This window comes from Rhinoderma darwinii, unplaced genomic scaffold, assembly GCF_050947455.1.
Source record: "Rhinoderma darwinii isolate aRhiDar2 unplaced genomic scaffold, aRhiDar2.hap1 Scaffold_440, whole genome shotgun sequence".
Taxonomy (NCBI): domain Eukaryota; kingdom Metazoa; phylum Chordata; class Amphibia; order Anura; family Rhinodermatidae; genus Rhinoderma; species Rhinoderma darwinii.
This window is the reverse complement of record NW_027463871.1, coordinates 68,000-212,178: the sequence shown is the minus strand read 5'-3', so window position 1 is coordinate 212,178 and position 144,179 is coordinate 68,000. Positions and strand designations below refer to the sequence as shown.

Here is a 144,179-nt window from a genome sequence, read left to right as displayed (position 1 = left end):
ATACAGGTACTAGCTACACCCCATCATCACCACCTAATCATCATCTACTCTAACACTATATATACAGGTACTAGCTACACCTCATCATCATCATCACCTAATCATCATCTACTCTAACACTATATATACAGTACTAGCTACACCTCATCATCACCTAATCACCATCTACTCTAACACTATATATACAGGTACTAGCTACACCTCATCATCATCATCACCTAATCACCATCTACTCTAACACTATATATACAGGTACTAGCTACACCTCATCATCATCATCACCTAATCACCATCTACTCTAACACTATAGATACAGGTACTAGCTACACCTCATCATCATCTAATCATCATCTACTCTAACACTATATATACAGGTACTAGCTACACCCCATCATCACCTAATCACCATCTACTCTAACACTATATATACAGGTACTAGCTACACCTCATCATCACCTAATCATCATCTACTCTAACACTATATATACAGGTACTAGCTACACCTCATCATCACCACCTAATCACCATCTACTCTAACACTATATATACAGGTACTAGCTACACCTCATCATCATCTAATCACCATCTACTCTAACACTATATATACAGGTACTAGCTACACCTCATCATCATCACCTAATCATCATCTACTCTAACACTATATATACAGGTACTAGCTACACCTCATCATCACCTAATCATCATCTACTCTAACACTATATATACAGGTACTAGCTACACCTCATCATCACCTAATCACCATCTACTCTAACACTATATATACAGGTACTAGCTACACCTCATCATCACCTAATCATCATCTACTCTAACACTATATATACAGGTACTAGCTACACCTCATCATCACCACCTAATCACCATCTACTCTAACACTATATATACAGGTACTAGCTACACCTCATCATCACCTAATCACCATCTACTCTAACACTATATATACAGGTACTAGCTACACCTCATCATCACCACCTAATCACCATCTACTCTAACACTATATATACAGGTACTAGCTACACCTCATCATCACCTAATCATCATCTACTCTAACACTATATATACAGGTACTAGCTACACCCCATCATCATCACCTAATCATCATCTACTCTAACACTATATATACAGGTACTAGCTACACCTCATCATCATCACCTAATCACCATCTACTCTAACACTATATATACAGGTACTAGCTACACCTCATCATCATCACCTAATCATCATCTACTCTAACACTATATATACAGGTACTAGCTACACCTCATCATCATCACCTAATCATCATCTACTCTAACACTATATATACAGGTACTAGCTACACCTCATCATCATCACCTAATCACCATCTACTCTAACACTATATATACAGGTACTAGCTACACCTCATCATCACCTAATCACCATCTACTCTAACACTATATATACAGGTACTAGCTACACCCCATCATCATCACCTAATCATCATCTACTCTAACACTATATATACAGGTACTAGCTACACCTCATCATCATCACCTAATCACCATCTACTCTAACACTATATATACAGGTACTAGCTACACCTCATCATCACCTAATCACCATCTACTCTAACACTATATATACAGGTACTAGCTACACCTCATCATCACCTAATCACCATCTACTCTAACACTATATATACAGGTACTAGCTACACCCCATCATCACCTAATCATCATCTACTCTAACACTATATATACAGGTACTAGCTACACCTCATCATCACCACCTAATCACCATCTACTCTAACACTATATATACAGGTACTAGCTACACCTCATCATCATCACCTAATCATCATCTACTCTAACACTATATATACAGGTACTAGCTACACCTCATCACCACCTAATCACCATCTACTCTAACACTATATATACAGGTACTAGCTACACCCCATCATCACCTAATCACCATCTACTCTAACACTATATATACAGGTACTAGCTACACCTCATCATCACCTAATCACCATCTACTCTAACACTATATATACAGGTACTAGCTACACCTCATCATCATCACCTAATCATCATCTACTCTAACACTATATATACAGGTACTAGCTACACCTCATCATCATCACCTAATCACCATCTACTCTAACACTATATATACAGGTACTAGCTACACCTCATCATCACCTAGTCACCATCTACTCTAACACTATATATACAGGTACTAGCTACACCCCATCATCATCACCTAATCATCATCTACTCTAACACTATATATACAGGTACTAGCTACACCTCATCATCACCACCTAATCACCATCTACTCTAACACTATATATACAGGTACTAGCTACACCTCATCATCATCACCTAATCATCATCTACTCTAACACTATATATACAGGTACTAGCTACACCTCATCATCACCACCTAATCACCATCTACTCTAACACTATATATACAGGTACTAGCTACACCCCATCATCATCACCTAATCATCATCTACTCTAACACTATATATACAGGTACTAGCTACACCCCATCATCACCTAATCACCATCTACTCTAACACTATATATACAGGTACTAGCTACACCCCATCATCACCTAATCACCATCTACTCTAACACTATATATACAGGTACTAGCTACACCCCATCATCATCACCTAATCACCATCTACTCTAACACTATATATACAGGTACTAGCTACACCTCATCATCACCTAATCATCATCTACTCTAACACTATATATACAGGTACTAGCTACACCTCATCACCACCTAATCATCATCTACTCTAACACTATATATACAGGTACTAGCTACACCCCATCATCACCTAATCACCATCTACTCTAACACTATATATACAGGTACTAGCTACACCTCATCATCACCACCTAATCACCATCTACTCTAACACTATATATACAGGTACTAGCTACACCTCATCATCATCACCTAATCACCATCTACTCTAACACTATATATACAGGTACTAGCTACACCTCATCATCACCACCTAATCACCATCTACTCTAACACTATATATACAGGTACTAGCTACACCTCATCATCACCACCTAATCATCATCTACTCTAACACTATATATACAGGTACTAGCTACACCTCATCATCACCACCTAATCACCATCTACTCTAACACTATATATACAGGTACTAGCTACACCTCATCATCATCACCTAATCATCATCTACTCTAACACTATATATACAGGTACTAGCTACACCTCATCATCACCACCTAATCATCATCTACTCTAACACTATATATACAGGTACTAGCTACACCTCATCATCATCACCTAATCATCATCTACTCTAACACTATATATACAGGTACTAGCTACACCTCATCATCACCTAATCATCATCTACTCTAACACTATATATACAGGTACTAGCTACACCCCATCATCACCTAATCATCATCTACTCTAACACTATATATACAGGTACTAGCTACACCCCATCATCATCACCTAATCATCATCTACTCTAACACTATATATACAGGTACTAGCTACACCCCATCATCACCTAATCACCATCTACTCTATATATACAGGTACTAGCTACACCTCATCATCATCACCTAATCACCATCTACTCTAACACTATATATACAGGTACTAGCTACACCCCATCATCACCTAATCACCATCTACTCTAACACTATATATACAGGTACTAGCTACACCTCATCATCACCTAATCACCATCTACTCTAACACTATATATACAGGTACTAGCTACACCTCATCATCATCACCTAATCACCATCTACTCTAACACTATATATACAGGTACTAGCTACACCTCATCATCACCTAATCACCATCTACTCTAACACTATATATACAGGTACTAGCTACACCTCATCATCACCACCTAATCACCATCTACTCTAACACTATATATACAGGTACTAGCTACACCTCATCATCATCACCTAATCATCATCTACTCTAACACTATATATACAGGTACTAGCTACACCCCATCATCATCACCTAATCACCATCTACTCTAACACTATATATACAGGTACTAGCTACACCCCATCATCATCACCTAATCATCATCTACTCTAACACTATATATACAGGTACTAGCTACACCCCATCATCACCTAATCACCATCTACTCTAACACTATATATACAGGTACTAGCTACACCCCATCATCACCTAATCACCATCTACTCTAACACTATATATACAGGTACTAGCTACACCCCATCATCATCACCTAATCACCATCTACTCTAACACTATATATACAGGTACTAGCTACACCTCATCATCACCTAATCATCATCTACTCTAACACTATATATACAGGTACTAGCTACACCTCATCACCACCTAATCATCATCTACTCTAACACTATATATACAGGTACTAGCTACACCCCATCATCACCTAATCATCATCTACTCTAACACTATATATACAGGTACTAGCTACACCTCATCATCATCACCTAATCACCATCTACTCTAACACTATATATACAGGTACTAGCTACACCCCATCATCACCTAATCACCATCTACTCTAACACTATATATACAGGTACTAGCTACACCTCATCATCACCTAATCATCATCTACTCTAACACTATATATACAGGTACTAGCTACACCTCATCACTATATATATATACAGGTATTATCTGCACTGACATAAGATGAATCTTCCGGGATTGTTTTGGTGAAACGTCTTATTTTCCGGTGTGATTTATGGTTTTCGGGGGTTTTTATGATATTCTGGGGTCTCTACGCGGCAGGTCTCACGTCTCTTTAGGGCTCAGGATTAGGTTGGTCTCTTATTGCTCGTCCTCTCTCTCTTCACCTCGGGACAGTCTCATCTGGTTTAAGCTTTTAAGCTGAATCTTATCTTTCTTATCTTTCCTGGAAATTGGAGCTTAGACAACAAGGGAGAGAGAAACAGTTACCAGGAGACGCAGCGAAGCCAAACAATGAGAAACGAGAGCCCCAGAGCCTTAGATACACGACATGCAGCCTGTATCTAATCCCAGCTCAGGGGCTGCTCTGTGGGGACATTATCTACAGCAACATGGCGGACAGGATAGTGAATGACACCCTCAGGAGGCCACTTTATAAGAATAATCTCCAGGGGGAGACACGGAGGAGACGGCGCGCTGCTGCGGTGACCGTCCACGTGCCACGGGCTGTAATGGCATATAATGTCGTGGCCACACTCAGTTCAAGTGGTAGAAAATCACATTCTGCGGCAGCGAGTAGACCGAGCATTGCACCCTGGCAATCAGATGATCACCACAAATCCACCCCGTCCATTATCAGCTGCTGCTGGATCGTGCCAGGATAATTGAAGGCATTGTTATGTGGGCACTATGGCTGGCACTATTAATGATCACACTGACTAGCAGTATTAATGGGGGCACACCCTGAGTAATAATAATGGGGCACACCCTGAGTGGTAATAATGGGGGCACGTCCTGAGTGGTAATAATGGGGGCACGTCCTGAGTGGTAATAATGGGGGCACACCCTGAGTAATAACAATGGGGACACCCACAGAATGGTAATAATGGGGGCACACCCTGAGTAGTAATAAGGCAGAAGGTTAGATTGAAGCATGTGTCGGCGTGTGGGACCACCGCGGGATGTAGAAAGTGACAGCGGGGCTGTGGGATACACAGGTTAAAGGGGTTTTCCCATCAGAGACATTTATGACATATCCACAGGATATCCCACCTCTGGGACCCGCACCTTTCTCTAGAACGGGCCCCTAAACCCCGTTCTCCCTCTTTGTGCTGATTTCCGACCATGAAGGTGAAAACAGCCGAGTGCCCGCTGAGCTGCGCTCTTTCCGTAAACCCCATAGAACTGAATGGTTGTTCCAGAAACAGCGCAGCTCGCGTGCTCCGTGCCTCCATAACCGCTATTCACTACTATGGGAGTTACGGAAACAGCGCAGCTCGGCGGCCACTCGGCTGTTTTCATAACTGCCGACCATAAAGTCAGGAAGTGGCCGGGAGTCAGTGATGGCAGACGAAGCTGGAACGGGTTTAGGGGGCCGGGTTCTAGAGATAGGTGCCGGTCCCAGAGGTGGGACCCCCATCTATCTGACATTTAGGAGATATCCTGTGGAATTGTCATAAATGTCCCTCGTGGGAAAACCCCTTTAACGCTCGAACAGCGTCCCCGGCGTCATAGCAACCCGAACCGAACACAAACTACGGAAGCCGATGAGGGACATCCGCAGGGTGGACAAACACCACCTCACAGGGGACATAGTGTAAGTGTGGAGCTTAAATCATGAACTAAAACAATTATTTAGGAGGCTAAATTGGTTGTTGATGGCATGAAGCAGATTGTATAACAAGCAAAGAACCAAATAGTGAGAAAACCATTGGCCTAAGATCTGGGAGTATAAAATCAGACAAAATAAGACAAAAGGGTCAAAAAAACAATAATATAATAGTCACATTTGTATGAGAATCATCTAAAAGACATTCGTTTAGTATAAAATAGTTATAATAATCGGGAGATATAAAGAATAAGAGAAATAAATAACATCAAATAGATGAATCAGAAGATGTTTCCGTGATGTCGCCGCGCTCCTTTATAAATAATTCTCGCGCTGCCTAAGACGGGGAATCTATTGGCAGTGCCTGGAGGGATTTGTTCTATCGGCGAGCCGGTCATATTGTCAAATTTACATTCATGTTTTTGTGAAGAATGGCGCGATGCGCTATGTAAGGAAACCATCATTGCCATTGGACCGGTGCCTGTGAATCCGGCAATGCCGTGGTCGAGGTTCTACCAATACTGGAGGTTACAGGGACCGTCAACAGGTCGGTCACATTATCGCTCCCACAGTTTAAAAAAGTTTTGATGTTAAAGGATTCTGAAGTGACTACGGAAGTTTAGGATTTCATTCTGTGGGAAATATTCAAACACCGGCATCTGGAGTGACCACAACGAAAAGAGGGAACATCCCAGGGCAACTGGGTTTTTGGTCACATCATTTACTTGGAGCGAGGATACCCCCCAAGGTTTGGGATCTTATTGGGTAAAATATCTTTCAGACAAATAGAAGTTACAAGTTACTCCCAATGTTGAAGGTGGTAATAAAGTTATATTTTGTATTATCAGTGTCCGTTTTTCTAGCAACTGGTAATAAGCAATGGTCCTGGGTCACACTGGCTGCTTTACGTGCGCCCCTCCTATCAAACTAGTTGGAAAATTATTTTTTTTGAATCGTTTTTTTAGGATGTCACATTCAGAGTGAAATTGTTTAGGATTAGAACAATTCTTTCTAATTCTTCTAAATTGGCCAAAAGGTTTGTTTCTAAGCCAGGGAGGAAACTTAGCACTATTGAAATCTGGAGAACTATTCACGTCTACTGTTTTGAAGTGTGTATTGGTGACCGGATTTCCATCGGTATCTTTGCTGAGTAAAAAATCTAAAAAAATCAATCGAAATGTCCAAAACGTTGTGTGTAAAACATGACCCAATATCGTTGCGGTTTCAAAATTCCATGTAATGAAGGGCCTTGGAGGCGTCCCCCGTCCAGATAAAAAAATAAATCATCTATGTATCGTCAACCAAATAAGATATTGTCTTTAACAAGGTGGCTGCTATAAATGTCAAAATCTTCTAAAGCCCCCATATAGAAGTTGGCATATGAGGGAGCGAAGCGGGACCCCATGGCACAGCCCCTGATATACTTGTAAAAATTTTTGTCAAAAGTAAAGACATTGTGTTGGAAAATAAACTTAATGCAATTAGTTAACAAGCATGCGTGGGCGCCAGGTATATTTCAATCGGAACGTAAATAAAGTTCAATGGTCTCTATACCTTTGTCATGAGGGATATTGGTGAGAGCAGACGCAGCCGCTGTTTAAAAAACTGAGGGATGACGGATTATATGCAGAATTAAAGGTGCGGAGATCTCTAATCAGCTGCGCTGAGTCCTTCAGAGAGGACGGTAATTTGAGAACAGAGGGTTGGAGGTGTAAATCTACAAAAGGGGAAAAATTTCTGTACCTGCAGTAATGGGGCGTCCGGGAGGTAAGATGTGTGATTTGTGTATTTTGGGGAGATGATACATGAAGGGCACTGTGGGGAACGGGACAGGCAAGAAGTTCATTTGTTTTTTGGTGATTAAACCATCACTGGAAGCCAAATCAATGAAAGATTTATATTCTATGATGTACGAGGATGGGGGTTGCATTTGAGCTTTCCATAGACGGAGGTGTCCGCTAATAACCTGATCGCTTCATTAATGGAATCGGACCGATCTTGTAGAACAATTCCACCCCCTTTATCTGCGGGCCGGATCACAAGGGATACATCGTTCTTGAGGGATTTAATTGCTCTCCTTTCAGAGTTAGTAAAATTGTCATTGATGATATGGGAAATCTCCAAGGAGTTGAAATAGTTTCCTACTAATGATGAGAAAGTATCCAGAGCCGACCCACGATGCTGAGCGGGGTCAAAATTAGATTTAGGACGGACATCCACCATAATTGGAGTGGGATGAGTCCCTGTGGTATCTGGAGTGGATGGAGGAGGTGGGAGTGATAGCCACGTGGCGTAGGAGCGCGAGCTTCCTAATGAATCGGTGAAGATCCATAAAGAGATGAAAGCCCCCGGGAGGCTGCGGGGCAGAACGAAAGTCCTTGGGATAATAGATTCATTTTGTTTTGATTGAGTTGAAAGCTTGATAAATGAAACATTTGTATTTGTATTGTGTGTATTTCTTTGCTCGTACTATTGGATCTCTTCTTTCTATTCTTGCCTCCTCTACAACCTCTAAATCTGCTTCTAATTTTCTTTTGGTTGAGAATCTCTGGACTGTAGGAAAGAAATTGGTGCTGATTTGAGATTTTGGGCTCATGAGTAGGGGTAGTAAGAGGTCTCTGGTTTGAGATACAGGAGTGATCGGGGGCATCGTGAATTGAGAGGGGGGTCCTAAAAAAGAAACGGCAGAGAAGGTGTTGTCTGTCGGGAGAAGTAAACCAGAGTGAGATTGGGGACTAGTGACTGCTCGACATCTATGTTGGATTGTGTCCTCTCATGAATGGAGCTGTAGGAGAGAAAGAAGAGAGCACGGCGCCATATAGTGCAAAATAAATGCTGGTAACAGATAGGCCTATACGAAGGCAGCGAAGGCAAAGGCTCACCTTGTAAGTTTGTGCTATAAACAGGCACAATACTGGGAAAGAGTAGTAAACAGCAGCAGCCAAGTCCAATCCGGGGAACCGTGAAGGTGACCGCAGTAATGAGAACAATTCAAATGAACTAAAAACAATGCACATTTTGATGTGTGAGACGACCTAAGCAGAGGCGCTGCTGTTAGTGAAGATGATGATGATGACAAGTGGTAGGCAAATAAATAACTCGTTTTAATAGAGATAAGCAGGCAACGCGTTTCAACGTCTTCATCAGGCCAATAGCAGTAAGACACAATAACACCTCTATTTATAGAGGCAAAAACATCCAAACACAGAAAAAAGGGCGCAAAAACCGTGAGGTCAAAGCTCAGCCATGACGTCACAGTGACACGTGGAATTACAAGTAGGAAAACGGCAATGCAATAAAACATACAGCAAGGGTTAATACAATTATAACTCTAAGTACCATTATTATTATCCCCCTAGCTGTATCTATTTGTTCTGATTGAGCAGGTCCCTTATTGATGTCCTCTGTTCTTGCACTCCTCGACGTCTATGTAAATCGCCGGCTTCTTTTGTCCTACCGCGGCCCCCGTCATTTATTCACTGCTCTCCCGATCCAGGATTAGGCATCTCTTATCTGTTTTTTCTGGCTTTCTGTCTGACATTATTGCTAATACAATTCTCTGTTTCTCTTAGAGAGATAGGTGATCGCAGAGCAAACACCGACACAGGAGATCGTTACTCAGCGCAGTCACAACTCTGTAAAACTTCAAGGACGAGGGTCGCGGAAAAAAATTTTTTTATATCAATTTGCTTTTAGTGTTTTATTAAAAAATAATTATTTGTGTGTTTGTGTTTTACTTTTTTTTATTTTTACACTTTTTCTTCCCTATGGGGGCTGCCATTTTTAACGACACATACAGACATGGAATACGGCACATACAGCCCCATAGTGAATGCGAACAGGGCCCGTTCCATTCACTATGCTGCACGCCGTCTGTGTAGGAACGGCGCATGCGCCGCATCCACACAGTCCAAATTGAAGGTCTTCGGCCAAGCGACGTCCGGCGCCATTTTCCTGTGGACCGGAAGTCGTGGCCGGACAGTAAGATTACTACTTCCGGTCGCGGCTTCCGGACTTGTGCACATGGAGCAGCGGCAGCAGACGGAGCGGACGGGCCGGAGGGAGCGGCGGCGGCAGGAGCAGGTAAGAGATTTCTATGTATGTTCGTGTTTGTGTGTGTTTACTACTGTATGTAAACCTACTACACTGTGTGTTAGCTAAAAAAATAGCGACACACAGTGTAGGAGGTTACACCGTTCAATCCCCTCGTTTCTCCCGGCACTAGCCAGGATAAAGGAGGGGGGGATGCTGAGAGCTCACTAGAGCGAGGGATTTTTTTCCAATTTTGCAGCATAAAGCAATGTGGTTGCTTTACCACATGCAATGCTGCAATTTTGGGAATTGCTCCATCTAGTGACCAGCGCTGGGAAATATTATAAATTAGAATCTAATTTATAATATTTCCTGACTCGTGAAAAAAAATAAAAAAATTAGAACAATGTTTAATCACCTATACACTAACTGTTTAACTAAAAAAAAAACAACATTTTTTGCTAACAACACATTCCCTTTAATTGTTCTCTCATGAATGGAGACCTGGAGTAGAGAAGAGGAGATCTGGTGGGATTTAATCATCGCTATGGAGCCGTTGAAAAGAGGTGATGATGGGGAACAGGAGGGAGGGGAACCGGTTTGGAGGTTTAGACATTTGAGATGGGCGTAGAGTTCGGATGATTTAAATGCATCAGCGGGAATTAAGCCTAGGGGGTTGTAGTTATGTGTGGATGGTTTATTATCCAGGGAATAGGTTACTTGGTTGTATTTATCCTGCTCTCAGAGTCAGTGATGGAAAGTTTGCGCTTGTGCAGATTAGTGGACACTGTGCTTCTCCTAATGTGGTTCTCAATCACACGTCATTCATTGTTAGATTATTTATAACCTTCCGCGACATCTTCATCAGACAAACATCTCCATTTTTATACAGGTCCTTTTCAATTAATTAGAATATCATCAAAATTTTTATTTATTTAGGGAATTCAGCTCATAAAGTGTCCCATATTCTATAGGTTCATCACACACAGAGGGATCTCATATATTCTATAGGTTCATCACACACAGAGGGATCTCATATATTCTATAGATTCATCACACACAGAGGGATCTAATATATTCTATAGATTCATCACACACAGAGGGATCTCATATATTCTATAGATTCATCACACACAGAGGGATCTCATATATTCTATAGATTCATCACACACAGAGGGATCTCATATATTCTATAGATTCATTACACACAGAGGGATCTCATATATTCTATAGGTTCATCACACACAGAGGGATCTCATATATTCTATAGGTTCATCACACACAGTGATCTCATATATTCTATAGATTCATCACACACAGAGGGATCTCATATATTCTATAGATTCATTACACACAGAGGGATCTCATATATTATATAGGTTCATCGCACACAGAGGGATCTCATATATTCTATAGGTTCATCACACAGAGGGATCTCATATATTCTATAGGTTCATCACACACAGGGATCTCATATATTCTATAGGTTCATCAGACACAGAGGGATCTCATATATTCTATAGATTCATCACACACAGAGGGATCTCATATATTCTATAGATTCATTACACACAGAGGGATCTCATATATTCTATAGATTCATCACACACAGAGGGATCTCATATATTCTATAGGTTCATCCGACACAGAGGGATCTCATATATTCTATAGATTCATCACACACAGAGGGTTCTCATATATTCTATAGATTCATCACACACAGAGGGATCTCATATATTCTATAGATTCATTACACACAGGGATCTCATATATTCTATAGGTTCATCACACACAGAGGGATCTCATATATTCTATAGATTCATCACACACAGAGGGATCTCATATATTCTATAGATTCATCACACACAGAGGGATCTCATATATTCTATAGATTCATCACACACAGAGGGTTCTCATATATTCTATAGATTCATCACACACAGAGGGATCTCGTATATTCTATAGGTTCATCACACAGAGGGATCTCACATATTCTATAGATTCATTACACACAGGGATCTCATATATTCTATAGGTTCATCACACACACAGAGGGATCTCATATATTCTATAGAATCATTACACACAGAGGGATCTCATATATTCTATAGATTCATCACACACATAGGGATCTCATATATTCTATAGATTCACTACACACAGAGGGATCTCAGATATTCTATAGATTCATCAGACACAGAGGGATCTCATATATTCTATAGGTTCATCAGACACAGAGGGATCTCATATATTCTATAGATTCATTACACACAGGGATCTCATATATTCTATAGGTTCATCACACACAGAGGGATCTCATATATTCTATAGATTCATCACACACAGGGGGATCTCATATATTCTATAGATTCATCACACACAGAGGGATCTCATATATTCTATAGATTCATCACACACAGAGGGTTCTCATATATTCTATAGATTCATCACACACAGAGGGATCTCGTATATTCTATAGGTTCATCACACAGAGGGATCTCACATATTCTATAGATTCATTACACACAGGGATCTCATATATTCTATAGGTTCATCACACACACAGAGGGATCTCATATATTCTATAGATTCATCACACACAGAGGGATCTCATATATTCTATAGATTCATCACACACAGAGGGATCTCATATATTCTATAGATTCACTACACACAGAGGGATCTCAGATATTCTATAGATTCATCAGACACAGAGGGATCTCATATATTCTATAGGTTCATCAGACACAGAGGGATCTCATATATTCTATAGATTCATTACACACAGGGATCTCATATATTCTATAGGTTCATCACACACACACAGAGGGATCTCATATATTCTATAGATTCATTACACACAGAGGGATCTCATATATTCTATAGATTCATCACACAGAGGGATCTCATATATTCTATAGATTCATCACACACAGAGGGATCTCATATATTCTATAGATTCATCACACACAGAGGGATCTCATATATTCTATAGATTCATCACACACAGGGATCTCATATATTCTATAGATTCATCACACACAGAGGGATCTCATATATTCTATACATTCATCACACACAGAGGGATCTCATATATTCTATAGATTCATCACACACAGAGGGATCTCGTATATTCTATAGGTTCATCACACACCGAGGGTTCTCGTATATTCTATAGATTCACTACACACAGAGGGATCTCATATATTCTATAGGTTCATCACACACAGAGGGATCTCGTATATTCTATAGATTCATCACACACCGAGGGATCTCGTATATTCTATAGGTTCATCACACACAGAGGGATCTCGTATATTCTATAGGTTCATCACACACAGAGGGATCTCGTATATTCTATAATTCACTACACACAGAGGGATCTCATAAATTCTAGAGGTTCATCACACACAGAGGGATCTCATATATTCTATAGGTTCATCACACACAGAGGGATCTGATATATTCTATAGATTCATCACACACAGGGATCTCGTATATTCTATAGATTCATCACACACAGAGGAATCTAATATATTCTATAGGTTCATCAAACACAGAGGGATCTCATATATTCTATAGATTCATTACACAGAGGGATCTCGTATATTCTATAGGTTCATCACACACAGAGGGATCTCGTATATTCTATAGGTTCATCACACACAGAGGGATCTCGTATATTCTATAGGTTCATCACACACAGAGGGATCTCATATATTCTATAGATTCATTACACAGAGGGATCTCATATATTCTATAGATTTATCACACACAGAGGGATCTCGTATATTCTATAGATTCACTACACACAGACGGATCTCATATATTCTATAAGTTCATCACACACACTGAGGGATCTCGTATATTCTATAAATTCATCAGACACAGAGGGATCTCGTATATTCTATAGGTTCATCACACACAGAGGGATCTCATATATTCTATAGGTTCATCACACAGAGGGATCTGATATATTCTATAGATTCATCACACACAGGGATCTCATATATTCTATAGATTCATTACACACCGAGGGATCTCATATATTCTATAGATTCATCACACACAGAGGGATCTCATATATTCTATAGATTCATCACACACAGAGGGATCTCATATATTCTATAGATTCATCACACACAGGGATCTCGTATATTCTATAGATTCATCACACACAGAGGGATCTCATATATTCTATAGATTCATCACACACAGGGATCTCGTATATTCTATAGGTTCATCCGACACAGAGGGATCTCATATATTCTATAGATTTATCACACACACACAGAGGGATCTCATATATTCTATAGGTTCATCACACACAGAGGGATCTCATATATTCTATAGATTCATCACACACACAGAGGGATCTCATATATTCTATAGATTCATCACACACAGAGGGATCTCCTATATTCTATAGATTCATCACACACAGAGGGATCTCACATATTCTATAGATTCATCACACACAGAGGGATCTCATATATTCTATAGATTCACTACACACATCCTCTGTGTGTAATGAATCTATAGAATATATGAGATCCCTGTGTGTGATGAATCTATAGAATATATGAGATCCCTGTGTGATGAATCTATAGAATATACGAGATCCCTCTGTGTGTGATGAATCTATAGAATATACGAGATCCCTCTGTGTGATGAATCTATAGAATATACGAGATCCCTGTGTGTAATGAATCTATAGAATATATGAGATCCCTCTGTGTGTAGTGAATCTATAGAATATATAAGATCCCTCTGTGTGTGATGAATCTATAGAATATATGAGATCCCTCTGTGTGTGTGTGATGAATCTATAGAATATACGAGATCCCTGTGTGTGTGATGAATCTATAGAATATACGAGATCCCTGTGTGTGATGAATCTATAGAATATACGAGATCCCTCTGTGTGTGATGAATCTATAGAATATACGAGATCCCTCTGTGTGATGAATCTATAGAATATACGAGATCCCTCTGTGTGTGATGAATCTATAGAATATATGAGATCCCTCTGTGTGTAATGAATCTATAGAATATATGAGATCCCTCTGTGTGTAATGAATCTATAGAATATGAGATCCCTCTGTGTGTAATGAATCTATAGAATATATGAGATCCCTCTGTGTGTGATGAACCTATAGAATATATGAGATCCCTCTGTGTGTGATGAATCTATAGAATATGAGATCCCTCTGTATGTAATGAATCTATAGAATATATGAGATCCCTCTGTGTGAAATGAATCTATAGAATATATGAGATCCCTGTGTGTAATGAATCTATAGAATATATGAGATCCCTGTGTGTAATGAATCTATAGAATATATGAGATCCCTCTGTGTGTGATGAACCTATAGAATATATGAGATCCCTCTGTGTGATGAATCTATAGAATATGAGATCCCTCTGTGTGTAATGAATCTATAGAATATATGAGATCCCTCTGTGTGTAATGAATCTATAGAATATATGAGATCCCTGTGTGTAATGAATCTATAGAATATATGAGATCCCTGTGTGTAATGAATCTATAGAATATATGAGATCCCTCTGTGTGTGATGAATCTATAGAATATGAGATCCCTCTGTGTGTGATGAATCTATAGAATATATGAGATCCCTCTGTGTGTGATGAATCTACAGAATATACGAGATCCCTCTGTGTGTGATGAATCTATAGAATATACGAGATCCCTGTGTGTGATGAATCTATAGAATATACGAGATCCCTGTGTGTGATGAATATATAGAATATATGAGATCCCTCTGTGTGTGATGAATCTATAGAATATACGAGATCCCTCTGTGTGTGATGAATCTATAGGATATATGAGATCCCTCTGTGTAATGAATCTATAGAATATATGAGATCCCTGTGTGTGATGAATCTATAGAATATATGAGATCCCTCTGTGTGTGATGAATCTATAGAATATACGAGATCCCTGTGTGTAATGAATCTATAGAATATATGAGATCCCTCTGTGTGTAGTGAATCTATAGAATATATAAGATCCCTCTGTGTGTGATGAATCTATAGAATATATGAGATCCCTCTGTGTGTGTGATGAATCTATAGAATATACCAGATCCCTCTGTGTGTGTGATGAATCTATAGAATATACGAGATCCCTGTGTGTGATGAATCTATAGAATATACGAGATCCCTCTGTGTGTGATGAATCTATAGAATATACGAGATCCCTGTGTGATGAATCTATAGAATATACGAGATCCCTCTGTGTGTGATTAATCTATAGAATATACGAGATCCCTCTGTGTGTGATGAATCTATAGAATATATGAGATCCCTCTGTGTGTAATGAATCTATAGAATATATGAGATCCCTGTGTGTAATGAATCTATAGAATATATGAGATCCCTGTGTGTAATGAATCTATAGAATATATGAGATCCCTGTGTGTAATGAATCTATAGAATATATGAGATCCCTCTGTGTGTGATGAATCTATAGAATATGTGAGATCCCTGTGTGTAATGAATCTATAGAATATATGAGATCCCTGTGTGTAATGAATCTATAGAATATATGAGATCCCTGTGTGTAATGAATCTATAGAATATATGAGATCCCTCTGTGTGTGATGAATCTATAGAATATGTGAGATCCCTGTGTGTAATGAATCTATAGAATATATGAGATCCCTCTGTGTGTGATGAATCTATAGAATATACGAGATCCCTGTGTGTGATGAATCTATAGAATATACGAGATCCCTGTGTGTGATGAATCTATAGAATATGAGATCCCTCTGTGTGTGATGAATCTATAGAATATACGAGATCCCTCTGTGTGTGATGAATCTATAGAATATACGAGATCCCTCTGTGTGTGATGAATCTATAGAATATACGAGATCCCTCTGTGTGTGATGAATCTACAGAATATACGAGATCCCTCTGTTTGTGATGAATCTATAGAATATACGAGATCCCTGTGTGATGAATCTATAGAATATACGAGATCCCTGTGTGATGAATATATAGAATATACGAGATCCCTGTGTGTGATGAATCTATAGAATATACGAGATCCCTGTGTAATGAATCTATAGACTATATGAGATCCCTCTGTGTGTGATGAATCTATAGAATATACGAGATCCCTCTGTGTGTGATGAATCTATAGAATATATGAGATCCCTCTGTGTAATGAATCTATAGAATATACGAGATCCCTGTGTGTAATGAATCTATAGAATATACGAGATCCCTGTGTGTAATGAATCTATAGAATATACGAGATCCCTCTGTGTGTGATGAATCTATAGAATATATGAGATCCCTCTGTGTGTGATGAATCTATAGAATATATGAGATCCCTCTGTGTGTGATGAATCTATAGAATATATGAGATCCCTGTGTGTAGTGAATCTATAGAATATATGAGATCCCTCTGTGTGTGATGAATCTATAGAATATATGAGATCCCTCTGTTTGTGATGAATCTATAGAATATACGAGATCCCTCTGTGTGTGATGAATCTATAGAATATATGAGATCCTTCTGTGTGATGAATCTATATAATATATGAGATCCCTGTGTGTGATGAATCTATAGAATATATGAGATCCCTGTGTGTGATGAATCTATAGAATATATGAGATCCCTCTGTGTGATGAATCTATAGAATATATGAGATCCCTCTGTGTGTGATGAATCTATAGAATATATGAGATCCCTCTGTGTGTGATGAATCTATAGAATATACGAGATCCGTGTGTGATGAATCTATAGAATATACGAGATCCCTGTGTGTGATGAATCTATAGAATATATACGAGATCCCTCTGTGTGTGATGAATCTATAGAATATATGAGATCCCTCTGTGTGTGATGAATCTATAGAATATGAGATACCTCTGTGTGTGATGAATCTATAGAATATATGAGATCCCTCTGTGTGTGATGAATCTATAGAATATATGAGATCCCTGTGTGTAGTGAATCTATAGAATATATGAGATCCCTCTGTGTGTGATGAATCTATAGAATATACGAGATCCCTCTGTGTGTGATGAATCTATAGAATATACGAGATCCCTGTGTGTGATGAATCTATAGAATATATGAGATCCCTCTGCGTGTGATGAATCTATATAATATACCAGATCCCTCTGCGTGTGGTGAATCTATAGAATATACGAGATCCCTGTGTGTGATGAATGTATAGAATATATGAGATCCCTCTGTGTGATGAATCTATATAATATACGAGATCCCTCTGCGTGTGGTGAATCTATAGAATATATGAGATCCCTCTGTGTGTGATGAATCTATATAATATACGAGATCCCTGTGTGTGATGAATCTATAGAATATATGAGATCCCTCTGTGTGTGATGAATCTATAGAATATATGAGATCCCTCTGTGTGTGATGAATCTATAGAATATATGAGATCCCTGTGTGTGATGAATCTATAGAATATACGAGATCCCTGTGTGATGAATCTATAGAATATGTGAGATCCCTCTGTGTGTGATGAATCTATAGAATATATGAGATCCCTGTGTGTGATGAATCTATAGAATATATGAGATCCCTCTGTGTGTGATGAATCTATAGAATATATGAGATCCCTCTGTGTGTGATGAATCTATAGAATATACGAGATCCCTCTGTGTGTGATGAATCTATAGAATATACGCGATCCCTCTGTGTGTGATGAATCTATAGAATATATGAGATCCCTGTGTGTGATGAACCTATAGAATATATGAGATCCCTGTGTGTGATGAATCTATAGAATATGAGATCCCTCTGTGTGTGATGAATCTATAGAATATACGAGATCCCTCTGTGTGTGATGAATCTATAGAATATATGAGATCCCTCTGTGTGATGAACCTATAGAATATATGAGATCCCTCTGTGTGTGATGAATCTATAGAATATATGAGATCCCTCTGTGTGTGATGAATCTATAGAATATATGAGATCCCTCTGTGTGTGATGAATCTATAGAATATATGAGATCCCTGTGTGTGATGAATCTATAGAATATATGAGATCCCTCTGCGTGTGATGAATCTATAGAATATATGAGATCCCTCTGTGTGATGAATCTATAGAATATATGAGATCCTTCTGTGTGTGATGAGTCTATAGATTATATGAGATCCCTCTGTGTGTGATGAATCTATAGAATATATGAGATCCCTGTGTGTAATGAATCTATAGAATATATGAGATCCCTCTGTGTGTGATGAATCTATAGAATATATGAGATCCCTGTGTGTGATGAATCTATAGAATATATGAGATCCCTCTGTGTGTGATGAATCTATAGAATATATGAGATCCCTCTGTGTGATGAACCTATAGAATATATGAGATCCCTCTGTGTGTGATGAATCTATAGAATATATGAGATCCCTCTGTGTGTGATGAATCTATAGAATATATGAGATCCCTCTGTGTGTGATGAATCTATAGAATATATGAGATCCCTGTGTGTGATGAATCTATAGAATATATGAGATCCCTCTGCGTGTGATGAATCTATAGAATATATGAGATCCCTCTGTGTGATGAATCTATAGAATATATGAGATCCCTCTGTGTGTGATGAGTCTATAGATTATATGAGATCCCTCTGTGTGTGATGAATCTATAGAATATATGAGATCCCTGTGTGTAATGAATCTATAGAATATATGAGATCCCTCTGTGTGTGATGAATCTATAGAATATATGAGATCCCTGTGTGTGATGAATCTATAGAATATATGAGATCCCTCTGTGTGTGATGAATCTATAGAATATATGAGATCTCTCTGTGTGTGATGAACCTATAGAATATATGAGATCCCTCTGTGTGTGATGAATCTATAGAATATGAGGTACTTTATGAATTGAATTACTCAAATAAATTAACTTTTTGATGATCTTCTAATTCACTGAGAAGGACCTGTATATGCGGACATAGATTTTGTGCAAGATTGCATCATTTTAAATATATATTAATAAACTTTTGATAATTAAAATGCGACTTTATTGAGCCGAGTGCCTTTTTTACCAGGTTTTGTTTTTTCTTTTCCTTACATTTCCATGTCTGGTTGGCACCGTATATATATAATTACATATACTGAGCTCTTTAGTCCAGAGATCCTTGTTCTGTTTGTTTATATGCTGACATAGTATCTGCCATTACAACCTCTTGGGGCCGGGCTTTCCATAGCTTGACCACTTGAACTGTAAAGAATCCTTTCCTATATTCATGTCTGAAATGTCTTTCCTGCGCACACAGTGGGTGTCCCCTGGTCCTTTGTAGATTCCTTGGAGAACAGATCATGTGCTGGTTCTCTGTATTGACCTCACATGTAATTACATGATAAGATCTCCTCTAGGACGTCTTTCTCCAGGCTGAACAGGTAAGTACATACTCCATGATGCGGCTGCCGTTCTGTATGACACTGATCTCTTGGGCGGATTGCCAGCTTCTATTTCGAGCCCGGAGTCCTCCCATTGTCCTAACGCTTGTTCTCGGCTCCTTGTGCTGATTCTCAGCTTCTCTCCTCAGATTTCCGTCAGGTTTATAATGTGTAATCAGCCGACTGTGTATAAATCAAGAGTCAGGTCCGGGACCACCAGTGACGTCCAGGGTCTGATGGCGATGCTCTCACACTTACACTATATGGACAAAGTATGTGGCCCCCGATCATCACCCCTATATGAGCTTGTTGGACCTTCCAGAATCATGGGCGGAGTATCGGGAGGTTTGTGGGGATTCTAGTCCATTCCGGAGGTCAACCCAGATGTTGGGGAGAATGTCTGGTAACAATCAGCGTTCAAATTCGCCCCAAAGTAGTTGTACTGGGTTGAGGTCTGGGCTCTGAGCAGCCCCTCGAGTTCTTCCACCCCAAACGTTTCACCCCGTCTTTATGGATCTCACTGTGTGTACTGGGGTGCAGTCATCCTGGAACAGGAAAGAGACGAACCCCCCAAATTGTTCCCACAAAGTCTGAAGCAACAATTGTGTAAACCGTCTTTGTACGCGCCATTAAAGGGGTTTTCTCATCAGGGACATTTATGACATATCCACAGGATCTGTCAGATAGATGCGGGTCCCACCTCTGGGACCTCACCGATCTCTAGTACAGCGCCCTGTTGTGGCTGAAGCGTGTGATTTCCGACCATGAATTACGGAATCAACGTTGCTTGCATTCTACGCGGTTTCCGTAACTGCCATTCGCTACCATGGGAGTTACGGAAATAGCGTAGCTCAGCGAGCAATGCGGATTCCATGATTCATGGTCGGAAAGCAAACGCCTCAGCCACAACAGAGCGGTAGGACGGGGATTAGAGGGCGCCGTACTAGAGATCGGTGAGGTCCCAGATAATAATAACACTTACAGGTGACCGGGGCAGATCTAGCAGATAATAACACATACAGGTGACCGGGGTAGATCTACAGATAATAATAACAGCACTTACAGGTGACCGGGACAGATCTAGCAGATAGTAACACTTACAGGTGACCGGGGCAGATCTAGCAGATAATAATAACACTTACAGGTGACCGGGGCAGATCTAGCAGATAATAATAACACTTACAGGTGACCGGGGCAGATCTAGCAGATAATAATAACACTTACAGGTGACCGGGGCAGATCTAGCAGATAATAATAACACATATAGGTGACCGGGGTAGATCTACAGATAATAATAACAGCACTTACAGGTGACCGGGACAGATCTAGCAGATAGTAACACTTACAAGTGACCGGGGCAGATCTAGCAGATAATAACACTTACAGGTGAGCGGGACAGATCTAGCAGATAATAACGCTTATGACACGCCTGTGGTGTATGTGGACCCACTAGGACGCTCCTTCTTAGCGGAGTAGCAGCTGGCCAAACCACAGTCAATAACCAATAACAGTCTCTGGGGTAAGAGTACCTGGGAAGACGGTCAGATACTCGGAGTAGCCGGCACGCGGTGTAGTAGACACTTGGCACAGATGATGCTTGGCGCGACAGAGGACGCTGGACGACTCCAATACTAGCTCACAGCTCAGGAATAAATAGTTACTGGATATAGTAGGCAGGATACGGGAACACCAGGAGCAGGATACATCTAAGGGACCACTTGCTTGGACTAACATGGGAATACAACAACAATGCACAGACCAGGAGTACCTGATACTGCAGAGCAGTACGGCCGCATGTGCTGGAGTCTCCGGGGAAGGAGACCGGCAGGAAGTCAGAGGTCTGCGGTCTCAGGGAGGTGAGAAGGCGACAATCTGCGGCCATTACAGTACCACCCCCTTACGCCCCCTCTTCTTGAGTCCGGCGTGTGAGAGGTATTCTTTAATGAGGGTAGGAGCATTAAGATTCTCTTCTGGCTTCCAAGACCTCTCCTCAGGACCAAACGGATTTAGTCCACTAGATAGGTCTTTCCTCCTACCCACTTGTAGTCCAGGATTTCCTTCAACTCGAAGATGTCAGAAGAGCCGCTGGGAGCAACTGCAGAACTAGGAGATTTACTGTAGCGGTTCAGGACCGCAGGCTTTAGGAGGGACACATGGATCGAGTTGGGGATTTTGAGAGTAGGAGGAATCCAAAGCTTATAGGACACTGGATTTATGTTGTAACATCTCGAAGGGGACGAGTAACCTGGGAGCGAATTTGTGGGAAGGCATCTTCAGACTAATGCTCTTTGAAGAGAGCCAGACCTGGACTCCAGAGAGAAACTGAGGAGGAACCCTTCTCTTCTTATCGGCATATGCTTTCATGCGATCCACTGCCCGAAGAACCGCAGACTTGGTCTGCTGCCAGATGTGAAGAAAAGTCCCGAATGAAGAACTGGCTGCAGGTGCTTGAGACATAGTTTGCACAGGAAGAGGAACTCGTGGGTGCTGACTGTATGCAAAACACAACAGGAGGAAGCCGGAGACTCACTTGTATGGTTATTGTAGGAGAATTCCGCCCCGGGCTGAAGCTGCACCCAATTGTCAAGTTGGACAGAGACATAATGACAGAGATAATTCTCAAGTATTTGGTTGATCCTTTCCACTTGACCGTTAGACTTTGGGTGACAGAAGAGGAGTCCAGCTTTACATCTAAAACATTACACAGGCTCTCCAGAATTGGACGTGAACTGTACACCCCGGTCAGGAACAATATGAAGAGGTAGTCCATGTTACATAGGTTGAAAAAAAAAAATAAGACACCGGCCCATCAAGTTCAACCTCTCTCAATAAATTACCCGTCATTCATCGCTTGATTATAACCCTCAATGCCATTCGTAAATAGACATCTCGCCTTTTTTAAATGCTGACATTGTATCTGCCGTCACTACCTCTTCAGGCTGACATTGTATCTGCCGTCACTACCTCTTCAGTCTGACATTGTATCTGCCGTCACTACCTCTTCAGGCTGACATTGTATCTGCCGTCACTACCTCTTCAGGCTGACATTGTATCTGCCGTCACTGCCTCTTCAGGCGGACATTGTATCTGCCGTCACTACCTCTTCAGGCGGACATTGTATCTGCCGTCACTACCTCTTCAGGCTGACATTGTATCTGCCGTCACTACCTCTTCAGGCTGACATTGTATCTGCCGTCACTACCTCTTCAGGCTGACATTGTATCTGCCGTCACTACCTCTTCAGGCGGACATTGTATCTGCCGTCACTACCTCTTCAGGCTGACATTGTATCTGCCGTCACTGCCTCTTCAGGCGGACATTGTATCTGCCGTCACTACCTCTTCAGGCGGACATTGTATCTGCCGTCACTACCTCTTCAGGCTGACATTGTATCTGCCGTCACTACCTCTTCAGGCTGACATTGTATCTGCCGTCACTACCTCTTCAGGCGGACATTGTATCTGCCGTCACTACCTCTTCAGGCTGACATTGTATCTGCCGTCACTACCTCTTCAGGCTGACATTGTATCTGCCGTCACTGCCTCTTCAGGCGGACATTGTATCTGCCGTCACTACCTCTTCAGGCTGACATTGTATCTGCCGTCACTACCTCTTCAGGCTGACATTGTATCTGCCGTCACTACCTCTTCAGGCTGACATTGTATCTGCCGTCACTAGCTCTTCAGGCTGACATTGTATCTGCCGTCACTGCCTCTTCAGGCGGACATTGTATCTGCCGTCACTACCTCTTCAGGCTGACATTGTATCTGCCGTCACTACCTCTTCAGGCTGACATTGTATCTGCCGTCACTACCTCTTCAGGTACGGCTTTCCATACTTTGACTGCTCTGCCTGACACGTCTTTCTTCCACACACAATGAATGTCCCCTGGTCCTTTGTAGAGTCCTTGGAAGGAACAGATCGTGTGCTGGTTCTCTGTATTGACCCCACATAGATTTATACATGTTAATGAGATCACCTCTAAGACGTCTTTTTTCCATGATGAACAAGCCCAATTTCTCTCGCCTTTCATTGTAAGCGACACCTCTCATCCCATTTAATAATCTAGTTGCCGCCTATGAACCCTCTCCAATTCTCTTATGTCCTTTTTACATTGTGGAGCCAAAACAATTCCATATTTTATATGTGGCCTTACAAGGGATTTATAGGGGGGGGGGGGTGATATTACATTTGAATCCCAGGTTTTTAATCTCTTTTTATACACCCTGAAATCCTATTTGCTTTTGCAGCTGCTGCCTGACATTGAGTGCTTAGCTTATTTGATACCAGAATCCCCAGGTCCTTCTCTTGTTTCATTATCCCAGTTTTATTCTATTTAATGTACATGAATTATTGCTATTATTGCGTGCGAAGTTCATCACTTTACATTTATCAACATGTTTTTGCCCGGCTGCAGCTTATCTCGGTCTTTCTGTAATATTTTAAAGTCAAGCTGAGTTTGAAGTATCCTACAAAGTTTTGTATCATCTGCAAAAACGGACATCGTGCGATCAATCCCATCCACAAGGTCATTAATAAAGAGATAAAAAAAGATTTGGGCCTAACCCCGATCCTTGTGGTCCATGTAGTGGAAAGATGTGTTGGATGAACCGATCTGCCAGACGAGGAGCTGAGGCCCGTTAAAGGAATAAAATGTGCCATTATGGGGAAATTATCCACTGCCCCCCAGATCATAGCACATCCAGCAGAAGGGGGAAGGTCCGTGATAACGGCAGCGGATGGAGCAGCCCAGCAGGTTTATAATGAGGGGACTTGTTTAAGGCACAATTAGCACAGGAGGAAACAGAAGTCTAAGGGTATGTGCACACACACTAATTACGTCCGTAATTGACGGACGTATTTCGGCCGCAAGTCCCGGACCGAACTCAGTGCAGGGAGCCGGGCTCCTAGCATCATAGTTATGTACGATGCTAGGAGTCCCTGCCTCTCTGCAGGACAACTGTCCCGTACTGTAATCATGTTTTCAGTACGGGACAGTAGTTCCACGGAGAGGCAGGGACTCCTAGCGTCGTACATAAGTATGATGCTAGGAGCCCGGCTCCCTGCACTGTGTTCGGTCCGGGACTTGCGGCCGAAATACGTCCGTCAATTACGGACGTAATTAGTGTGTGTGCACATACCCTAAGACATCCCCAGGTATCGAGAGCCACCGATAATGAAGAACAGTAAAGTCCCGAGTCTTGCGGACACCTGAATGCCCGGCCAGTTTGGAATTATGCCAGGGGCAATGTCCTTGATCTGCAGAGGATTTACGGCACTAATCCTAGAAGGATCATTAGTGTGTTGAGGTTTTTCTTCTGAGTCGTCCGTTTCAAATGATCGAGACAGGGCATCGGCCTTAACGTTTTTGTTCACAGGGCGGAAACGAAGAAGAAAACTAAATCTGGCGAAGAACAGCGACCATCTATCTTGACGAGGGTTTAGTCGCTGTGCAGACTGCAGACATGTAAGAATTTTTGTGGTCGGTGTAGATGATAATGGGGTGAGCAGAGCCCTCAAGCAGGGGTCTCCACTCTTCCAAGGCCAACTTTACAGCGAGCAATTCTTGATCCCCCTTGGAGTAGTTGTGCTCAGCAGGAGAAAAGAGTTTGGAGAAGAATCCGCAAGATACTGCCTTACCCTTAGAATTTTTTTGGAACAGAAGTGCTTCAGCACCAATGGAAGAGGCATCAACCTCCAAGAAGAACTGCTGAGTAACCTCAGGATGACGGAGAACAGAGGCAGACGTGAAGGAGCTCCTGAGGTTGGAGAATGCGGACTCGGGTGTCCAGTCCTTCGTGTTCACTCCCTTTCTGGAGAGTGAAGATGGGAGCAGTGAGGGACAAGAAATTTGTGATGAACGGACGATGGAAATTAGCGAATCCAAGAAATCTTTGTATAGCTCGGAGACCCCGAGGATGTGGCCACTCCAAGACGGCCTTCACCTTTTCCGGGTTCATTTGTAGACCACGATCGGAGACAATATAGCCCAGGAAGGAAAGGTCTTCTTTTCAAGCACGCACTGCTGCAGTTTAGTGTAGAATTTACTCCCCCTCAGCTACGCCAATACACGCATCCGATGCGTCGTCAAATCGGGTGAGTAGATCAAGAGGTCATTCAGATACACCACCACACAGACATACAGAAGATCGCGGAAGACGTCGTTCATGAACCCCTGGAACACCGCTGGAGCGTTACACAGTCCAAAGGGCATAACAAGATACTCGTAGTCACCGTCCCGGGTCTTCAATGTGGTTTTCCATTCATCACCCTCGCGTATACGAATCAAGTTATAGGCCCTGGGCAGATCCACCTTAGCTCCACGAATCCGGTCAAAGAGCTCAGAGATAAGCGGCAAGGGGTACTTATTTTTACAGTGACTTGGATCAATCCACGGTAATCAATACACGGTCGGAGTGACCCATCCTTTTTCTCCACGATGTAGCATCTAGCTCTGGCTGGTGAAGTAGACTTCCTGATGAACCCCCTCACCAGGTTCTCCTTGACATACTGCGACATGGCCTGGGTTTCAGTCAAGGAAAGCGGGTAGACCCGTCCACGAGGGAGTGAGGCTTCAGGAAGAAACTTTATGGGACAGTCTAAGGGACGATGAGGGGGAAGGACCTCGGCCTCCTTCTTACTGAAGACATCAGTGTAGCTGGCATATAGTGGGGGTAATCCAGAGAGTGACTGAGGCAGTGGAGAAAAACGGGACGAACCTGAGGCAGGCAGCGGTGCAGACATCGGGCCCAATCAAGGACTGGAGCATGTTGGCGAAGCCATGGCAATCCCAGTAGGATGAGGTTGATCGCTTTGGACAAGACATAGAAAGAAATCATCTCTGAATGAAGGACTCCTATCTGTAGCCTCAGTGGTTTGGCGATAGACAGGGTCAGGCAGAGGTTGTCCATCTATAGACTGCCAGAGATTTCTCTAGAGGAACTGTGGTCAAATGGAGATGATCAACTAAGTCCTGCTAGATAAAATTTGCGGCCGCTCCGGAATCCAAGTAATCAGGCACACAGCGCGATCCTTCACTGGTGACAATTGACACGGGAATAGACAGTTTGGGGAGAGAATTTAGCTGTAGAAGGAAATTCACCTAGGATTGTCTCTCCAATCAAACCTAGGTGCTGGAGTTTCCCGGCTTTTGACATACGAAATGTCCACACCCTCAGTAGATGATCATCGAATTGACTGCCGGTAGGAGCGGATCCTGGCGTGCCCGGAGGTAACGCATGTCCTCTTGCATCACCGTCTTAGGTTGACCAGTGGGATCCATGGCTTGAGTGTTGTCATGCCGGTGAGGTCTGTGGATCCACTAGGCCGCTCCACCATAGCGGAGTAGCAGCTGGTCATTATCGGTCTCTGGGGTAAGAGTACCTGGGAAGATGATCAGGAAGATACTCGGAGTAGCAGGCACGCGGTGTAGCAGAAACTTTGTGCAGAGGACACTGGATGTGGCAGACGACATTAGACGACTCCAACACTATCTTACAGCTCAGGAATGAACACCGGCAGAAGTATACGGGAACACTGGGAGCAGGATACAACTAAGGGACCATTTGCTTAGACTAACATGGGAATACAACGCTCAAGCAGGAGAGAAAGGGCAGAGCCCTTTTTATAGTCCAGGATGATCTGGGTATTGGTTAGGAAACTATTTTACAGGTAGGTGCACAAACCCTAGCGTTCACTGCAGAGCAGTACGGCCGTGTGTGCTGGCGTCTCTGGGGAGGTCAGAGGTCGGGGCCGCAGGAAAGTGAGGGAAGGTGGCGGTCTGCGACAGTTACAACTTATAGGTGACCGGAGCAGATAACACTTACAGGGGCAGATCTAGCAGATAATAATAACACTTACAGGAGACCGGGGCAGATCTAGCAGATAATAATAACACAGGTGACCGGGGCAGATCTAGTAGATAATAATAACACTTACAGGGCCAGATCTAGTAGAGCAGAAATATCACTGACTTGTGGTATAGGTGTTCTCCTATGACAGCGCCACGTATAAAGCCACGGAGCTCTTCAGTACCCTCCATACTACTAGTAATGTCTCTCTGTGGAGATGACATGGCTGGGTGATGGATTTTATTTTGGGAGTGATACATTATGTGAGATAGGGAAGTTAGATTGTGAGCTCCTATGGATAGGGATGCAGAATATGGCTCTGCTCTTTAAACAGGAAATTAATTGGAATTTTCCTCTGACCAAATAAAATGCAGGGGGTATAAAGAGCGGCCTGCAGAGCAGAAATCATTGCCCCGCAACCCTCATCCCCATGTTATGTGAACCTGATCTGTCTGCTTGTATCTGGTGACCAGTCTTGTAGTTACCACCGGGGTGACCGGAGCGGATTCTCACTGCGCCTCTAGTCACCCGTGTAGGCGAGTCCTGGGGTTCACCATGAGGCTGCGCTGTGATCAGGAGTTCTGGTGATGGAAGGTCAGAGACAAGCGACAGATGTTTTATAGAATTTATTGCAGTGTCAGCATCTTCTAACACAATCTGAGAACAAACTTCTCTACATCAGGGGTGAGGACCAGACTGTCCTGTCAGCAGAAGATTTCAGGGGCTTAAGTACTCTGTGCAGCTGTGCAAATTGGAGTGCAAATCCTAGTGCAGAGAGATTGTATAGTAACATGCTGTCCAGCTCTATTGTAAATGGCAAGACCATTACTAGCCGGAGAACTGGTCCTCAGATGTGGTGAAAGCAGGTGCTAAAGTGATACTCCGCAGGGGTGGGGCACCCAGGAAGGGAAAGATGCTAGGGGGCGGGGCTGAAGACGAGACTGCTGGTAAGAGCTAGAGGTTCTGGGCTCCAGGTATCGGGTGGGTCACATGACCGTCCACTGTAACACTGTGCAATCCTTGCCACCCACGGAGATCAGAGCACTGTCATTGTGCAAAAAGCTGACGCGGGTCACGTGACTGCTGTGACCGCTGTATTTATAACTGGGGGCCTGAAAAGAGTCAGAGATAGAGATTAGTGAGCAGCGAACTCAGATGACCCCCATCATTCCTAACAACAAGTCATCCTACGTGGATAAATCCTGGAAAAAAGCAAAGCGCTACATAGAACAGCCTGTCCGATCAAGAGGTGGCAGATAACAGCGAGTAATAACGGATGTGCTCAGCTGGTGGAGTGGCGCTTCTTGCACTGGATTAGAGCATGTGGTTTTTAACTCTGGTGCAGCGGTCTCCCTCACATTGCGGGAAATGTCTATAGCAATGGCGTATAGGATGAAGAACATGGCGCTCTGTGCGGCCCCGCCCGGGGCGGGATAAATAATAGTGAAGAGAAGATCTCATTGGCTCTCACAAAGTAACAGCACCGCGTCATCAGACGACGAGGTCACGTAACCGCTCAAATACAAGTCGGGCGCATTGTGGGCGGAGTTACGTGGTCATAGGCTGCGGGGGCCGATCAATAAAATTATTCTATAATAGAAAGTAATAAATCCCTCAGAACAACGACAATCGGATAATATGGAAAGGTTTCCGCTTTTAGATCGCGTTCCGGATTCATCTCCGGTGTCCGGATCTCGTAGACCGAGCGGCCGTTACACGAATAAAAGTCACACTGCAATATCCTACTAAACAGCCGACAGAGCGCGGGGTAAGAGTGACCCGTGTAAAGGAAACCCGGAGATCGCCCTGATCGGGAGCGTTGACCGGTCCGCAGCCACTCCGTCATTTCTATGTGAGGGAACGTCAGTTATAAGTATGACGGATTTATTACGGCAGATATTCTATTATAGAAGAATTATATTGAACTGTCCCGACACCCTATGACCACGTAACTCCGCCCACAACACGCCCGACTTTTGACAATTGTTTTGGTATAAATTTGTATCGGAGCTGTGACGTCGTTGTCGGATGACGGGCGCGGTGACCTTGTGAACTCTTCTCTTTTCTGTTATTTATCCACTCCCGGAGCGCGGCCTCACAGAGCGCCGTGTTCTTCATCCTATAACTGAGTATTATCTGATGTTCTAGAAGGGTCTCCAAGTATCAGGCCGGAGACTGCAGGACGAGATGGGGCAATAACCAAAACCGTGCGGGACGAGGGCGCGCAGGTGGCGGGACGAGGGCGCGCAGGTGGCGGGACGAGGGCGCGCAGGTGGCGGGACGAGGGCGCGCAGGTGGCGGGACGAGGGCGCGCACGTGGCGGGACGAGGCCGCGCACGTGGCGGGACGAGGCCGCGCAGGTGGCGGGACGAGGCCGCGCAGGTGGCGGGACGAGGCCGCGCAGGTGGCGGGACGAGGCCGCGCAGGTGGCGGGACGAGGTCGTGCAGGTGGCGGGATGACGTCTTCTCATTGGGAACAGTTAGAGGATAACGATATAAGGCGGGGGGGGGGGGGTTGGGCGCTGCAGCCGGAGGCCCAATGAATAATTTGTACCAGGGCCCCCTACAATGTGCCACGTATAGCGCTCGGCCCCCCCACTACACGTCACTTCTCTTACCCGCGGCACCACACAGGGATAATTGTACAGACGAACTCCTCCAAAATCATCCCCAGTGGCCAACAGTTTCCTGTCATGAGACTTCGTCACGGCGTTAATGTCCGTCCCGTCCGCTCCGTCCGGCCAAATCCCTGCAAGATACAAAGAGAGAGAAAAGTAAGGACCCCCCAACACAGACTCATCATCTACACACTGCACGCTCTGCGACCAGATGTGAGCAACGCTCTGCGACATGGGGGAAGATGTGAGCAACGCTCTGCGACATGGGGAAGATGTGAGCAACGCTCTGCAGCGGGAGGAAAGACCGGAGGAAACGTTCTGCAGCGGGAGGAAAGACCGGAGGAGGAAACGCTCTGCAGCGGGAGGAGAGATGTGAGGAACGCTCTGCAGCGGGAGGAGAGATGTGAGGAACGCTCTGCAGCGGGAGGAGAGATGTGAGGAACGCTCTGCAGCGGGAGGAGAGATGTGAGGAACGCTCTGCAGCGGGAGGAGAGATGTGAGGAACGCTCTGCAGCGGGAGGAGAGATGTGAGGAACGCTCTGCAGCGGGAGGAGAGATGTGAGGAACGCTCTGCAGCGGGAGGAGAGATGTGAGGAACGCTCTGCAGCGGGAGGAGAGATGTGAGGAACGCTCTGCAGCGGGAGGAGAGATGTGAGGAACGCTCTGCAGCGGGAGGAGAGATGTGAGGAACGCTCTGCAGCGGGAGGAGAGATGTGAGGAACGCTTTGCAGCGGGAGGAGAGATGTGAGGAACGCTCTGCGGCGGGATGTAAGACATGAGTTTGTGTTTTCGCTCTAGGTGCAGTCAGTGGATCCAGGTTTTGAGCCGGTCCCTGACGTTTTATTCCGCAGTAATCGGGATCAGTCCTCGGGGTTTGTCCCTTTTTTCTGATGCTTCTTCAGTGATTTGGTTTTCTGCGATTTTGCTCCATTTCTTGGGAAAACATTAGCAGAGTTACAATATGATGAGAACGTGTGTGATGCGACCGTCTCCCGGTGTATGACATCACAGTGTGACGACAGTTATATGACAGGAGAGCGCTGCCCCTGCGGTCCTTCCTCTGACCACTAGTGGGCGACCTCTGCAGCACCATTCTATTAGGAGGAGTATTTTGGCTTTCATTTATAATGGTCGGACCTGACGAGAGGCTGTGGAGTGACAGGAGATCAGCGGCAGCGCGGTGACAGGAGATCAGCGGCAGCCCGGTGACAGGAGATCAGCGGCAGCCCGGTGACAGGAGATCAGCGGCAGCCCGGTGACAGGAGATCAGCGGCAGCGCGGTGACAGGAGATCAGCGGCAGCCCGGTGACAGGAGATCAGCGGCAGCCCGGTGACAGGAGATCAGCGGCAGCCCGGTGACAGGAGATCAGCGGACGTCCGGTCACTCACCCAACACATGGAAGCTCAGGGTGCACCACGAATTCTCCCACTCCACATTGCGCACACTTTCTGCGCTGACAATCTGCTTCCCGGACTCCGGATCCCCTGGGTGGAGAGAGAAGTCATTACATCATCTACAACCACGCGAGACTCCGCCCACAATTCTCCTGACCAATCACCTGACTCACAAGATGACAACCAATAATAAGAATTGTGTGATCTCTATGGTGGAGCCGCTGCGCGTGCGGATCATAGACTCGGAGACCCCCCACCTGTGCCGAGACCCCACTGCACAAGAGGACAATCACTTTACTCACAATAGAGGGTCTCGTAGTCGCCGCTGTTGGTCATGAAGCTGGAAGAATCGGACGCCCAGTCCAGGTGTGTGATGTAGCTGGAGTGACCCTGCCGTGAGGAGGAACAGATGAGGATTAAGACTCCAGACAGACGTCAAGTGCCGGCAGCGCAGCCCACGAGGTCAACGCGGATGATAGAACGGCGCAAAGTTACACGGTCCAGTCCCACCGACCCGCGGCGGAGCCTTCAAGGACACGCAGCGAACACTCACCGAACACTTCCCCACCCGCCGGTACTCGCGCCCCTCCTCAGCCACTTCGTACAGGTAGATAAAGTTGTCATGTGACCCAACCGCCAAATACCGGCCATCTGCGGAGAAAGAAGAGGGTGAAATACAGGAATAGTCCGAAACGTGGAGGGGGCCAGACCCCGGAGGAGACCCTCACCAGGACTGTAGCTGATGCAACTGATCTGCTCCCCCGCATCTGAAAAGGTCGTCACTATAACATGTGACCGAGAATCCAAGACCAGGAACCTGCGAGGAAGAGGAGACGTCACTGAGCGGAGAACCGAGGACGAGAGCCCCCCGACACGAGAGGACGAGAGCCCCCCCACATGAGAGAGGACGAGAGCCCCCCCACATGAGAGAGGACGAGAGCCCCCCCACATGAGAGAGGACGAGAGCCCCCCGACACGAGAGGACGAGAGCCCCCCGACACGAGAGGACGAGAGCCCCCCGACACGAGAGGACGAGAGCCCCCCGACACGAGAGGACGAGAGCCCCCCGACACGAGAGGACGAGAGCCCCCCGACACGAGAGAGGACGAGAGCCCCCCTACGAGAGAGGATGAGAGCCCCCCTACGAGAGAGGATGAGAGCCCCCCTACGAGAGAGGACGAGAGCCCCCCCGACACGAGAGCCCCCCGACACGAGAGGAAGAGAGCCCCCCGACACGAGCCCCCCGACACGAGAGGACGAGAGCCCCCCGACACGAGAGGACGAGAGCCCCCCGACACGAGAGGACGAGAGCCCCCCGACACGAGGACGAGAGCCCCCGACACGAGGACGAGAGCCCCCGACACGAGGACGAGAGCCCCCGACACGAGAGCCCCCCGACACGAGAGCCCCCCGACACGAGAGGACGAGAGCCCCCCGACACGAGAGGACGAGAGCCCCCCAACACGAGAGGACGAGAGCCCTCCAACACGAGAGGACGAGAGCCCCCCAACACGAGGACGAGAGCCCCCCAACACAAGGACGAGAGCCCCCAACACAAGGACGAGAGCCCCCCAACATGAGAGAGGTCGAGAGCCCCCCAACATGAGAGAGGACGAGAGCCCCCCAACATGAGAGAGGACGAGAGCCCCCCACTACGAGAGGACGAGCGCCCCCCAACATAAGGAGACAGAGGAAGGGAGGGGAGGAGAGGAGGGTCACTTGTACGCAGTGGGCAGGACTGGGGGTGACGTAGGGTCTCTGCGCCCGGTCACTCACCTCCCCGAGTCACTCACCTCCCCGTCACTCACCTCCCCGTCACTCACCTCCCCGTCACTCACCTCCCCGTCACTCACCTCCCCGTCACTCACCTCCCCGTCACTCACCTCCCCGTCACTCACCTCCCCGTCACTCACCTCCCCGTCACTCACCTCCCTGTCGTGGTTCCCACGGCGACAACATTCCCAGATGGATGAAATCCGGCAACTCGAGCAGCGTCCTGAGGAGACATCAACCCGGGAGATCATCTATATACAGAGTATATACCGCACCCCGCCCGTATAGCAGAGCCCACTGAGCTGCACAGTATACATAGTATCTATACAGAGTATATACCACACCCCGCCCGTATAGCAGAGCCCACTGAGCTGCACAGTATACATAGTATCTATACAGAGTATATACCACACCCCGCCCGTATAGCAGAGCCCACTGAGCTGCACAGTATACATATTATCTATACAGAGTATATACCGCACCCCGCCCGTATAGTAGAGCCCACTGAGAAGCACAGTATACATATTATCTATACAGAGTATATACCGCACCCCGCCCGTATAGCAGAGCCCACTGAGCTGCACAGTATACATAATATCTATACAGAGTATATACCGCACCCCGCCCGTATAGCAGACCCCACTGAGCTGCACAGTATACATCATATCTATACAGAGTATATACTGCACCCCGCCCGTATAGTAGAGCCCACTGAGCTGCACAGTATACATAATATCTATAGAGTATATACCGCACCCCGCCCGTATAGCAGAGCCCACTGAGCTGCACAGTATACATAGTATCTATACAGAGTATATACCGCACCCCGCCCGTATAGCAGAGGCCACTGAGCTGCACAGTATACATAGTATATACCACACCCCACCCGTAGAGCAGAGCCCACTGAGCTGCACAGTATACATAGTATCTATACAGAGTATATACCGCACCCCGCCCGTATAGCAGAGCCCACTGAGCTGCACAGTATACATAGTATCTATACAGAGTATATACCGCACCCCGCCCGTATAGCAGAGCCCACTGAGCTGCACAGTATACATAGTATCTATACAGAGTATATACCGCACCCCGCCCGTATAGCAGAGCCCACTGAGCTGCACAGTATACATAGTATATACCACACCCCACCCGTAGAGCAGAGCCCACTGAGCTGCACAGATCTTACAGTAGAGGTTCCATAGTGTGACTGCTAAGAGTCACACTATGGAACCTCTACTGCAAGAGCGGTCACACTATGGAACCTCTACTGTAAGAGCAGTCACACTATGGAACCTCTACTGTAAGAGCAGTCACACTATGGACCCTCTACTGTAAGAGCAGTCACACTATGGAGCCTCTACTGTAAGAGCAGTCACACTACGGAACCTCTACTGCAAGAGCGGTCACACTATGGAACCTCTACTGTAAGAGCAGTCACACTATGGAGCCTCTACTGCAAGAGCGGTCACACTATGGAACCTCTACTGTAAGATCAGTCACACTATGGAGCCTCTACTGCAAGAGCGGTCACACTATGGAACCTCTACTGTAAGAGCAGTCACACTATGGAACCTCTACTGCAAGAGCGGTCACACTATGGAACCTCTACTGTAAGAGCAGTCACACTATGGAGCCTCTACTGTAAGAGCAGTCACACTACGGAACCTCTACTGTAAGAGCAGTCACACTATGGAACCTCTACTGTAAGAGCAGTCACACTATGGAGCCTCTACTGTAAGATCAGTCACACTATGGAACCTCTACTGTAAGAGCAGTCACACTATGGAACCTCTACTGTAAGAGCAGTCACACTATGGAGCCTCTACTGTAAGATCAGTCACACTATGGAACCTCTACTGTAAGAACAGTCACACTATGGAACCTCTACTGTAAGAGCAGTCACACTATGGAGCCTCTACTGTAAGAGCAGTCACACTATGGAACCTCTACTGTAAGAGCGGTCACACTATGGAGCCTCTACTGTAAGAGCAGTCACACTATGGAGCCTCTACTGTAAGAGCAGTCACACTATGGAACCTCTACTGTAAGAGCAGTCACACTATGGAACCTCTACTGTAAGAGCGGTCACACTATGGAGCCTCTACTGTAAGAGCGGTCACACTATGGAACCTCTACTGTAAGAGCGGTCACACTATGGAACCTCTACTGTAAGAGCGGTCACACTATGGAACCTCTACTGTAAGAGCAGTCACACTATGGACCCTCTACTGTAAGAGCAGTCACACTATGGAGCCTCTACTGTAAGAGCAGTCACACTATGGAGCCTCTACTGTAAGAGCAGTCACACTATGGACCCTCTACTGTAAGAGCAGTCACACTATGGAACCTCTACTGTAAGATCAGTCACACTATGGAACCTCTACTGTAAGAGCAGTCACACTATGGACCCTCTACTGTAAGAGCAGTCACACTATGGAACCTCTACTGTAAGAGCAGTCTTACTATGGCACCTCTACTGTAAGAGCAGTCACACTATGGAACCTCTACTGTAAGAGCGGTCACACTACGGAGCCTCTACTGTAAGAGCGGTCACACTACGGAACCTCTACTGTAAGAGCAGTCACACTACGAAACCTCTACTGTAAGAGCAGTCACACTATGGAACCCTCTACTGTAAGAGCAGTCACACTATGGAACCTCTACTGTAAGAGCAGTCACACTATGGAGCCTCTACTGTAAGAGCAGTCACACTATGGAACCTCTACTGTAAGAGCAGTCACACTATGGAACCTCTACTGTAAGAGCGGTCACACTATGGAGCCTCTACTGTAAGAGCAGTCACACTATGGCGCCTCTACTGTAAGAGCAGTCACACTATGGAGCCTCTACTGTAAGAGCAGTCACACTATGGAACCTCTACTGTAAGAGCAGTCACACTATGGAACCTCTACTGTAAGAGCAGTCACACTATGGAACCTCTACTGTAAGAGCAGTCACACTATGGAACCTTTACTGTAAGATCAGTCACACTATGGAGCCTCTACTGTAAGAGCAGTCACACTATGGAGCCTCTACTGTAAGATCAGTCACACTATGGAACCTCTACTGTAAGATCAGTCACACTATGGAACCTCTACTGTAAGAACAGTCACACTATGGAGCCTCTACTGTAAGAACAGTCACACTATGGAGCCTCTACTGTAAGATCAGTCACACTATGGACCCTCTACTGTAAGATCAGTCACACTATGGAACCTCTACTGTAAGAGCAGTCACACCATGGAACCTCTACTGTAAGAGCAGTCACACTATGGAACCTCTACTGTAAGAGCGGTCACACTATGGAGCCTCTACTGTAAGAGCGGTCACACTATGGAGCCTCTACTGTAAGATCGGTCACACTATGGACCCTCTACTGTAAGAGCGGTCACACTATGGAGCCTCTACTGTAAGAGCGGTCACACTATGGAGCCTCTACTGTAAGATCAGTCACACTATGGACCCTCTACTGTAAGATCAGTCACACTATGGAACCTCTACTGTAAGAGCAGTCACACCATGGAACCTCTACTGTAAGAGCAGTCACACTATGGAACCTCTACTGTAAGAGCGGTCACACTATGGAACCTCTACTGTAAGAGCAGTCACACTATGGACCCTCTACTGTAAGATCAGTCACACTATGGAACCTCTACTGTAAGAGCAGTCACACCATGGAACCTCTACTGTAAGAGCAGTCACACTATGGAACCTCTACTGTAAGAGCGGTCACACTATGGAGCCTCTACTGTAAGAGCGGTCACACTATGGAGCCTCTACTGTAAGAGCAGTCACACTATGGAACCTCTACTGTAAGATCAGTCACACTATGGAGCCTCTACTGTAAGATCAGTCACACTATGGAACCTCTACTGTAAGAACAGTCACACTATGGAACCTCTACTGTAAGAGCAGTCACACTATGGAGCCTCTACTGTAAGAGCAGTCACACTATGGAACCTCTACTGTAAGAGCAGTCACACTATGGAGCTCCTACTGTAAGAGCAGTCACACTATGGAACCTCTACTGTAAGAGCGGTCACACTATGGAGCCTCTACTGTAAGATCGGTCACACTATGGAATCTCTACTGTAAGATCAGTCACACTATGGAACCTCTACTGTAAGAGCAGTCACACTATGGAACCTCTACTGTAAGAGCAGTCACACTATGGAGCTCCTACTGTAAGATCAGTCACACTATGGAGCCTCTACTGTAAGATCAGTCACACTATGGAACCTCTACTGTAAGATCAGTCACACTATGGAACCTCTACTGTAAGAGCAGTCACACTATGGAACCTCTACTGTAAGAGCAGTCACACTATGGAACCTCTAAGGTAAGAGCAGTCACACTATGGAGCCTCTACTGTAAGAGCAGTCACACTATGGAACCTCTACTGTAAGATCAGTCACACTATGGAGCCTCTACTGTAAGAGCAGTCACACTATGGAACCTCTACTGTAAGAGCGGTCACACTATGGAGCCTCTACTGTAAGAGCAGTCACACTATGGCGCCTCTACTGTAAGAGCAGTCACACTATGGAGCCTCTACTGTAAGAGCAGTCACACTATGGAACCTCTACTGTAAGAGCAGTCACACTATGGAACCTCTACTGTAAGAGCAGTCACACTATGGAACCTCTACTGTAAGATCAGTCACACTATGGAACCTCTACTGTAAGAGCAGTCACACCATGGAACCTCTACTGGTAAGAGCAGTCACACTATGGAGCCTCTACTGTAAGAGCAGTCACACTATGGAGCCTCTACTGTAAGAGCAGTCACACTATGGAGCCTCTACTGTAAGAGCAGTCACACTATGGAACCTCTACTGTAAGATCAGTCACACTATGGAGCCTCTACTGTAAGATCAGTCACACTATGGAACCTCTACTGTAAGAACAGTCACACTATGGAACCTCTACTGTAAGAGCAGTCACACTATGGAGCCTCTACTGTAAGAGCAGTCACACTATGGAACCTCTACTGTAAGAGCAGTCACACTATGGAGCTCCTACTGTAAGAGCAGTCACACTATGGAGCTCCTACTGTAAGAGCAGTCACACTAGGGAACCTCTACTGTAAGATCAGTCACACTATGGAGCCTCTACTGTAGGATCAGTCACACTATGGACCCTCTACTGTAAGAGCGGTCACACTATGGAACCTCTACTGTAAGAGCAGTCACACTATGGAACCTCTACTGTAAGAGCAGTCACACTATGGAACCTCTACTGTAAGATCAGTCACACTATGGAGCCTCTACTGTAAGAGCAGTCACACTATGGAGCCTCTACTGTAAGAGCAGTCACACTATGGAGCTCCTACTGTAAGAGCAGTCACACTATGGAACCTCTACTGTAAGAGCAGTCACACTATGGAGCCTCTACTGTAAGAGCAGTCACACTATGGAGCCTCTACTGTAAGATCAGTCACACTAGGGAACCTCTACTGTAAGATCAGTCACACTATGGAACCTCTACTGTAAGAGCAGTCACACTATGGAACCTCTACTGTAAGATCAGTCACACTATGGAACCTCTACTGTAAGATCAGTCACACTATGGACCTCTACTGTAAGAATTTGAAGTCTGGAAGGAATTTTATCCTAAAGATGAAGAAACTTTTGTCTGATGAGAGTTTTGCTTCCTCTGAACTAGATGCATTATGTATTTTTTCCATCTATGTTAGTTTTCTAGGAGTCACGTTATATATTGGGCAGCAGTCTGTATGTGATTACCAGGTCTGCGTCTATTACATCATAGCCCCCTCCTCGTTTAAACACATAATTGTAGTCCTCCCCCGGTAATGACTGTGGAGAGGTCAGATCTCCTATAAGAGCCCGGCGTCCTGTGATATAGACGGCCACATACAGCAACTAATGGCCGAGTCCTGCAGGGACCGATGACGTCCCATATACAGGAGTGATCAGTCATTACTCCACAGATTCACGGTTTACTCCTCCACATCGCACATTTCACTGTATAAATCCCCATAGAACGTTCATCCAGTAAGAAAACACAGGACTTACAGGTATGCGGAGACATTGGGGGCCCCACAAGACCCTGTTATACAGATGATGCTGGAGATGACTTGGAGCAGGTCCCTCCCCCACACGTGGTATATTATATATCATACAATAATGGGACATATCAGCGGCAGCTCATCACCCCCTCCGCTCTCACCTCCAGGGTGGTGGTCCACACAGGCTCGTGGTCTTTGCTGTTCCAGAGATGAACCAGTTTGTCATGGCCACAGGTCAGAAACTGATCAAGAGATGGGTGAGAGCAGAGACCCCACAGTTCATCTGTGTGACCCTAAATCAAGACAAATAAAGATACAGGTGCATTGTTATGTGTGACGTCCAGATATTACACGAGGGGCCCTGAACAGACCGGAGAGAAGTGGACGCATCCCCAACCCATAACCCTCCGGCGGCCCCGTGATCCGTATATAGAGTTTATCTGAATCCCTGTGCACGGCCGGGTGACGGAGAGAAGATCTGCCTCATCCGTGTCATCTCACCGAGTCATTACCTGTATTAGGCAGCGGAGTCCGCTCTCCAGGCTGCCGCTCATCACACAGTTCTTTGTGGTGCCCACATACAGCACGTCCCCTCCTCGCCCCTCAGCAATAGTTCTCACCGGGCCGTAACATTCCGGAATCTACAAAGTAAAGTATAAATGACATGAAGCTTCATCTCACAGGAATCTTCTTCCTTCATCCCGTCCCTGTCCCTTCTTACCCGGGTCTCTCGCACTTTCTTATAGTCCCGGTCCCACAGTATGATTCTTCCGTCCTTGCCTCCTCCAGATAATAACGTCCCGTCTCTACAGACACACAAAGCGAAGACTCCACCATCGTGAGCGGCGCAGACCGCCTGGGAGATCCGGTGACTGCCTGAAAGAGACGCACGGGACGTTCCCGGAATCAGGACCTTACTGTGCGGTCTTCAGAGGAACGTTCCCGGAATCAGGACCTTACTGTGAGGTCTTCAGAGGAACGTTCCCGGAATCAGGACCTTACTGTGAGGTCTTCAGAGGAACGTTCCAGGAATCAGGACCTTACTGTGAGGTCTTCAGAGGAACGTTCCCGGAATCAGGACCTTACTGTGAGGTCTTCAGAGGAACGTTCCAGGAATCAGGACCTTACTGTGAGGTCTTCAGAGGAACGTTCCAGGAATCAGGACCTTACTGTGAGGTCTTCAGAGGAACGTTCCAGGAATCAGGACCTTACTGTGAGGTCTTCAGAGGAACGTTCCCGGAATCAGGACCTTACTGTGAGGTCTTCAGAGGAACATTCCCGGAATCAGGACCTTACTGTGAGGTCTTCAGAGGAACGTTCCAGGAATCAGGACCTTACTGTGAGGTCTTCAGAGGAACGTTCCAGGAATCAGGACCTTACTGTGAGGTCTTCAGAGGGACGTTCCAGGACTCTTCTTACCTTTGCCCCAGATGTACAAATTGCCGTTAGAATCTCCCGTGACCACATCTCCATTCTCAGCAAAGGCCACACAAAGGACAAATCGCGGCTTCTCGTGTTTCTGTGGAGGAGAGAAATGACCCGACAAGTTCATTGCTGAGATCTCATGTTCCATTTATTTGCCGGATTGCAGCATCTTCCATAATTGCTGCTCCAGTCCAGACACACGGAGGAGAAGAACATACATCTCTTTATACAATCTGGAGGACCAGTCCTAATAGCCGGGGTGATCCAATGGCCACATGGTTTTCTAGTATTATCAGAATATAATATATCAGCAGAATCTAAACTGATCATTAAACCCCCATCAATCAGTCCACTCGTGTTTCCACAGATCACTGCATCCCGGACGAGCCCCCACTTTTTTTAGCTTCTTTTTGGTCCCGGAGTCTGTGTTGAATTCTGTATAATGAGGTCGTCCTTTCTTCCTTCCCTGTGACATCTTACCTCAAATACTCCCTGCCTCTTGCTTAAAGTGCCTGTCGCACCTGCGGCCCCTCCAGCAGGGGCCCCTTCAAGGCTCCAGTAATACAGCTGTGACTTTCCACAGGTTATGATCAGGTTGGGTTCTGTTGGATGAAAGATGGTGGCGAGCACAGGCTCTGTAGAACACTGGGGGACAGACGAACGGTCTCCGTTAACTCTTTACTACATGTTTGCCATATACTGTACAACAATGGAAAGACATGTCATACCTTGACTTCTGTCACCTTCACCTCACGCTGCCACTGCCACACTGACACGACATGGTCCCCAGATTCATCACATGCGCACAGATGACTCCCGCCGTCCTGCGAAGCATAAGAGGGGCGCAGGGGTCACGTTGCGTCTGCCGCAGGCGTCACACCATGCAAGAGGCCACAACATTACTCACGGTTTTGGAGAAACTTAGACAGGTGACCGCTCTGTCAAAATGTCCCACTCCAATGACATGGAGAGTGCACAGGCTGACGGAGTGCCAGATCCGGACATGGGGGGGCAGAGCCTGGGGGCAGGAGCACATTGATGTTATATGTGGGCAGATTAGAAGACAGGACTGGTGTAGATGTGAGGGGCTATCATACAGAATATAGTCCATACTCCGCTCACTCCTACAGATGTCAAGGACTAACGCTCAGCACAAATCATCCCGCACTCACCTTCCCGTCCTGCGAGTTCCCCGCCACTTGACCGCTGGCGATTGTTACGGAGTCGGGATGGACAGCAAGACTGGAAGATGAAGAGCAATCATAATGGGGAAATCCAGCGGACAGTAGAAAGGGGGAACAGTCACCCCACATTTCAGCTGATATCATCCATAAACCGACCTTTTGATGTCATCAGTGTGACCCCGGTAGTGTCTCTGTGTGCCGGCTGCCGGGTCGTACAGGACACAGACAGCTGCGCTAAAGTACAACAACTCTCCGGATGGGAGGATGTAGAGGTTGCTGCGACAATCCCGACCTCTGTAGCCATATCTGTACATCCCTGACATCAAGGACTATGACGTGACACAAGAGAGTCATTTATGGTTAAAGGTAAACTAGAGTCTGCGTTACTTAAAGGGAACCCGTCACGCTGAAATACAGTCTAATGTGCGGGCAGGAGGAGGAGCGCAGCAGATCAATAGATTTATTTATTTGGGAAAAGATTCAGTATAACTTGCTTACATTTAAACCTCTGCTTAGTCTGGGCTTAGGAGTCCAGTGGGCGGTCCTACTCAGTGATTGACAGCTATCTGTATTCACACTCCTACGAGGAAGGTTGTATTTGTCGATCTGCTGCGCTCTCCGCACATTAGACTATTTCAGCGTGACGGGTTCCCTTTAACCCCCCAGATGATGCTCCGTGACTGTAATTTCTTAGGAATCTGGAAAAATTAGTCACCAGCGAGCAGTGCATTGTGGGAGCTCTGAAGACCGTCACATGTCAGAGCTCAGCTGTGAGGTCACATAACGCAGCGGAAAATTAGTGCAAGGACAGGAAAGCCAAGATTTACAAAGTCACTGAAGTGAAATAATCAGAAGATGGAGCGAGGTGGGTAATAATCTATGACTGGAGCCTCGAGCTGACCGCACGTGATTGACGACACTCTGTACAGCGCTGCGGAATATGTTGGCGATATATAAGCAACGGAAATCAATAAACTTTGTCTTAGAAACAACTTGGAAAAGGGTTGGAGTAGAACCCCTCACCCCGCGATACCCACACCCTCAGAGCTCCGCCACCTGTGAGTAATAGGCAGAAGACGTGTCTAATGATCAGATCATCCGCGTGAGGTCTTCACCCACCAGACCCCATTAGGCACCGCGCTCAGGAGTCGGGGTTATAGGGTTTCATGTGACCTGGTTGGCTGGGGTGGATCACATGAACATACAGACTGCCCCGCCATATCCATGCTAGAGAATGACTGACGGGGGCGACTGGTCGGAAATGACACCTCAGGATACACCCATTCCAGCTGCAGCTCCCGCGGGGGAAGTTCTCCTTTTGCTTCTAGACTGTAAGAGGCGACCAGCGAGTCCGGAACATAGAGGGGAACAGAGCGGCCCCGCAGATAGAGCTTCACGACCCCCTCCTCTGTAAGGGGGAGAAACATTTCACAAAATGACACTCGACTTAAGGAACCAGATGCTCAGGAGACACCAATACAAATCACAAGACTGGAAATAACAACATGACGGGTGTGAATGATGGTGACGAGAGGCTGCGCATGAGTGACGGGTGTGAATGATGGTGACGAGAGGCTGTGTATGAGTGACGGGTGTGAATGATGGTGACGAGGGGCTGTGTATGAGTGACGGGTGTGAATGATGGTGACGAGGGGCTGTGTATGAGTGACGGGTGTGAATGATGGTGACGAGGGGCTGTGTATGAGTGACGGGTGTGAATGGTGGTGACGAGGGGCTGCGTATGAGTGACGGGTGTGAATGATGGTGACGAGGGGCTGTGTATGAGTGACGGGTGTGAATGATGGTGACGAGAGGCTGTGTATGAGTGACGGGTGTGAATGATGGCGACGAGAGGCTGTGTATGAGTGACGGGTGTGAATGATGGTGACGAGGGGCTGTGTATGAGTGACGGGTGTGAATGATGGTGACGAGGGGCTGTGTATGAGTGAAGGGTGTGAATGATGGTGACGAGGGGCTGTGTATGAGTGACGGGTGTGAATGATGGTGACGAGAGGCTGTGTATGAGTGACGGGTGTGAATGATGGTGACGAGAGGCTGTGTATGAGTGACGGGTGTGAATGATGGTGACGAGAGGCTGTGTATGAGTGACGGGTGTGAATGATGGTGACGAGAGGCTGTGTATGAGTGACGGGTGTGAATGATGGTGACGAGAGGCTGTGTATGAGTGACGGGTGTGAATGATGGCGACGAGAGGCTGTGTATGAGTGACGGGTGTGAATGGTGGTGACGAGGGGCTGCGTATGAGTGACGGGTGTGAATGGTGGTGACGAGGGGCTGCGTATGAGTGACGGGTGTGAATGATGGTGACGAGGGGCTGTGTATGAGTGACGGGTGTGAATGATGGTGACGAGAGGCTGTGTATGAGTGACGGGTGTGAATGATGGTGACGAGGGGCTGTGTATGAGTGACGGGTGTGAATGATGGTGACGAGAGGCTGTGTATGAGTGACGGGTGTGAATGATGGTGACGAGAGGCTGTGTATGAGTGACGGGTGTGAATGATGGTGACGAGAGGCTGTGTATGAGTGACGGGTGTGAATGATGGTGACGAGAGGCTGTGTATGAGTGACGGGTGTGAATGATGGTGACGAGGGGCTGCGTATGAGTGACGGGTGTGAATGGTGGTGACGAGGGGCTGCGTATGAGTGACGGGTGTGAATGATGGTGACGAGGGGCTGTGTATGAGTGACGGGTGTGAATGATGGTGACGAGAGGCTGTGTATGAGTGACGGGTGTGAATGATGGAGACGAGGGGCTGTGTATGAGTGAAGGGTGTGAATGATGGTGACGAGAGGCTGTGTATGAGTGACGGGTGTGAATGATGGTGACGAGAGGCTGTGTATGAGTGACAGGTGTGAATGATGGTGACGAGGGGCTGTGTATGAGTGACAGGTGTGAATGATGGTGACGAGGGGCTGTGTATGAGTGACGGGTGTGAATGATGGTGACGAGGGGCTGTGTATGAGTGACGGGTGTGAATGTTGGTGACGAGAGGCTGTGTATGAGTGACGGGTGTGAATGATGGTGACGAGGGGCTGTGTATGAGTGACGGGTGTGAATGATGGTGACGAGAGGCTGTGTATGAGTGACGGGTGTGAATGATGGTGACGAGAGGCTGTGTATGAGTGACGGGTGTGAATGATGGTGACGAGGGGCTGTGTATGAGTGACGGGTGTGAATGTTGGTGACATGGACCGCTGTCCTAGGAGAGGCTCGGTGGGCTCATCATGTTTACGGCCGGGTTTCTTGTAGCTGCTCTGCTGACATTTTTAGTGAAACAAACACCTTGTGAGCGATTACAATGGGGGTCCGGCTGCTGGGGGGCTACGGGAACTCGTGGCTGCTCTTTAATCCTATTCTAGGTTGACTGTCTCCAGTAAGGTCCACACCTTTCATCATTTCCCAGCAGACACTGCGGCTGGCCGGAGGCAATCTCTAACATTCGTGTATGGGGTCTCCGCTACCTGTGGGATTGTGGAGTTGGGGTCACTGACCGGGGGGCACAATTATGGAGGAAGTTACTAACAGATCTGAGCCCGCCGGTGGGTCACTAGCCGCCCCTGAGGACTGGTCATGGGGAGAGGTGGTCAGACGCTATATCTGACTTTACTATGGGATGAACGTGGTGGGGTCAGTTTTGTTGATGTGGGGGATGACAATGTGGGCTGTAATGGAAGTGAGAGTTCAGCTGTGAGGTCATCAGTAAAAAAAGAACCAAGTTTATGAATCAAACCCCTCCCCAGGAAGGAAACACAAATCTATCAAACCAGCAAAGACGGTTCTGACATCACAATCAGTCAATCGAGGCGACAATCTGTTTAACCAGACATGAAACTACAGCCGAGGACGAGCAGAACCGCCGGAGGGCAGAACTGCCGGAGGGCAGAACCGCCGGAGGGCAGAACCGCCGGAGGACAGAACCGCCAGAGGACAGAACCGCCAGAGGACAGAACCGCCAGAGGACAGAACCGCCAGAGGACAGAACCGCCAGAGGACAGAACCGCCGGAGGGCAGAACCGCCGGAGGGCAGAACCGCCGGAGGGCAGAACCGCCGGAGGGCAGAACCGCCGGAGGGCAGAACCGCCGGAGGGCAGAACCGCCGGAGGGCAGAACCGCCGGAGGGCAGAACCGCCGGAGGGCAGAACCGCCGGAGGACAGAACCGCCAGAGGGCAGAACCGCCGGAGGGCAGCACCGAAGTGAAAATTCAGAACCTTCCTGCAGGTCCATTCAGACATTGCACCAAATAAAACGCACCGAGTCAGGGTAGGATCCCTTGCGGATTTTGGATGTGGTTTTACAGCTCCATCGTTTCTGTGTGTCAGGACGTCCGGCAGAGGAGACGCATTCACAACTTGCAGCGCACGTGATCTGTAAATATCTCAGCTGCAATTTGCACTTTTTCGGGTTTGAGATCACGCACCGACGTCGCAGTTTTATTGCGGTTTTCTCCGGTTTTGGTTTGGCTTTGAACCGAATCACATTGAAAAGTGTGAACACGTCCTTCTTATATCAATGAGGCCTGATGTGTGGCGGGGGTATCACACTGCACTGCATCCATAGACCTGAGCCCACGTAATAACAAGCCACAATGTGACCCGAGCCCACGTAATAACAAGCCACAGTGTGACCCGAGCCCACGTAATAACAAGCCACAGGGTGACCCGAGCCCACGTAATAAGCCACAGGGTGACCCGAGCCCACGTAATAACAAGCCACAGTGTGACCCGAGCCCACGTAATAACAAGCCACAATGTGACCCGAGCCCACGTAATAACAAGCCACAATGTGACCCGAGCCCACGTAATAACAAGCCACAATGTGACCCGAGCCCACGTAATAACAAGCCACAGGGTGACCCGAGCCCACGTAATAACAAGCCACAGTGTGACCCGAACCCACGTAATAACAAGCCACAGTGTGACCCGAACCCACGTAATAACAAGCCACAGTGTGACCCGAGCCCACGTAATAACAAGCCACAGGGTGACCCGAGCCCACGTAATAACAAGCCACAGGGTGACCCGAGCCCACGTAATAACAAGCCACAGGGTGACCCGAGCCCACGTAATAACAAGCCACAGGGTGACCCGAGCCCACGTAATAACAAGCCACAGTGTGACCCGAGCCCACGTAATAACAAGCCACAATGTGACCCGAGCCCACGTAATAACAAGCCACAATGTGACCCGAGCCCACGTAATAACAAGCCACAGGGTGACCCGAGCCCACGTAATAACAAGCCACAGGGTGACCCGAGCCCACGTAATAACAAGCCACAGGGTGACCCGAGCCCACGTAATAACAAGCCACAGGGTGACCCGAACCCACGTAATAACAAGCCACAGTGTGACCCGAGCCCACGTAATAACAAGCCACAGTGTGACCCGAGCCCACGTAATAACAAGCCACAGTGTGACCCGAGCCCACGTAATAACAAGCCACAGTGTGACCCGAGCCCACGTAATAACAAGCCACAGTGTGACCCGAGCCCACGTAATAACAAGCCACAGGGTGACCCGAGCCCACGTAATAACAAGCCACAGGGTGACCCGAGCCCACGTAATAACAAGTCACAGGGTGACCCGAGCCCACGTAATAACAAGCCACAGGGTGACCCGAGCCCACGTAATAACAAGCCACAGGGTGACCCGAGCCCACGTAATAACAAGCCACAGGGTGACCCGAGCCCACGTAATAACAAGCCACAGGGTGACCCGAGCCCACGTAATAACAAGCCACAGTGTGACCCGAGCCCACGTAATAACAAGCCACAGTGTGACCCGAGCCCACGTAATAAGCCACAGTGTGACCCGAGCCCACGTAATAACAAGCCACAGTGTGACCCGAGCCCACGTAATAACAAGCCACAGTGTGACCCGAGCCCACGTAATAACAAGTCACAATGTGACCCGAGCCCACGTAATAAGCCAGTGTGACCCGAGCCCATGTAATAAGCCACAATGTGACCCGAGCCCACGTAATAAGCCACAATGTGACCCGAGCCCACGTAATAACAAGCCACAGGGTGACCCGACCCCACGTAATAAGCCACAGGGTGACCCGAGCCCACGTAATAACAAGCCACAGGGTGACCCGACGTAATAACAAGCCACAGGGTGACCCGAGCCCACGTAATAACAAGCCACAGGGTGACCCGAGCCCACGTAATAACAAGCCACAGGGTGACCCGAGCCCACGTAATAACAAGCCACAGTGTGACCCGAGCCCATGTAATAACAAGCCACAGTGTGACCCGAGCCCACGTAACAAGCCACAATGTGACCCGAGCCCACGTAACAACAAGCCACAATGTGACCCGAGCCCACGTAATAACAAGCCACAGTGTGACCCGAGCCCACGTAATAACAAGCCACAGGGTGACCCGACCCCACGTAATAAGCCACAGGGTGACCCGACCCCACGTAATAAGCCACAGGGTGACCCGAGCCCACGTAATAACAAGCCACAATGTGACCCGAACCCATGTAACAACAAGCCACAATGTGACATGAGCCCACGTAACGACAAGCCACAATGTGACCCGAGCCCATGTAATAAGCCACAGTGTGACCCGAGCCCACGTAATAACAAGCCACAGTGTGACCCGAGCCCACGTAACAACAAGCCACAGTGTGACCCGAGCCCACGTAATAACAAGCCACAATGTGACCCGAGCCCACGTAATAAAAAGCCACAGTGTGACCCGAGCCCACGTAATAACAAGCCACAGTGTGACCCGAGCCCACGTAATAACAAGCCACAGTGTGACCCGAGCCCACGTAATAACAAGTCACAATGTGACCCGAGCCCACGTAATAACAAGCCAGTGTGACCCGAGCTCACGTAATAACAAGCCACAATGTGACCCGAGCCCACGTAATAAGCCACAATGTGACCCGAGCCCACGTAATAACAAGCCACAGGGTGACCCGACCCCACGTAATAACAAGCCACAGGGTGACCCGAGCCCACGTAATAACAAGCCACAGGGTGACCCGAGCCCACGTAATAACAAGCCACAGGGTGACCCGACCCCACGTAATAACAAGCCACAGGGTGACCCGAGCCCACGTAATAACAAGCCACAGGGTGACCCGAGCCCACGTAATAACAAGCCACAGTGTGACCCGAGCCCATGTAATAACAAGCCAGTGTGACCCGAGCCCATGTAACAACAAGCCACAATGTGACCCGAGCCCATGTAACAACAAGCCACAATGTGACCCGAGCCCACGTAATAACAAGCCACAATGTGACCCGAGCCCACGTAATAACAAGCCACAGGGTGACCCGAGCCCACGTAATAAGCCACAGGGTGACCCGACCCCACGTAATAACAAGCCACAGGGTGACCCGACCCCACGTAATAACAAGCCACAGGGTGACCCGAGCCCACGTAATAACAAGCCACAGGGTGACCCGACCCCACGTAATAACAAGCCACAGTGTGACCCGAGCCCACGTAATAACAAGCCACAGTGTGACCCGAGCCCATGTAATAACAAGCCACAGTGTGACCCGAGCCCACGTAATAACAAGCCACAGGGTGACCCGAGCCCACGTAATAACAAGCCACAGGGTGACCCGAGCCCACGTAATAACAAGTCACAGGGTGACCCGAGCCCACGTAATAACAAGCCACAGGGTGACCCGAGCCCACGTAATAACAAGCCACAGGGTGACCCGAGCCCACGTAATAACAAGCCACAGGGTGACCCGAGCCCACGTAATAACAAGCCACAGGGTGACCCGAGCCCACGTAATAACAAGCCACAGTGTGACCCGAGCCCACGTAATAACAAGCCACAGTGTGACCCGAGCCCACGTAATAAGCCAGTGTGACCCGAGCCCACGTAATAACAAGCCACAGTGTGACCCGAGCCCACGTAATAACAAGCCACAGTGTGACCCGAGCCCACGTAATAACAAGTCACAATGTGACCCGAGCCCACGTAATAAGCCAGTGTGACCCGAGCCCATGTAATAAGCCACAATGTGACCCGAGCCCACGTAATAAGCCACAATGTGACCCGAGCCCACGTAATAACAAGCCACAGGGTGACCCGACCCCACGTAATAAGCCACAGGGTGACCCGAGCCCACGTAATAACAAGCCACAGGGTGACCCGACGTAATAACAAGCCACAGGGTGACCCGAGCCCACGTAATAACAAGCCACAGGGTGACCCGAGCCCACGTAATAACAAGCCACAGGGTGACCCGAGCCCACGTAATAACAAGCCACAGTGTGACCCGAGCCCATGTAATAACAAGCCACAGTGTGACCCGAGCCCACGTAACAAGCCACAATGTGACCCGAGCCCACGTAACAACAAGCCACAATGTGACCCGAGCCCACGTAATAACAAGCCACAGTGTGACCCGAGCCCACGTAATAACAAGCCACAGGGTGACCCGACCCCACGTAATAAGCCACAGGGTGACCCGACCCCACGTAATAAGCCACAGGGTGACCCGAGCCCACGTAATAACAAGCCACAATGTGACCCGAACCCATGTAACAACAAGCCACAATGTGACATGAGCCCACGTAACGACAAGCCACAATGTGACCCGAGCCCATGTAATAAGCCACAGTGTGACCCGAGCCCACGTAATAACAAGCCACAGTGTGACCCGAGCCCACGTAACAACAAGCCACAGTGTGACCCGAGCCCACGTAATAACAAGCCACAATGTGACCCGAGCCCACGTAATAAAAAGCCACAGTGTGACCCGAGCCCACGTAATAACAAGCCACAGTGTGACCCGAGCCCACGTAATAACAAGCCACAGTGTGACCCGAGCCCACGTAATAACAAGTCACAATGTGACCCGAGCCCACGTAATAACAAGCCAGTGTGACCCGAGCTCACGTAATAACAAGCCACAATGTGACCCGAGCCCACGTAATAAGCCACAATGTGACCCGAGCCCACGTAATAACAAGCCACAGGGTGACCCGACCCCACGTAATAACAAGCCACAGGGTGACCCGAGCCCACGTAATAACAAGCCACAGGGTGACCCGAGCCCACGTAATAACAAGCCACAGGGTGACCCGACCCCACGTAATAACAAGCCACAGGGTGACCCGAGCCCACGTAATAACAAGCCACAGGGTGACCCGAGCCCACGTAATAACAAGCCACAGTGTGACCCGAGCCCATGTAATAACAAGCCAGTGTGACCCGAGCCCATGTAACAACAAGCCACAATGTGACCCGAGCCCATGTAACAACAAGCCACAATGTGACCCGAGCCCACGTAATAACAAGCCACAATGTGACCCGAGCCCACGTAATAACAAGCCACAGGGTGACCCGAGCCCACGTAATAAGCCACAGGGTGACCCGACCCCACGTAATAACAAGCCACAGGGTGACCCGACCCCACGTAATAACAAGCCACAGGGTGACCCGAGCCCACGTAATAACAAGCCACAGGGTGACCCGACCCCACGTAATAACAAGCCACAGGGTGACCCGAGCCCACGTAATAACAAGCCACAGGGTGACCCGAGCCCATGTAATAACAAGCCACAGTGTGACCCGAGCCCATGTAATAACAAGCCACAGTGTGACCCGAGCCCATGTAATAACAAGCCACAGTGTGACCCGAGCCCATGTAATAACAAGCAACAATGTGACCCGAGCCCATGTAACAACAAGCCACAATGTGACCCGAGCCCACGTAATAACAAGCCACAATGTGACCCGAGCCCACGTAATAACAAGCCACAGGGTGACCCGAGCCCACGTAATAACAGGCCACAGTGTGACCCGAGCCCACGTAATAACAAGCCACAATGTGACCCGAACCCACGTAATAACAAGCCAGTGTGACCCGAAACCATGTAATAACAAACCACAGTGTGACCCGAACCCATGTAATAACAAGCCACAGTGTGACCCGAGCCCACGTAATAACAAGCCACAGGGTGACCCAAGCCCACGTAATAACAAGCCACAGGGTGACCCGAGCCCACGTAATAACAAGCCACAGTGTGACCCGATCCCATGTAATAACAAGCCACAATGTGACCCGAGCCCATGTAACAACAAGCCACAATGTGACCCGAGCCCACGTAACGACAAGCCACAATGTGACCCGAGCCCATGTAATAAGCCACAGTGTGACCCGAGCCCACGTAAAAACAAGCCAGTGTGACCCGAGCCCACGTAATAACAAGCCACAATGTGACCCGAGCCCACGTAACGACAAGCCACAATGTGACCCGAGCCCACGTAACGACAAGCCACAATGTGAACCGAGCCCATGTAATAAGCCACAGTGTGACCCGAGCCCACGTAAAAACAAGCCACAGTGTGACCCGAGCCCACGTAATAACAAGCCACAATGTGACCCGAGCCCACGTAACAACAAGCCACAGTGTGACCCGAGCCCACGTAACAACAAGCCAGTGTGACCCGAGCCCACGTAACAAGCCACAGTGTGACCCGAGCCCACGTAATAACAAGCCACAATGTGACCCGAGCCCACGTAATAACAAGCCACAGGGTGACCCGAGCCCACGTAATAACAAGCCACAATGTGACCCGAGCCCACGTAATAACAAGCCACAGTGTGACCCGAGCCCACGTAATAACAAGCCACAGGGTGAACCGAGCCCACGTAATAACAAGTCACAATGTGACCCGAGCCCACGTAATAACAAGCCACAGTGTGACCCGAGCCCACGTAATAACAAGCCACAGGGTGAACCGAGCCCACGTAATAACAAGCCACAGGGTGAACCGAGCCCACGTAATAACAAGTCACAATGTGACCCGAGCCCACGTAATAACAAGTCACAATGTGACCCGAGCCCACGTAATAACAAGCCAGTGTGACCCGAGCCCACGTAATAACAAGCCACAATGTGACCCGAGCCCACGTAATAACAAGCCACAGGGTGACCCGAGCCCACGTAATAACAAACCACAGGGTGACCCGACCCCACGTAATAACAAGCCACAGGGTGACACGAGCCCACGTAATAACAAGCCACAGGGTGACCCGAGCCCACGTAATAACAAGCCACAGTGTGACCCGAGCCCATGTAATAACAAGCCACAGTGTGACCCGAGCCCACGTAACAACAAGCCACAGTGTGACCCGAGCCCACGTAATAACAAGCCATAGTGTGACCCGAGCCCACGTAATAACAAGCCACAGTGTGACCCGAGCCCACGTAATAACAAGCCACAGTGTGACCCGAGCCCACGTAATAACAAGCCAGTGTGACCCGAGCCCATGTAATAACAAGCCACAGTGTGACCCGAGCCCACGTAATAACAAGCCACAATGTGACCCGAGCCCACGTAATAACAAGCCACAGGGTGACCCGAGCCCACGTAATAACAAGCCACAATGTGACCCGAGCCCACGTAATAACAAGCCACAGGGTGACCCGAGCCCACGTAATAACAAGCCAGTGTGACCCGAGCCCACGTAATAACAAGCCACAGGGTGACCCGAGCCCACGTAATAACAAGCCACAGTGTAATGTATATATAAACATGTTATTTTTGTGCATACACATATAGTGAGTGCATGTATACATATTTATGTGAGTGTGTGTGTATATATTGGTGTATAGATTGTATATATTTGTGTATGTATACATTGTGTGTATATATTGCGTATAGATTGTATATATTGTGTATAGATTGTGTATAGATTGTGTATAGATTGTGTATAGATTGTGTATAGATTGTATATAGTGTGTATATATTGTGTATAGATTGTATATAGATTGTATAGATTGTGTATAGATTGTGTATAGATTGTGTATATTGTGTATAGATTGTGTATAGATTGTGTATAGATTGTGTATAGATTGTGTATAGATTGTGTATATATTGTGTATAGATTGTATATATTGTGTATATTGTGTATAGATTGTATATAGTGTATATAGATTGTATATAGATTGTGTATAGATTGTGTATAGATTGTATATAGTGTGTATATAGTGTGTATATAGTGTGTATAGATTGTGTATATTGTGTTTAGATTGTATATATTGTGTATAGATTGTGTATAGATTGTATATATTGTGTATAGATTGTGTTTAGATTGTATATATTGTGTATAGATTGTGTATAGATTGTATATATTGTGTATAGATTGTGCATAGATTGTATAGATTGTGTATAGATTGTATAGATTGTGTATAGATTGTATATATTGTGTATAGATTGTATATATTGTGTATAGATTGTATATATTGTGTATAGATTGTATATATTGTGTATAGATTGTATATATTGTGTATAGATTGTATATATTGTGTTTAGATTGTATATATTGTGTTTAGATTGTATAGATTGTGTATATATTGTGTATAGATTGTATATATTGTGTATAGATTGTATATAGATTGTGTATAGATTGTATATATTGTGTTTAGATTGTATATATTGTGTATAGATTGTATATATTGTGTATATATTGTATAGATTGTGTATAGATTGTATATATTGTGTATAGATTGTGTATAGAGTGTATATATTGTGTATAGATTGTATATATTGTGTATAGATTGTATATATTGTGTATAGATTGTGTATAGTGTATAGAGTGTATAGATTGTGTATATATTGTGTATAGATTGTATATATTGTGTATAGAGTGTATATATTGTGTATATATTGTGTATAGATTGTATATATTGTGTATAGATTGTATATATTGTGTATAGATTGTATATAGTGTATATATTGTGTATAGATTGTATATATTGTGTATAGATTGTATATATTGTGTAGATTGTGTATATTGTGTATAGATTGTATATATTGTGTATATTGTGTAGATTGTGTATATTGTGTATAGATTGTATATATTGTGTATAGATTGTGTATAGATTGTATATATTGTGTAGATTGTGTATTGATTGTGTATAGATTGTATATATTGTGTATAGATTGTATATATTGTGTATAGATTGTATATATTGTGTATAGATTGTATATATTGTGTATAGATTGTATATATTGTGTATAGATTGTATATAGTGTGTGTATAGATTGTGTATAGATTGTATATAGTGTGTATAGATTGTGTATATTGTGTTTAGATTGTATATATTGTGTATAGATTGTGTATAGATTGTATATATTGTGTTTAGATTGTATATATTGTGTATAGATTGTGTATAGATTGTATATATTGTGTATAGATTGTATATATTGTGTATAGATTGTATATATTGTGTATAGATTGTGCATAGATTGTGTATAGATTGTATATATTGTGTATAGATTGTATATATTGTGTATAGATTGTATATATTGTGTATAGATTGTGTATAGATTGTATATATTGTGTATAGATTGTATATATTGTGTATAGAGTGTATAGATTGTGTATAGAGTGTATAGATTATGTATAGATTGTATATAGTGTATAGATTATGTATAGATTGTATATAGATTGTATATATTGTGTATAGAGTGTGTATAGAGTGTATATATTGTGTATAGATTGTGTATAGATTGTGTATATTGTGTATAGAGTGTATAGATTGTATATATTGTGTATAGAGTGTATAGATTGTGTATAGTTTGTATATATTGTGTATAGATTGTATATATTGTGTATAGATTGTATATATTGTGTATATATTGTGTATAGATTGTGTATAGATTGTGTATATTGTGTATAGAGTGTATAGATTGTATATATTGTGTATAGAGTGTATAGATTGTGTATAGTTTGTATATATTGTGTATAGATTGTATATATTGTGTATAGATTGTATATATTGTGTATATATTGTGTATAGAGTGTATATATTGTGTATATATTGTGTATAGATTGTATATATTGTGTATATTGTGCATAGATTGTATATATTGTGTATATATTGTGTATAGATTGTATATATTGTGTATAGATTGTATATATTGTGTATAGATTGTATATATTGTGTATAGATTGTATATATTGTGTATATATTGTGTATAGATTGTGTATAGATTGTGTATATTGTGTATAGAGTGTATAGATTGTATATATTGTGTATAGAGTGTATAGATTGTGTATAGTTTGTATATATTGTGTATAGATTGTATATATTGTGTATAGATTGTATATATTGTGTATATATTGTGTATAGAGTGTATATATTGTGTATATATTGTGTATAGATTGTATATATTGTGTATAGATTGTATATATTGTGTATAGATTGTATATATTGTGTATATATTGTGTATAGATTGTGTATAGATTGTGTATAGATTGTGTATAGATTGTGTATAGAGTGTATATAATCACGTCTGCAGCCGCTGTCCCCGCCATTATCCCCCCTGTACCGCAGTGACCCGGGGTGACTCCTCCGCCGCCCGCCGCGCCCGGTCAGGCTCCCGCTTGGAGAGAATTCTCGGCTCATGTCCGGACCAGGCTGTGATCACCGGCCGGAGCTGCCATTCACCTGAGGTAAATACTAACAACACAGACCGTGTCGCTGCAGGCGAGGACCGCACCAGACACACGCAGCAGAGACGCACAGAGACGCACGCCACTCACCCGGGTAGAACACCACTTGTTTGCTTTTGCTGTGGAGACAGGAGATAAGACGGTATTATAATATGACGGTATAATAAGCGCCCCCCTCCTCTCCCGGCAGCCGGGGACACGCGCGGTACCTGGACGTCTTCTTCATGGCGCCTCCGTCACCACTGAGGGAAACTTCCGTGTGTACAGGGATTACACCCACCTCAGGCTGCGGACACACCCGGCCGTGGGGGAGGGAGTACGAGGCCCGCGCCTCCTCCATCCAAACACCCCGCAGGCTGAATCCCCCGGACTCCTGCACTCGGGATCCTGTATGTTCTGGGGTCTCCGGGGGTCCTTGTGTGACCGAAGTCACTCAGCGCAGCCCCTGTAACATGGCGGCTCCCCGTGCAGGGGCAGATCTACAGCAAAGAGCACGGAGTGTGTGCGGGGCGCGGGGACCCCAGGACACCACCACTCTCATCATATTGTATTCACACCACCACTACTCTCATCATATTATAGTCACATCACCACTACTCTCATCATATTGTATTCACACCACCACTACTCTCATCATATTGTATTCACACCACCACTACTCTCATCATATTGTAGTCACACCACCACTACTCTCATCATATTGTAGTCACACCACCACTACTCTCATCATATTGTAGTCACACCACCACTACTCTCATCATATTGTAGTCACACCACCACTGTCATCATATTGTAGTCACACCACCACTACTCTCATCATATTGTAGTCACACCACCACTACTCTCATCATATTATAGTCACATCACCACTACTGTCATCATATTGTAGTCACACCACCACTACTCTCATCATATTGTAGTCACACCACCACTACTCTCATCATATTGTAGTCACACCACCACTACTGTCATCATATTGTAGTCACACCACCACTGTCATCATATTGTAGTCACATCACCACTACTCTCATCATATTATAGTCACATCACCACTACTGTCATCATATTGTATTCACACCACCACTACTCTCATCATATTATAGTCACATCACCACTACTGTCATCATATTGTAGTCACACCACCACTACTCTCATCATATTGTAGACACACCACCACTACTCTCATCATATTGTAGTCACACCACCACTACTCTCATCATATTGTAGTCACACCACCACTACTGTCATCATATTGTAGTCACACCACCACTACTCTCATCATATTGTAGTCACACCACTACTACTCTCATCATATTGTAGTCACACCACCACTGTCATCATATTGTAGTCACATCACCACTACTCTCATCATATTGTTGTCACACCACCACTACTCTCATCATATTGTAGTCACATCACCACTACTCTCATCATATTATAGTCACATCACCACTACTCTCATCATATTGTAGTCACACCACCACCACTGTCATCATATTGTAGTCACACCACCACTACTCTCATCATATTGTAGTCACATCACCACTACTGTCATCATATTGTAGTCACACCACTACTACTCTCATCATATTGTAGTCACACCACCACTACTGTCATCATATTGTAGTCACACCACCACTACTCTCATCATATTGTAGTCACACCACCACTACTGTCATCATATTGTAGTCACACCACCACTACTCTCATCATATTGTAGTCACACCACCACTACTGTCATCATATTGTAGTCACACCACTACTACTGTCATCATATTGTAGTCACACCACTACTACTGTCATCATATTGTAGTCACACCACCACTACTGTCATCATATTGTAGTCACACCACCACTACTCTCATCATATTGTAGTCACACCACCACTACTCTCATCATATTGTAGTCACACCACTACTGTCATCATATTGTAGTCACACCACCACTACTCTCATCATATTGTAGTCACACCACCACTACTCTCATCATATTGTAGTCACACCACCACTACTCTCATCATATTGTAGTCACACCACCACTACTCTCATCATATTGTAGTCACACCACCACTACTGTCATCATATTGTAGTCACACCACCACTACTCTCATCATATTGTAGTCACACCACCACTACTGTCATCATATTGTAGTCACACCACCACTACTGTCATCATATTGTAGTCACACCACCACTACTCTCATCATATTGTAGTCACACCACCACTACTCTCATCATATTGTAGTCACACCACCACTACTCTCATCATATTGTAGTCACACCACCACTACTGTCATCATATTGTAGACACACCACCACTACTCTCATCATATTGTAGTCACATCACCACTACTCTCATCATATTGTAGTCACATCACCACTACTCTCATCATATTGTAGTCACATCACCACTACTCTCATCATATTGTAGTCACACCACCACTACTCTCATCATATTGTAGTCACACCACCACTACTCTCATCATATTGTAGTCACACCACCACTACTGTCATCATATTGTAGTCACACCACCACTACTGTCATCATATTGTAGTCACACCACTACTACTGTCATCATATTGTAGTCACACCACCACTACTGTCATCATATTGTAGTCACACCACCACTACTGTCATCATATTGTAGTCACACCACCACTACTCTCATCATATTGTAGACACACCACCACTACTCTCATCATATTGTAGTCACACCACCACTACTCTCATCATATTGTAGACACACCACCACTACTCTCATCATATTGTAGTCACACCACCACTACTGTCATCATATTGTAGTCACACCACCACTACTATCATCATATTGTAGTCACACCACCACTACTGTCATCATATTGTAGACACACCACCACTACTGTCATCATATTGTAGTCACACCACCACTACTGTCATCATATTGTAGACACACCACCACTACTCTCATCATATTGTAGTCACACCACCACTACTGTCATCATATTGTAGTCACACCACCACTACTGTCATCATATTGTAGTCACACCACCACTACTGTCATCATATTGTAGTCACACCACCACTACTCTCATCATATTGTAGTCACACCACCACTACTCTCATCATATTGTAGTCACACCACCACTACTGTCATCATATTGTAGTCACACCACCACTACTCTCATCATATTGTAGTCACATCACCACTACTGTCATCATATTGTAGTCACACCACCACTACTCTCATCATATTGTAGTCACACCACCACTACTCTCATCATATTGTAGTCACACCACTACTACTGTCATCATATTGTAGCCACACCACCACTACTGTCATCATATTGTAGTCACACCACCACTACTCTCATCATATTGTAGTCACACCACCACTACTGTCATCATATTGTAGTCACATCACCACTACTCTCATCATATTGTAGTCACACCACCACTACTCTCATCATATTGTAGTCACACCACCACTACTGTCATCATATTGTAGTCACACCACCACTACTCTCATCATATTGTAGTCACACCACTACTACTGTCATCATATTGTAGCCACACCACCACTACTGTCATCATATTGTAGTCACACCACCACTACTGTCATCATATTGTAGTCACACCACCACTACTCTCATCATATTGTAGTCACACCACCACTACTGTCATCATATTGTAGTCACACCACCACTACTCACATCATATTGTAGTCACACCACCACTACTGTCATCATATTGTAGTCACACCACCACTACTCTCATCATATTGTAGTCACACCACCACTACTGTCATCATATTGTAGTCACATCACCACTACTCTCATCATATTGTAGTCACACCACCACTACTCTCATCATATTGTAGTCACACCACCACTACTGTCATCATATTGTAGTCACACCACCACTACTCTCATCATATTGTAGTCACATCACCACTACTGTCATCATATTGTAGTCACACCACTACTACTGTCATCATATTGTAGCCACACCACCACTACTGTCATCATATTGTAGTCACACCACCACTACTCTCATCATATTGTAGTCACACCACCACTACTGTCATCATATTGTAGTCACATCACCACTACTCTCATCATATTGTAGTCACACCACCACTACTCTCATCATATTGTAGTCACACCACCACTACTATCATCATATTGTAGTCACACCACCCCTACTGTCATCATATTGTAGTCACACCACCACCACTGTCATCATATTGTAGTCACACCACCACTACTCTCATCATATTGTAGTCACACCACCACCACTGTCATCATATTGTAGTCACACCACCACCACTGTCATCATATTGTAGTCACACCACCACTACTCTCATCATATTGTAGTCACACCACCACTACTATCATCATATTGTAGTCACACCACCACTACTCTCATCATATTGTAGTCACACCACCACTACTGTCATCATATTGTAGTCACACCACCACTACTGTCATCATATTGTAGTCACACCACCACTACTCTCATCATATTGTAGTCACACCACCACCACTGTCATCATATTGTAGTCACACCACCACTACTGTCATCATATTGTAGTCACACCACCACTACTGTCATCATATTGTAGTCACACCACCACTACTCTCATCATATTGTAGTCACACCACCACTACTCTCATCATATTGTAGTCACACCACCACCACCACTGTCATCATATTGTAGACACACCACCACTACTGTCATCATATTGTAGTCACCCCACCACTACTGTCATCATATTGTAGTCACATCACCACTACTGTCATCATATTGTAGTCACACCACCACTACTCTCATCATATTGTAGTCACACCACCACTACTCTCATCATATTGTAGTCACACCACCACTACTCTCATCATATTGTAGTCACACCACCACTACTGTCATCATATTGTAGTCACACCACCACTACTCACATCATATTGTAGTCACACCACCACTACTGTCATCATATTGTAGTCACACCACCACTACTCTCATCATATTGTAGTCACACCACTACTACTGTCATCATATTGTAGTCACACCACCACTACTGTCATCATATTGTAGTCACACCACCCCTACTGTCATCATATTGTAGTCACACCACTACTACTGTCATCATATTGTAGTCACACCACCACTACTCTCATCATATTGTAGTCACACCACCACTACTGTCATCATATTGTAGTCACACCACTACTGTCATCATATTGTAGTCACACCACCACCACTGTCATCATATTGTAGTCACATCACCACTACTGTCATCATATTGTAGTCACACCACCACTACTCTCATCATATTGTAGTCACACCACCACTACTGTCATCATATTGTAGTCACACCACCACCACTGTCATCATATTGTAGTCACACCACCACTACTATCATCATATTGTAGTCACACCACCACTACTATCATCATATTGTAGTCACACCACCACTACTCTCATCATATTGTAGTCACACCACCACTACTGTCATCATATTGTAGTCACACCACCACCACTGTCATCATATTGTAGACACACCACCACTACTCTCATCATATTGTAGTCACACCACCACTACTCTCATCATATTGTAGTCACACCACCACTACTGTCATCATATTGTAGTCACACCACCACCACTGTCATCATATTGTAGTCACACCACCACTACTCTCATCATATTGTAGTCACACCACCACTGTCATCATATTGTAGTCACACCACCACTACTCTCATCATATTGTAGTCACACCACCACTACTCTCATCATATTGTAGTCACACCACCACTACTATCATCATATTGTAGCCACACCACCACTACAGTCATCATATTGTAGTCACACCACCACTACAGTCATGATATTGTAGTCACACCACCACTACTCTCATCATATTGTAGTCACACCACCACTACAGTCATCATATTGTAGTCACACCACCACTACGGCTAACATGGCGGCTCCCCGTGCAGGGGCAGATCTACAGCAAAGAGCACGGAGTGTGTGCGGGGCGCGGAGACCCCAGGACACCACTACTCTCATCATATTGTAGTCACATCACCACTACTCTCATCATATTGTAGTCACACCACTACTGTCATCATATTGTAGTCACACCACCACTACTCTCATCATATTGTAGTCACACCACCACTACTCTCATCATATTGTAGACACACCACCACCACTCTCATCATATTGTAGTCACACCACCACTACTCTCATCATATTGTAGTCACACCACCACTGCTGTGATCATATTGTAGTCACACCACCACTACAGTCATCATATTGTAGTCACACCACCACTACTCTCATCATATTGTAGTCACATCACCACTACTGTCATCATATTGTAGTCACACCACCACTACTCTCATCATATTGTAGTCACACCACCACTACTGTCATCATATTGTAGTCACACCACCACTACTATCATCATATTGTAGACACACCACCACTACTCTCATCATATTGTAGCCACACCACCACTACTCTCATCATATTGTAGCCACACCACCACTACTCTCATCATATTGTAGACACACCACCACTACTCTCATCATATTGTAGCCACACCACCACTACTCTCATCATATTGTAGTCACATCACTACTACTCTCATCATATTGTAGTCACACCACCACTACTCTCATCATATTGTAGTCACACCACCACTACTGTCATCATATTGTAGTCACACCACCACTACTCTCATCATATTGTAGTCACACCACCACTACAGTCATCATATTGTAGTCACACCACCACTACTCTCATCATATTGTAGTCACACCACTACTACTGTCATCATATTGTATTCACACCACCACTACTGTCATCATATTGTAGTCACACCACCACTACTGTCATCATATTGTAGTCACACCACCACTACTGTCATATTGTAGTCACAGCACCACTACTCTCATCATATTGTAGTCACACCACCACTACTGTCATCATATTGTAGTCACACCACCACTACTCTCATCATATTGTAGTCACACCACCACTACTCTCATCATATTGTAGTCACACCACTACAGTCATCATATTGTAGCCACACCACTACTACTCTCATCATATTGTAGTCACACCACCACTGTCATCATATTGTAGTCACACCACCACTACTCTCATCATATTGTAGTCACACCACCACTGTCATCATATTGTAGTCACACCACCACTACTCTCATCATATTGTAGTCACACCACCACTGTCATCATATTGTAGTCACACCACCACTACTCTCATCATATTGTAGTCACACCACCACTACTCTCATCATATTGTAGTCACACCACCACTACTATCATCATATTGTAGCCACACCACCACTACAGTCATCATATTGTAGTCACACCACCACTACAGTCATGATATTGTAGTCACACCACCACTACTCTCATCATATTGTAGTCACACCACCACTACAGTCATCATATTGTAGTCACACCACCACTACGGCTAACATGGCGGCTCCCCGTGCAGGGGCAGATCTACAGCAAAGAGCACGGAGTGTGTGCGGGGCGCGGAGACCCCAGGACACCACTACTCTCATCATATTGTAGTCACATCACCACTACTCTCATCATATTGTAGTCACACCACTACTGTCATCATATTGTAGTCACACCACCACTACTCTCATCATATTGTAGTCACACCACCACTACTCTCATCATATTGTAGACACACCACCACCACTCTCATCATATTGTAGTCACACCACCACTACTCTCATCATATTGTAGTCACACCACCACTGCTGTGATCATATTGTAGTCACACCACCACTACAGTCATCATATTGTAGTCACACCACCACTACTCTCATCATATTGTAGTCACATCACCACTACTGTCATCATATTGTAGTCACACCACCACTACTCTCATCATATTGTAGTCACACCACCACTACTGTCATCATATTGTAGTCACACCACCACTACTATCATCATATTGTAGACACACCACCACTACTCTCATCATATTGTAGCCACACCACCACTACTCTCATCATATTGTAGCCACACCACCACTACTCTCATCATATTGTAGACACACCACCACTACTCTCATCATATTGTAGCCACACCACCACTACTCTCATCATATTGTAGTCACATCACTACTACTCTCATCATATTGTAGTCACACCACCACTACTCTCATCATATTGTAGTCACACCACCACTACTGTCATCATATTGTAGTCACACCACCACTACTCTCATCATATTGTAGTCACACCACCACTACAGTCATCATATTGTAGTCACACCACCACTACTCTCATCATATTGTAGTCACACCACTACTACTGTCATCATATTGTATTCACACCACCACTACTGTCATCATATTGTAGTCACACCACCACTACTGTCATCATATTGTAGTCACACCACCACTACTGTCATATTGTAGTCACAGCACCACTACTCTCATCATATTGTAGTCACACCACCACTACTGTCATCATATTGTAGTCACACCACCACTACTCTCATCATATTGTAGTCACACCACCACTACTCTCATCATATTGTAGTCACACCACTACAGTCATCATATTGTAGCCACACCACTACTACTCTCATCATATTGTAGTCACACCACCACTGTCATCATATTGTAGTCACACCACCACTACTGTCATCATATTGTAGCCACACCACCACTACTGTCATCATATTGTAGTCACACCACCACTACTGTCATCATATTGTAGTCACACCACCACTACTGTCATATTGTAGTCACACCACCACTACTGTCATCATATTGTAGCCACATCACCCCTACTGTCATCATATTGTAGTCACACCACCACTACTCTCATCATATTGTAGTCACACCACCACTACTCTCATCATATTGTAGTCACACCACCACTACTCTCATCATATTGTAGTCACACCACCACTACTGTCATCATATTGTAGTCACACCATCACTACTGTCATCATATTGTATTCACACCACCACTACTGTCATCATATTGTAGTCACACCACCACTACTCTCATCATATTGTAGTCACACCACCACTACTCTCATCATATTGTAGTCACACCACCACTACTGTCATCATATTGTATTCACACCACCACTACTGTCATCATATTGTAGTCACACCACCACTACTGTCATCATATTGTAGTCACACCACCACTACTATCATCATATTGTAGTCACATCACCACTACTGTCATCATATTGTAGTCACACCACCCCTACTGTCATCATATTGTAGTCACACCACCACTACTGTCATCATATTGTAGTCACACCACTACTACTGTCATCATATTGTAGTCACATCACCACTACTCTCATCATATTGTAGTCACATAACCACTACTGTCATCATATTGTAGTCACACCACTACTGTCATCATATTGTATTCACACCACCACTACTCTCATCATATTGTAGTCACATAACCACTACTGTCATCATATTGTAGTCACACCACTACTGTCATCATATTGTATTCACACCACCACTACTCTCATCATATTGTAGTCACACCACCACTACTGTCATCATATTGTAGTCACACCACCACTACTGTCATCATATTGTAGTCACACCACTACTACTGTCATCATATTGTAGTCACACCACTACTACAGTCATCATATTGTAGTCACCCCACCACTACTCTCATCATATTGTAGTCACACCACCACTACTCTCATCATATTGTAGTCACATCACCACTACTCTCATCATATTGTAGTCACACCACCACTACTCTCATCATATTGTAGTCACACCACTACAGTCATCATATTGTAGCCACACCACTACTACTCTCATCATATTGTAGTCACACCACCACTACTGTCATCATAGAACTTACAAGTGAACATTTTCAGTAGATGCAGAGTCAGTAGTGAACAGTGAAGTGTGGTGTGTAGATAAGGTGGGGGAGGGCGGTGTACACAGATGTGGTGCAGAGCTGTATACACAGGAGGCTGGAGCTGTGTACACAATAAGATTCAGAATATCCGGTCAGTAAATACGGTGAGTGTTTCCTAATTTTACAGATGAGAACAGCAGAGCTGACAATGTAACGCAACATAATCTGCAGGGGATAACACTCCGCCTCATAATATCCCCAACAAAGATATGAACCTTAAATGTTAGTTCCTCTAACGTCTCACTATTAGAAAGAAGAGCGTTAGTGTAACCAAGTTATGAAGGTTTCGCAGATACAAGTTCTGACACAACAATTTCATTGTCGGATTTATCACATATTTCAGGCACGGCCTGGCGTTTTCTGCACCTCGTTGGCGGATACGCAAAATGTTCACTTGTAAGATCTATGATCACAGCAGTGGTGGTGTGACTACAATATGATGAGAGTAGTGGTGGTGTGACTACAATATGATGAGAGTAGTGGTGGTGTGTCTACAATATGATGACAGTAGTGGTGGTGTGACTACAATATGATGAGAGTAGTGGTGATGTGACTACAATATGATGAGAGTAGTGGTGGTGTGTCTACAATATGATGACAGTAGTGGTGGTGTGACTACAATATGATGACAGTAGTGGTGGTGTGTCTACAATATGATGAGAGTAGTGGTGGTGTGACTACAATATGATGACAGTAGTAGTGGTGTGACTACAATATGATGAGAGTAGTGGTGGTGTGACTACAATATGATGACAGTAGTAGTGGTGTGACTACAATATGATGACAGTAGTGATGGTGTGACTACAATATGATCACAGCAGTGGTGGTGTGACTACAATATGATGAGAGTAGTGGTGGTGTGACTATAATATGATGACAGTAGTGGTGGTGTGACTACAATATGATGAGAGTAGTGGTGGTGTGACTACAATATGATGAGAGTAGTGGTGGTGTGACTACAATATGATGAGAGTAGTGGTGATGTGACTACAATATGATGACAGTGGTGGTGTGACTACAATATGATGACAGTAGTGATGGTGTGACTACAATATGATGACAGTAGTGGTGGTGTGGCTACAATATGATGACAGTAGTAGTGGTGTGACTACAATATGATGACAGTAGTGATGGTGTGACTACAATATGATGATAGTAGTGGTGGTGTGACTACAATATGATGACAGTAGTGGTGGTGTGACTACAATATGATGACAGCAGTGGTGGTGTGACTACAATATGATGACAGTAGTGGTGGTGTGACTACAATATGATGAGAGTAGTGGTGGTGTGACTACAATATGATGACAGTAGTGGTGGTGTGACTACAATATGATGAGAGTAGTGGTGGTGTGACTACAATATGATGAGAGTAGTGGTGGTGTGACTACAATATGATGAGAGTAGTGGTGGTGTGACTACAATATGATGAGAGTAGTGGTGGTGTGACTACAATATGATCACAGCAGTGGTGGTGTGACTACAATATGATGACAGTAGTGGTGGGGTGACTACAATATGATGACAGTAGTGGTGGTGTGGCTACAATATGATGACAGTAGTGGTGGGGTGACTACAATATGATGACAGTAGTGGTGGTGTGGCTACAATATGATGACAGTAGTGGTGGTGTGGCTACAATATGATGACAGTAGTGGTGGTGTGGCTACAATATGATGACAGTAGTGGTGTGACTACAATATGATGACAGTAGTAGTGGTGTGGCTACAATATGATGACAGTAGTGGTGGTGTGACTACAATATGATGACAGTAGTGGTAGTGTGACTACAATATGATGACAGTAGTGGTGATGTGACTACAATATGATGACAGTAGTGGTGGTGTGACTACAATATGATGACAGTAGTAGTGGTGTGACTACAATATGATGACAGTAGTAGTGGTGTGACTACAATATGATGACAGTAGTGGTGGTGTGACTACAATATGATGACAGTAGTAGTGGTGTGACTACAATATGATGAGCGTAGTAGTGGTGTGTCTACAATATGATGATAGTAGTGGTGGTGTGACTACAATATGATGACAGTAGTGGTGGTGTGACTACAATATGATGAGAGTAGTGGTGAGACTACAATATGATGAGAGTAGTGGTGGTGTGACTACAACATGATGAGAGTAGTGATGGTGTGACTACAATATGATGAGAGTAGTGGTGGTGTGACTACAATATGATGACAGTGGTGGTGGTGTGACAACAATATGATGACAGTGGTGGTGGTGTGACTACAATATGATGACAGTAGTGGTGGTGTGACTACAATATGATGACGGTGGTGGTGTGACTACAATATGATGACAGTAGTGGTGGTGTGACTACAATATGATGACAGTGGTGGTGGTGTGACTACAATATGATGACAGTAGTGGTGGTGTGACTACAATATGATGACAGTGGTGGTGGTGTGACTACAATATGATGAGAGTAGTGGTGGTGTGACTACAATATGATGAGAGTAGTAGTGGTGTGACTACAATATGATGATAGTAGTGGTGATGTGACTACAATATGATGACAGTGGTGGTGTGACTACAATATGATGATAGTAGTGGTGGTGTGACTACAATATGATGACAGTAGTGGTGGTGTGACTACAATATGATGACAGTAGTGGTGGGGTGACTACAATATGATGACAGTAGTGGTGGGGTGACTACAATATGATGACAGTAGTGGTGTGACTACAATATGATGACAGTAGTGGTGGTGTGGCTACAATATGATGACAGTAGTGGTGTGACTACAATATGATGACAGTAGTGGTGGTGTGACTACAATATGATGACCGTAGTGGTGGTGTGACTACAATATGATGACAGTAGTGGTGGGGTGACTACAATATGATGACAGTAGTGGTGGGGTGACTACAATATGATGACAGTAGTGGTGTGACTACAATATGATGACAGTAGTGGTGGTGTGGCTACAATATGATGACAGTAGTGGTGTGACTACAATATGATGACAGTAGTGGTGGTGTGACTACAATATGATGACCGTAGTGGTGGTGTGACTACAATATGATGACAGTAGTGGTGGTGTGGCTACAATATGATAACAGTAGTGGTGGTGTGACTACAATATGATGAGAGTAGTGGTGCTGTGACTACAATATGATGAGAGTAGTGGTGGTGTGTCTACAATATGATGAGAGTAGTGGTGGTGTGTCTACAATATGATGAGAGTAGTGGTGGTGTGTCTACAATATGATGAGAGTAGTGGTGGTGTGACTACAATATGATGAGAGTAGTGGTGGTGTGACTACAATATGATGACAGTAGTGGTGGTGTGTCTACAATATGATGAGAGTAGTCGTGGTGTGTCTACAATATGATGAGAGTAGTGGTGGTGTGTCTACAATATGATGACAGTAGTGGTGGTGTGTCTACAATATGATGAGAGTAGTGGTGGTGTGACTACAATATGATGAGAGTAGTGGTGGTGTGACTACAATATGATGACAGTGGTGGTGGTGTGACAACAATATGATGACAGTAGTGGTGGTGTGACTACAATATGATGACGGTGGTGGTGTGACTACAATATGATGACAGTAGTGGTGGTGTGACTACAATATGATGACAGTGGTGGTGGTGTGACTACAATATGATGACAGTGGTGGTGGTGTGACTACAATATGATGACAGTAGTGGTGGTGTGACTACAATATGATGACAGTGGTGGTGGTGTGACTACAATATGATGAGAGTAGTGGTGGTGTGACTACAATATGATGAGAGTAGTAGTGGTGTGACTACAATATGATGATAGTAGTGGTGGTGTGACTACAATATGATGACAGTAGTGGTGGTGTGACTACAATATGATGACAGTAGTGGTGGTGTGACTACAATATGATGACAGTAGTGGTGGTGTGACTACAATATGATGACAGTAGTGGTGGGGTGACTACAATATGATGACAGTAGTGGTGGGGTGACTACAATATGATGACAGTAGTGGTGGTGTGGCTACAATATGATGACAGTAGTGGTGTGACTACAATATGATGACAGTAGTAGTGGTGTGACTACAATATGATGACAGTAGTAGTGGTGTGACTACAATATGATGACAGTAGTGGTGGTGTGACTACAATATGATGTGAGTAGTGGTGGTGTGACTACAATATGATGAGAGTAGTGGTGGTGTGACTACAATATGATGAGAGTAGTGGTGGTGTGACTACAATATGATGAGAGTAGTGGTGGTGTGACTACAATATGATGAGAGTAGTGGTGGTGTGACTACAATATGATGAGAGTAGTGGTGGTGTGACTACAATATGATGAGAGTAGTGGTGGTGTGGCTACAATATGATGACAGTAGTGGTGGTGTGACTACAATATGATGACAGTAGTGGTGGTGTGACTACAATATGATGAGAGTAGTGGTGGTGTGTCTACAATATGATGAGAGTAGTGGTGGTGTGTCTACAATATGATGAGAGTAGTGGTGGTGTGTCTACAATATGATGAGAGTAGTGGTGGTGTGACTACAATATGATGACAGTAGTGGTGGTGTGTCTACAATATGATGAGAGTAGTGGTGGTGTGACTACAATATGATGAGAGTAGTGGTGGTGTGACTACAATATGATGACAGTGGTGGTGGTGTGACAACAATATGATGACAGTGGTGGTGGTGTGACTACAATATGATGAGAGTAGTGGTGGTGTGTCTACAATATGATGACGGTGGTGGTGTGACTACAATATGATGACAGTAGTGGTGGTGTGTCTACAATATGATGAGAGTAGTGGTGTGACTACAATATGATGAGAGTAGTGGTGGTGTGACTACAATATGATGACAGTAGTGGTGGTGTGTCTACAATATGATGAGAGTAGTGGTGTGACTACAATATGGTGACGGTGCAGCATCACTGTAATGGTTGATAATTAAATGCAGCCCTGTGTGATTACCTCATACAGTTGTATTGAATGTAAGTGCAGGGACATCTGACAGACGCATACATGTGGTGGTGGCGCCCGCAGGTCACATGTCAGTAAATAGCTGTCAGCTCCGCCCTTTAGTGATGTATAGAGTATTAGTGGAGGCCCTGGCGCACTCACCCATCTCTCCTCCCTCCGGTGGACACCAGTGCCCCCCTACGGGCATCTGACATATCCCTTTTCATAAATGAGAGACGTTCCGGGGACATGGAGCGCCGTACACTGTGGAAGAAACACAAGACCATTAACATCAACGACGTCACAAAACGCAATAAAATAACCAAAATCTCTAACTTAGAATGAGAGGAAACAGACGGAAGTGGCCGCACTGGGTTATTGCAGTAAAGTGGACATGGTATTCAATGTATGTGGCACATTACCAATATAGACATTTCAGAAAAAGTGACAAATTCTCAATGTTCTGTGTCCCTTCTACAGGTGTCCCCACACGAGCCAAAAAGGGACAGCAATGTGTCACTGCACGGGTTTATTTAAATTTTTGTCACACTGCCTGAGGTGCCAAACCTTGCCCCCATCGTGTCATACAGTGCCCAGATACTGTCATACACTGCCCTCATAGTGTCATACACTGCCCTCATAGTGTCATGTACTGCCCTCATAGTGTCATACACTGCCCTCATAGTGTCATACAGTGCCCACATAGTGTCATACAGTGCCCACATAGTGTCATACACTGCCCACATAGTGTCATACAGTGCCCTCATAGTGTCATACAGTGCCCACATAGTGTCATACACAGCCCACATAGTGTCATACAGTGCCCAGATAGTGTCATACAGTGCCCTCATAGTGTCATACAGTGCCCTCATAGTGTCATACAGTGCCCACATAGTGTCATACACAGCCCACATAGTGTCATACACTGCCCACATAGTGTCATACACTGCCCACATAGTGTCATACACAGCCCACATAGTGTCATACACAGCCCACATAGTGTCATACAGTGCCCACATAGTGTCATACAGTGCCCAGATAGTGTCATACACTGCCCTCATAGTGTCATACACTGCCCTCATAGTGTCATACAGTGCCCACATAGTGTCATACACTGCCCTCATAGTGTCATACAGTGCCCACATAGTGTCATACAGTGCCCACATAGTGTCATACAGTGCCCAGATAGTGTCATACAGTGCCCACATAGTGTCATACACTGCCCTCATAGTGTCATACAGTGCCCACATAGTGTCATACACAGCCCACATAGTGTCATACAGTGCCCACATAGTGTCATACAGTGCCCACATAGTGTCATACACTGCCCTCATAGTGTCATACACTGCCCTCATAGTGTCATACGGTGCCCACATAGTGTCATACACAGCCCACATAGTGCCCAGATAGTGTCATACGGTGCCCTCATAGTGTCTTACAGTGCCCACATAGTGTCATACACAGCCCACATAGTGCCCACATAGTGTCATACAGTGCCCACATAGTGTCATACACAGCCCACATAGTGTCATACAGTGCCCACATAGTGTCATACAGTGCCCACATAGTGTCATACACTGCCCTCATAGTGTCTTACAGTGCCCACATAGTGTCATACACAGCCCACATAGTGCCCACATAGTGTCATACAGTGCCCACATAGTGTCATACACAGCCCACATAGTGTCATACAGTGCCCACATAGTGTCATACAGTGCCCACATAGTGTCATACACAGCCCACATAGTGTCATAAAGTGCCCACATAGTGTCATACAGTGCCCACATAGTGTCATACAGTGCCCACATAGTGTCATACACAGCCCACATAGTGTCATACAGTGCCCACATAGTGTCATACAGTGCCCACATAGTGCCCAGATATTGTCATACGGTGCCCACATAGTGTCATACACTGCCCTCATAGTGTCTTACAGTGCCCACATAGTGTCATACACAGCCCACATAGTGCCCACATAGTGTCATACAGTGCCCACATAGTGTCATACACAGCCCACATAGTGTCATACAGTGCCCACATAGTGTCATACAGTGCCCACATAGTGTCATACACAGCCCACATAGTGTCATACACAACCCACATAGTGTCATACAGTGCCCACATAGTGTCATACAGTGCCCACATAGTGTCATACAGTGCCCACATAGTGTCATACAGTGCCCACATAGTGTCATACAGTGCCCACATAGTGTCATACAGTGCCCACATAGTGCCCTGATAGTGTCATACAGTGCCCCCATAGTGCCCAGATAGTGTCATGCGGTGCCCCCATAGTGTCATGCGGTGCCCCCATAGTGTCATGCGGTGCCCCCATAGTGTCATACGGTGCCCACATAGTGTCACACAGTGCCCTTATAGTGTCACACAGTGCCCATATAGTGCCCACATAGTGTGATACAGTGCCCTCATAGTGTGATACAGTGCCCAGATAGTCCTACAGTGCCCTCATAGTGTAATACAGTTCCCACATAGTGTCATACAGTTCCCACATAGTGTCATACAGTTCCCACATAGTGTCATACAGTGCCCACATAGTGTCATACAGTGCCCACATAGTATCATACAGTGCCCACATAGTGTCATACAGTGCCCTCAATGTGTCATACAGTGCCCTCAATGTGTCATACAGTGCCCTCATAGTGTCATAAAGTGCCCATGTAGTCATATACAGTGCCCGGATAGTATCACACAGTGCCCACATAGTGTCACACAGTGCCCACATATTGTCATACAGTGCCCATATATTGTCATTCAGTGCCCCCATAGTGTCATTCAGTGCCCCCATAGAGTCATTCAGTGCCCACATAGTCATACACTGCCCACAAAGTCATACACTGCCCACATAGTCATACACTGCCCACATAGTCATACACTGCCCACATAGTCATACACTGCCCACATAGTCATACACTGCCCACATAGTGTCATATACTGCTCACATAGTGTCATACACTGCCCACATAGTCATGCAGTGCCCACATAGTGTCATACAGTGCCCACATGGTGTCATACACTGCCCACATAGTGTCATACACTGCCCACATAGTGTCATACACAGCCCACATAGTGTCATACAGTGCCCAGATAGTGTCATACAGTGCCCACATAGTGTCATACAGTGCCCTCGTAGTGTCATACAGTGCCCACATAGTGTCATACACAGCCCACATAGTGTCATACAGTGCCCAGATAGTGTCATACACTGCCCACATAGTGTCATACACAGCACACATAGTGTCATACAGTGCCCAGATAGTGTCATACAGTGCCCACATGGTGTCATACACAGCCCACATAGTGTCATACAGTGCCCACATAGTGTCATACAGTGCCCAGATAGTGTCATACACTGCCCTCATAGTGTCATACACTGCCCTCATAGTGTCATACACTGCCCTCATAGTGTCATACAGTGCCCACATAGTGTCATACAGTGCCCACATAGTGTCATACAGTGCCCACATAGTGTCATACAGTGCCCACATAGTGTCATACAGTGCCCACATAGTGTCATACAGTGCCCACATAGTGTCATACAGTGCCCACAGTGTCATACACAGCCCACATAGTGTCATACACTGCCCTCATAGTGTCATACAGTGCCCACATAGTGTCATACACAGCCCACATAGTGCCCACAGTGTCATACAGTGCCCACATAGTGTCATACACAGCCCACATAGTGTCATACAGTGCCCAGATAGTGTCATACAGTGCCCACATAGTGTCATACAGTGCCCTCATAGTGTCATACAGTGCCCACATAGTGTCATACAGTGCCCACATAGTGTCATACACAGCCCACATAGTGTCATACAGTGCCCAGATAGTGTCATACAGTGCCCTCATAGTGTCATACAGTGCCCACATAGTGTCATACACTGCCCTCATAGTGTCATACACTGCCCTCATAGTGTCATACACTGCCCACATAGTGTCATACACAGCCCACATAGTGTCATACAGTGCCCACATAGTGTCATACAGTGCCCACATAGTGTCATACAGTGCCCACATAGTGTCATACAGTGCCCAGATAGTGTCATACAGTGCCCAGATAGTGTCATACAGTGCCCACATAGTGTCATACACTGCCCTCATAGTGTCATACAGTGCCCACATAGTGTCATACAGTGCCCACATAGTGTCATACAGTGCCCACATAGTGTCATACAGTGCCCAGATAGTGTCATACAGTGCCCACATAGTGTCATACACTGCCCTCATAGTGTCATACAGTGCCCACATAGTGTCATACACAGCCCTCATAGTGTCTTACAGTGCCCACATAGTGTCATACACAGCCCACATAGTGCCCACATAGTGTCATACAGTGCCCACATAGTGTCATACACAGCCCACATAGTGTCATACAGTGCCCACATAGTGTCATACAGTGCCCACATAGTGTCATACAGTGCCCACATAGTGTCATACACAGCCCACATAGTGTCATACAGTGCCCACATAGTGTCATACAGTGCCCACATAGTGTCATACAGTGCCCACATAGTGTCATACAGTGCCCACATAGTGTCATACACAGCCCACATAGTGTCATACAGTGCCCACATAGTGCCCTGATAGTGTCATACAGTGCCCCCATAGTGCCCAGATAGTGTCATGCAGTGCCCCCATAGTGTCATGCGGTGCCCCCATAGTGTCATGCGGTGCCCCCATAGTGTCATACGGTGCCCACATAGTGTCACACAGTGCCCTTATAGTGTCACACAGTGCCCATATAGTGCCCACATAGTGTGATACAGTGCCCTCATAGTGTGATACAGTGCCCAGATAGTCCTACAGTGCCCTCATAGTGTAATACAGTTCCCACATAGTGTCATACAGTTCCCACATAGTGTCATACAGTTCCCACATAGTGTCATACAGTGCCCACATAGTGTCATACAGTGCCCACATAGTATCATACAATGCCCACATAGTGTCATACAGTGCCCACATAGTGTCATACAGTGCCCTCAATGTGTCATACAGTGCCCTCATAGTGTCATAAAGTGCCCATGTAGTCATATACAGTGCCCGGATAGTATCACACAGTGCCCACATAGTGTCACACAGTGCCCACATATTGTCATACAGTGCCCATATATTGTCATACAGTGCCCCCATAGTGTCATTCAGTGCCCCCATAGTGTCATTCAGTGCCCCCATAGAGTCATTCAGTGCCCACATAGTCATACACTGCCCACAAAGTCATACACTGCCCACATAGTCATACACTGCCCACATAGTCATACACTGCCCACATAGTCATACACTGCCCACATAGTCATACACTGCCCACATAGTGTCATATACTGCTCACATAGTGTCATACACTGCCCACATAGTCATGCAGTGCCCACATAGTGTCATACAGTGCCCACATGGTGTCATACACTGCCCACATAGTGTCATACACAGCCCACATAGTGTCATACAGTGCCCAGATAGTGTCATACAGTGCCCACATAGTGTCATACAGTGCCCTCGTAGTGTCATACAGTGCCCACATAGTGTCATACAGTGCCCACATAGTGTCATACACAGCCCACATAGTGTCATACAGTGCCCAGATAGTGTCATACACTGCCCACATAGTGTCATACACAGCCCACATAGTGTCATACAGTGCCCAGATAGTGTCATACAGTGCCCACATGGTGTCATACACAGCCCACATAGTGTCATACAGTGCCCACATAGTGTCATACAGTGCCCAGATAGTGTCATACACTGCCCTCATAGTGTCATACACTGCCCTCATAGTGTCATACACTGCCCACATAGTGTCATACACTGCCCTCATAGTGTCATACAGTGCCCACATAGTGTCATACAGTGCCCACATAGTGTCATACAGTGCCCACATAGTGTCATACAGTGCCCACAGTGTCATACACAGCCCACATAGTGTCATACAGTGCCCAGATAGTGTCATACAGTGCCCACATAGTGTCATACACTGCCCTCATAGTGTCATACAGTGCCCACATAGTGTCATACACAGCCCACATAGTGCCCACATAGTGTCATACACAGCCCACATAGTGTCATACAGTGCCCAGATAGTGTCATACAGTGCCCACATAGTGTCATACAGTGCCCTCATAGTGTCATACAGTGCCCACATAGTGTCATACAGTGCCCACATAGTGTCATACACAGCCCACATAGTGTCATACACAGCCCACATAGTGTCATACAGTGCCCACATAGTGTCATACAGTGCCCTCATAGTGTCATACAGTGCCCACATAGTGTCATACACTGCCCTCATAGTGTCATACACTGCCCTCATAGTGTCATACACTGCCCTCATAGTGTCATACACTGCCCTCATAGTGTCATACACTGCCCACATAGTGTCATACACAGCCCACATAGTGTCATACAGTGCCCACATAGTGTCATACAGTGCCCACATAGTGTCATACAGTGCCCAGATAGTGTCATACAGTGCCCACATAGTGTCATACAGTGCCCACATAGTGTCATACACTGCCCTCATAGTGTCATACACTGCCCTCATAGTGTCATACAGTGCCCACATAGTGTCATACAGTGCCCACATAGTGTCATACAGTGCCCACATAGTGTCATACAGTGCCCACATAGTGTCATACAGTGCCCACATAGTGTCATACAGTGCCCTCATAGTGTCATACAGTGCCCACATAGTGTCATACACAGCCCTCATAGTGTCTTACAGTGCCCACATAGTGTCATACACAGCCCACATAGTGCCCACATAGTGTCATACAGTGCCCACATAGTGTCATACACAGCCCACATAGTGTCATACAGTGCCCACATAGTGTCATACAGTGCCCACATAGTGTCATACACAGCCCACATAGTGTCATACACAGCCCACATAGTGTCATACAGTGCCCACATAGTGTCATACAGTGCCCACATAGTGTCATACAGTGCCCACATAGTGTCATACACAGCCCACATAGTGTCATACAGTGCCCACATAGTGTCATACAGTGCCCACATAGTGCCCTGATAGTGTCATACAGTGCCCCCATAGTGCCCAGATAGTGTCATGCAGTGCCCCCATAGTGTCATGCGGTGCCCCCATAGTGTCATGCGGTGCCCCCATAGTGTCATACGGTGCCCACATAGTGTCACACAGTGCCCTTATAGTGTCACACAGTGCCCATATAGTGCCCACATAGTGTGATACAGTGCCCTCATAGTGTGATACAGTGCCCAGATAGTCCTACAGTGCCCTCATAGTGTAATACAGTTCCCACATAGTGTCATACAGTTCCCACATAGTGTCATACAGTTCCCACATAGTGTCATACAGTGCCCACATAGTGTCATACAGTGCCCACATAGTATCATACAATGCCCACATAGTGTCATACAGTGCCCACATAGTGTCATACAGTGCCCTCAATGTGTCATACAGTGCCCTCATAGTGTCATAAAGTGCCCATGTAGTCATATACAGTGCCCGGATAGTATCACACAGTGCCCACATAGTGTCACACAGTGCCCACATATTGTCATACAGTGCCCATATATTGTCATACAGTGCCCCCATAGTGTCATTCAGTGCCCCCATAGTGTCATTCAGTGCCCCCATAGAGTCATTCAGTGCCCACATAGTCATACACTGCCCACAAAGTCATACACTGCCCACATAGTCATACACTGCCCACATAGTCATACACTGCCCACATAGTCATACACTGCCCACATAGTGTCATATACTGCTCACATAGTGTCATACACTGCCCACATAGTCATGCAGTGCCCACATAGTGTCATACAGTGCCCACATGGTGTCATACACTGCCCACATAGTGTCATACACTGCCCACATAGTGTCATACACTGCCCACATAGTGTCATACACAGCCCACATAGTGTCATACAGTGCCCAGATAGTGTCATACAGTGCCCACATAGTGTCATACAGTGCCCTCGTAGTGTCATACAGTGCCCACATAGTGTCATACAGTGCCCACATAGTGTCATACACAGCCCACATAGTGTCATACAGTGCCCAGATAGTGTCATACACTGCCCACATAGTGTCATACACAGCCCACATAGTGTCATACAGTGCCCACATGGTGTCATACACAGCCCACATAGTGTCATACAGTGCCCACATAGTGTCATACACTGCCCTCATAGTGTCATACACTGCCCTCATAGTGTCATACACTGCCCTCATAGTGTCATACACTGCCCACATAGTGTCATACACTGCCCTCATAGTGTCATACAGTGCCCACATAGTGTCATACAGTGCCCACAGTGTCATACACAGCCCACATAGTGTCATACAGTGCCCACATAGTGTCATACAGTGCCCACATAGTGTCATACACTGCCCTCATAGTGTCATACAGTGCCCACATAGTGTCATACACAGCCCACATAGTGCCCACATAGTGTCATACAGTGCCCACATAGTGTCATACACAGCCCAGATAGTGTCATACAGTGCCCAGATAGTGTCATACAGTGCCCACATAGTGTCATACAGTGCCCTCATAGTGTCATACAGTGCCCACATAGTGTCATACAGTGCCCACATAGTGTCATACACAGCCCACATAGTGTCATACAGTGCCCAGATAGTGTCATACAGTGCCCACATAGTGTCATACAGTGCCCTCATAGTGTCATACAGTGCCCACATAGTGTCATACACAGCCCACATAGTGTCATACACAGCCCTCATAGTGTCATACACTGCCCTCATAGTGTCATACACTGCCCACATAGTGTCATACACAGCCCACATAGTGTCATACAGTGCCCACATAGTGTCATACAGTGCCCACATAGTGTCATACAGTGCCCACATAGTGTCATACAGTGCCCACATAGTGTCATACAGTGCCCACATAGTGTCATACACTGCCCTCATAGTGTCATACAGTGCCCACATAGTGTCATACACAGCCCACATAGTGTCATACAGTGCCCACATAGTGTCATACAGTGCCCACATAGTGTCATACAGTGCCCACATAGTGTCATACAGTGCCCTCATAGTGTCATACACTGCCCTCATAGTGTCATACGGTGCCCACATAGTGTCATACACAGCCCACATAGTGCCCAGATAGTGTCATACGGTGCCCACATAGTGTCATACACTGCCCTCATAGTGTCTTACAGTGCCCACATAGTGTCATACACAGCCCACATAGTGCCCACATAGTGTCATACAGTGCCCACATAGTGTCATACAGTGCCCACATAGTGTCATACACAGCCCACATAGTGTCATACAGTGCCCACATAGTGTCATACAGTGCCCACATAGTGTCATACACAGCCCACATAGTGCCCAGATAGTGTCATACGGTGCCCACATAGTGTCATACACTGCCCTCATAGTGTCTTACAGTGCCCACATAGTGTCATACAGTGCCCACATAGTGTCATACAGTGCCCACATAGTGTCATACAGTGCCCACATAGTGTCATACAGTGCCCACATAGTGTCATACAGTGCCCACATAGTGTCATACACAGCCCACATAGTGTCATACACAGCCCACATAGTGTCATACAGTGCCCACATAGTGTCATACAGTGCCCACATAGTGTCATACAGTGCCCACATAGTGTCATACACAGCCCACATAGTGTCATACAGTGCCCACATAGTGTCATACAGTGCCCACATAGTGCCCTGATAGTGTCATACAGTGCCCCCATAGTGCCCAGATAGTGTCATGCAGTGCCCCCATAGTGTCATGCAGTGCCCCCACAGTGTCATGCGGTGCCCCCATAGTGTCATACGGTGCCCCCATGGTGTCATACGGTGCCCACATAGTGTCACACAGTGCCCTTATAGTGTCACACAGTGCCCATATAGTGCCCACATAGTGTGATACAGTGCCCTCATAGTGTGATACAGTGCCCAGATAGTCCTACAGTGCCCTCATAGTGTAATACAGTTCCCACATAGTGTCATACAGTTCCCACATAGTGTCATACAGTTCCCACATAGTGTCATACAGTTCCCACATAGTGTCATACAGTGCCCACATAGTGTCATACAGTGCCCACATAGTGTCATACACTGCCCTCATAGTGTCATACAGTGCCCACATAGTGTCATACACAGCCCACATAGTGTCATACAGTGCCCACATAGTGTCATACAGTGCCCTCATAGTGTCATACACTGCCCTCATAGTGTCATACGGTGCCCACATAGTGTCATACACAGCCCACATAGTGCCCAGATAGTGTCATACGGTGCCCACATAGTGTCATACACTGCCCTCATAGTGTCTTACAGTGCCCACATAGTGTCATACACAGCCCACATAGTGCCCACATAGTGTCATACAGTGCCCACATAGTGTCATACAGTGCCCACATAGTGTCATACACAGCCCACATAGTGTCATACACAGCCCACATAGTGTCATACAGTGCCCACATAGTGTCATACAGTGCCCACATAGTGCCCAGATATTGTCATACGGTGCCCACATAGTGTCATACACTGCCCTCATAGTGTCTTACAGTGCCCACATAGTGTCATACACAGCCCACATAGTGCCCACATAGTGTCATACAGTGCCCACATAGTGTCATACACAGCCCACATAGTGTCATACAGTGCCCACATAGTGTCATACAGTGCCCACATAGTGTCATACACAGCCCACATAGTGTCATACACAACCCACATAGTGTCATACAGTGCCCACATAGTGTCATACAGTGCCCACATAGTGTCATACACAGCCCACATAGTGTCATACAGTGCCCACATAGTGTCATACAGTGCCCACATAGTGCCCTGATAGTGTCATACAGTGCCCCCATAGTGCCCAGATAGTGTCATGCAGTGCCCCCATAGTGTCATGCAGTGCCCCCATAGTGTCATGCGGTGCCCCCATAGTGTCATACGGTGCCCCCATAGTGTCATACGGTGCCCCCATAGTGTCACACAGTGCCCTTATAGTGTCACACAGTGCCCATATAGTGCCCACATAGTGTGATACAGTGCCCTCATAGTGTGATACAGTGCCCAGATAGTCCTACAGTGCCCTCATAGTGTAATACAGTTCCCACATAGTGTCATACAGTTCCCACATAGTGTCATACAGTTCCGACATAGTGTCATACAGTGCCCACATAGTGTCATACAGTGCCCACATAGTATCATACAATGCCCACATAGTGTCATACAGTGCCCACATAGTGTCATACAGTGCCCTCAATGTGTCATACAGTGCCCTCATAGTGTCATAAAGTGCCCATGTAGTCATATACAGGTCCCGGATAGTATCACACAGTGCCCACATAGTGTCACACAGTGCCCACATATTGTCATACAGTGCCCATATATTGTCATACAGTGCCCCCATAGAGTCATTCAGTGCCCCCATAGAGTCATTCAGTGCCCACATAGAGTCATACACTGCCCACAAAGTCATACACTGCCCACATAGTCATACACTGCCCACATAGTGTCATATACTGCTCACATAGTGTCATACACTGCCCACATAGTCATGCAGTGCCCACATAGTGTCATACAGTGCCCACATGGTGTCATACACTGCCCACATAGTGTCATACACTGCCCACATAGTGTCATACAGTGCCCAGATAGTGTCATACAGTGCCCAGATAGTGTCATACACTGCCCTCATAGTGTCATACACTGCCCACATAGTGTCATACACTGCCCTCATAGTGTCATACAGTGCCCACATAGTGTCATACAGTGCCCACATAGTGTCATACAGTGCCCACATAGTGTCATACAGTGCCCACATAGTGTCATACAGTGCCCACAGTGTCATACACAGCCCACATAGTGTCATACAGTGCCCACATAGTGTCATACACTGCCCTCATAGTGTCATACAGTGCCCACATAGTGTCATACACAGCCCACATAGTGCCCACATAGTGTCATACAGTGCCCACATAGTGTCATACACAGCCCACATAGTGTCATACAGTGCCCAGATAGTGTCATACAGTGCCCACATAGTGTCATACAGTGCCCTCATAGTGTCATACAGTGCCCACATAGTGTCATACAGTGCCCACATAGTGTCATACACAGCCCACATAGTGTCATACAGTGCCCAGATAGTGTCATACAGTGCCCACATAGTGTCATACAGTGCCCTCATAGTGTCATACAGTGCCCACATAGTGTCATACACAGCCCACATAGTGTCATACACTGCCCTCATAGTGTCATACACTGCCCTCATAGTGTCATACACTGCCCACATAGTGTCATACAGTGCCCACATAGTGTCATACAGTGCCCACATAGTGTCATACAGTGCCCAGATAGTGTCATACAGTGCCCACATAGTGTCATACACTGCCCTCATAGTGTCATACAGTGCCCACATAGTGTCATACAGTGCCCACATAGTGTCATACAGTGCCCACATAGTGTCATACAGTGCCCAGATAGTGTCATACAGTGCCCACATAGTGTCATACAGTGCCCTCATAGTGTCATACAGTGCCCACATAGTGTCATACACAGCCCACATAGTGCCCACATAGTGTCATACAGTGCCCACATAGTGTCATACACAGCCCACATAGTGTCATACAGTGCCCACATAGTGTCATACAGTGCCCACATAGTGTCATACACAGCCCACATAGTGTCATACACTGCCCACATAGTGTCATACAGTGCCCACATAGTGTCATACAGTGCCCACATAGTGTCATACACAGCCCACATAGTGTCATACAGTGCCCACATAGTGTCATACAGTGCCCACATAGTGCCCTGATAGTGTCATACAGTGCCCCCATAGTGCCCAGATAGTGTCATGCAGTGCCCCCATAGTGTCATGCGGTGCCCCCATAGTGTCATGCGGTGCCCCCATAGTGTCAAACGGTGCCCACATAGTGTCACACAGTGCCCTTATAGTGTCACACAGTGCCCATATAGTGCCCACATAGTGTGATACAGTGCCCTCATAGTGTGATACAGTGCCCAGATAGTCCTACAGTGCCCTCATAGTGTAATACAGTTCCCACATAGTGTCATACAGTTCCCACATAGTGTCATACAGTTCCCACATAGTGTCATACAGTGCCCACATAGTGTCATACAGTGCCCACATAGTATCATACAATGCCCACATAGTGTCATACAGTGCCCACATAGTGTCATACAGTGCCCTCAATGTGTCATACAGTGCCCTCATAGTGTCATAAAGTGCCCATGTAGTCATATACAGTGCCCGGATAGTATCACACAGTGCCCACATAGTGTCACACAGTGCCCACATATTGTCACACAGTGCCCATATATTGTCATACAGTGCCCCCATAGTGTCATTCAGTGCCCCCATAGTGTCATTCAGTGCCCCCATAGAGTCATTCAGTGCCCACATAGTCATACACTGCCCACAAAGTCATACACTGCCCACATAGTCATACACTGCCCACATAGTCATACACTGCCCACATAGTCATACACTGCCCACATAGTGTCATATACTGCTCACATAGTGTCATACACTGCCCACATAGTCATGCAGTGCCCACATAGTGTCATACAGTGCCCACATGGTGTCATACACTGCCCACATAGTGTCATACACTGCCCACATAGTGTCATACACTGCCCACATAGTGTCATACACAGCCCACATAGTGTCATACAGTGCCCAGATAGTGTCATACAGTGCCCACATAGTGTCATACAGTGCCCTCGTAGTGTCATACAGTGCCCACGTAGTGTCATACAGTGCCCACATAGTGTCATACACAGCCCACATAGTGTCATACAGTGCCCAGATAGTGTCATACACTGCCCACATAGTGTCATACACAGCCCACATAGTGTCATACAGTGCCCAGATAGTGTCATACAGTGCCCACATGGTGTCATACACAGCCCACATAGTGTCATACAGTGCCCACATAGTGTCATACAGTGCCCAGATAGTGTCATACACTGCCCTCATAGTGTCATACACTGCCCTCATAGTGTCATACACTGCCCACATAGTGTCATACACTGCCCTCATAGTGTCATACAGTGCCCACATAGTGTCATACAGTGCCCACATAGTGTCATACAGTGCCCACAGTGTCATACACAGCCCACATAGTGTCATACAGTGCCCAGATAGTGTCATACAGTGCCCACATAGTGTCATACACTGCCCTCATAGTGTCATACAGTGCCCACATAGTGTCATACACAGCCCACATAGTGCCCACATAGTGTCATACAGTGCCCACATAGTGTCATACACAGCCCACATAGTGTCATACAGTGCCCAGATAGTGTCATACAGTGCCCACATAGTGTCATACAGTGCCCTCATAGTGTCATACAGTGCCCACATAGTGTCATACAGTGCCCACATAGTGTCATACACAGCCCACATAGTGTCATACAGTGCCCAGATAGTGTCATACAGTGCCCACATAGTGTCATACAGTGCCCTCATAGTGTCATACAGTGCCCACATAGTGTCATACACAGCCCACATAGTGTCATACACTGCCCTCAGTGTCATACACTGCCCTCATAGTGTCATACACTGCCCACATAGTGTCATACACAGCCCACATAGTGTCATACAGTGCCCACATAGTGTCATACAGTGCCCACATAGTGTCATACAGTGCCCACATAGTGTCATACAGTGCCCAGATAGTGTCATACAGTGCCCACATAGTGTCATACACTGCCCTCATAGTGTCATACAGTGCCCACATAGTGTCATACAGTGCCCACATAGTGTCATACAGTGCCCAGATAGTGTCATACACTGCCCTCATAGTGTCATACAGTGCCCACATAGTGTCATACAGTGCCCACATAGTGTCATACAGTGCCCACATAGTGTCATACAGTGCCCTCATAGTGTCATACACTGCCCTCATAGTGTCATACGGTGCCCACATAGTGTCATACACAGCCCACATAGTGCCCAGATAGTGTCATACGGTGCCCACATAGTGTCATACACTGCCCTCATAGTGTCTTACAGTGCCCACATAGTGTCATACACAGCCCACATAGTGCCCACATAGTGTCATACAGTGCCCACATAGTGTCATACACAGCCCACATAGTGTCATACACAGCCCACATAGTGTCATACAGTGCCCACATAGTGTCATACAGTGCCCACATAGTGTCATACACAGCCCACATAGTGCCCAGATAGTGTCATACGGTGCCCACATAGTGTCATACACTGCCCTCATAGTGTCTTACAGTGCCCACATAGTGTCATACACAGCCCACATAGTGCCCACATAGTGTCATACAGTGCCCACATAGTGTCATACACAGCCCACATAGTGTCATACAGTGCCCACATAGTGTCATACAGTGCCCACATAGTGTCATACACAGCCCACATAGTGTCATACACAACCCACATAGTGTCATACAGTGCCCACATAGTGTCATACAGTGCCCACATAGTGTCATACAGTGCCCACATAGTGTCATACACAGCCCACATAGTGTCATACAGTGCCCACATAGTGTCATACAGTGCCCACATAGTGCCCTGATAGTGTCATACAGTGCCCCCATAGTGCCCAGATAGTGTCATGCAGTGCCCCCATAGTGTCATGCAGTGCCCCCATAGTGTCATGCGGTGCCCCCATAGTGTCATACGGTGCCCCCATAGTGTCATACGGTGCCCACATAGTGTCACACAGTGCCCATATAGTGCCCACATAGTGTGATACAGTGCCCTCATAGTGTGATACAGTGCCCAGATAGTCCTACAGTGCCCTCATAGTGTAATACAGTTCCCACATAGTGTCATACAGTTCCCACATAGTGTCATACAGTTCCCACATAGTGTCATACAGTGCCCACATAGTGTCATACAGTTCCCACATAGTGTCATACAGTGCCCACATAGTGTCATACAGTGCCCACATAGTGTCATACAGTTCCCACATAGTGTCATACAGTTCCCACATAGTGTCATACAGTTCCCACATAGTGTCATACAGTTCCCACATAGTGTCATACAGTGCCCACATAGTGTCATACACTGCCCTCATAGTGTCATACAGTGCCCACATAGTGTCATACACAGCCCACATAGTGTCATACAGTGCCCACATAGTGTCATACAGTGCCCTCATAGTGTCATACAGTGCCCTCATAGTGTCATACACTGCCCTCATAGTGTCATACGGTGCCCACATAGTGTCATACACAGCCCACATAGTGCCCAGATAGTGTCATACGGTGCCCACATAGTGTCATACACTGCCCTCATAGTGTCTTACAGTGCCCACATAGTGTCATACACAGCCCACATAGTGCCCACATAGTGTCATACAGTGCCCACATAGTGTCATACAGTGCCCACATAGTGTCATACACAGCCCACATAGTGTCATACAGTGCCCACATAGTGTCATACAGTGCCCACATAGTGCCCAGATATTGTCATACGGTGCCCACATAGTGTCATACACTGCCCTCATAGTGTCTTACAGTGCCCACATAGTGTCATACACAGCCCACATAGTGCCCACATAGTGTCATACAGTGCCCACATAGTGTCATACACAGCCCACATAGTGTCATACAGTGCCCACATAGTGTCATACAGTGCCCACATAGTGTCATACACAGCCCACATAGTGTCATACACAACCCACATAGTGTCATACAGTGCCCACATAGTGTCATACAGTGCCCACATAGTGTCATACACAGCCCACATAGTGTCATACAGTGCCCACATAGTGTCATACAGTGCCCACATAGTGCCCTGATAGTGTCATACAGTGCCCCCATAGTGCCCAGATAGTGTCATGCAGTGCCCCCATAGTGTCATGCAGTGCCCCCATAGTGTCATGCGGTGCCCCCATAGTGTCATACGGTGCCCCCATAGTGTCATACGGTGCCCCCATAGTGTCACACAGTGCCCTTATAGTGTCACACAGTGCCCATATAGTGCCCACATAGTGTGATACAGTGCCCTCATAGTGTGATACAGTGCCCAGATAGTCCTACAGTGCCCTCATAGTGTCATACAGTGCCCACATAGTATCATACAATGCCCACATAGTGTCATACAGTGCCCACATAGTGTCATACAGTGCCCTCAATGTGTCATACAGTGCCCTCATAGTGTCATAAAGTGCCCATGTAGTCATATACAGTGCCCGGATAGTATCACACAGTGCCCACATAGTGTCACACAGTGCCCACATATTGTCATACAGTGCCCACATATTGTCATACAGTGCCCATATATTGTCATACAGTGCCCCCATAGTGTCATTCAGTGCCCCCATAGAGTCATTCAGTGCCCACATAGTCATACACTGCCCACAAAGTCATACACTGCCCACATAGTCATACACTGCCCACATAGTGTCATATACTGCTCACATAGTGTCATATACTGCTCACATAGTGTCATACACTGCCCACATAGTCATGCAGTGCCCACATAGTGTCATACAGTGCCCACATGGTGTCATACACTGCCCACATAGTGTCATACACTGCCCACATAGTGTCATACACAGCCCACATAGTGTCATACAGTGCCCAGATAGTGTCATACAGTGCCCACATAGTGTCATACAGTGCCCTCGTAGTGTCATACAGTGCCCACATAGTGTCATACAGTGCCCACATAGTGTCATACAGTGCCCACATAGTGTCATACAGTGCCCAGATAGTGTCATACAGTGCCCACATAGTGTCATACACTGCCCTCATAGTGTCATACAGTGCCCACATAGTGTCATACACAGCCCACATAGTGTCATACAGTGCCCACATAGTGTCATACAGTGCCCACATAGTGTCATACAGTGCCCACATAGTGTCATACAGTGCCCTCATAGTGTCATACACTGCCCTCATAGTGTCATACGGTGCCCACATAGTGTCATACACTGCCCTCATAGTGTCATACACAGCCCACATAGTGTCATACAGTGCCCACATAGTGTCATACAGTGCCCACATAGTGTCATACACAGCCCACATAGTGCCCAGATAGTGTCATACGGTGCCCACATAGTGTCATACACTGCCCTCATAGTGTCTTACAGTGCCCACATAGTGTCATACAGTGCCCACATAGTGTCATACAGTGCCCACATAGTGTCATACAGTGCCCACATAGTGCCCTGATAGTGTCATACAGTGCCCCCATAGTGCCCAGATAGTGTCATGCAGTGCCCCCATAGTGTCATGCAGTGCCCCCACAGTGTCATGCGGTGCCCCCATAGTGTCATACGGTGCCCCCATAGTGTCATACGGTGCCCACATAGTGTCACACAGTGCCCTTATAGTGTCACACAGTGCCCATATAGTGCCCACATAGTGTGATACAGTGCCCTCATAGTGTGATACAGTGCCCAGATAGTCCTACAGTGCCCTCATAGTGTAATACAGTTCCCACATAGTGTCATACAGTTCCCACATAGTGTCATACAGTTCCCACATAGTGTCATACAGTTCCCACATAGTGTCATACAGTGCCCACATAGTGTCATACAGTGCCCACATAGTGTCATACACTGCCCTCATAGTGTCATACAGTGCCCACATAGTGTCATACACAGCCCACATAGTGTCATACAGTGCCCACATAGTGTCATACAGTGCCCACATAGTGTCATACAGTGCCCTCATAGTGTCATACACTGCCCTCATAGTGTCATACGGTGCCCACATAGTGTCATACACAGCCCACATAGTGCCCAGATAGTGTCATACGGTGCCCACATAGTGTCATACACTGCCCTCATAGTGTCTTACAGTGCCCACATAGTGTCATACACAGCCCACATAGTGCCCACATAGTGTCATACAGTGCCCACATAGTGTCATACAGTGCCCACATAGTGTCATACAGTGCCCACATAGTGTCATACACAGCCCACATAGTGTCATACAGTGCCCACATAGTGTCATATAGTGCCCAGATATTGTCATACGGTGCCCACATAGTGTCATACACTGCCCTCATAGTGTCTTACAGTGCCCACATAGTGTCATACACAGCCCACATAGTGCCCACATAGTGTCATACAGTGCCCACATAGTGTCATACACAGCCCACATAGTGTCATACAGTGCCCACATAGTGTCATACAGTGCCCACATAGTGTCATACACAGCCCACATAGTGTCATACACAACCCACATAGTGTCATACAGTGCCCACATAGTGTCATACAGTGCCCACATAGTGTCATACACAGCCCACATAGTGTCATACAGTGCCCACATAGTGTCATACAGTGCCCACATAGTGCCCTGATAGTGTCATACAGTGCCCCCATAGTGCCCAGATAGTGTCATGCAGTGCCCCCATAGTGTCATGCAGTGCCCCCATAGTGTCATGCGGTGCCCCCATAGTGTCATACGGTGCCCCCATAGTGTCACACAGTGCCCTTATAGTGTCACACAGTGCCCATATAGTGCCCACATAGTGTGATACAGTGCCCTCATAGTGTGATACAGTGCCCAGATAGTCCTACAGTGCCCTCATAGTGTAATACAGTTCCCACATAGTGTCATACAGTTCCCACATAGTGTCATACAGTTCCCACATAGTGTCATACAGTGCCCACATAGTGTCATACAGTGCCCACATAGTATCATACAATGCCCACATAGTGTCATACAGTGCCCACATAGTGTCATACAGTGCCCTCAATGTGTCATACAGTGCCCTCATAGTGTCATAAAGTGCCCATGTAGTCATATACAGGTCCTGGATAGTATCACACAGTGCCCACATAGTGTCACACAGTGCCCACATATTGTCATACAGTGCCCATATATTGTCATACAGTGCCCCCATAGTGTCATTCAGTGCCCCCATAGAGTCATTCAGTGCCCACATAGTCATACACTGCCCACAAAGTCATACACTGCCCACATAGTCATACACTGCCCACATAGTGTCATATACTGCTCACATAGTGTCATACACTGCCCACATAGTCATGCAGTGCCCACATAGTGTCATACAGTGCCCACATGGTGTCATACACTGCCCACATAGTGTCATACACTGCCCACATAGTGTCATACAGTGCCCAGATAGTGTCATACAGTGCCCAGATAGTGTCATACACTGCCCTCATAGTGTCATACACTGCCCACATAGTGTCATACACTGCCCTCATAGTGTCATACAGTGCCCACATAGTGTCATACAGTGCCCACATAGTGTCATACAGTGCCCACATAGTGTCATACAGTGCCCACATAGTGTCATACAGTGCCCACAGTGTCATACACAGCCCACATAGTGTCATACAGTGCCCACATAGTGTCATACACTGCCCTCATAGTGTCATACAGTGCCCACATAGTGTCATACACAGCCCACATAGTGTCATACAGTGCCCACATAGTGTCATACACAGCCCACATAGTGTCATACAGTGCCCAGATAGTGTCATACAGTGCCCACATAGTGTCATACAGTGCCCTCATAGTGTCATACAGTGCCCACATAGTGTCATACAGTGCCCACATAGTGTCATACACAGCCCACATAGTGTCATACAGTGCCCAGATAGTGTCATACAGTGCCCACATAGTGTCATACAGTGCCCTCATAGTGTCATACAGTGCCCACATAGTGTCATACACAGCCCACATAGTGTCATACACTGCCCTCATAGTGTCATACACTGCCCTCATAGTGTCATACACTGCCCACATAGTGTCATACAGTGCCCACATAGTGTCATACAGTGCCCACATAGTGTCATACAGTGCCCAGATAGTGTCATACAGTGCCCAGATAGTGTCATACAGTGCCCACATAGTGTCATACACTGCCCTCATAGTGTCATACAGTGCCCACATAGTGTCATACAGTGCCCACATAGTGTCATACAGTGCCCACATAGTGTCATACAGTGCCCAGATAGTGTCATACAGTGCCCACATAGTGTCATACAGTGCCCTCATAGTGTCATACAGTGCCCACATAGTGTCATACACAGCCCTCATAGTGTCTTACAGTGCCCACATAGTGTCATACACAGCCCACATAGTGCCCACATAGTGTCATACAGTGCCCACATAGTGTCATACACAGCCCACATAGTGTCATACAGTGCCCACATAGTGTCATACAGTGCCCACATAGTGTCATACACAGCCCACATAGTGTCATACACTGCCCACATAGTGTCATACAGTGCCCACATAGTGTCATACAGTGCCCACATAGTGTCATACAGTGCCCACATAGTGTCATACACAGCCCACATAGTGTCATACAGTGCCCACATAGTGTCATACAGTGCCCACATAGTGCCCTGATAGTGTCATACAGTGCCCCCATAGTGCCCAGATAGTGTCATGCAGTGCCCCCATAGTGTCATGCGGTGCCCCCATAGTGTCATGCGGTGCCCCCATAGTGTCAAACGGTGCCCACATAGTGTCACACAGTGCCCTTATAGTGTCACACAGTGCCCATATAGTGCCCACATAGTGTGATACAGTGCCCTCATAGTGTGATACAGTGCCCAGATAGTCCTACAGTGCCCTCATAGTGTAATACAGTTCCCACATAGTGTCATACAGTTCCCACATAGTGTCATACAGTTCCCACATAGTGTCATACAGTGCCCACATAGTGTCATACAGTGCCCACATAGTATCATACAATGCCCACATAGTGTCATACAGTGCCCACATAGTGTCATACAGTGCCCTCAATGTGTCATACAGTGCCCTCATAGTGTCATAAAGTGCCCATGTAGTCATATACAGTGCCCGGATAGTATCACACAGTGCCCACATAGTGTCACACAGTGCCCACATATTGTCACACAGTGCCCATATATTGTCATACAGTGCCCCCATAGTGTCATTCAGTGCCCCCATAGTGTCATTCAGTGCCCCCATAGAGTCATTCAGTGCCCACATAGTCATACACTGCCCACAAAGTCATACACTGCCCACATAGTCATACACTGCCCACATAGTCATACACTGCCCACATAGTCATACACTGCCCACATAGTGTCATATACTGCTCACATAGTGTCATACACTGCCCACATAGTCATGCAGTGCCCACATAGTGTCATACAGTGCCCACATGGTGTCATACACTGCCCACATAGTGTCATACACTGCCCACATAGTGTCATACACTGCCCACATAGTGTCATACACAGCCCACATAGTGTCATACAGTGCCCAGATAGTGTCATACAGTGCCCACATAGTGTCATACAGTGCCCTCGTAGTGTCATACAGTGCCCACATAGTGTCATACAGTGCCCACATAGTGTCATACACAGCCCACATAGTGTCATACAGTGCCCAGATAGTGTCATACACTGCCCACATAGTGTCATACACAGCCCACATAGTGTCATACAGTGCCCAGATAGTGTCATACAGTGCCCACATGGTGTCATACACAGCCCACATAGTGTCATACAGTGCCCACATAGTGTCATACAGTGCCCAGATAGTGTCATACACTGCCCTCATAGTGTCATACACTGCCCTCATAGTGTCATACACTGCCCACATAGTGTCATACACTGCCCTCATAGTGTCATACAGTGCCCACATAGTGTCATACAGTGCCCACATAGTGTCATACAGTGCCCACAGTGTCATACACAGCCCACATAGTGTCATACAGTGCCCAGATAGTGTCATACAGTGCCCACATAGTGTCATACACTGCCCTCATAGTGTCATACAGTGCCCACATAGTGTCATACACAGCCCACATAGTGTCATACAGTGCCCACATAGTGTCATACACAGCCCACATAGTGTCATACAGTGCCCAGATAGTGTCATACAGTGCCCACATAGTGTCATACAGTGCCCTCATAGTGTCATACAGTGCCCACATAGTGTCATACAGTGCCCACATAGTGTCATACACAGCCCACATAGTGTCATACAGTGCCCAGATAGTGTCATACAGTGCCCACATAGTGTCATACAGTGCCCTCATAGTGTCATACAGTGCCCACATAGTGTCATACACAGCCCACATAGTGTCATACACTGCCCTCAGTGTCATACACTGCCCTCATAGTGTCATACACTGCCCACATAGTGTCATACACAGCCCACATAGTGTCATACAGTGCCCACATAGTGTCATACAGTGCCCACATAGTGTCATACAGTGCCCACATAGTGTCATACAGTGCCCACATAGTGTCATACAGTGCCCAGATAGTGTCATACAGTGCCCTCATAGTGTCATACAGTGCCCACATAGTGTCATACAGTGCCCACATAGTGTCATACAGTGCCCACATAGTGTCATACACTGCCCTCATAGTGTCATACAGTGCCCACATAGTGTCATACAGTGCCCACATAGTGTCATACAGTGCCCTCATAGTGTCATACAGTGCCCTCATAGTGTCATACACTGCCCTCATAGTGTCATACGGTGCCCACATAGTGTCATACACAGCCCACATAGTGCCCAGATAGTGTCATACAGTGCCCACATAGTGTCATACAGTGCCCACATAGTGTCATACACAGCCCACATAGTGCCCAGATAGTGTCATACGGTGCCCACATAGTGTCATACACTGCCCTCATAGTGTCTTACAGTGCCCACATAGTGTCATACACAGCCCACATAGTGCCCACATAGTGTCATACAGTGCCCACATAGTGTCATACACAGCCCACATAGTGTCATACAGTGCCCACATAGTGTCATACAGTGCCCACATAGTGTCATACACAGCCCACATAGTGTCATACACAACCCACATAGTGTCATACAGTGCCCACATAGTGTCATACAGTGCCCACATAGTGTCATACAGTGCCCACATAGTGTCATACAGTGCCCACATAGTGTCATACAGTGCCCACATAGTGTCATACACAGCCCACATAGTGTCATACAGTGCCCACATAGTGTCATACAGTGCCCACATAGTGCCCTGATAGTGTCATACAGTGCCCCCATAGTGCCCAGATAGTGTCATGCAGTGCCCCCATAGTGTCATGCGGTGCCCCCATAGTGTCATACGGTGCCCCCATAGTGTCATACGGTGCCCACATAGTGTCACACAGTGCCCTTATAGTGTCACACAGTGCCCATATAGTGCCCACATAGTGTGATACAGTGCCCTCATAGTGTGATACAGTGCCCAGATAGTCCTACAGTGCCCTCATAGTGTAATACAGTTCCCACATAGTGTCATACAGTTCCCACATAGTGTCATACAGTTCCCACATAGTGTCATACAGTGCCCACATAGTGTCATACAGTTCCCACATAGTGTCATACAGTGCCCACATAGTGTCATACAGTGCCCACATAGTGTCATACAGTTCCCACATAGTGTCATACAGTTCCCACATAGTGTCATACAGTTCCCACATAGTGTCATACAGTTCCCACATAGTGTCATACAGTGCCCACATAGTGTCATACACTGCCCTCATAGTGTCATACAGTGCCCACATAGTGTCATACACAGCCCTCATAGTGTCATACAGTGCCCACATAGTGTCATACAGTGCCCTCATAGTGTCATACAGTGCCCTCATAGTGTCATACACTGCCCTCATAGTGTCATACGGTGCCCACATAGTGTCATACACAGCCCACATAGTGCCCAGATAGTGTCATACGGTGCCCACATAGTGTCATACACTGCCCTCATAGTGTCTTACAGTGCCCACATAGTGTCATACACAGCCCACATAGTGCCCACATAGTGTCATACAGTGCCCACATAGTGTCATACAGTGCCCACATAGTGTCATACACAGCCCACATAGTGTCATACAGTGCCCACATAGTGTCATACAGTGCCCACATAGTGCCCAGATATTGTCATACGGTGCCCACATAGTGTCATACACTGCCCTCATAGTGTCTTACAGTGCCCACATAGTGTCATACACAGCCCACATAGTGCCCACATAGTGTCATACAGTGCCCACATAGTGTCATACACAGCCCACATAGTGTCATACAGTGCCCACATAGTGTCATACAGTGCCCACATAGTGTCATACACAGCCCACATAGTGTCATACACAACCCACATAGTGTCATACAGTGCCCACATAGTGTCATACAGTGCCCACATAGTGTCATACACAGCCCACATAGTGTCATACAGTGCCCACATAGTGTCATACAGTGCCCACATAGTGCCCTGATAGTGTCATACAGTGCCCCCATAGTGCCCAGATAGTGTCATGCAGTGCCCCCATAGTGTCATGCAGTGCCCCCATAGTGTCATGCGGTGCCCCCATAGTGTCATACGGTGCCCCCATAGTGTCATACGGTGCCCCCATAGTGTCACACAGTGCCCTTATAGTGTCACACAGTGCCCATATAGTGCCCACATAGTGTGATACAGTGCCCTCATAGTGTGATACAGTGCCCAGATAGTCCTACAGTGCCCTCATAGTGTCATACAGTGCCCACATAGTATCATACAATGCCCACATAGTGTCATACAGTGCCCACATAGTGTCATACAGTGCCCTCAATGTGTCATACAGTGCCCTCATAGTGTCATAAAGTGCCCATGTAGTCATATACAGTGCCCGGATAGTATCACACAGTGCCCACATATTGTCATACAGTGCCCACATATTGTCATACAGTGCCCATATATTGTCATACAGTGCCCCCATAGTGTCATTCAGTGCCCCCATAGAGTCATTCAGTGCCCACATAGTCATACACTGCCCACAAAGTCATACACTGCCCACATAGTCATACACTGCCCACATAGTGTCATATACTGCTCACATAGTGTCATACACTGCCCACATAGTCATGCAGTGCCCACATAGTGTCATACAGTGCCCACATGGTGTCATACACTGCCCACATAGTGTCATACACTGCCCACATAGTGTCATACAGTGCCCAGATAGTGTCATACAGTGCCCAGATAGTGTCATACAGTGCCCTCGTAGTGTCATACAGTGCCCACATAGTGTCATACAGTGCCCACATAGTGTCATACACAGCCCACATAGTGTCATACAGTGCCCAGATAGTGTCATACACTGCCCTCATAGTGTCATACACTGCCCACATAGTGTCATACACAGCCCACATAGTGTCATACAGTGCCCAGATAGTGTCATACAGTGCCCACATGGTGTCATACACAGCCCACATAGTGTCATACAGTGCCCAGATAGTGTCATACAGTGCCCAGATAGTGTCATACACTGCCCTCATAGTGTCATACACTGCCCTCATAGTGTCATACACTGCCCACATAGTGTCATACACTGCCCTCATAGTGTCATACAGTGCCCACATAGTGTCATACAGTGCCCACATAGTGTCATACAGTGCCCACAGTGTCATACACAGCCCACATAGTGTCATACAGTGCCCAGATAGTGTCATACAGTGCCCACATAGTGTCATACAGTGCCCTCATAGTGTCATACAGTGCCCACAAAGTGTCATACACAGCCCACATAGTGCCCACATAGTGTCATACACAGCCCACATAGTGTCATACAGTGCCCTCATAGTGTCATACACTGCCCTCATAGTGTCATACACTGCCCACATTGTGTCATACGGTGCCCACATAGTGCCCAGATAGTGTCATACGGTGCCCACATAGTGTCATACACTGCCCTCATAGTGTCTTACAGTGCCCAGATAGTGTCATACACAGCCCACATAGTGCCCACATAGTGTCATACAGTGCCCACATAGTGTCATACAGTGCCCACATAGTGTCATACACAGCCCACATAGTGCCCACATAGTGTCATACACAGCCCACATAGTGTCATACAGTGCCCACATAGTGTCATACAGTGCCCACATAGTGTCATACACAGCCCACATAGTGCCCAGATAGTGTCATACGGTGCCCACATAGTGTCATACAGTGCCCACATAGTGTCATACAGTGCCCACATAGTGTCATACAGTGCCCACATAGTGTCATACAGTGCCCACATAGTGTCATACACAGCCCACATAGTGTCATACAGTGCCCACATAGTGTCATACACAGCCCACATAGTGTCGTACACAACCCACATAGTGTCATACAGTGCCCACATAGTGTCATACAGTGCCCACATAGTGTCATACAGTGCCCACATAGTGCCCTGATAGTGTCATACAGTGCCCCCATAGTGCCCAGATAGTGTCATGCAGTGCCCCCATAGTGTCATGCGGTGCCCCCATAGTGTCATGCGGTGCCCCCATAGTGTCATGCGGTGCCCCCATAGTGTCATACACTGCCCACATAGTGTCATACAGTGCCCTCATAGTGTCATACAGTGCCCTCATAGTGTCATAAAGTGCCCATGTAGTCATATACAGTGCCCGGATAGTGTCACAGTGCCCACATAGTGTCACACAGTGCCCACATAGCTTCATACAGTGCCCACATATTGTCATACAGTGCCCACGTAGTCTCACACAGTGCCCACATAGTGTCATTCAGTGCCCCCACAGAGTCATTCAGTGCCCACAGAGTCATACACTGCCCACATAGTCATACACTGCCCACATAGTCATACGCTGCCCACATAGTCATACGCTGCCCACATAGTCATACGCTGCCCACATAGTCATACACTGCCCACATAGTCATACACTGCCCACATAGTCATACACTGCCCACATAGTCATACACTGCCCACATAGTGTCATATACTGCTCACATAGTGTCATACAGTGCCCACATAGTGTCATACACTGCCCACATGGTGTCATACAGTTCCCACATAGTCATGCAGTGCCCACATAGTGCCATACAGTGCCCACACAGTGCCTACACAGTTATACAGTGCCCACATAGTGTCAGACAATTCCCAAATAGTGTTATACAGTGCCCACATAGTCATACAGTGCCCTCATTGTGCCATACAGTGCCCGCATAGTGCCATACAGTGCCCGCATAGTGCCATACAGTGCCCGCATAGTGCCATACAGTGCCCTCATAGTGTCATACAGTGCCCTCATAGTGTCATACAGTGCCCTCATGGTGTCATACACTGCTCACATAGTCATACACTGCCCACATAGTCATACACTGCCCACATAGTGTCATATACTGCTCACATAGTGTCATACACTGCCCACATAGTGTCATACACTGCCCACATGGTGTCATACAGTTCCCACATAGTCATGCAGTGCCCACATAGTGCCATACAGTGCCCACACAGTGCCTACACAGAGTTATACAGTGCCCACATAGTGTCAGACAATTCCCAAATAGTGTTATACAGTGCCCACATAGTCATACAGTGCCCACATAGTGTCATACAGTGCCCACATAGTGTCATACAGTGCCCACATAGTGTCATACAGTGCCCTCATTGTGTCATACAGTGCCCGCATAGTGCCATACAGTGCCCGCATAGTGCCATACAGTGCCCTCATAGTGTCATACAGTGCCTTCATAGTGTCATAAAGTGCCCATGTAGTCATATACAGTGCCCGGATAGTGTCACACAGTGCCCACATAGTGTCACACAGTGCCCACATAGCTTCATACAGTGCCCACATATTGTCATACAGTGCCCACGTAGTCTCACACAGTGCCCACATAGTGTCATTCAGTGCCCCCATAGTGTCATTCAGTGCCCCCATAGAGTCATACAGTGCCCACATAGTCATACAGTGCCCACATAGTCATACAGTGCCCACATAGTCATACAGTGCCCACATAGTCATACAGTGCCCACATAGTCATACAGTGCCCACATAGTCATACAGTGCCCACATAGTCATACAGTGCCCACATAGTCATACACTGCCCACATAGTCATACAGTGCCCACATAGTCATACACTGCTCACATAGTGTCATACAGTGCCCACATGGTGTCATACAGTGGCCACATGGTGTCATACAGTGCCCACATGGTGTCATACACAGCCCACATAGTGTCATACAGTGCCCACATAGTCATATACAGTGCCCCGATAATGTCACAGTGGCCCGATAGTGTCACACAGTGCCCACACAGTGCCATACAGTGCCCACATAGAGTTACAGTGCCCACATAGTGTCAGACAATTCCCAAATAGTGTTATACAGTGCCCACATAGTCATACAGTGCCCACATAGTGTCATACAGTGCCCTCATTTTCATACAGTGCCCGCATAGTGTCATACAGTGCCCGCATAGTGTCATACAGTGCCCGCATAGTGTCATAAAGTGCCCATGAAGTCATATACAGTGCCCGGATAGTGTCACACAGTGCCCACATAGTTTCATACAGTGCCCACATAGTTTCATACAGTGCCCACATAGTTTCATACAGCGCCCACATATTGTCATACAGTGTCCACATAGTCTCATACAGTGCCCCCATAGTGTCATTCAGTGCCCCCATAGTGTCATTCAGTGCCCCCATAGTGTCATTCAGTGCCCCCATAGTCATACACTGCCCACAGTGTCATACACTGCCCACATAGTCATACACTGCCCACATAGTCATACACTGCCCACATAGTCATACACTGCCCACATAGTGTCATACACTGCTCACATAGTGTCATACAGTGCCCACATAGTGTCATACAGTGCCCACATAGTGTCATACACTGCTCACATAGTGTCATACACTGCTCACATAGTGTCATACACTGCTCACATAGTGTCATACAGTGCCCACATAGTGTCATACACTGCTCACATAGTGTCATACAGTGCCCACATAGTGTCATACAGTGCCCACATAGTGTCATACAGTGCCCACATGGTGTCATACACTGCTCACATGGTCATACACTGCCCACATAGTGTCATATACTGCTCACATAGTGTCATACAGTGCCCACATAGTGTCATACACTGCTCACATAGTGTCATACACTGCTCACATAGTCATGCAGTGCCCACATGGTGTCATACATTACCCACATAGTGTCATACAGTGCCACATGGTGTCATACACTGTCCACATAGTCATGCAGTGCCCACATAGTGTCATACACTGCCCACATAGTGTCATACACTGCCCACATAGTGTCATACAGTGGCCACATAGTGTCATACAGTGCCCACATGGTGTCATACACTGCCCACATAGTGTCATACAGTGCCCACATAGTGTCATACAGTGCCCACATAGTGTCATACAGTGCCCACATGGTGTCATACAGTGCCCACATGGTGTCATACAGTGTCCACATAGTGTCATACACTGCCCACATAGTCATGCAGTGCCCACATGGTGTCATACACAGTCCACATGGTGTCATACACAGTCCACATGGTGTCATACACTGCCCACATAGTCATGCAGTGCCCACATAGTGTCATACAGTGCCCACATAGTGTCATACAGTGCCCACATAGTGTCATACAGTGCCCACATAGTGTCATACACTGCTCACATAGTGTCACACACTGCTCACATAGTCATGCAGTGCCCACATGGTGTCATACAGTACCCACATAGTGTCATACAGTGCCCACATGGTGTCACACACTGCCCACATAGTCATGCAGTGCCCACATAGTGTCATACACTGCCCACATAGTGTCATACAGTGCCCACATAGTGTCATACACTGCCCACATAGTGTCATACACTGCCCACATAGTGTCATACAGTGCCCACATAGTGTCATACAGTGCCCACATAGTGTCATACAGTGCCCACATGGTGTCATACAGTGTCCACATAGTGTCATACACTGCCCACATAGTCATGCAGTGCCCACATGGTGTCATACACAGTCCACATGGTGTCATACACTGCCCACATGGTGTCATACACTGCCCACATGGTGTCATACACTGCCCACATGGTGTCATACACTGCCCACATGGTGTCATACACTGCCCACATTGTGTCATACAGTGCCCACATAGTGTCATACAGTGTCCACATAGTGTCATACACTGCCCACATAGTCATGCAGTGCCCACATGGTGTCATACACAGTCCACATGGTGTCATACACTGCCCACATGGTGTCATACACTGCCCACATTGTGTCATACACTGCTCATATGGTGTCATACAGTGCCCACATGGTGTCATACAGTGCCCACATGGTGTCATACAGTGCCCACATGGTGTCATACACTGCCCACATAGTGTCATACACTGCCCACATGGTGTCATACACTGCCCACATGGTGTCATACAGTGCCCACATGGTGTCATACAGTGCCCAGATAGTGTCATGCGGTGCCCCCATAGTGTCATGCGGTGCCCCCATAGTGTCATGCGGTGCCCCCATAGTGTCATGCGGTGCCCCCATAGTGTCATACGGTGCCCCCATAGTGTCATACGGTGCCCACATAGTGTTACACAGTGCCCTTATAGTGTCACACAGTGCCCATATAGTGCCCACATAGTGTGATACAGTGCCCTCATAGTGTGATACAGTGCCCAGATAGTCCTACAGTGCCCACATAGTGTCATACAGTTCCCACATAGTGTCATACAGTTCCCACATAGTGTCATACACAGCCCACATAGTGTCATACAGTTCCCACATAGTGTCATACAGTGCCCACATAGTGTCATATAGTGTCACTCATTGCCCCGATAGTGTCACTCATTGCCCCGATAGTGTCATTCAGTGCCCACACAGTGCCATACAGTACCCACACAGTGCCATACAGTGCCCACATATTGTCATACAGTGCCCACATAGTGTCACACAGTGCCCCTATAGTGTCATACAGTGCCCCTATAGTGTCATACAGTACCCCTATAGTGTCATACAGTGCCCCCATAGTGTCATACAGTGCCCCCATAGTGTCATACAGTGCCCCTATAGTGTCATACAGTGCCCACATAGTCATACAGTGCCCACATAGTCATACAGTGCCCACATAGTCATACAGTGCCCACATAGTCATACACTGCCCACATGGTGTCATACACTGCCCACATGGTGTCATACACTGCCCACATGGTGTCATACACTGCCCACATAGTGTCATACACTGCCCACATAGTCATACACTGCCCACATAGTGTCATACAGTGCTCACATAGTGTCATACAGTGCCCACATAGTGTCATACACTGCCCACATGGTGTCATACAGTGCCCATATAGTGTCATACACTGCCCACATAGTCATGCAGTGCCTACATAGTGCCATACAGTGCCCACATAGTTATACAGTGCCCACATAGTGTCATACAGTGCCCTCCTAGTGTCATACAGTGCCCACATAGTCATATACAGTGCCCCGATAATGTCACAGTGCCCCGATAGTGTCACACAGTACCCACATAGTGCCATACAGTGCCCACATAGTGCCATACAGTGCCCACATAGTGTCACTCATTGCCCCGATAGTGTCACTCATTGCCCCGATAGTGTCATTCAGTGCCCACACAGTGCCATACAGTGCCCACATAGTTATACAGTGCCCACCTAGTGTCATACAGTGCCCTCCTAGTGTCATACAGTGCCCACATAGTCATATACAGTGCCCCGATAATGTCATACAGTGCCCATATAGTGCCACACAGTGCCATACAGTGCCCACATAGTTATACAGTGCCCACAAAGTGTCAGACAATTCCCAAATAGTGTTATACAGTGCCCACATAGTCATACAGTGCCCACATAGTCATACAGTGCCCCCATAGTCATACAGTGCCCACATAGTCATACAGTGCCCACATAGTCATACAGTGCCCTCAATGTGTCATACAGTGCCCTCAGTGTGTCATACAGTGCCCTCATAGTGTCATAAAGTGCCCATGTAGTCATATACAGTGCCCGGATAGTATCACACAGTGCCCACATATTGTCATACAGTGCCCACATTGTCATACAGTGCCCACATAGTGTCACACAGTGCCCACATAGTGTCACACAGTGCCCCTATAGTGTCATACAGTGCCCCTATAGTGTCATACAGTGCCCCTATAGTGTCATACAGTGCCCCTATAGTGTCATACAGTGCCCCTATAGTGTCATACAGTGCCCCCATAGTGTCATACAGTGCCCCCATAGTGTCATACAGTGCCCCCATAGTGTCATACAGTGCCCCCATAGTGTCATACAGTGCCCCCATAGTGTCATACAGTGCCCCCATAGTGTCATACAGTGCCCCCATAGTGTCATATACTGCTCACATGGTGTCATACAGTGCCCACATGGTGTCATACAGTTCCCACATGGTGTCATACAGTGCCCACATAGTCATGCAGTGCCCACATAGTGTCATACAGTGCTCACATGGTGTCATACAGTGCCCACATGGTGTCATACAGTGCCCACATGGTGTCATACAGCGCCCACATGGTGTCATACAGTGCCCACATGGTGTCATACACTGCCCACATGGTGTCATACACTGCCCACATGGTGTCATACACTGCCCACATGGTGTCATACACTGCCCACATGGTGTCATACAGTGCCCACATGGTGTCATACAGTGCCCACATAGTGTCATACACTGCCCACATAGTCATGCAGTGCCTACATAGTGCCATATAGTGCCCACATAGTTATACAGTGCCCACATAGTGTCATACAGTGCCCTCCTAGTGTCATACAGTGCCCACATAGTCATATACAGTGCCCCGATAATGTCACAGTGCCCCGATAGTGCCATACAGTGCCCACATAGTGCCATACAGTGCCCACATAGTGCCATACAGTGCCTATACAGTGCCTACACAGTTATACAGTGCCCACATAGTGTCAGACAATTCCCAAATAGTGTTATACAGTGCCCACATAGTCATACAGTGCCCACATAGTGTCATACAGTGCCCTCATAGTGTCACACAGTGCCCTCATAGTGTCACACAGTGCCCTCATAGTGTCACACAGTGCCCTCATAGTGTCACACAGTGCCCACATAGTGCCATACAGTGCCCACATAGTGTCATACAGTGCCCTCCTAGTGTCATACAGTGCCCACATAGTCATATACAGTGCCCCGATAATGTCATACAGTGCCCACATAGTGCCATACAGTGCCCACACAGTGCCATACAGTGCCCACATAGTTATACAGTGCCCACAAAGTGTCAGACAATTCCCAAATAGTGTTATACAGTGCCCACATAGTCATACAGTGCCCACATAGTGTCATACAGTGCCCACATAGTGTCATACAGTGCCCTCATAGTGTCATAAAGTGCCCATGTAGTCATATACAGTGCCCGGATAGTGTCACACAGTGCCCACATAGTGTCACACAGTGCCCACATATTGTCATACAGTGCCCATATATTGTCATACAGTGCCCACATAGTGTCACACAGTGCCCCCATAGAGTCATTCAGTGCCCACATAGTCATACACTGCCCACAAAGTCATACACTGCCCACATAGTGTCACACAGTGCCCACATATTGTCATACAGTGCCCATATATTGTCATACAGTGCCCACATAGTGTCACACAGTGCCCCCATAGAGTCATTCAGTGCCCACATAGTCATACACTGCCCACAAAGTCATACACTGCCCACATAGTCATACACTGCCCACACAGTGTCATATACTGCTCACATAGTGTCATATACTGCTCACATAGTGTCATACAGTGCCCACATAGTGTCATACACTGCCCACATAGTCATGCAGTGCCCACATAGTGTCATACAGTGCCCACATAGTGTCATACAGTGCCCACATGGTGTCATACACTGCCCACATGGTGTCATACACTGCCCACATGGTGTCATACACTGCCCACATAGTGTCATACAGTGCCCTCATAGTGTCATACAGTGCCCTCATAGTGTCATAAAGTGCCCATGTAGTCATATACAGTGCCCGGATAGTGTCACAGTGCCCACATAGTGTCACACAGTGCCCACATAGCTTCATACAGTGCCCACATATTGTCATACAGTGCCCACGTAGTCTCACACAGTGCCCACATAGTGTCATTCAGTACCCCCACAGAGTCATTCAGTGCCCACATAGTCATACACTGCCCACATAGTCATACACTGCCCACATAGTCATACACTGCCCACATAGTCATACACTGCCCACATAGTCATACACTGCCCACATAGTGTCATATACTGCTCACATGGTGTCATACACTGCCCACATGGTGTCATACAGTTCCCACATAGTCATGCAGTGCCCACATAGTGCCATACAGTGCCCACACAGTGCCTACACAGAGTTATACAGTGCCCACATAGTGTCAGACAATTCCCAAATAGTGTTATACAGTGCCCACATAGTGTCATACAGTGCCCTCATTGTGTCATACAGTGCCCGCATAGTGCCATACAGTGCCCGCATAGTGCCCTCATAGTGCCATACAGTGCCCTCATAGTGTCATACAGTGCCCTCATAGTGTCATACAGTGCCCTCATAGTGTCATACAGTGCCCTCATGGTATCATACACTGCTCACATAGTCATACACTGCCCACATAGTCATACACTGCCCACATAGTGTCATACAGTGCCCACATAGTGTCATACACTGCCCACATGGTGTCATACAGTGCCCACATAGTCATACAGTGCCCACATAGTCATAAGTGCCCACATAGTCATAAGTGCCCACATAGTCATAAGTGCCCACATAGTCATAAGTGCCCACATAGTCATAAGTGCCCACATAGTCATACAGTGCCCACATAGTGTCATACACTGCCCACATAGTCATACACTGCCCACATAGTGTCATACAGTGCCCACATAGTGTCATACAGTGCCCACATAGTCATATACAGTGCCCCGATAATGTCACAGTGGCCCGATAGTGTCACACAGTGCCCACACAGTGCCATACAGTGCCCACATAGAGTTACAGTGCCCACATAGTGTCAGACAATTCCCAAATAGTGTTATACAGTGCCCACATAGTCATACAGTGCCCACATAGTGTCATACAGTGCCCTCATTGTCATACAGTGCCCGCATAGTGCCATACAGTGCCCGCATAGTGCCATACAGTGCCCGCATAGTGTCATAAAGTGCCCATGAAGTCATATACAGTGCCCGGATAGTGTCACACAGTGCCCACATAGTTTCATACAGTGCCCACATATTGTCATACAGTGTCCACATAGTCTCATACAGTGCCCCCATAGTGTCATTCAGTGCCCCCATAGTGTCATTCAGTGCCCCCATAGAGTCATACAGTGCCCACATAGTCATACACTGCCCACAGTGTCATACACTGCCCACATAGTCATACACTGCCCACATAGTCATACACTGCCCACATAGTCATACACTGCCCACATAGTGTCATACACTGCTCACATAGTGTCATACACTGCTCACATAGTGTCATACAGTGCCCACATAGTGTCATACACTGCTCACTTAGTGTCATACAGTGCCCACATAGTGTCATACACTGCTCACATAGTGTCATACAGTGCCCACATAGTGTCATACAGTGCCCACATAGTGTCATACAGTGCCCACATGGTGTCATACACTGCTCACATGGTCATACACTGCCCACATAGGGTCATACACTGCCTACATAGTGTCATATACTGGTCACATAGTGTCATACAGTGCCCACATAGTGTCATACAGTGCCCACATAGTGTCATACAGTGCCCACATAGTGTCATACAGTGCCCACATAGTGTCATACACTGCTCACATAGTGTCATACACTGCTCACATAGTCATGCAGTGCCCACATGGTGTCATACACTGCTCACATGGTCATACACTGCCCACATAGGGTCATACACTGCCCACATGGTGTCATACACTGCCCACATAGTGTCATACAGTGCCCACATAGTGTCATACAGTGCCCACATAGTGTCATACAGTGCCCACATAGTGTCATACAGTGCCCACATGGTGTCATACAGTGTCCACATAGTGTCATACACTGCCCACATAGTCATGCAGTGCCCACATGGTGTCATACACAGTCCACATGGTGTCATACACTGCCCACATGGTGTCATACACTGCCCACATGGTGTCATACACTGCCCACATGGTGTCATACACTGCCCACATTGTGTCATACAGTGCCCACATAGTGTCATGCAGTGTCCACATGGTGTCATACACAGTCCACATGGTGTCATACACTGCCCACATTGTGTCATACACTGCCCACATTGTGTCATACACTGCCCACATTGTGTCATACACTGCTCACATAGTGTCATACACTGCCCACATAGTGTCATACAGTGCCCACATGGTGTCATACAGTGCCCACATGGTGTCATACAGTGTCCACATAGTGTCATACACTGCCCACATAGTCATGCAGTGCCCACATGGTGTCATACACAGTCCACATGGTGTCATACACAGTCCACATGGTGTCATACACTGCCCACATAGTGTCATACAGTGCCCACATAGTGTCATACAGTGTCCACATAGTGTCATACAGTGTCCACATAGTGTCATACACTGCTCACATAGTGTCATACACTGCCCACATAGTGTCATACAGTGCCCACATAGTGTCATACAGTGCCCACATGGTGTCATACAGTGTCCACATAGTGTCATACACTGCCCACATAGTCATGCAGTGCCCACATGGTGTCATACACAGTCCACATGGTGTCATACACAGTCCACATGGTGTCATACACTGCCCACATAGTGTCATACAGTGCCCACATAGTGTCATACAGTGTCCACATAGTGTCATACACTGCCCACATAGTCATGCAGTGCCCACATGGTGTCATACACAGTCCACATGGTGTCATACACTGCCCACATGGTGTCATACACTGCCCACATGGTGTCATACACTGCCCACATTGTGTCATACACTGCTCACATAGTGTCATACAGTGCCCACATAGTGTCATACAGTGCCCACATAGTGTCATACAGTGCCCACATGGTGTCATACAGTGCCCACATGGTGTCATACACTGTCCACATGGTGTCATACACTGCCCACATGGTGTCATACAGTGCCCACATGGTGTCATACAGTACCCTCATAGTGTCATACAGTGCCCACATAGTATTATACTTTGCATCCGCCTAAAGTCCCCAGTGACAGTGTCCAACCTCACGGAGCAGCAAGGACCTCAGAGCCAACACTGTGCAGTTTTGCTGCCCTCTGCTGGCTGCAGCCGGGAGTACTAGTAATGTGACATCACTACAAATATTGTACAGAAGGTTCCATAGTCTTTAATGTGCTGTAAGGACACAGCGGATATGAAGGACTTGGGAATATGTAAAGGGAGGTTTCCTTATGTTTAGGAAATGGCTCCCCCTTTAGGGTGATGTGAGGTCTGCAGGCACAGCAGAGCAATTATACAAATTCATGGAATGGATCTTTACCTTTTAGAGAAGGCTGGGATCCCTCCTTTTTTAGGAGATGAAGGCGAGGTAGACATACCACTCCTCCTGCGTGCGGCCATGCCATTTTGAGAAGAACGGGGCGGAGGTTTCACAATATGGGCCCCTGAAAAAGTCATAAATGCACAAAGGCGTCAATATAAAATAACTACAATATACAGTAACCGCTATTCATCTATTACTACTGACAACCAGCCTGTATATCATGTGTGAGAGGTTGTCACAGCCCCGCCCCCTGTTACTGACATCACTGATATATAATATAATTACACTGTGATCAGACATGAGATCCACACATCTTATATACAGTAACAGCTATTCATCTATTACTACTGACAACCAGCCTGTATATCATGTGTGAGAGGTTGTCACAGCTCCACCCCCTGTTACTGACATCACTGATATATAATATAATTACATGTGATCAGACATGAGATCCACACATCTTATATACAGTCACAGCTATTCATCTATTACTACTGACAACCAGCCTGTATATCATGTGTGACAGGTTGTCACAGCCCCGCCCCCTGTTACTGACATCACTGATATATAATATAATTACACTGTGATCAGACATGAGATCCACACACCTTATATACAGTAACAGCTATTCATCTATTACTACTGACAACCAGCCTGTATATCATGTGTGAGAGGTTGTCACAGCCCCGCCCCCTGTTACTGACATCACTGATATATAATATAATTACATGTGATCAGACATGAGATCCACACATCTTATATACAGTAACAGCTATTCATGTATTACTACTGACAACCAGCCTGTATATCATGTGTGAGAGGTTGTCACAGCCCCGCCCCCTGTTACTGACATCACTGATATATAATATAATTACATGTGATCAGACATGAGATCCACACACCTTATATACAGTAACAGCTATTCATCTATTACTACTGACAACCAGCCTGTATATCATGTGTGAGAGGTTGTCACAGCTCCGCCCCCTGTTACTGACATCACTGATATATAATATAATTACACTGTGATCAGACATGAGATCCACACATCTTATATACAGTAACAGCTATTCATCTATTACTACTGACAACCTGCCTGTATATCATGTGTGAGAGGTTGTCACAGCCCCGCCCCCTGTTACTGACATCACTGATATATAATATAATTACATGTGATCAGACATGAGATCCACACATCTTATATACAGTAACAGCTATTCATCTATTACTACTGACAACCTGCCTGTATATCATGTGTGAGAGGTTGTCACAGCCCCGCCCCCTGTTACTGACATCACTGATATAAAATATAATTACACTGTGATCAGACATGAGATCCACACATCTTATATACAGTAACAGCTATTCATCTATTACTACTGACAACCAGCCTGTATATCATGTGTGAGAGGTTGTCACAGCCCCGCCCCCTGTTACTGATGACATCACTGATATATAATATAATTACACTGTGATCAGACATGAGATCCACACATCTTATATACAGTAACAGCTATTCATCTATTACTACTGACCACCAGCCTGTATATCATGTGTGAGAGGTTGTCACAGCCCCGCCCCCTGTTACTGACATCACTGATATATAATATAATTACATGTGATCAGACATGAGATCCACACATCTTATATACAGTCACAGCTATTCATCTATTACTACTGACAACCAGCCTGTATACCATGTGTGAGAGGTTGTCACAGCCCCGCCCCCTGTTACTGACATTACTGATATATAATATAATTACATTGTGATCAGACATGAGATCCACACATCTTATATACAGTCACAGCTATTCATCTATTACTACTGACAACCAGCCTGTATATCATGTGTGAGAGGTTGTCACAGCCCCGCCCCGTTACTGACATCACTGATATATAATATAATTACACTGTGATCAGACATGAGATCCACACATCTTATATACAGTAACAGCTATTCATCTATTACTACTGACAACCAGCCTGTATATCATGTGTGAGAGGTTGTCACAGCCCCGCCCCCTGTTACTGACATCACTGATATATAATATAATTACACTGTGATCAGACATGAGATCCACACATCTTATATACAGTAACAGCTATTCATCTATTACTACTGACAACCAGCCTGTATATCATGTGTGAGAGGTTGTCACAGCCCCGCCCCCTGTTACTGACATCACTGATATATAATATAATTACACTGTGATCAGACATGAGATCCACACATCTTATATACAGTAACAGCTATTCATCTATTACTACTGACAACCAGCCTGTATATCATGTGTGAGAGGTTGTCACAGCCCCGCCCCCTGTTACTGACATCACTGATATATAATATAATTACATGTGATCAGACATGAGATCCACACATCTTATATACAGTCACAGCTATTCATCTATTACTACTGACAACCAGCCTGTATATCATGTGTGAGGGGTTGTCACAGCCCCGCCCCCTGTACTGACATCACTGATATATAATATAATTACATGTGATCAGACATGAGATCCACATATCTTATATACAGTAACAGCTATTCATCTATTACTACTGACAACCAGCCTGTATATCATGTGTGAGAGGTTGTCACAGCCCCGCCCCCTGTTACTAACAACCAGCCTGTATATCATGTGTGAGAGGTTGTCACAGCCCCGCCCCCTGTTACTGACATCACTGATATATAATATAATTACACTGTGATCAGACATGAGATCCACACATCTTATATACAGTCACAGCTATTCATCTATTACTACTGACAACCAGCCTGTATATCATGTGTGAGAGGTTGTCACAGCCCCGCCCCCTGTTACTGACATCACTGATATATAATATAATTACACTGTGATCAGACATGAGATCCACACATCTTATATACAGTAACAGCTATTCATCTATTACTACTGACAACCAGCCTGTATATCATGTGTGAGGGGTTGTCACAGCCCCGCCCCCTGTTACTGACATCACTGATATATAATATAATTACACTGTGATCAGACATGAGATCCACACATCTTATATACAGTAACAGCTATTCATCTATTACTACTGACAACCAGCCTGTATATCATGTGTGAGAGGTTGTCACAGCCCCGCCCCCTGTTACTGACATCACTGATATATAATATAATTACACTGTGATCAGACATGAGATCCACACATCTTATATACAGTCACAGCTATTCATCTATTACTCCTAAGATCAGTGATATAATGGAGAGGAGTCCGGAGCTCGGTGATACAATGGAGAGGAGTCCGGAGCTCGGTGATACGATGGAGAGGAGTCCGGAGCTCGGTGATACGATGGAGAGGAGTCCGGAGCTCGGTGATACGATGGAGAGGAGTCCGGAGCTCGGTGATACGATGGAGAGGAGTCCGGAGCTCGGTGATACGATGGAGAGGAGTCCGGAGCTCGGTGATACGATGGAGAGGAGTCCGGAGCTCGGTGATACGATGGAGAGGAGTCCGGAGCTCGGTGATACGATGGAGAGGAGTCCGGAGCTCGGTGATACGATGGAGAGGAGTCCGGAGCTCGGTGATACGATGGAGAGGAGTCCGGAGCTCGGTGATACGATGGAGAGGAGTCCGGAGCTCGGTGATACGATGGAGAGGAGTCCGGAGCTCGGTGATACGATGGAGAGGAGTCCGGAGCTCGGTGATACGATGGAGAGGAGTCCGGAGCTCGGTGATACGATGGAGAGGAGTCCGGAGCTCGGTGATACGATGGAGAGGAGTCCGGAGCTCGTTGATACGATGAAATATAAAAGTGACAGTTTCGGCATCGGCGTCTTTTATTGATTGCCGTGGTTTTGGGGTCCCGCTTGATGTCTCTTCTGATCAGGGTCGGTCGTTTTACTTCAATGTTTGCGGCCATTTGACCAGTTGTTTAGTGAATGCCCCTCCCCCGTCACGTAACTATTTGTTCTCGATGGTTAAACTACAAATCCCAACATTTTCTGCCACCGAGCGCGGCGCCGCTGCAGCATGAGAACGATGGCGCCACCTCCGTACCTGCAGGCCGTGTTTGCTGACTCTTGGACTGGGCACGGTTTGCAGGGTTGTCACTATGGCGCATGTGACGTCACAACTACAGATTTTATTTGCCGTTTTCGCCACATTTTCCTTATTGAAGGTAACGACGCCGACGTGAGACGACGCAGGGAATGGCGAAGTGGATTTTTTATTTTTTTTCATCAATTTTAATGTAACAGTTATAAAAAATGACAGCGTTCAAAACACGGTGACCGTGCGACATGTGAATAAGCCCCGAGAGCAAAAAGTCCCGGCCGAACCAACACACGATGTGCAATAGAATGAAAGCCGCCGGAGATAACCGGACTGAGCGCAGGAATGGCGCTGTGGGGGTGGCCCGCTCCTCTCATGCTTCCCTCACCTTGTCGCCCCCGTAGAGGGTCTCCTTTCTCCTCGCACACCCGCAGCCTCCGCAGGGCGTCGCTCAGGGCCGCTCGCAGCACCTGCATCTCGTCCTCCTGCAGCTGAAGCCTCTGCTCCACATTTGATATCCGGTCATCGGTGTCCATTGCGCTGGGACCTGAGAGGCCGTCATCTGGGGGGGATTACATGTTAGTGACCCCTCCTCACATACAGGGTTAATCATCGTCTCATCATCCCTCACAATGTATTTCAATGGCAGTTAAAGATCATTATAAATTATACATCCCCTCCCCCGTCCTCAAAGGGCCTTCATACCCCCCCCTTGCCCATCTGCACAACGTCCCCTCCCCCGGCACTGATGGCACCAGGCGCTGCCATCCTCTCCGCCACCTCCGGATGGCTCAGATCCTTGTCATGAGATGCCGAGTCCATGATGGCTATTTTGGTCCCTCAGTCCTGGGGTGGGATATGTATCGGCGAGGGCAGAGGGGGCACTTACCATTACAATACTGCAGGAGGGAGCTGGTGTCGTAGACGGAGCTGCCCCCGGCCCCGGATTCTGACATGTCGCCGTCTGTCTCGTGTCTGTCAGTATTTTCCTCTGTTTCGTGTCTTCCTTTCTCTCCCTCGTCTCACATCCCTCTCGCTCGCTCTCTGGTCGCCATGGTAACTGCTTCCTGCAGCATCTTGTGCTGTGGTCCCCCCGCCGATCCATCACACAGACCCCGCCCCCTGGAACAGCTGATGCATATGGAGCTGAAAGGACACAAAGTAACAAATTCCAGCACAGAAATAACTCTCCCCCCCTCCCCCCCCCCCCGATATTATACCAGATACCCGATGATGTCATCCGTAATCCAGGCAACGAGATGGGGTCTCTGTATAGTATAGTGAGATGGGGGTCTCTGTATAGTATAGTGAGATGGGGGTCTCTGTATAGTATAGTGAGATGGGGTCTCTGTATAGTATAGTGAGATGGGGTCTCTGTATAGTATAGTGAGATGGGGTCTCTGTATAGTATAGTGAGATGGGGTCTCTGTATAGTATAATGAGATGTGGTCTCTGTATAGTATAATGAGATGGGGTCTCTGTATAGTATAATGAGGTGGGGTCTCTGTATAGTATAGTGAGATGGGGTCTCTGTATAGTATAATGAGATGGGGTCTCTGTATAGTATAATGAGATGGGGTCTCTGTATAGTATAATGAGGTGGGGGTCTCTGTATAGTATAATGAGATGGGGGTCTCTGTATAGTATAATGAGATGGGGGTCTCTGTATAGTATAGTGAGATGGGGGTCTCTGTATAGTATAGTGAGATGGGGTCTCTGTATAGTATAGTGAGATGGGGTCTCTGTATAGTATAATGAGATGGGGTCTCTGTATAGTATAATGAGATGGGGTCTCTGTATAGTATAATGAGATGGGGTCTCTGTATAGTATAGTGAGATGGGGTCTCTGTATAGTATAATGAGATGGGGTCTCTGTATAGTATAGTGAGATGGGGTCTCTGTATAGTATAGTGAGATGGGGGTCTCTGTATAGTATAATGAGATGTGGTCTCTGTATAGTATAATGAGATGGGGTCTCTGTATAGTATAATGAGATGGGGGTCTCTGTATAGTATAATGAGATGGGGTCTCTGTATAGTATAGTGAGATGGGGGTCTCTGTATAGTATAATGAGATGGGGGTCTCTGTATAGTATAATGAGATGGGGTCTCTGTATAGTATAATGAGGTGGGAGTCTCTGTATAGTATAATGAGATGGGGTCTCTGTATAGTATAATGAGATGGGGGTCTCTGTCTAGTATAATGAGCTGGGGTCTCTGTATAGTATAATGGGATGGGGTCCCTGTATAGTATAATGAGATGGGGTCTCTGTATAGTATAATGAGGTGGGGTCTCTGTATAGTATAATGAGATGGGGTCTCTGTATAGTATAATGAGCTGGGGTCTCTGTATAGTATAATGAGATTGGGTCTCTGTATAGTATAGTGAGATGGGGTCTCTGTATAGTATAATGGGATGGGGTCCCTGTATAGTATAATGAGATGGGGTCTCTGTATAGTATAATGAGATGGGGGTCTCTGTATAGTATAATGAGATGGGGTCCCTGTATAGTATAATGAGATGGGGTCTCTGTATAGTATAATGAGATGGGGTCTCTGTATAGTATAATGAGATGGGGTCTCTGTATAGTATAATGAGATGGGGTCTCTGTATAGTATAGTGAGATGGGGGTCTCTGTATAGTATAATGAGATGGGGTCTCTGTATAGTATAATGAGATGGGGTCTCTGTATAGTATAATGAGGTGGGAGTCTCTGTATAGTATAATGAGATGGGGTCTCTGTATAGTATAATGAGATGGGGTCTCTGTATAGTATAATGAGCTGGGGTCTCTGTATAGTATAATGGGATGGGGTCCCTGTATAGTATAATGAGATGGGGTCTCTGTATAGTATAATGAGATGGGGGTCTCTGTATAGTATAATGAGATGGGGTCCCTGTATAGTATAATGAGATGGGGTCTCTGTATAGTATAATGAGATGGGGTCTCTGTATAGTATAATGAGATGGGGTCTCTGTATAGTATAGTGAGATGGGGGTCTCTGTATAGTATAATGAGATGGGGGTCTCTGTATAGTATAATGAGATGGGGGTCTCTGTATAGTATAGTGAGATGGGGTCTCTGTATAGTATAATGAGATGGGGTCTCTGTATAGTATAGTGAGATGGGGTCTCTGTATAGTATAATGAGATGGGGTCTCTGTATAGTATAGTGAGATGGGGTCTCTGTATAGTATAGTGAGATGGAGTCTCTGTATAGTATAATGAGATGGGGTCTCTGTATAGTATAGTGAGATGGGGTCTCTGTATAGTATAGTGAGATGGGGTCTCTGTATAGTATAATGAGATGGGGGTCTCTGTATAGTATAATGAGGTGGGGGTCTCTGTATAGTATAATGAGATGGGGGTCTCTGTATAGTATAGTGAGATGGGGTCCCTGTATAGTATAGTGAGATGGGGTCTCTGTATAGTATAGTGAGATGGGGTCTCTGTATAGTATAGTGAGATGGGGTCCCTGTATAGTATAATGAGATGGGGTCTCTGTATAGTATAGTGAGATGGGGTTTCTGTATAGTATAGTGAGATGGGGTCTCTGTATAGTATAATGAGATGGGGGTCTCTGTATAGTATAGTGAGATGGGGGTCTCTGTATAGTATAATGAGATGGGGGTCTCTGTATAGTATAATGAGATGGGGTCTCTGTATAGTATAATGAGATGGGGTCTCTGTATAGTATAATGAGATGGGGTCTCTGTATAGTATAATGAGATGGGGTCTCTGTATAGTATAATGAGATGGGGGTCTCTGTATAGTATAATGAGATGGGGTCTCTGTATAGTATAATGAGATGGGGTCTCTGTATAGTATAGTGAGAGGGGGTCTCTGTATAGTATAGTGAGATGGGGGTCTCTGTATAGTATAATGAGATGGGGTCTCTGTATAGTATAATGAGATGGGGTCTCTGTATAGTATAGTGAGATGGGGTCTCTGTATAGTATAGTGAGATGGGGTCTCTGTATAGTATAGTGAGATGGGGTCTCTGTATAGTATAGTGAGATGGGGTCTCTGTATAGTATAATGAGATGGGGTCTCTGTATAGTATAATGAGATGGGGTCTCTGTATAGTATAGTGAGATGGGGTCTCTGTATAGTATAATGAGGTGGGGGTCTCTGTATAGTATAATGAGATGGGGTCTCTGTATAGTATAGTGAGATGGGGTCTCTGTATAGTATAATGAGATGGGGGTCTCTGTATAGTATAATGAGATGGGGGTCTCTGTATAGTGAGATGGGGTCTCTGTATAGTATAATGAGGTGGGGGTCCCTGTATAGTATAGTGAGATGGGGTCTCTGTATAGTATAGTGAGATGGGGTCTCTGTATAGTATAATGAGGTGGGGGTCTCTAGTATAATGAGATGGGGTCTCTGTATAGTATAATGAGATGGGGTCTCTGTATAGTATAGTGAGATGGGGTCTCTGTATAGTATAATGAGATGGGGTCTCTGTATAGTATAATGAGATGGGGTCTCTGTATAGTATAATGAGATGGGGTCCCTGTATAGTATAATGAGATGGGGTCTCTGTATAGTATAATGAGATGGGGTCTCTGTATAGTATAGTGAGATGGGGTCTCTGTATAGTATAATGAGATGGGGTCTCTGTATAGTATAATGAGATGGGGGTCTCTGTATAGTATAATGAGATGGGGTCTCTGTATAGTATAGTGAGATGGGGTCTCTGTATAGTATAATGAGATGGGGTCTCTGTATAGTATAATGAGATGGGGTCTCTGTATAGTATAATGAGATGGGGTCTCTGTATAGTATAATGAGATGGGGTCTCTGTATAGTATAGTGAGATGGGGTCTCTGTATAGTATAGTGAGATGGGGTCTCTGTATAGTATAATGAGATGGGGTCTCTGTATAGTATAATGAGATGGGGTCTCTGTATAGTATAGTGAGATGGGGGTCTCTGTATAGTATAGTGAGATGGGGTCTCTGTATAGTATAATTAGGTGAGGGTCTCTGTATAGTATAATGAGATGGGGGTCTCTGTATAGTATAATGAGATGTGGTCTCTGTATAGTATAATGAGATGGGGTCTCTGTATAGTATAATGAGATGGGGGTCTCTGTATAGTATAATGAGATGGGGGTCTCTGTATAGTATAGTGAGATGGGGTCTCTGTATAGTATAATGAGATGGGGTCTCTGTATAGTATAATGAGGTGGGGTCTCTGTATAGTATAATGAGATGGGGGTCTCTGTATAGTGAGATGGGGTCTCTGTATAGTATAATGAGATGAGGTCTCTGTATAGTATAGTGAGATGGGGTCTCTGTATAGTATAATGAGATGGGGTCTCTGTATAGTATAATGAGATGGGGTCTCTGTATAGTATAATGAGATGGGGTCTCTGTATAGTATAATGAGGTGGGGTCTCTGTATAGTATAATGAGATGGGGGTCTCTGTATAGTGAGATGGGGTCTCTGTATAGTATAATGAGATGGGGGTCTCTGTCTAGTATAATGAGGTGGGGGTCTCTGTATAGTATAGTGAGATGGGGTCTCTGTATAGTATAATGAGATGGGGTCTCTGTATAGTATAATGAGATGGGGTCTCTGTATAGTATAGTGAGATGGGGTCCCTGTATAGTATAATGAGATGGGGTCTCTGTATAGTATAATGAGATGGGGTCTCTGTATAGTGAGATGGGGTCTCTGTATAGTATAATGAGATGGGGTCTCTGTATAGTATAATGAGATGGGGTCTCTGTATAGTATAATGAGATGGGGTCTCTGTATAGTATAGTGAGAGGGGGTCTCTGTATAGTATAATGAGATGGGGTCTCTGTATAGTATAATGAGATGGGGTCTCTGTATAGTATAGTGAGATGGGGTCTCTGTATAGTATAATGTGATGGGGTCTCTGTATAGTATAATGAGATGGGGTCTCTGTATAGTATAATGAGATGGGGTCTCTGTATAGTATAATGAGATGGGGTCTCTGTATAGTATAGTGAGATGGGGTCTCTGTATAGTATAGTGAGATGGGGTCTCTGTATAGTATAATGAGATGGGGTCTCTGTATAGTATAATGAGAGGGGGTCTCTGTATAGTATAATGAGGTGGGAGTCTCTGTATAGTATAATGAGGTGGGGTCTCTGTATAGTATAGTGAGGTGGGGTCTCTGTATAGTATAATGAGATGGGGGTCTCTGTATAGTATAATGAGATGGGGTCTCTGTATAGTATAATGAGATGGGGTCTCTGTATAGTATAATGAGATGGGGTCTCTGTATAGTATAATGAGATGGGGTCTCTGTATAGTATAATGAGATGGGGTCTCTGTCTAGTATAATGAGATGGGGGTCTCTGTATAGTATAATGAGATGGGGTCTCTGTATAGTATAATGAGATGGGGTCTCTGTATAGTGAGATGGGGTCCCTGTATGGTATAGTGAGATGGGGTCTCTGTATAGTATAATGAGATGGGGTCTCTGTATAGTGAGATGGGGTCCCTGTATAGTATAGTGAGATGGGGTCTCTGTATAGTGAGATGGGGTCTCTGTATAGTATAGTGAGATGGGGTCTCTGTATAGTGAGATGGGGTCTCTGTATAGTATAATGAGATGGGGTCTCTGTATAGTATAATGAGAGGGGGTCTCTGTATAGTATAATGAGATGGGGTCTCTGTATAGTATAATGAGATGGGGTCTCTGTATAGTATAATGAGATGGGGTCTCTGTATAGTATAGTGAGATGGGGTCTCTGTATAGTATAGTGAGATGGGGTCTCTGTATAGTATAATGAGATGGGGTCTCTGTATAGTATAATGAGATGGGGTCTCTGTATAGTATAATGAGATGGGGTCTCTGTATAGTATAGTGAGATGGGGTCTCTGTATAGTATAGTGAGATGGGGTCTCTGTATAGTATAATGAAGTGGGAGTCTCTGTATAGTATAATGAGATGGGGTCTCTGTATAGTATAATGAGATGGGGTCTCTGTATAGTGAGATGGGGTCTCTGTATAGTATAATGAGATGGGGTCTCTGTATAGTGAGATGGGGTCTCTGTATAGTATAATGAGATGGGGGTCTCTGTATAGTATAATGAGATGGGGTCTCTGTATAGTGAGATGGGGTCTCTGTATAGTATAATGAGATGGGGTCTCTGTATAGTATAATGAGATGGGGGTCTCTGTATAGTATAATGAGATGGGGTCTCTGTATAGTATAATGAGATGGGGTCTCTGTATAGTATAATGAGATGGGGGTCTCTGTATAGTATAATGAGATGGGGTCTCTGTATAGTATAATGAGATGGGGTCTCTGTATAGTATAATGAGATGGGGTCTCTGTATAGTATAGTGAGATGGGGTCTCTGTATAGTATAGTGAGATGGGGTCTCTGTATAGTATAATAAGATGGGGTCTCTGTATAGTATAATGAGATGGGGTCTCTGTATAGTATAATGAGATGAGGTCTCTGTATAGTATAATGAGGTGGGGGTCTCTGTCTAGTATAATGAGGTGGGGGTCTCCGTATAGTATAATGAGATGGGGGTCTCTGTATAGTATAATGAGATGGGGTCTCTGTATAGTATAATGAGATGGGGGTCTCTGTATAGTATAATGAGGTGGGAGTCTCTGTATAGTATAATGAGATGGGGTCTCTGTATAGTATAGTGAGATGGGGTCTCTGTATAGTGAGATGGGGTCTCTGTATAGTATAATGAGATGGGGTCTCTGTCTAGTATAATGAGATGGGGTCTCTGTATAGTGAGATGGGGTCTCTGTATAGTATAATGAGATGGGGTCTCTGTATAGTATAATGAGATGGGGGTCTCTGTATAGTATAATGAGATGAGGTCTCTGTATAGTATAATGAGGTGGGGGTCTCTGTCTAGTATAATGAGGTGGGGGTCTCTGTATAGTATAATGAGATGGGGTCTCTGTATAGTATAATGAGATGGGTTCTCTGTATAGTATAATGAGATGGGGTCTCTGTATAGTATAGTGAGATGGGGTCTCTGTATAGTATAATGAGATGGGGTCTCTGTATAGTATAGTGAGATGGGGTCTCTGTATAGTATTGTGAGATGGGGTCTCTGTATAGTATAATGGGATGGGGTCTCTGTATAGTATAATGAGATTGGGTCTCTGTATAGTATAATGAGATGGGGTCTCTGTATAGTATAGTGAGATGGGGTCTCTGTATAGTATAGTGAGATGGGGGTCTCTGTATAGTATAATGAGATGGGGTCTCTGTATAGTATAATGAGATGTGGTCTCTGTCTAGTATAATGAGATGGGGGTCTCTGTATAGTATAATGAGATGGGGTCTCTGTATAGTGAGATGGGGTCCCTGTATAGTATAGTGAGATGGGGTCTCTATAGTATAATGAGATGGGGTCTCTGTATAGTGAGATGGGGTCCCTGTATAGTATAGTGAGATGGGGTCTCTGTATAGTATAATGAGATGGGGTCTCTGTATAGTGAGATGGGGTCTCTGTATAGTATAATGAGATGGGGTCTCTGTATAGTATAATGAGATGGGGTCTCTGTATAGTATAATGAGATGGGGGTCTCTGTATAGTATAGTGAGATGGGGTCTCTGTATAGTATAATGAGGTGGGGGTCTCTGTCTAGTATAATGAGGTGGGGGTCTCTGTATAGTATAATGAGGTGGGGGTCTCTGTATAGTATAATGAGATGGGGTCTCTGTATAGTATAATGAGATGGGGGTCTCTGTATAGTATAATGAGATGGGGTCTCTGTATAGTATAATGAGATGGGGTCTCTGTATAGTATAATGAGATGGGGGTCTCTGTATAGTATAGTGAGATGAGGTCTCTGTATAGTATAATGAGATGGGGTCTCTGTATAGTATAATGAGATGGGGTCTCTGTATAGTATAATGAGGTGGGGGTCTCTGTCTAGTATAATGAGGTGGGGGTCTCTGTATAGTATAATGAGATGGGGTCTCTGTATAGTATAATGAGATGGGGTCTCTGTATAGTATAATGAGATGGGGTCTCTGTATAGTATAGTGAGATGGGGTCTCTGTATAGTATAATGAGATGGGGTCTCTGTATAGTATAATGAGATGGGGTCTCTGTATAGTATAATGAGATGGGGTCCCTGTATAGTATAATGAGATGGGGTCTCTGTATAGTATAATGAGATGGGGTCTCTGTATAGTATAATGAGATGGGGGTCTCTGTATAGTATAATGAGGTGGGGGTCTCTGTCTAGTATAATGAGGTGGGGGTCTCTGTATAGTATAATGAGATGGGGTCTCTGTATAGTATAATGAGATGGGGGTCTCTGTATAGTATAATGAGATGGGGTCTCTGTATAGTATAATGAGATGGGGTCTCTGTATAGTATAATGAGATGGGGTCTCTGTATAGTATAATGAGATGGGGTCTCTGTATAGTATAGTGAGATGGGGTCTCTGTATAGTATAGTGAGATGGGGTCTCTGTATAGTATAATGAGATGGGGTCTCTGTATAGTATAATGAGATGGGGTCTCTGTATAGTATAATGAGATGGGGTCTCTGTATAGTATAATGAGATGGGGTCTCTGTATAGTATAGTGAGATGGGGTCTCTGTATAGTATAGTTAGATGGGGGTCTCTGTATAGTATAGTGAGATGGGGTCTCTGTATAGTATAGTGAGATGGGGGTCTCTGTATAGTATAGTGAGATGGGGGTCTCTGTATAGTATAATGAGATGGGGTCTCTGTATAGTATAATGAGATGGGGGTCTCTGTATAGTATAATGAGATGGGGTCTCTGTATAGTATAATGAGATGGGGTCTCTGTATAGTATAATGAGATGGGGTCTCTGTATAGTATAATGAGATGGGGGTCTCTGTATAGTATAATGAGATGGGGTCTCTGTATAGTATAATGAGATGGGGTCTCTGTATAGTATAATGAGATGGGGTCTCTGTATAGTATAATGAGATGGGGTCTCTGTATAGTATAATGAGATGGGGTCTCTGTATAGTATAGTGAGATGGGGTCTCTGTATAGTATAATGAGATGGAGTCTCTGTATAGTATAATGAGATGGGGTCTCTGTATAGTATAATGAGATGGGGTCTCTGTATAGTATAATGAGATGGGGTCTCTGTATAGTATAATGAGATGGGGGTCTCTGTATAGTATAATGAGATGGGGTCTCTGTATAGTATAGTGAGATGGGGTCCCTGTATAGTATAATGAGATGGGGTCCCTGTATAGTATAATGAGATGGGGTCTCTGTATAGTATAATGAGATGGGGTCTCTGTATAGTATAATGAGATGGGGGTCTCTGTATAGTGAGATGGGGTCTCTGTATAGTATAATGAGGTGGGGGTCCCTGTATAGTATAGTGAGATGGGGTCTCTGTATAGTATAGTGAGATGGGGTCTCTGTATAGTATAATGAGGTGGGGGTCTCTAGTATAATGAGATGGGGTCTCTGTATAGTATAATGAGATGGGGTCTCTGTATAGTATAGTGAGATGGGGTCTCTGTATAGTATAATGAGATGGGGTCTCTGTATAGTATAATGAGATGGGGTCTCTGTATAGTATAATGAGATGGGGTCCCTGTATAGTATAATGAGATGGGGTCTCTGTATAGTATAATGAGATGGGGTCTCTGTATAGTATAGTGAGATGGGGTCTCTGTATAGTATAATGAGATGGGGTCTCTGTATAGTATAATGAGATGGGGGTCTCTGTATAGTATAATGAGATGGGGTCTCTGTATAGTATAGTGAGATGGGGTCTCTGTATAGTATAATGAGATGGGGTCTCTGTATAGTATAATGAGATGGGGTCTCTGTATAGTATAATGAGATGGGGTCTCTGTATAGTATAATGAGATGGGGTCTCTGTATAGTATAGTGAGATGGGGTCTCTGTATAGTATAGTGAGATGGGGTCTCTGTATAGTATAATGAGATGGGGTCTCTGTATAGTATAATGAGATGGGGTCTCTGTATAGTATAGTGAGATGGGGGTCTCTGTATAGTATAGTGAGATGGGGTCTCTGTATAGTATAATTAGGTGAGGGTCTCTGTATAGTATAATGAGATGGGGGTCTCTGTATAGTATAATGAGATGTGGTCTCTGTATAGTATAATGAGATGGGGTCTCTGTATAGTATAATGAGATGGGGGTCTCTGTATAGTATAATGAGATGGGGGTCTCTGTATAGTATAGTGAGATGGGGTCTCTGTATAGTATAATGAGATGGGGTCTCTGTATAGTATAATGAGGTGGGGTCTCTGTATAGTATAATGAGATGGGGGTCTCTGTATAGTGAGATGGGGTCTCTGTATAGTATAATGAGATGAGGTCTCTGTATAGTATAGTGAGATGGGGTCTCTGTATAGTATAATGAGATGGGGTCTCTGTATAGTATAATGAGATGGGGTCTCTGTATAGTATAATGAGATGGGGTCTCTGTATAGTATAATGAGGTGGGGTCTCTGTATAGTATAATGAGATGGGGGTCTCTGTATAGTGAGATGGGGTCTCTGTATAGTATAATGAGATGGGGGTCTCTGTCTAGTATAATGAGGTGGGGGTCTCTGTATAGTATAGTGAGATGGGGTCTCTGTATAGTATAATGAGATGGGGTCTCTGTATAGTATAATGAGATGGGGTCTCTGTATAGTATAGTGAGATGGGGTCCCTGTATAGTATAATGAGATGGGGTCTCTGTATAGTATAATGAGATGGGGTCTCTGTATAGTGAGATGGGGTCTCTGTATAGTATAATGAGATGGGGTCTCTGTATAGTATAATGAGATGGGGTCTCTGTATAGTATAATGAGATGGGGTCTCTGTATAGTATAGTGAGAGGGGGTCTCTGTATAGTATAATGAGATGGGGTCTCTGTATAGTATAATGAGATGGGGTCTCTGTATAGTATAGTGAGATGGGGTCTCTGTATAGTATAATGTGATGGGGTCTCTGTATAGTATAATGAGATGGGGTCTCTGTATAGTATAATGAGATGGGGTCTCTGTATAGTATAATGAGATGGGGTCTCTGTATAGTATAGTGAGATGGGGTCTCTGTATAGTATAGTGAGATGGGGTCTCTGTATAGTATAATGAGATGGGGTCTCTGTATAGTATAATGAGAGGGGGTCTCTGTATAGTATAATGAGGTGGGAGTCTCTGTATAGTATAATGAGGTGGGGTCTCTGTATAGTATAGTGAGGTGGGGTCTCTGTATAGTATAATGAGATGGGGGTCTCTGTATAGTATAATGAGATGGGGTCTCTGTATAGTATAATGAGATGGGGTCTCTGTATAGTATAATGAGATGGGGTCTCTGTATAGTATAATGAGATGGGGTCTCTGTATAGTATAATGAGATGGGGTCTCTGTCTAGTATAATGAGATGGGGGTCTCTGTATAGTATAATGAGATGGGGTCTCTGTATAGTATAATGAGATGGGGTCTCTAGTATAATGAGATGGGGTCTCTGTATAGTATAATGAGATGGGGTCTCTGTATAGTATAATGAGGTGGGGGTCTCTAGTATAATGAGGTGGGGTCTCTGTATAGTATAGTGAGATGGGGTCTCTGTATAGTATAATGAGATGGGGTCTCTGTATAGTGAGATGGGGTCCCTGTATAGTATAGTGAGATGGGGTCTCTGTATAGTGAGATGGGGTCTCTGTATAGTATAGTGAGATGGGGTCTCTGTATAGTGAGATGGGGTCTCTGTATAGTATAATGAGATGGGGTCTCTGTATAGTATAATGAGAGGGGGTCTCTGTATAGTATAATGAGATGGGGTCTCTGTATAGTATAATGAGATGGGGTCTCTGTATAGTATAATGAGATGGGGTCTCTGTATAGTATAGTGAGATGGGGTCTCTGTATAGTATAGTGAGATGGGGTCTCTGTATAGTATAATGAGATGGGGTCTCTGTATAGTATAATGAGATGGGGTCTCTGTATAGTATAATGAGATGGGGTCTCTGTATAGTATAGTGAGATGGGGTCTCTGTATAGTATAGTGAGATGGGGTCTCTGTATAGTATAATGAAGTGGGAGTCTCTGTATAGTATAATGAGATGGGGTCTCTGTATAGTATAATGAGATGGGGTCTCTGTATAGTATAATGAGATGGGGTCCCTGTATAGTATAATGAGATGGGGTCTCTGTATAGTATAATGAGATGGGGTCTCTGTATAGTATAGTGAGATGGGGTCTCTGTATAGTATAATGAGATGGGGTCTCTGTATAGTATAATGAGATGGGGGTCTCTGTATAGTATAATGAGATGGGGTCTCTGTATAGTATAGTGAGATGGGGTCTCTGTATAGTATAATGAGATGGGGTCTCTGTATAGTATAATGAGATGGGGTCTCTGTATAGTATAATGAGATGGGGTCTCTGTATAGTATAATGAGATGGGGTCTCTGTATAGTATAGTGAGATGGGGTCTCTGTATAGTATAGTGAGATGGGGTCTCTGTATAGTATAATGAGATGGGGTCTCTGTATAGTATAATGAGATGGGGTCTCTGTATAGTATAGTGAGATGGGGGTCTCTGTATAGTATAGTGAGATGGGGTCTCTGTATAGTATAATTAGGTGAGGGTCTCTGTATAGTATAATGAGATGGGGGTCTCTGTATAGTATAATGAGATGTGGTCTCTGTATAGTATAATGAGATGGGGTCTCTGTATAGTATAATGAGATGGGGGTCTCTGTATAGTATAATGAGATGGGGGTCTCTGTATAGTATAGTGAGATGGGGTCTCTGTATAGTATAATGAGATGGGGTCTCTGTATAGTATAATGAGGTGGGGTCTCTGTATAGTATAATGAGATGGGGGTCTCTGTATAGTGAGATGGGGTCTCTGTATAGTATAATGAGATGAGGTCTCTGTATAGTATAGTGAGATGGGGTCTCTGTATAGTATAATGAGATGGGGTCTCTGTATAGTATAATGAGATGGGGTCTCTGTATAGTATAATGAGATGGGGTCTCTGTATAGTATAATGAGGTGGGGTCTCTGTATAGTATAATGAGATGGGGGTCTCTGTATAGTGAGATGGGGTCTCTGTATAGTATAATGAGATGGGGGTCTCTGTCTAGTATAATGAGGTGGGGGTCTCTGTATAGTATAGTGAGATGGGGTCTCTGTATAGTATAATGAGATGGGGTCTCTGTATAGTATAATGAGATGGGGTCTCTGTATAGTATAGTGAGATGGGGTCCCTGTATAGTATAATGAGATGGGGTCTCTGTATAGTATAATGAGATGGGGTCTCTGTATAGTGAGATGGGGTCTCTGTATAGTATAATGAGATGGGGTCTCTGTATAGTATAATGAGATGGGGTCTCTGTATAGTATAATGAGATGGGGTCTCTGTATAGTATAGTGAGAGGGGGTCTCTGTATAGTATAATGAGATGGGGTCTCTGTATAGTATAATGAGATGGGGTCTCTGTATAGTATAGTGAGATGGGGTCTCTGTATAGTATAATGTGATGGGGTCTCTGTATAGTATAATGAGATGGGGTCTCTGTATAGTATAATGAGATGGGGTCTCTGTATAGTATAATGAGATGGGGTCTCTGTATAGTATAGTGAGATGGGGTCTCTGTATAGTATAGTGAGATGGGGTCTCTGTATAGTATAATGAGATGGGGTCTCTGTATAGTATAATGAGAGGGGGTCTCTGTATAGTATAATGAGGTGGGAGTCTCTGTATAGTATAATGAGGTGGGGTCTCTGTATAGTATAGTGAGGTGGGGTCTCTGTATAGTATAATGAGATGGGGGTCTCTGTATAGTATAATGAGATGGGGTCTCTGTATAGTATAATGAGATGGGGTCTCTGTATAGTATAATGAGATGGGGTCTCTGTATAGTATAATGAGATGGGGTCTCTGTATAGTATAATGAGATGGGGTCTCTGTCTAGTATAATGAGATGGGGGTCTCTGTATAGTATAATGAGATGGGGTCTCTGTATAGTATAATGAGATGGGGTCTCTAGTATAATGAGATGGGGTCTCTGTATAGTATAATGAGATGGGGTCTCTGTATAGTATAATGAGGTGGGGGTCTCTAGTATAATGAGGTGGGGTCTCTGTATAGTATAGTGAGATGGGGTCTCTGTATAGTATAATGAGATGGGGTCTCTGTATAGTGAGATGGGGTCCCTGTATAGTATAGTGAGATGGGGTCTCTGTATAGTGAGATGGGGTCTCTGTATAGTATAGTGAGATGGGGTCTCTGTATAGTGAGATGGGGTCTCTGTATAGTATAATGAGATGGGGTCTCTGTATAGTATAATGAGAGGGGGTCTCTGTATAGTATAATGAGATGGGGTCTCTGTATAGTATAATGAGATGGGGTCTCTGTATAGTATAATGAGATGGGGTCTCTGTATAGTATAGTGAGATGGGGTCTCTGTATAGTATAGTGAGATGGGGTCTCTGTATAGTATAATGAGATGGGGTCTCTGTATAGTATAATGAGATGGGGTCTCTGTATAGTATAATGAGATGGGGTCTCTGTATAGTATAGTGAGATGGGGTCTCTGTATAGTATAGTGAGATGGGGTCTCTGTATAGTATAATGAAGTGGGAGTCTCTGTATAGTATAATGAGATGGGGTCTCTGTATAGTATAATGAGATGGGGTCTCTGTATAGTGAGATGGGGTCTCTGTATAGTATAATGAGATGGGGTCTCTGTATAGTGAGATGGGGTCTCTGTATAGTATAATGAGATGGGGGTCTCTGTATAGTATAATGAGATGGGGTCTCTGTATAGTGAGATGGGGTCTCTGTATAGTATAATGAGATGGGGTCTCTGTATAGTATAATGAGATGGGGGTCTCTGTATAGTATAATGAGATGGGGTCTCTGTATAGTATAATGAGATGGGGTCTCTGTATAGTATAATGAGATGGGGGTCTCTGTATAGTATAATGAGATGGGGTCTCTGTATAGTATAATGAGATGGGGTCTCTGTATAGTATAATGAGATGGGGTCTCTGTATAGTATAATGAGATGGGGTCTCTGTATAGTATAGTGAGATGGGGTCTCTGTATAGTATAGTGAGATGGGGTCTCTGTATAGTATAATAAGATGGGGTCTCTGTATAGTATAATGAGATGAGGTCTCTGTATAGTATAATGAGGTGGGGGTCTCTGTCTAGTATAATGAGGTGGGGGTCTCCGTATAGTATAATGAGATGGGGTCTCTGTATAGTATAATGAGATGGGGTCTCTGTATAGTATAGTGAGATGGGGTCTCTGTATAGTATAGTGAGATGGGGTCTCTGTATAGTATAATGAGATGGGGTCTCTGTATAGTATAATGAGATGAGGTCTCTGTATAGTATAATGAGGTGGGGGTCTCTGTCTAGTATAATGAGGTGGGGGTCTCCGTATAGTATAATGAGATGGGGGTCTCTGTATAGTATAATGAGATGGGGTCTCTGTATAGTATAATGAGATGGGGGTCTCTGTATAGTATAATGAGGTGGGAGTCTCTGTATAGTATAATGAGATGGGGTCTCTGTATAGTATAGTGAGATGGGGTCTCTGTATAGTGAGATGGGGTCTCTGTATAGTATAATGAGATGGGGTCTCTGTCTAGTATAATGAGATGGGGTCTCTGTATAGTGAGATGGGGTCTCTGTATAGTATAATGAGATGGGGTCTCTGTATAGTATAATGAGATGGGGGTCTCTGTATAGTATAATGAGATGAGGTCTCTGTATAGTATAATGAGGTGGGGGTCTCTGTCTAGTATAATGAGGTGGGGGTCTCTGTATAGTATAATGAGATGGGGTCTCTGTATAGTATAATGAGATGGGTTCTCTGTATAGTATAATGAGATGGGGTCTCTGTATAGTATAGTGAGATGGGGTCTCTGTATAGTATAATGAGATGGGGTCTCTGTATAGTATAGTGAGATGGGGTCTCTGTATAGTATTGTGAGATGGGGTCTCTGTATAGTATAATGGGATGGGGTCTCTGTATAGTATAATGAGATTGGGTCTCTGTATAGTATAATGAGATGGGGTCTCTGTATAGTATAGTGAGATGGGGTCTCTGTATAGTATAGTGAGATGGGGGTCTCTGTATAGTATAATGAGATGGGGTGTCTGTATAGTATAATGAGATGGGGTCTCTGTCTAGTATAATGAGATGGGGGTCTCTGTATAGTATAATGAGATGGGGTCCTCTGTATAGTGAGATGGGGTCCCTGTATAGTATAGTGAGATGGGGTCTCTATAGTATAATGAGATGGGGTCTCTGTATAGTGAGATGGGGTCCCTGTATAGTATAGTGAGATGGGGTCTCTGTATAGTATAATGAGATGGGGTCTCTGTATAGTGAGATGGGGTCTCTGTATAGTATAATGAGATGGGGTCTCTGTATAGTATAATGAGATGGGGTCTCTGTATAGTATAATGAGATGGGGGTCTCTGTATAGTATAGTGAGATGAGGTCTCTGTATAGTATAATGAGATGGGGGTCTCTGTATAGTATAATGAGATGGGGTCTCTGTATAGTATAATGAGGTGGGGGTCTCTGTCTAGTATAATGAGGTGGGGGTCTCTGTATAGTATAATGAGGTGGGGGTCTCTGTATAGTATAATGAGATGGGGTCTCTGTATAGTATAATGAGATGGGGGTCTCTGTATAGTATAATGAGATGGGGTCTCTGTATAGTATAATGAGATGGGGTCTCTGTATAGTATAATGAGATGGGGTCTCTGTATAGTATAGTGAGATGAGGTCTCTGTATAGTATAATGAGATGGGGTCTCTGTATAGTATAATGAGATGGGGTCTCTGTATAGTATAATGAGGTGGGGGTCTCTGTCTAGTATAATGAGGTGGGGGTCTCTGTATAGTATAATGAGATGGGGTCTCTGTATAGTATAATGAGATGGGGTCTCTGTATAGTATAATGAGATGGGGTCTCTGTATAGTATAGTGAGATGGGGTCTCTGTATAGTATAATGAGATGGGGTCTCTGTATAGTATAATGAGATGGGGTCTCTGTATAGTATAATGAGATGGGGTCCCTGTATAGTATAATGAGATGGGGTCTCTGTATAGTATAATGAGATGGGGTCTCTGTATAGTATAATGAGATGGGGGTCTCTGTATAGTATAATGAGGTGGGGGTCTCTGTCTAGTATAATGAGGTGGGGGTCTCTGTATAGTATAATGAGATGGGGTCTCTGTATAGTATAATGAGATGGGGGTCTCTGTATAGTATAATGAGATGGGGTCTCTGTATAGTATAATGAGATGGGGTCTCTGTATAGTATAATGAGATGGGGTCTCTGTATAGTATAATGAGATGGGGTCTCTGTATAGTATAGTGAGATGGGGTCTCTGTATAGTATAGTGAGATGGGGTCTCTGTATAGTATAATGAGATGGGGTCTCTGTATAGTATAATGAGATGGGGTCTCTGTATAGTATAATGAGATGGGGTCTCTGTATAGTATAATGAGATGGGGTCTCTGTATAGTATAGTGAGATGGGGTCTCTGTATAGTATAGTTAGATGGGGGTCTCTGTATAGTATAGTGAGATGGGGGTCTCTGTATAGTATAGTGAGATGGGGGTCTCTGTATAGTATAGTGAGATGGGGGTCTCTGTATAGTATAATGAGATGGGGTCTCTGTATAGTATAATGAGATGGGGGTCTCTGTATAGTATAATGAGATGGGGTCTCTGTATAGTATAATGAGATGGGGTCTCTGTATAGTATAATGAGATGGGGTCTCTGTATAGTATAATGAGATGGGGGTCTCTGTATAGTATAGTGAGATGGGGTCTCTGTATAGTATAATGAGATGGGGTCTCTGTATAGTATAGTGAGATGGGGTCTCTGTATAGTATAATGAGATGGGGTCTCTGTATAGTATAATGAGATGGGGTCTCTGTATAGTATAATGAGATGGGGTCTCTGTATAGTATAGTGAGATGGGGTCTCTGTATAGTATAATGAGATGGAGTCTCTGTATAGTATAATGAGATGGGGTCTCTGTATAGTATAATGAGATGGGGTCTCTGTATAGTATAATGAGATGGGGTCTCTGTATAGTATAATGAGATGGGGGTCTCTGTATAGTATAATGAGATGGGGTCTCTGTATAGTATAGTGAGATGGGGTCCCTGTATAGTATAATGAGATGGGGTCCCTGTATAGTATAATGAGATGGGGTCTCTGTATAGTATAATGAGATGGGGTCTCTGTATAGTATAATGAGATGGGGTCTCTGTCTAGTATAATGAGATGGGGGTCTCTGTATAGTATAATGAGATGGGCTCTCTGTATAGTATAGTGAGATGGAGTCTCTGTATAGTATAGTGAGATGGGGTCTCTGTATAGTATAATGAGATGGGGGTCTCTGTATAGTATAGTGAGATGGGGGTCCCTGTATAGTATAGTGAGATGGAGTCTCTGTATAGTATAGTGAGATGGGGTCTCTGTATAGTATAGTGAGATGGGGTCTCTGTATAGTATAATGAGATGGGGTCTCTGTATAGTATAATGAGGTGGGGGTCCCTGTATAGTATAATGAGATGGGGTCCCTATATAGTATAATGAGATGGGGTCTCTGTATAGTATAGTGAGATGGGGTCTCTGTATAGTATAGTGAGATGGGGTCTCTGTATAGTATAGTGAGATGGGGTCTCTGTATAGTATAATGAGATGGGGTCCCTGTATAGTATAGTGAGATGGGGTCTCTGTATAGTATAATGAGATGGGCTCTCTGTATAGTATAATGAGATGGGGTCTCTGTATAGTATAATGAGATGGGGTCTCTGTATAGTATAATGAGATGGGGTCTCTGTCTAGTATAATGAGATGGGGGTCTCTGTATAGTATAATGAGATGGGGTCTCTGTATAGTATAATGAGATGGGGTCTCTGTATAGTGAGATGGGGTCCCTGTATAGTATAGTGAGATGGGGTCTCTGTATAGTATAATGAGATGGGGTCTCTGTATAGTGAGATGGGGTCCCTGTATAGTATAGTGAGATGGGGTCTCTGTATAGTATAATGAGATGGGGTCTCTGTATAGTATAATGAGATGGGGTCTCTGTATAGTGAGATGGGGTCTCTGTATAGTATAATGAGATGGGGTCTCTGTATAGTGAGATGGGGTCTCTGTATAGTGAGATTGGGTCTCTGTATAGTATAATGAGATGGGGTCTCTGTATAGTATAATGAGATGGGGTCTCTGTATAGTATAATGAGATGGGGTCTCTGTATAGTGAGATGGGGTCCCTGTATAGTATAGTGAGATGGGGTCTCTGTATAGTATAATGAGATGGGGTCTCTGTATAGTGAGATGGGGTCTCTGTATAGTGAGATTGGGTCTCTGTATAGTATAATGAGATGGGGGTCTCTGTATAGTATAATGAGATGGGGGTCTCTGTATAGTATAATGAGATGGGGTCTCTGTATAATGAGATGGGGGTCTCTGTATAGTATAATGAGATGGGGTCTCTGTATAGTATAATGAGAGGGGGTCTCTGTATAGTATAATGGGATGGGGTCTCTGTATAGTATAATGAGATGGGGTCTCTGTATAGTATAGTGAGATGGGGGTCTCTGTATAGTATAATGAGATGGGGTCTCTGTATAGTATAATGAGATGGGGGTCTCTGTATAGTATAATGAGATGGGGTCTCTGTATAGTGAGATGGGGTCTCTGTATAGTATAATGAGATGGGGTCTCTGTATAGTATAGTGAGATGGGGTCTCTGTATAGTATAGTGAGATGGGGTTTCTGTATAGTATAGTGAGATGAGGTCTCTGTATAGTATAATGAGATGGGGTCTCTGTCTAGTATAATGAGGTGGGGGTCTCTGTCTAGTATAATGAGGTGGGGGTCTCTGTATAGTATAATGAGATGGGGTCTCTGTATAGTATAATGAGATGGGGTCTCTGTATAGTATAATGAGATGGGGGTCTCTGTATAGTATAATGAGATGGGGTCTCTGTATAGTATAATGAGATGGGGGTCTCTGTATAGTATAATGAGATGGGGTCTCTGTATAGTATAATGAGATGGGGTCTCTGTATAGTATAGTGAGATGGGGGTCTCTGTATAGTATAATGAGATGGGGTCTCTGTATAGTATAATGAGATGGGGTCTCTGTATAGTATAGTGAGATGGGGTCTCTGTATAGTATAGTGAGATGGGGTCTCTGTATAGTATAGTGAGATGGGGTCTCTGTATAGTATAATGAGATGGGGTCTCTGTATAGTATAATGAGATGGGGTCTCTGTATAGTATAATGAGATGGGGTCTCTGTATAGTATAGTGAGATGGGGTCTCTGTATAGTATAGTGAGATGGGGTCTCTGTATAGTATAGTGAGGTGGGGTCTCTGTATAGTATAGTGAGATGGGGTCTCTGTATAGTATAGTGAGATGGGGGTCTCTGTATAGTATAATGAGATGGGGGTCTCTGTATAGTATAATGAGATGGGGTCTCTGTATAGTATAATGAGATGGGGGTCTCTGTATAGTATAATGAGATGGGGTCTCTGTATAGTATAATGAGATGGGCTCTCTGTATAGTATAATGAGATGGGGTCTCTGTATAGTATAATGAGATGGGCTCTCTGTATAGTATAATGAGATGGGGTCTCTGTATAGTATAATGAGATGTGGTCTCTGTATAGTATAATGAGATGGGGGTCTCTGTATAGTATAATGAGATGGGGTCTCTGTATAGTATAATGAGATGGGGTCTCTGTATAGTATAATGAGATGGGGGTCTCTGTATAGTATAATGAGATGGGGTCTCTGTATAGTATAATGAGATGGGCTCTCTGTATAGTATAATGAGATGGGGGTCCCTGTATAGTATAGTGAGATGGAGTCTCTGTATAGTATAATGAGATGGGGGTCTCTGTATAGTATAATGGGATGGGGGTCTCTGTATAGTATAATGAGATGGGGTCTCTGTCTAGTATAATGAGGTGGGGGTCTCTGTATAGTATAGTGAGATGGGGTCTCTGTATAGTATAATGAGATGGGGTCTCTGTATAGTATAATGAGATGGGGGTCCCTGTATAGTATAATGAGATGGGGTCTCTGTATAGTATAATGAGATGGGGGTCTCTGTATAGTATAGTGAGATGGGGGTCTCTGTATAGTATAGTGAGATGGGGGTCCCTGTATAGTATAGTGAGATGGGGTCTCTGTATAGTATAATGAGATGGGGGTCTCTGTATAGTATAATGGGATGGGGTCTCTGTATAGTATAATGAGATGGGGTCTCTGTATAGTATAATGAGATGGGGTCTCTGTATAGTATAATGAGATGGGGGTCTCTGTATAGTATAGTGAGATGGGGTCTCTGTATAGTATAATGAGATGGGCTCTCTGTCTAGTATAATGAGATGGAGTCTCTGTCTAGTATAATGAGATGGGGGTCTCTGTATAGTATAATGAGATGGGGTCTCTGTATAGTATAATGAGATAGGGTCTCTGTATAGTGAGATGGGGTCCCTGTATAGTATAGTGAGATGGGGTCTCTGTATAGTATAATGAGATGGGGTCTCTGTATAGTGAGATGGGGTCTCTGTATAGTATAGTGAGATGGGGTCTCTGTATAGTGAGATGGGGTCTCTGTATAGTATAATGAGATGGGGGTCTCTGTATAGTATAATGGGATGGGGTCTCTGTATAGTATAATGAGATGGGGTCTCTGTATAGTATAATGAGATGGGGTCTCTGTATAGTATAATGAGATGGGGGTCTCTGTATAGTATAATGAGATGGGGGTCTCTGTATAGTATAATGAGATGGGGTCTCTGTATAATGAGATGGGGGTCTCTGTATAGTATAATGAGATGGGGTCTCTGTATAGTATAATGAGAGGGGATCTCTGTATAGTATAATGGGATGGGGTCTCTGTATAGTATAATGTGATGGGGTCTCTGTATAGTGAGATGGGGTCTCTGTATAGTATAATGAGATGGGGTCTCTGTATAGTATAGTGAGATGGGGGTCTCTGTATAGTATAATGAGATGGGGTCTCTGTATAGTATAATGAGATGGGGGTCTCTGTATAGTATAATGAGATGGGGCCTCTGTATAGTGAGATGGGGTCTCTGTATAGTATAATGAGATGGGGTCTCTGTATAGTATAATGAGATGGGGTCTCTGTATAGTATAATGAGGTGGGGTCTCTGTATAGTATAATGAGATTGGGTCTCTGTATAGTATAATGAGATGGGGTCTCTGTATAGTATAGTGAGATGGGGTCTCTGTATAGTATAATGAGGTGGGGTCTCTGTATAGTATAGTGAGATGGGGGTCTCTGTATAGTGAGATGGGGTCTCTGTATAGTATAGTGAGATGGGGGTCTCTGTATAGTATAGTGAGATGGGGTCTCTGTATAGTATAATGAGAGGGGGTCTCTGTATAGTATAGTGAGATGGGGTCTCTGTATAGTATAATGAGATGGGGTCTCTGTATAGTATAGTGAGATGGGGTCTCTGTATAGTATAGTGAGATGGGGTCTCTGTATAGTATAGTGAGATGGGGTCTCTGTATAGTATAGTGAGATGGGGTCTCTGTATAGTATAATGAGATGGGGTCTCTGTATAGTATAATGAGGTGGGGGGTCTCTGTATAGTATAATGAGATGGGGGTCTCTGTATAGTATAATGAGGTGGGGGTCTTTGTATAGTATAGTGAGATGGGTTCTCTGTATAGTATAATGAGATGGGGGTCTCTGTATAGTATAGTGAGATGGGGTCTCTGTATAGTATAATGAGATGGGGGTCTCTGTATAGTATAGTGAGATGGAGTCTCTGTATAGTATAATGAGATGGGGTCTCTGTATAGTATAGTGAGATGGGGTCTCTGTATAATGTGAGTGAGGGGTCTTCCTGTATAGTATAATGAGGTGGGGTCTCTGTATAGTATAATGAGATGGGGTCTCTGTATAGTATAATGAGGTGGGTCTCTGTATAGTATAATGAGGTGGGGTCTCTGTATTGTATAATGAGATGGGGTCTCTGTATAGTATAGTGAGATGGGGTCTCTATAGTATAGTGAGATGGAGTCTCTGTATAGTATAATGAGATGGGGGTCTCTGTATAGTGAGATGGGGTCTCTGTATAGTATAATGAGGTGGGGGTCTCTGTCTAGTATAATGAGGTGGGGGTCTCTGTCTAGTATATGAGGTGGGGGTCTCTGTATAGTATAATGAGATGGGGTCTCTGTATAGTGAGATGGGTCCCTGTATAGTATAGTGAGATGGAGTCTCTGTATAGTATAATGAGATGGGGGTCTCTGTATAGTGAGATGGGGTCTCTGTATAGTATAATGAGATGGGGTCTCTGTATAGTATAGTGAGATGGGGGTCTCTGTATAGTATAATGAGATGGGGTCTCTGTATAGTATAATGAGGTGGGGCTCTCTGTATAGTATAGTGAGATGGGGTCTCTGTATAGTATAGTGAGATGGGGTCTCTGTATAGTATAATGAGATGGGGGTCTCTGTATAGTGAGATGGGGTCTCTGTATAGTATAATGAGAGGGGGTCTCTGTATAGTATAATGAGATGTGGTCTCTGTATAGTATAATGAGATGGGGGTCTCTGTATAGTATAATGAGATGGGGGTCTCTGTATAGTGAGATGGGGTCTCTGTATAGTATAGTGAGATGGGGTCTCTGTATAGTATAGTGAGATGGGGTCTCTGTATAGTATAATGAGATGGGGGTCTCTGTATAGTATAATGAGATGGGGGTCTCTGTATAGTATAATGAGATGGGGTCTCTGTATAGTATAATGAGATGGGGTCTCTGTATAGTGAGATGGGGTCTCTGTATAGTATAATGAGGTGGGGCTCTCTGTATAGTATAGTGAGATGGGGTCTCTGTATAGTATAGTGAGATGGGGTCTCTGTATAGTATAATGAGATGGGGTCCCTGTATAGTATAGTGAGATGGGGGTCTCTGTCTAGTATAATGAGGTGGGGGTCTCTGTATAGTATAGTGAGATGGGGTCCCTGTATAGTATAATGAGGTGGGGGTCTCTGTATAGTATAATGAGATGGGGTCTCTGTATAGTATAGTGAGATGGGGTCTCTGTATAGTATAATGAGATGGGGTCTCTGTATAGTATAATGAGATGGGGTCTCTGTATAGTATAATGAGATGGGGTCTCTGTATAGTATAATGAGATGGGGTCTCTGTATAGTATAATGAGATGGGGTCTCTGTATAGTATAATGAGATGTGGTCTCTGTATAGTATAATGAGATGGGGTCTCTGTATAGTATAATGAGATGGGGTCTCTGTATAGTATAATGAGATGGGGGTCTCTGTATAGTATAATGAGATGGGGGTCTCTGTATAGTATAATGAGATGGGGTCTCTGTATAGTATAATGAGATGGGGGTCTCTGTATAGTATAATGAGAGGGGGTCTCTGTATAGTATAATGAGATGGGGTCTCTGTATAGTATAGTGAGATGGGCTCTCTGTATAGTATAGTGAGATGGGGTCTCTGTATAGTATAATGAGGTGGGGGTCTCTGTATAGTATAATGAGGTGGGGTCTCTGTATAGTATAATGAGGTGGGGTCTCTGTATAGTATAATGAGGTGGGGGTCTCTAGTATAATGAGGTGGGAGTCTGTATAGTATAATGAGGTGGGGGTTTCTAGTATAATGAGATGGGGTCTCTGTATAGTATAATGAGATGGGGTCTCTAGTATAATGAGGTGGGGTCTCTGTATAGTATAATGAGGTGGGAGTCTGTATAGTATAATGAGGTGAGGGTCTCTAGTATAATGAGGTGGGGTCTCTGTATAGTATAATGAGATGGGGTCTCTGTATAGTATAATGAGGTGGGGGTCTCTAGTATAATGAAGTGGGAGTCTCTGTATAGTATAATGAGGTGGGGGTCTCTGTATAGTATAATGAGGTGGGGGTCTCTGTATAGTATAATGAGGTGGGGGTCTCTGTATAGTATGAGGTGGGGGTCTCTAGTATAATGAGGTGGGAGTCTCTGTATAGTATAATGAGGTGGGGGTCTCTAGTATAATGAAGTGGGAGTCTCTGTATAGTATAATGAGGTGGGGGTCTCTAGTATAATGAAGTGGGAGTCTCTGTATAGTATAATGAGAGGGGGTCTCTGTATAGTATAATGAGGTGGGGGTCTCTAGTATAATGAAGTGGGAGTCTCTGTATAGTATAATGAGAGGGGGTCTCTGTATAGTATAATGAGATGGGGTCTCTGTATAGTATAATGAGATGGGGTCTCTGTATAGTATAATGAGATGGGGTCTCTGTATAGTATAATGAGATGGGGGTCTCTATAGTATAATGAGATGGGGGTCTCTGTATAGTATAATGAGGTGGGGTCTCTGTCTAGTATAATGAGATGGGGTCTCTGTATAGTATAATGAGGTGGGAGTCTCTGTATAGTATAATGAGATGGGGTCTCTGTCTAGTATAATGAGGTGGGGGTCTCTGTATAGTATAATGAGATGGGGGTCTCTGTATAGTATAATGAGGTGGGGGTCTCTGTATAGTATAATGAGATGGGGTCTCTGTATAGTATAATGAGGTGGGGTCTCTGTATAGTATAGTGAGATGGGGGTCTCTGTATAGTATAATGAGATGGGGTCTCTGTATAGTATAGTGAGATGGGGTCTCTGTATAGTATAATGAGATGGGGTCTCTGTATAGTATAATGAGATGGGGTCTCTCTATAGTATAATGAGATGGGGTCTCTGTATAGTATAGTGAGATGGGGTCTCTGTATAGTATAATGAGATGGGGGTCTCTGTATAGTATAATGAGATGGGGTCTCTGTATAGTATAATGAGATGGGGTCTCTGTATAGTATAATGAGATGGGGGTCTCTGTATAGTATAATGAGATGGGGTCTCTGTATAGTATAGTGAGATGGGGTCTCTGTATAGTATAATGAGGTGGGGGTCTCTAGTATAATGAGGTGGGAGTCTCTGTCTAGTATAATGAGGTGGGGGTCTCTGTATAGTATAATGAGATGGGGTCTCTGTATAGTATAATGAGATGGGGTCTCTGTATAGTATAGTGAGATGGGGTCTCTGTATAGTATAATGAGATGGGGTCTCTGTATAGTATAGTGAGATGGGGTCTCTGTATAGTATAGTGAGATGGGGTCTCTGTATAGTATAATGAGATGGGGTCTCTGTATAGTATAATGAGATGGGGTCTCTGTATAGTATAATGAGATGGGGTCTCTGTATTGTATAGTGAGATGGGGTCTCTGTATAGTGTAATGAGCTGGGGTCTCTGTATAGTATAGTGAGATGGGGTCTCTGTATAGTATAGTGAGATGGGGTCTCTGTATAGTATAATGAGATGGGGTCTCTGTATAGTATAATGAGATGGGGTCTCTGTATAGTATAATGAGATGGGGTCTCTGTATAGTATAATGAGATGGGGTCTCTGTATAGTATAATGAGATGGGGGTCTCTGTATAGTGTAATGAGATGGGGTCTCTGTATAGTATAATGAGATGGGGTCTCTGTATAGTATAGTGAGATGGGGTCTCTGTATAGTATAATGAGATGGGGTCTCTGTATAGTATAATGAGATGGGGGTCTCTGTATAGTATAATGAGATGGGGTCTCTGTATAGTATAATGAGATGGGGTCTCTGTATAGTATAATGAGATGGGGTCTCTGTATAGTATAATGAGGTGGGGGTCTCTGTATAGTATAATGAGATGGGGTCTCTGTATAGTATAATGAGATTGGGTCTCTGTATAGTATAGTGAGATGGGGGTCTCTGTCTAGTATAATGAGGTGGGGTCTCTGTATAGTATAATGAGGTGGGGTCTCTGTATAGTATAATGAGATGGGGTCTCTGTATAGTATAATGAGATGGGGTCTCTGTATAGTATAATGAGATGGGGTCTCTGTATAGTATAATGAGATGGGGTCTCTGTATAGTGAGATGGGGTCTCTGTATAGTATAATGAGAGGGGGTCTCTGTATAGTATAATGGGATGGGGTCTCTGTATAGTATAATGAGATGGGGGTCTCTGTCTAGTATAATGAGGTGGGGTCTCTGTATAGTATAATGAGATGGGGTCTCTGTATAGTATAATGAGGTGGGGTCTCTGTATAGTATAGTGAGATGGGGTCTCTGTATAGTGAGATGGGGTCTCTGTATAGTATAATGAGATGGGGTCTCTGTATAGTATAGTGAGATGGGGTCTCTGTATAGTATAGTGAGATGGGGTCTCTGTATAGTATAGTGAGATGGGGGTCTCTGTATAGTATAATGGGATGGGGTCTCTGTATAGTATAATGAGATGGGGTCTCTGTATAGTATAATGAGATGGGGTCTCTGTATAGTATAATGAGATGGGGGTCTCTGTATAGTATAATGAGATGGGGTCTCTGTATAGTATAATGAGATGGGGTCTCTGTATAGTATAGTGAGATGGGGTCTCTGTATAGTATAATGAGGTGGGGTCTCTGTATAGTATAATGAGATGGGGTCTCTGTATAGTATAATGAGATGGGGTCTCTGTATAGTATAGTGAGATGGGGTCTCTATAGTATAGTGAGATGGGGTCTCTGTATAGTATAATGAGGTGGGGTCTCTATAGTATAATGGGATGGGGTCTCTGTATAGTATAATGAGATGGGGTCTCTGTATAGTATAATGAGATGGGGTCTCTGTATAGTATAGTGAGATGGGGTCTCTGTATAGTATAATGAGATGGGGTTCTCTGTATAGTATAATGGGATGGGGTCTCTGTATAGTATAATGAGATGGGGTCTCTGTATAGTATAATGAGATGGGGTCTCTGTATAGTATAATGAGGTGGGGTCTCTGTATAGTATAATGAGGTGGGAGTCTCTGTCTAGTATAATGAGGTGGGGGTCTCTCTCATATATTTCTCTATACCCCGGCCTTCATGCTCCGCAGTTCCCCCGGATAGTTTTGTGTTCTCTTCCTACGCTGCTGTTTGTGAAGGAGCAGACTACATCACCCATCAGGAGTCATCATGTTGGGGTCACAGTCATCATGTTGGGGTCACCCCTTCTACTAGTGTTGATGGACAGAGACCCGGCCTGGCTAGAGAGCCTCTCAGGGGAGAGCGCAGACGAGACAGTTACAGATGACACCTGAGAGTTTCCTCTAAATAATCTCATTACTAAATCCACATCCTCGAAGTCCAGAAACATCTGAGTGTCCGGTCATGTCTGAGCAGGAGAAAGTGACCGACGTCCTGAGCGAGGAGGGGGGAGGGTGCTGCACTATGAGATGTGTTATGGGGCACACAGGGGTACAGATGAGGTTGTGTCATAAGGAGAGAAAGACAGGTATGGTGATAGGTACATGTGTGGGATGGGACAGGTATGGGAATAGGTACATGTGTAGGATGGGACAGGTATGGGGATAGGTACATGTGTAGGATGGGACAGGTATGGGGATGGTACATGTGTAGGACGAGACAGATATGGGGATAGGTACATGTGTAGGATGGGACAGGTATGGGGATGG

The 144,179-nt window shown here is 45.3% G+C and overlaps 1 protein-coding gene across 4 annotated transcripts; it reads right to left on the bottom strand.

Annotated features, from left to right (window-relative positions):
• Window positions 1–29,232: 29,232 nt before the first annotated feature.
• Window positions 29,233–115,752, bottom strand: LOC142714081 (echinoderm microtubule-associated protein-like 2). Of its 4 annotated transcripts, XM_075848638.1 has the most exons (22): window positions 115,558–115,752; window positions 115,057–115,230; window positions 110,648–110,771; window positions 72,555–72,656; window positions 57,603–57,631; window positions 44,322–44,451; window positions 43,200–43,349; window positions 43,032–43,101; window positions 42,767–42,877; window positions 42,588–42,683; window positions 42,340–42,504; window positions 41,854–41,953; window positions 41,156–41,310; window positions 40,947–41,075; window positions 40,596–40,727; window positions 34,563–34,630; window positions 33,363–33,451; window positions 33,188–33,285; window positions 32,937–33,024; window positions 32,629–32,724; window positions 31,240–31,370; window positions 29,233–29,733 (listed from the first exon to the last, which is right to left on the bottom strand). In XM_075848638.1, exons 1-22 carry the CDS (start codon window positions 115,622–115,624, stop codon window positions 29,608–29,610), a joined length of 2,430 nt encoding a protein of 809 aa, XP_075704753.1. In that variant the 5' UTR covers window positions 115,625–115,752; the 3' UTR covers window positions 29,233–29,607. The 4 variants fall into 4 exon arrangements, with proteins under 4 accessions (XP_075704753.1, XP_075704754.1, XP_075704756.1 ...); XM_075848639.1 differs by lacking the exon at window positions 115,057–115,230; XM_075848641.1 differs by lacking the exons at window positions 110,648–110,771; window positions 115,558–115,752 and having other exon boundaries at window positions 115,057–115,131.
• Between the last annotated feature and the right edge of the window lie 28,427 nt (window positions 115,753–144,179).

Coding starts and splice junctions, on each gene's coding strand:
- LOC142714081 (XM_075848638.1), bottom strand. CDS start 115,624: ATGTCAGAATCCGGGGCCGGGGGCAGCTCCGTCTACGACACCAGCTCC. Junction 44,452..57,602: donor ACAAGTGGTGTTCTACCCGG/GTGAGTGGCGTG, acceptor TCCCCCTTACAG/AGGAGGGGGTCGTGAAGCTC. Junction 41,954..42,339: donor AGAGGCAGGGAGTATTTGAG/GTAAGATGTCAC, acceptor TCTCCTCCACAG/AAACACGAGAAGCCGCGATT.